The sequence below is a fragment of the Bidens hawaiensis genome, unplaced genomic scaffold (genome assembly GCF_021521415.1).
Source record: "Bidens hawaiensis isolate Kalapana, Puna unplaced genomic scaffold, B.hawaiensis_p1.1 tig00007035_1, whole genome shotgun sequence".
NCBI classification, from domain to species: domain Eukaryota; kingdom Viridiplantae; phylum Streptophyta; class Magnoliopsida; order Asterales; family Asteraceae; genus Bidens; species Bidens hawaiensis.
In genome coordinates, this window is record NW_027491481.1 from 112,818 (window position 1) to 256,996 (window position 144,179).

The 144,179-nt window shown below is 35.2% G+C and overlaps 1 protein-coding gene and 2 pseudogenes across 2 annotated transcripts; 1 reads left to right on the forward strand and 2 right to left on the reverse strand.

The window, feature by feature from the left end:
- Positions 1-38,762: 38,762 nt before the first annotated feature.
- On the forward strand, positions 38,763-41,668 carry LOC143634223 (short-chain dehydrogenase RED1-like; annotated as a pseudogene). The gene is made up of 3 exons (XR_013153810.1): positions 38,763-39,109; positions 39,984-40,143; positions 41,280-41,668. The product of XR_013153810.1 is annotated as a short-chain dehydrogenase RED1-like (transcript).
- An 890-nt stretch (positions 41,669-42,558) lies between these two features.
- LOC143634216 (uncharacterized) lies at positions 42,559-104,571 on the reverse strand (annotated as a pseudogene).
- Positions 104,572-115,413: 10,842 nt separating this feature from the next.
- Positions 115,414-115,737, reverse strand: LOC143634217 (uncharacterized). Its single transcript, XM_077102366.1, has one exon. It carries the CDS (start codon positions 115,735-115,737, stop codon positions 115,414-115,416), a length of 324 nt encoding a protein of 107 aa, XP_076958481.1.
- Between the last annotated feature and the right edge of the window lie 28,442 nt (positions 115,738-144,179).

The following is a 144,179-nucleotide window of genomic DNA, read 5'->3' on the forward strand; positions in this document are numbered from 1 at the left end:
ATGTTAAGGTGAAGCTGCTTCAAAACATCAAGAAATTTAGAGTTCTAATCCTCGTCTCTATCCCTAAGGAGTCTCCCTAGATATGGAAGTCTAGGTTTGTAGACTCTCGCTGGTGTGCTGGGTAAATGCTGATCCTCAGCATGTGTTGTACTTCCTGGGTTGCGCCTCTGATGCACCTTGGCCGGCGGAGACTCCAACTGAATCTCGTCATCCACCTACCCCTCTACATCTACTGCAGGCTCCTCAGTGACTCCTCTCGTCGCCTCCTGACTCATGGGCTCGCTACGTGCCCCTACACCGCTCCTTCGTCGTCACAGCCTTCGTGAACGCCTTTAGAGTTTGCTCAGTATTACTTAGAAGTGTTCCTGGCGACCTATCGTTTAATTGACTTGCAATATCCCCCATATGACGCTCGAGATTCTGAATGGATACCCCCTAATTCCTCATGAATGACACGCACTCCTGACATTTCTATTGAGTCTCTTTGTGACGGGAGTCCTCTCGAGTCATAAGCTGCGACAACATCTGTGTCTGATGTGCCATCATCTCCTCTAACGTGGGCTTTTTCTCCCCACTACTCACTCCCTCACCGAAATCCTGGAACAGACTCTGAGGCTGCTGGAAGTCGGAATGATTTTTGTTTCTCCAGTTGGAATTTTGATTACCTCTCCACCTCGAATTATAAGAATGGAAAGAATTTTGATTTCAGTTCGGATTACTAACAATGTCTACTGCCTCCTCCTGGAAACATACGGGGCACTAAACGGTATCATGCCCCCTCTACAGATCTCGCACAACTTACTCTTCACTTGCAAGCCCGTCACAATCTTCGCCAACGCCTCAACCTGTGCCGCGAGTGCAGTGTTCGTGTCAACAGAATGTATGCCGCGCGATAAGGAGTCGACGGTCTTGGTGCTCTTAGCTGGTGTTTGCTGGTATCCAGTCATGGCTAACCCGTTAAATAAAGAAATGCACTCATCGGTATCCTTCATTGTCAACAAGTTACCTCCCGCAGCCGTGTCCAGCATACTCTACGTCGCGTACGTCACCCCGTTATAGAACTTCTCAACAACTGCCCAGTCTTACAGGTCGTGGTTCGGACATAAAGCAAGTAGATTTTTGAATCCCTCCCACGCCTCATAGAAGCTCTCGGTGTCTTCCATCTGGAAAGAATGAATCTGGTTACGCAAACGAGCGACCTTAGCCGGATGATCATATTTCTCAACAAACTGGGTCTGCATAGCGGCCCAAATAGAAATGGATCCCTGTGGGAGGACTCAAGCCACAAACTCGCATGATCGACGAGTGAGAACTGAAAAACGCAGAGTTTGATCGCGTCTTCGGATACGTCGGCAAGATGAAAAATGTCGCAAATACGTGTAATGCGAGTGAGATGAGAATGCGGGTTTCGTGAAGCAACCCGTGAAATTGAGCAGAATGAGAGATGGTGTTCAGAATGTTTGATGAAATCTGCCAGTTCGTGTTACCTGCGATGGCTGGTGGAGCAATGCTGGATCTCGCGCTAGCATTGACCGGACGGGCCCGTCTGCAACTGTCCTCCTCGGTGGTGGAACTGCGTCGCCCATAATCCCTAACGACGGATTCGGAATAAGTAGGAGAAGATGATGTATTACCAACAGACGTAGAAGTACTGGAAGATGGTATGGTACGAAGTCTCTCATGAAAATCTCTCTGGTTCAGAAAATCCATCAGATTCAGGTGGTCCTAGAGATCGAGTACGTCGCATACAACTATTAAGATAAACAAAAGAAATTAAAATTAGCTAAACTATTTAAACAAAGTAAAAGAAAAACAAGTAGCAAACAAGGTAAGTCCTAACTCGAGTCATTCTCAATACGCCTCAAACCGTGTCCTCGACAACGATGCCAAAAACACGATGTGTGTCTAACGAGTGTTATTTCTTTGAAACTCGCAACTAAGCTTTAAATTTATAAAACGAAACTCCTAATGAATCCACACACAACCGACAAGTGTACCGATCACAAGTAGTATAGACTTAAGAAGTCCGAGTATCGAACACAAAGACACGTGAGAACGTCCATGATTACTAAACCTTAGACAAGACCTTCCTAAGAATAATATTTTTTTATTGATTTTAAATAATTAAACTACTTGACCTAAATTACTTTGACTAAATTAATTAACTTGACTTACTAAAACACTTACGAAACTCAATGAATGTGTCTGACAATGGAGAAAACGTCTATCTAGGAAAGGATCATATTGACGATCTAACAAGCTAATGAATTGAATGATCTCACGACATCGGAATCTAAGGATGACACAGCTAAGGTTCGCTCAAGAAATCTAGATCACCTCTCGGTCTCACTAACGAACCCTAACTTACACTTAATTGATTTTAAGAACCAATCTCGGTCTCACCGATACATGACCCTAATGAAAACGAATACTACGCAACCAAGGATAGATGAACAATTTGGTTTAACTTAAACTAGACCAACTAATTGCTCACAAACCCAAACCCGACAAGAACCGAACCCGCTCTCGCGCGATCCTAACCCTAACAAGTAAAAGCTATGAGACGAATTTACATCTATCACCTCTTGGTCTCTAAGAAGGTGCTTAACCCGCTGAATTCAATCAATTAACACACTCAACAAAACCCTACGGTGATATCTACCGCAAACAAATTCTCAACACAAAATAAAGAATCAAACAAGCTACAATCAATCAAAACTAATTCAACCAATCGAAGCAAGAGGTTTATGAGTATAATTAGAAAAATCACAGCCACTATACACAACCTAATTCAATATTAATCCAAACTTTCAATAGAAAATCAATTCATATTGATCAAACAATCCACTAAACATGTTAAAACCTAACAATAATCATCTATCCTAGGTAGAACAAAGAAGATTAGCTACTCATGACTTTTGGACAGCAGCATATACTCAATGTAAACACCATACTAATCGTCACAAACATCATTAAAATCATTCAACAATCAATGATAATCAATAACAACTCAAAGCCTAACTCAATTGCAAAAGAATTCAACTTTAAGGTTCAAAATCAAAAGAGTTATGAACACTAATAAGAACACATTGTTTATGGATGTTTACTTATCAATTAGAGCTGAGATTTTGTGATGAGAAACCACCCTAGCTGCTATCCAAAAACGTCCTTAATGATCTTCTTCTTCTCTTGGCTCAACACAATGCAAAAATCAATTTTTGGTGGTATGGATTTGTCCCGATCGGAATTGTTATGAAGGTCTTGGCTTGAATATTTATATTATAATTGTTGTAATTTCCGTGGGATTTGATTCCAGCCACACAAGCCTAATAATTTTATGTCTCCTTAAGAGAAACACAATCACAAACACCTCCTAGCCGACCAAAAAACCAACAAACTTGATTTCTTTCTTTTCTACTTTTTGTCCGATCGCAAGTAGGGAGAGCTAAGGTTTTTTTATGTTTAAGTTATATTATTATATCATGCATTAAAGGCTTGGTTCTTCTGGGCTTGGGTCGGGCCTTGAGTTTAGTTTTGTTAACTTGGTCATAAAGGCCTCAAATGTCTTCAAAAACCCGAACCTTTTCTCCTTTAAAACTCGTAACCTACACAAAATAATAAACTTTGTAATATGAAGTTAAAATGAGTTAAAAACATTATTTATTATATAAATAAGCAATTAAAAGATGATAAAAAGGTGCGAAAAATATGTGTATTTTACAACACATCAATAATATATGTGTGTGTGTGTTATTAAAATACAAGGCATAATATATATGATAAATATATTGTTTACCACTCTTAATAAAGTAAATCATATTTAAGGTTCAAAAAAATTAATCTTTAACCATTACATCAATTATATGTATATTATGTACTATGTTTATTTAAATATCAAATATAAATATTAATCAATGATAATAATACTACAATAACAATAATAATAGTAATAAAAGAAATAATAATTTGATTAATAAACTTTCTAACTACAACTATATTCCAACCTCATTGAAAACTCAAATCCGTTTAAGTCATGTCAATTATAATTAATTCCTCTTATCGTTAATAATTATGAATTTTTGTCGGTGAACCCCGAAGAGCTTGATCGTTTTACGTTCTTTCATCATCATCTTATTATTTATTCACTTGATAAGGTGAGTAATCACTCCCATGTTTTACATATTTTAAATCTTTTAGGGACCTATGCGTACTTACAATTATTTACATATTATATTGTATACTTATTGGCGAACTATGAACATTGTGTGTCTATCAATTGAATGACTAATTACTACTTGGTTATTTGTGTTATTTTATCGCATTCGGAGGTCCATCATAATCACATTATAGTATGATTATACGACCATCGTAGTAGCCAAATCCCTATTCGCTAGGCAATGGTTAACCGACACCCTTTATTTCTCATGATTTGATTGTTTATATTCACAATAATAGTTTTGCGTTTTAATATATTTAGTATCAAAAACTGGTGAAATTCTCACTCAACCTTGTGTTGATAAATATATGTTATTTTGTACGCATTCACATGTTATCAATTGGTTTGAATTCAAGGTGAAGAGCACGTAGAGATACCTTTATGATTTAAAATTTATTACAAGACTATTTGTTTTTATTTTGGGATTGTTTTGGAATTTCTTTAAATTTGATGTACTTGATGATATTTGGTTATTTAAAATAATTAATTGGATATTGTCACATTTAAATTGCATGATAGTAACTTGTGAGTTGTGAACTACGGTTCGCATCCCGGCATTCCGATGTAGGTTGGGGTGTGACACATATATAGCACTAGTAAGTTTTTTCTAACCCCCTCTCAACGGTGAAGAATAGGCCCGCCCCTGCTCATATAATAAATCAAATTACTAGGTAAACAAATTTTTTCTATTTGATTGTAATCAATAAATTAGAACATAAATAAACGACCAATCTGAAAATCAAGAACCATAAATAAATAAACGACCAATCTGCAAATCACTTAGAACATAAATTGGAAACAAAAAGTGTGGATTTTGTTTTGAAACAAAATTCAATTGTGACTGAAACGTAATTTCATATATGACAATATCAAGGAAGAATGTAATCGATGAATTAGTTGATTGTAATCAATAAATTAGATCACGAAATTAGGTTTAGGTATAACAATCCACAAATATGAACTATGGAAAGTGGGTTATCCCACTTTGGAGAAATAGAAAAATGGTTTGTCCTACATCGTTAGAAAGGATAATTTGTATGATTAGATTCTTGTATGACAAGACAACAACCAACACGCACGTGCGAAGTGCGATAAGCGTAATGTAGCGCTTTGATAACACACTTTGCACTTCATACACTCGCATCACCACGAGCCTCCTTAGTGTTTTTGTTGAAAAACAAAAAAAAATAGTCCCATCACTACGCAACAGATGGAGATAAGCCTTGTCGCCATACGCGAAGACTTATAGTTATCCGAAAAGTTCTAATATTCATGCGCTACGCGAAGAGTGCTTAAATGACCCTTCACGATACGCGATGTGATGACTACGCACACGTGGCATAGCTAGGGCTGACTCAGCAACCTTGTAAGTTCGTCGCGCTACGCGACGTCTGTTTCTTGGATCCGTCGCAATACACGACAAAACAAAATTTTGCTATAAAGAGGGGGAAGTCGGAACAGTCTCATCCCATACCAAATCTCTTGATATCTCTTTGAAATTCATATACTTTTGTTAGCATAATAACTCGATTAGCCGCAACAATACCCTAATCCGATCGAAAGAAACTTTAGTACGTGAATCCAAATCTTGGGCAAAACAAGGTGAGACTTTGTTCCATCATGTTAAAGTGTTTAATCTCGTGATTATTGTTACGATTATTGGTTTACACTAATATGGACTATAATGTGTTAATCTAGGTGCATAGTTATCAGGAAGCTCATAAACTATATAAATTTACAAGGTAAGACATTCGAGTTTTTGTACAATTCACATTTGTGTGAGACAACTGATTTTTCAAATCTGTCATTGAGATTTTTAAACTTATTAAGATCATGACATATAGTCCAAATGTTTTCTAAAATAGTTTAAAAAGGTTTTCATAACATTACAATGATTAAGTTTCTATATACTTACGGAATGATTACTACTGGTATTGTGGGGTTTTGTATACAAGGCTTACCTTAACTGGTTATTACAAGTTACTTATTAGACAAGTAATATATCCACAGTCACAAATACGGTCGAGTGACGAGTACCTTTCAGTAATTTGTAAGCACTCAGGTGTAAAAACATCTCAATGTTGTAATTGTAAAATGTGTCATTTACAAATAAATATACTCACCAGTATTTCTAGTTGATAAAATATTTTTAAACATGTTTCATGCGACTTGTTAAAGACACAATATTAATGGATGCAGACATTCCAGCTTAAATAAGTGGCTTGCACTAGAATAAAGAAAATATGTTTTGTAAATAGGGTTATAAAACTTATGTTTGTATAAAAATGAGTTTTATCCCCAGTTTATGAAATAAGAATCACTGTGTTATTACACTCTAATAATTTTTCCTAACTATTGTCCTAATGAAATTTTTCGCTGCCAAATATTTTCATAAACATCGATACCATCGCTCATGTTCACGGTTCCCCTCCCGGTATAGGGTCAAGGGTTGTGACATTCAGTTTAATGACGTAACATCCACCGCGTTAAATTGAAATCCGCGGTCAATATTATCGCGTACCTATTGTACGATAAGATATTATTGTACAATAACTCACCTCTCTCTGTATATACATGCATACATACATAAATACATACATATATATATATATATGTAATGGTAAAAGCTCTAATAAAATAATGGTTTATCATACATTACGTACGCAACTGCAATACACCATTGATCTCAATTCCAACTAAAAACACGCAGTGGCAAAATTGTAAATTCATTAATTCTATTATCATATAATTAATCGTCTGCAATCACGTTGGTGGCATAATTGATTTTTTGCAAACCCAAATTAGACCTTATTCGCATCATCAACCAAAATCAGATCTGAACTCCAAAATTGCCAACTAAAATAAAAAAACAAAATGAAATTGACATTCAAAAATCAATGTATTGGGTAGTGAAACACTAATATGATAGAGATTAAACCAGATAAAAGAGCCATGAGGATGAAGGGCAGAGCGTAATATTCTAAACCTTTATTATAGCTTAATTGAGCGTAATTGGATTTGAGCGTAACTTGAAGTGTGCGTAATTGGAATTCAATTTGAGCGTAACTGAATTTAATTTAAGTATATATTAAATCACCGGGCATTATCTTATTTTACATGAATAATTGATTTTAAAGAGCGTTAATTGAATAATATGTTTTTACATGAACACTTGAGTGCAATCAATTGAATAAAATAATATGTTTATGTAAATATCCAGTCATCAAACAGAGACTAATTTGAGCGTAAGAAAATTAGGGCACCGGATTATTTTGAGTGCAATTTCTCACAGGGCCACAAAAAGTAATTATTCAATTAGGTATGCAAATATTCAAATCAATTATCGATAATAAACTTTGAATAATTGTGATAACTTTGCAAAACCAATTATTCAATTGATTTTACGGACACTAGAGAAGACGGAAGAGACATGGTGAATTAACTAAAGATCAATTTTGTTATGCACTTATAGGTTTGTATTGAGCGTAAATTATGAACATGCGGTTCAATTAATGTATTTTCTTAATTCATTCAGTTAAAAATCTCAACTTACAGGTGGGTAATTAATTTGCAAAAAGCTCCGTCATCAATTTTGGTGTATGGATTCCCCATTGTTTTACGACTTGTAAGTTCAATTAAAATCTCAATATTGATTCATATTGGGTTTTAATTCATACATGAGTGTGTTGATCAGTTTCTCATGTAAGAAATAGAAAACATAATAAATATTAAACATATGAACATGTTACATCATGGAGAGTAGTAATCGTAATCGCAGCAGAGTATGGATGTAGACGACATATTTGTCAGCTTGATCGAGTTCCCCTTTAGGATGTATAGTTAAGGATGGTGTTATGGTTCTTGAGAGGAACCCGGTTTAGGAGAGATGAGACACACAAAATTGTATGTGTGTGAGATTAGGTTATGATGTTAATATTTATCTCTCTATATACACCCAAGTGGAAACCCTTTATTAGTTAGTAAGAGTAATATGGCCCATCAACAATTACCAAACTAATATATGATAAGGTATAATTAATATTTTGATCTAATATAATTTAAATGATTATAATGGCCATATATATAATATATATAATTATATATTTAATCTTACATTCGCCCACTTGGTCGAGTAATCATTTATTATGAGTGTTAGATAAGCCTGATCAGGAGTTAACACTCATTTTAGCTTTAAACTTAACACTCATTTTAGCTTTAAACTTAAACTGGAGCAGAGAAATACAGTCATTGAATTGAACATCAGCCCAAGAACCCCATTAATCATACTGCAGTCTTTATTTAAAACATAAGTAGTTATTATCAAAATTTTCAAGTAAGTCCTTCAGAACGTTTGATTTGTTTATCAATTCGTCTATATGTCATTATGCATACTAAACATATTAAGAGACGTACAAAATCAAAAATGATGAGGAAATTTAATAGTTAATCATTCATACTACGATATGTAGTTGTACGAGATCATTAATAAACCCCTCATGATTATAAGCGCTTTCATAATACTTATGGGTAATAGACCTTTAGTTATAGGATCCTTAAGCATATAATGAATGTATTCGATATGAAAATTTAGATTCCTCAATTCGTTCATAAAAGAATAATTAATTTCATATCAAAATTTAATGCATCACATCTTAAACTGTTACTGTTTGAGAAAACATGGTAGCTGAATTTATCACAATAAGTTTTCAATATATAATTTATATAGAGTTTAATAAAACTTATGAGTCCACTAATAAATGTTCAACATTTATTGACAACAGCATTGTAATTAATCAACATATTATGTCGTTATGACTTAGGTCGTTGTTATCAGTTCATTATGACTCCTCCATGAGATAAATTTGTTTACTGACATAAGAATATTTCCCAAAATTACATTTTCTTATCTCTGAATATGACAAAGTTTAGAGTAATCTACCGGTTTGAATTCTCACTTTCGTTTCTTTTAAATATATCTTAGTACTCTTTTAGATGCTTCACATTAATCTTAACATATCTTGTGTGTTGCAATTTTGAGTAATGTTTAAACGAGTATAGACTTGAACTTATATAAGGCTTCTACTAAATGAAGCATAAGGAAATAATCTATGTGTTCCTATTATCCTCTAAAGTAGAGCAGTATTATTTGTTACATGTGTAAGGTTTATCTCTGAGATCTATAATATCAAAGTGTGTGAACAATGCTTTGACTTATGTAACATATACTCATCTATATAAGGACAAGTTTGTTTTTAGTTGCTCCCACTCATCTTAAGATAGGTACATTAATCCACTTGGTTTTTGATGAAAATAATTGTATAAAGATTTCATCACATTTTGATGTTTGCATCAACCCATATATGGATTTTATTGACTTATAGACTAAATGTTCTTTAACCTTCAGTTTAAAACTTTTGTTGTTTTATGAACATATAAATATGTAAGCCGATTGTTAGGTAAAGTTGTTTTAATGTTCATCTAATGTAGCTCTTAACTATTATAAGCTACTAGAACAATAATGATCCTTAAAGAAATCTTTTGTAATATAGGTAAGAAGATTCTTTGATAATTGGTTTATCCTTGAATATAACCTTTTACAATCAATCGTGCTTCTTACTGACTTAACATTTCGTATTGGAATTTAGTTTAGTTATGAACACTCTTAGGTGATTCAACCAAATCTCAAAACGCTAGCCTGCCTTATGGAGTCAATTATGATTGATGCTAATGGTTTAATTATAAGGGGTAGGATCATTAAAATTTCCAACATTCATTTCAACTTTAGTTAGGGAGGTTACATAATCATCAATTTTAGTAGGTTTTAAAACCTAGATGGCCTCCTGAGTTGATTATTGGGTAATTTTAAAAGTCTCGGTTTTAAGGATTAGCTCTTGGTTAGGTTACTATCATTTTCAAGATTCTATGTGTGTAAGAGTTGGTGCAGTATGGTGTACAATAGATGTAATTGGAGTTAAATTTGGAGTAAAATTTAATAACTCCCCCCCCCCCCCCCCCGCCTCTTGTACTTCTAACAAGTCATTATAAAGACTTTTACTGCTCCCACTGACCTTAGAAGCCTTTAGGAAATTAGCATGCTTAGGGTCAATATTTAAAGACCAATTGATTCTAACAGAGAAACAAGTTAATAATATAAGTTGTTGCAGTTTCTCTTGGTGAGGATTAGTTTAGTAAGAAATCTGAATTTGCCCACGTTTAAGCAACAATGAAACTTTTGTAAGAGTAGTAGCAAATTCTAAAGAGATAAGTTTTGATGGAATAGTGTTGTGATGGAGCAGTGTCTTGTACAAGAGGTGTAATTGAGATAATATCAAGTTTTCACTCCACCACCTCTTGCAAATCTTGTAAGTTATGATTGAGACACTTAAGGCTCCTACTGATCTTTAATATCTCTAGGAAAAATACAAGAGAAGTTTCAATGATGTACGTGACGCGGGAATCTGTCATACATATGTTAGACTTGATTTGATTTCATTAACGTCCAGATGTCATAATAAATTTAGGGACATATTAGAAGAAATCGTATTAGGTACATATGAATGGATCTCTTTAAAACCATGGACCATAGAAGTTACATCAGATACAAGTAAATAGCTTTTTAAATGATAAACGAATTATGTCTAAATATTCCGTTTTGAATAAGTTCCATGAATGCCAGTAAAATATTACTTATGATGGACCCATAATTATTCCTTAAGCCAAGTAATGTTTAGGGCATCAACACATGATTAAAATTACTAAGAATGAGATTAGATGAAATTCACCCTCATCAACCATGTCATGATTTCTCATGAAATTTGGTTTTAATGGATGAATTTTGTAAGTCTCATCTGTCTTTTGTTAAATTCTTATTTGCATGATAACAAAAGTTGTGAAAGTGTGTAGTATCATCTAATTCTATTTAATAAATGTTTCAATACATATATTGATAACAAATAATATGAGAGTTTAAGGTAAGAGCGACTTTATGTTGTCTATGCAAACCTTATAACTGTCATAATGTAGCTTAAGTATTGTACTAAATTCAGATTAATCTCCAGAATGTCTAAGGTATCATAAAGCGTAATTAGAAAACAGTCTATTATGGTTATAATAGCCTTAACATTTATATTTTCTCACTGACACTCATGTTAGTTATTTGTTGATATCGGTAAAGAAACTTACAGAACTAGACTCAACCTATCATGTTGTAACATCACTGAAATTTCGAGCCAAAAATGTCAATTTTTCAAAGTCTAGGGACCAATTCTGCCAAAATTCCAAACTCCAAGGTTGAAAATAAAAAAAATATGATCTCTTGTCCTATCGCGATACGCGATGGGAAAAAAGACAAGCCCATTGTGTATCGCGATGGGGCTTGGTCAAAGGTTCTGGAAGAAGTCAATAGCGATACGCAATGAGTGTGGAACCTACGTCATCGAGTATCGCGATGACGTGGTCTGGCACGTTGTGACACGTGTGCCACATGGCACACGGTGGCATCGTCTGCCGCCACATGTCGTCACGCGGCATAACGCCTGCCACGTGTCGCCACGTGGCAGGACTACGCTGTGACTCAGCTATCCTACGTCGCGCTACGCGGCGGGCTAGCCAAGGAACCCATCGCGATACGCGATGGGACCCAAAATCATGTCTATAAATAGCAGGTCCGGGCTTTCATATTTTCACACCAAAACAACACATACTACTCTCTCTCTAACATCTCTCTACACCTCGAAGTTTGTGCCCTAAGTTATGTCGAAACGCTGCGGTGTTTTGTTGAGGTGACCTAGTGTAGAGACTCGAGTTTATAATGATATTGTTTTAACTTAATTATTCCTAACCAAGATGGGCCAAGACTTACGTGGTCTCGAGGGGTGATTAAGTAAAGAAAATATTTTCGCGTCAGCATATTCACCAGCATTCGTTGCTGACGTTTTTTATAACATTTTGCATGTAATCAAGAATAGAGCTTGTGAAGACGAAGGGCTCAAGAATCCGATGGCTCGGATAATTTTTGTTAAACTTAAATATAATTAAATGGTGGTTTTGTAAACTAAAAACAAGTAAACGTAAATGGAACTTTCGTTCCATCTTTTGTATTGTAAACATTTACAACTTTGATCCTTATATTTTATAAGACTTCCGCGAATTGAACGTAACTCTGATTTATATACAATTATGGTACCAACTGTTGGGTCGCACTCCTAGGCCTAAGATGGGGGTGTGACTAAGAATCCGATGGCTCGGATAATTTTTGTTAAACTTAAATATAATTAAATGGTGGTTTTGTAAACTAAAAACAAGTAAACGTAAATGGAACTTTCGTTCCATCTTTTGTATTGTAAACATTTTACAACTTTGATCCTTATATTTTATAAGACTTCCGCTAATTGAACGTAACTCTGATTTATATACAATTATGGTACCAACTGTTGGATCGCACTCCTAGGCCTAAGATGGGGGTGTGACAGGTTGGTATCAGAGCCATCGATCTTAGCGAATTGGGTATCATAAAAAAATACCCAAGCTTTGATCCAAGCATAGGAAAATATTTTACTTGTTTATTTGAATAGGGATAATATTGGCTGGTAGCCCTTTCTTTCCCTCTCTACATTCTAAACCACCCATCAAAGATGTTTTATGAGAAATTAATGGAGTATTATGATCATGAATCAAGAAGAGCAAGAAAGTGCAACAAATTCCTAAAATACGTCATGAGTGAAGATTATTATGAGGTTTTCTTCAACCGAGACCAATACATTGAACGATCCAAGCCAATATACTTCCCTGGAACTGAGCATTGTCCAATTAACTTACCCGATAGTCCACCCAAACAAAGAGTCGAACCGCCAAGGCACTCAAGTTATCATCCACCAACAATACCCATGTACCATCCCTCTGAAGTACCCATGTACCACCCATCAGGGATCCCCACATACCAACCATCAGAGGTACCAGAATATTTCCTGACGGGATACATACCACCAAACCCTCATACATCTTATGCCTTTCTTTCCAACCTACCCATCAAAGAAGAACCAAGATCTCCATCCTCCGACCGGATGAAATGCCACTCCGATCAACGGCGATGGCATACCGGAAGCTCCACTTTTAACGAAGTCAACTCTCAACCTATCAATAATGAAGGGCCGTTCCCGCAAACCTAGAATGAGGGTAATGATGCCCTATGAAAGTTTCAAAATGCCCTTGATGATCAACGAGACCACCCAACATATGGAAGAGGAAGAACCTATGGAAGAAGAGGAACCAGGAGAAGAGGAGGACCCCGAAGAAGAGGAGGATCCTGAGGAAGAGTCTGAACCGGAAGAAGAGCATCCCAATAATCCCAATGAGATATCAACATCAATGGATGGATCACTCACTTCCCAAAACCCGAGCTACGGTTCTGTGGATCCATATGTCCAGTATCTCGAAGCTCTCAAGAACCAAGCTTCATCAAGTTTCCCACCGTTCCAAGGTGTGATTCCAACAGAAGCAGAGCAAGCTGCTGAGATCCGAGAACAAAACCAAGCTGCTAAAGCTTTCATCTACCTTTCATCTGACATGACCGACGTTCCGTATCCAGAACCGAGGAATCACTACGAAATGGTGACATTGGGTTACTGCGACCCACCTCCACAATATGGATACCCCAACGAGGTCCCACAGTCGTATGAAGAACACTGGGACCGCACTCTGCACGAAACAGACGATTGGAGAAAGAAGATGGCTGATGAAGGAAAGAAAAAGAAGAAGATGGGAGAAAAGCTTCTTCACAAGTGCAACAAATTGACGAAGGTTGTGAGAAATTTTTTGAAGGATTGAGGCAATGTTGACGAGGGATGTGAAGAAGAAGTCGTGTGTAATATAGTCGTGTATGCTATGTGATATATATGTGTAACAAGAACGTTGAAACGTTCTTGAAATAAAGATAGGATGATTAGTATATATATATCGTTGGAACGATATATATATATACATGTATGTATTGTGAAATAAATAAATATATATATATATATATATATATATATATATATATATATATATATATATATATCTTTTATGATATGTATATGTAATAAAATTATATGTTTAATAAAGGAAACGTCATTAAAAATTTCAGATATAAATTGAAAAGAAAAAGAAAAATGTCTGAACAAAGTAATAACAACGAGAATGCTCGAAAATAAAAAGAAGTAAGAAAAGAAAAAGAAAAAGAAATGAAAGAAAAGGGGAAAGGCCCTGAGAGAGAACAATAGGAACCAATCCCCGATAAATACATGAAACAAATCCAAAGAATCGTAAAAGATGTCGTAAGGGCTGAAACCGAATTTAGATCCCAATCTAGACAAACGAAACATTCACATTCTGCAAATCCTTCCCGAAAATCTGTTTCTAAACCTCGTTCTAGACCTTCACATAGGGAAGAAAGTGTACATTAGTCTAACGCTGATGGTGGAGTTAGGCAAGAATTCAAGAAACTTAAAATTAGTGGGTGTTCGTTCAAAGATTTCAAATACTATGGACCGAAAGAGTTTCATGGTGACAAAGGAGCCATCACAACCGTGAGGTGGCTTGAGGAGATGGAGACAATTGTGTTAACGAGCAAGTGTACCAATGAAGAAAAGATTCAATACTTTGCCCTTATGTTCAAGGGAGAAGCGCTCGAATGGTGGAATACGATGATGATGAGTAGCGGGAGGGAAGTGATGTACAACATGACTTGGAACGAGTTTAAGGAGTTGTTGATGGCGAAATTTTGTCCGATGCATGAGACGAACCAAATTCTTGGCTCACAAGGTTGTTGGAACGAATCTTCGTGAGTATAACACGAAATCCACGAATACTGTCGTCTGGTTCCCCAGCTGGTTACCCCTGAATCCAGCAAAGTTACACGTTATATTTTGGGACTACCACGAGAAATTCGTGACATAGTGAGGTCACACTTGCCACAAACCGCTGACTCCGCGATGGAGTTAGCTGGGTACTTGATGGGTGAAATGAACCGCAACAAGGAAGAGGATAAGAAGGTTGTAACAACACATGACTCAAGGAAAGGAGGAGACACCCGTTTCAAGGGTAAAGGAATTGACCAACGCAGGTGTGGCTTCAACCACAGCATTCCGCAATGCAAAGTTTGCAAGAAGTATCATAGGGGTAAATGTAATTTCGTTCCACGAGTCTGTGAATCATGTCATAGACCCGGCCACGCAACGGCCGGTTGTTGGAAGAAGAAGATGACCTGCTACAACTGCAAAGAAATGGGGCATCTAAGCTTTGAATTCCCCAAGAACAAGCCCGCGATTGGTAATACAGGAGGTAGCGGTCAAAAGAATGAGCCCAAGAAAGGCAATGCAAGAGTCTTCGTCCTAGATACAAAGAAAGCGGCTGAAATGCCGGAAACCATTATCGGTACGTTCCTTGTTAACAATGCTTATGCTAGAGTCTTGTTTGATTCAGGAGCCAACTTAAGTTTTATAGATTATAAATTTTGTAGTCTATTAAACGAACCTTTAATCAAACTTAATAAAACTCTAAGCGTCGAAACCGCTAATGGCGAAATCGTTAAAATCTCCGAAGCCTTAGAAAACAGAAAAATCTTATTAGCCGGTTACGTTTTGCCTATTAAATTATTACCTATGACTCTTGCGGGTTTTGATGTTGTATTTAGTATGGATTGGCTATCCGACAACCATGCTTGTATCCTCTGCAACAGTAAAACCGTTGAACTTCAATCCCCGGATAAACGAACTATTCGAATTGAAGGGGATAAAGACGCTGGCCAAGTTAGCCTAATCTCTATGATAAAGGCTAACAAATGTTTAAATCAAGGATGCTTAGCATTCATGGCCTACGTCATCGAAGAATCGAAACCCAAAGAAATCAAAGATGTTCCTGTTGTTTCCAATTTTCCTGATGTCTTTCCCAACGAACTTCCTGGAATCCCTCCCTATCGTGAAGTAGAATTTAGAATTGATCTTATTCCTAGTACTGCTCTGATCGCCAAGGCTCCGCATCGTATCGCACCAACTAAATTGAAGGAGTTAAAGAAAAAACTTGACGAACTTCTAGAGAAAGGTTTCATACGACCAAGTTCATCACTGTGGGGAGCGCCGATACTTTTCGTTAAGAAGAGGGATGGATCCATGTGCATGTGTATCGACTATCGTGCCCTAAACAAAGTTACAATCAAAAACCAATATCCACTCCCTCGAATCAATGATCTTTTTGACCAACTTCAAGGTGCTAGCTTCTTTTTCTAAAATCGATCTTCGTTCCGGCTATCACTAACTTAAGGTTCAATCCGAAGATATTCCGAAAACCGCTTTTCGAACAAGGTATGGACATTATGAGTTCACGGTCATGCCGTTTGGACTTACTAATGCGCCCAGCTGCGTTCATGGACATGATGAATCGTATTTGCAAGCCTTACTTGGATAAATTTGTTATCGTATTCGTCGACGACATACTTATTTATACTAAGTCTAAGGCTGATCATGAAGTCCATCTTCGAACGTTGCTTGAAATTCATAGAACCGAGAAATTGTATGCTAAATTCTCAAAATGCGAGTTCTGGTTGCATGAGGTACAATTTCTTGGTCATATAATCAACGTCAACGGTATTCAAGTCGATCTCGCTAAGATTGAAGCTATCTCTAAGTGGGAAATTCCAAAGTCGCCAACTGAGATCCGAAGTTTCTTAGGTTTGGCCGGCTATTACCGTAGGTTCATCGAAAATTTTTCTCGCATCGCTGTTCCCCTAACCTCTTTAATTTGTAAGAACATAAAATATGAATGGGGACCAAAGCAACAAGAGGCGTTCGATATACTCAAACAAAAGCTTACCCAAGCACCTATACTGGCCTTGCCAGAAGGTACTGAAGATTTCGTTATCTTTAGTGACGCATCTCATTCTGGCTTGGGATGTGTGCTAATGCAATGAAAGAAAGTAATCGCTTCGCCTCTCGTCAACTCAAGGTGCACGAAAAGAATTATACGACTCACGATCTAGAGTTAGGCGCCATAATATTTGCACTTAAGATATGGAGGCACTATCTCTATGGAGTAAGATTTACCATGTACACCGATCATAAGAGCTTAAAGCATATCTTTGATCAAAAAGAGCTTAATATGCGCCAACGACGCTGGATGGAAACTCTCAATGATTACGACTGCGAGATTGTTTACCATGAAGGCAAAGCTAACGTCGTAGCTGACGCCTTAAGTCGCAAGGAACATGAAAAAGCGAAAAGAGTCCGAGCGTTGAGGCTAGAACTCCAAATTGACATTCTCGAGCAAATCAAATCTGTCCAAACCCAAGTGATCAATTAAAACCAAATCTCCAACGAAAAACGTAACGACACCATTGACTCGCTAGTCAAAGGTGACGATGGTATCCTTAGACTCGACAATATAATTTGGGTACCAATCGTTGGGGACTTGCCAGAGAAAATTTTGAACGAGGCTCACAACTCTAAGTATATGATGCATCCCAGGAGTGACAAAATGTACCATAATATCAAAGAAAACTTTTGGTGGAATGGGATGAAAAGGGATGTCGTTTCGCATGTTGTGAAATGTTAAACATGTTTGAAAGTCAAGGCTGAACACCAAAAGCATTCGGGATTGCTTCAGCAACCCGAACTTCCCGTATGGAAGTGGGAGTTAATCACTATGGATTTCATTACTAAACTCCCTAAAACGACTCGACAACATAATGCAATCTGGGTTATTGTGGATCGATTGACGAAATCCGCACACTTCATACCCATCAATGAGTCGTACTCGATGGACAAACTAGCGCGTATCTATGTTCACAACATTGTTGCTTTACATGGAGTACCACTGTCCATAATTTCTGATCGAGACAGCCGTTTCACGTCTCATTTTTGGAATAGCTTCCAACAAGCGCTTGGTACGAAGTTAAACCTTAGCACCACCTATCATCCACAAACTGATGGGCAAAGCGAAAGGACAATTCAAACGTTGGAAGATATGCTCCGCGCTTATGTGATATACTTGGGTGGAAGTTGGGAAGACCACTTACCGCTAATGGAATTCTCATATAACAATAGTTATCACACGAGTATTCAACCCCATTTGAGGCGTTATATGGTCGAAAATGTAGAACGCCCGTGTGTTGGTCTGAAACTGGAGACAATCAATTGTCTGGACCCGAAATAGTCCAAGAAACCACGACAAAGTTCTTCAAATCCGAGAACGACTTAAGACGGCACGTGACCGACAAAAGAGTTATGCCGACGTCCGTCGTAAACCGTTAGAGTTCATTGTTGGTGACAAAGTTCTTTTGAAAGTCTCGCCATGGAAAGGCGTAGTTCGCTTCAGCAAGAAATGAAAGTTAAGTCCTTGATTCGTTGGACCCTTCGAGGTACTTGAACGAATTGGTACCGTCGCATATCGTTTGCGACTACCCGAGGAAATGCAAGGGATACACGATGTATTCCATGTTTCAAATCTGCGAAAATGTCTAGCCGACGAATCTATTTCGATGCCACTAAAAGATGTAGAAATTAACGAGAACTTAAAATTCATTGAAAGACCAATACAAATAGAAGACTCTAAAACAAAGAAACTCAAAAGACGAACTTTGAAAATTGTGAAAGTAAAATGGGACTCACGAAGAGGGCCCGAATATACATGGGAACTCGAGTCGAAAATGAGAAAGAAATACCCCCACTTATTCTTGTGAAGCAATCTCGAGGACGAGATTTATTTCATGGTGGGGATGATGTAACATCACGGAAATTTCGAGCCAAAAATGTCAATTTTTCAAAGTCTAGTGACCAATTATGCCAAAATTCCAAACTCCAAGGTTGAAAATAAAAAAAATCTAATTTCTTGTCCTATCGTGATACGTGACGGGACAAAAGACAAGCCCATTGTGTATCGCGATGGGGCTTGGTCAAAGGTTCTGGAAGGAGTCAATAGCGATACGCTATGAGTGTGGAACCTACGTCATCGCGTATCGCGATAACGTGGTCTGACACGTTGTGACACGTGGCACACGGCGGCATCGTCTGCCGCCACGTGTCACCATGTGGCAACACGTCTGCCACGTGCCGCCACGCAGCATAACGCCTGCCACGTGTCGCCACATGGCAGGCCTACGCTGTGACTCAGCTAGCCTACGTCGCGCTACGCGACGGGCTAGCCAAGGAACCCATCGCGATACGCGATGGGACCCAAAATAATGTCTATAAATAGCAGGTCCGGGCTTTCATATTTTCACACCAAAACAACACATACTACTCTCTCTCTAACATCTCTCTACACCTCGAAGTTCGTGCCCTCGATCCATCTTGATAACCGTGCCTGATTTCTCGTTTTCCGTGCCATACCCCGATAATCGTGCCACCAGCCGACGATGTTATAAGCAAGAAGATGTTCTTGGAGTGACGTCCCGACAGTTACCTTGTAAAGCATGCCGACGTAGAAGAATATTGGTGTGTCTCGTTTTGCGTGCCGAAGAGAGGTATTGATCAAAGCAAGAGTTTAAAAGATCAAGCGGCGTCGAAGTGCTGCTCGAGTGTCTAGGAATATTAAAGCCAAGTAAGAGGTAGGCATATTCCGAATTAAATAATAATAAAATATTATAAAGGCTTAACCCTAAAGTCGTAATTATACTCGATGCTTCAAAAAATGCAACGAAAATGAATAACAAAGAAAAGAAAGAAAGAAAAGAAATATAAATATATATATGTGTGTGTGTGTGTTATATAAATATTCTGTGTTAAAAATATTATTTAAGTATAATGAGTATACTTAAATAATAAAGAAAGCAATACATTTCTTAAAAAAGAAGAAACGTAGGGTTTTACAAAATAAACCGAATGTTTATGAAATACTTTTAAACTAAAGGTTTTTAAGTAAAAGAAAAGTGAACTAAAGGTTTATCGAGATAAATTAAGACTAAAGGTCTTAAGCCGGATTGTATATCCGACTAACAAAAGTTATACTCGTACTATAGGTGCGAGATAGCAAGAGAAAGACTCACAGACGGTGTTGGAAACCGATCCCAATCAAAGGTGAATACGCCCCACTTTTACAAACTTGTTTTTAATCAAATAAACGTGTTATGTGTAAAACTTTACATGAGATTGAGTGTCTCTAAAAACATTGTAAATAAGAGTATAAGCCTAGCCCTCAGGCTGTAGTATACGTTTGTCTGGATCCTTATATATGTGGTTAAATGCGGTGGGCACATCGCACCACGCTTGGTCACGACCTCCAGCCACGATGGGCCGGACCTAAGTTATGTCCGAGTGAGACTGATCATGTGTATATTTATGGTACCTAAGTTATGTCGAAACGTTGCGGTGTTTTGCTGAGGTGACCTAGTGTAGAGACTCGAGTTTATAATGATATTCTTTTAACTTAATTATTCCTAAGCCAATATGGGCCGAGACTTACGTGGTCTCGAGGGGTGATTAAGTAAAAAAAATATTTTCGCGTCAGCATATTCACCAGCATTCGTTGCTGACGCATTTTATAACATTTTGCAGGTAATCAAGAATAGAGCTTGTGAAGACAAAGTGCTCAAGAATCCGATGGCTCGGATAATTTTTGTTAAACTTAAATATAATTAAATGGTGGTTTTGTAAACTAAAAACAAGTAAACGTAAATGGAACTTTCGTTCCATCTTTTGTATTGTAAACATTTTACAACTTTGATCCTTATATTTTATAAGACTTCCGCTAATTGAACGTAACTCTGATTTATATACAATTATGGTACCAACTGTTGGGTCGCACTCCTAGGCCTAAGATGGGGGTGTGACACATGTGTTAATTGGAATATTAGGATTAGCAGACTTAAATATCATTAATATACGACTACTGTTTTAGCCATATATTCTTTTGAATTATGGATAGCCTTGTTACTTATGCCTAATATAATGACATATTTTTACAACGAGACTTCTCCTCAGAGAACTTAAAGCTGGAAGTAATACTTGTATTTTGTCTATGAACCTTAGAATTATCCTCTATAAGATTTGAATGGTAGTGAGTTGAATAACATCTTATGTTCCACTGCCATATTCTTTTCTTTTACCTGTGTTGCTAATCAACATACTCGTTTTCCTTTTGTACCTTTGAGTGTTATAGTACTTAAGGCAACAGGTTGTAATAATAGAAAATTTTAGTATGTAATGCATTAGAAAAGTGTACTTATTTCCATGTGTGAGCCGTTAACTTTATAGGTCATGGTATTGTACATTATGATGTATTTAGTAATGCCACATAACCTTATAGTTAGAACTTTTAAGGAGTGCATGAATCTTAGGAGTTATTTCGATTAGTCTTAGGAAAAACTAAATCTAGAATAACTCTAATGATAACATTTATTTATATAAGTTCTTGATTATCAATATCGTAAGAGACATTATGATTGACTCATTCTATTTGTTATGCTCTAGTTTTTGATGGAATGATTGTTATTAGAAAGAGCAATATGATAGTCATATCATGTCTTAAGAGATAATTAAAACTGAGAAGAGCTAAATATTATTTAAACTCTTTATGATGTAAAACTTATATTATGTTTAATATTAGAATGGATGATTTGGATGTGATAGTTATTTAGAAGAAAATTATAGTGAGTAATGTCATGGGATATTAAATAATACAGATTAAATTTATGATCATTAGATTAATGAAGGATCATTAATGTGAGGATCGTTATATTATATTGAAGATGTGATATGTCTATTATTAACATCAAACTAATAGACTATAATTAAAAGTTCTACTTAAACAAAAAGTAAATCACCTTTGGGCAGAATTAAATTTTATTTAAATATGTGTGCAAAACAATTGTAACACATCACCTTTGGGCAGAAGCGAGACAATTATTTTAATTATGCACGGGCTAGTTTTGCTAGATTAAAATGTAACACATCACCTTTGGGCAGAAGTGAGACATTTTGATCATGTTAGGCAAAACTAACAAAAGCTTTAACTAGACTTGAAATATGGGGTAGATGTAACACATCACCTTTGGGCAGAAGTGATACATCCAAAAATTCATTCAAGTTAAGCCTTTTTATGTTTTGTAAATTGTTATAACATTTAAGTGTTTACAAAATATTTAATTAGTTAATAGTAAAAGAATGTTTAGGGGTAAGGATTTTTAAGTTTCCGGTAAAACCTTAGTTCTCGAGAATTTTAGGTTCCCGTGAATCGTCAGTTTCCGGCTTTTAGCGGGTTTTCGGTATTTGGGTGTTTACATGATTTTATGGATTTTTCGAAAAATGTTGATTCCGGTATTAGTGAGTTTTCGGGTTTATGGGTTATGACCCCAGCCTATAAACTCTTAGAACCCATAATCTGTTTTAAGCCCATAATACATGATTTTTTATTTTTTTTAATAACCCGTAAATTGGTTTAATCCCTTAACCCATATTAACTAAATAAATAATGATAAGATTTGGTTCAAATCTTTTTAGTGATTAAAAATTATATCTATTTCCTATTTTAAGGGGGTTCAAATCTTTTAAGAAAATACTAAAACTACTAAGTTATCCAAGATTTAAAAAAGTATTTCTATAAATAATCATTAACAGATTTTAATCTAGATTTGGAACCAACATATATATAATTTTCGATAATTATGATGAACACGAATAACATCATCGAAAATTTTAACAATTAAACATACAAAAAAAAACTGGAATTGAAATCTTTAATCATGATTTTAATATATTTCAAAAATATTAAGGTCTATTAAATATGAATTTTAGCGATTTTAAATAGTTTCATATATTGTTTTCGTAATAGAACATGAAAAAGAAACCAAAAAAATAAAGGTTTATCAAGTTTTAGTCCATGTCTTCTGATTCAATTCCAGATTTAGGGAAAACATGAAGAACTGATTAATCAACATCATTCCGATGCCACATGTTGATCAGTTCCTCATTTAAGCAATAGAAAACATAATAAATATTAAACCTATGAGCCTGTTACAGCATGGAGTGTCATACCCCAACCTACAACGGAAATGTCGGGGCGTGAGCTGATTGCCACAGCTCACAAGGTACTATCATGCAATTGTAAAGCGACAATATCTAATTAATTTATTAATTGTCAACGAACATTTAAGTACACCAAAAATAGAGAAAATTACAATACAAAACCAACTATTCTTGTTTATGTTTAACATCCTAACGTCATCTCTACGTGAGCTTCAGTTCGATAAGCAATCCAATCTATAACCTGAAAATGCGTACAAAATATATATATATTTGTCAACAACACATGTTGAGTGAGTAGATTCACCAGTTTTGACACAAACAAAATGATAATATATAATGATATAAATAATAGAGTAAAAATAAGCAAAACTGTTATCTGTGAGTATAAACAAAGAAATTGTTAAGCAAGTAATGAGTGTCGGTGAAACCATTGCCAATGCGATCTGGCTCCGGCCACTACGACGGTCGTATGATCATACTATAATGAGATTATGTTGGACCTCTCCGAATGCGATTCAAGTAAGCAAGTAAGAAAATAACAAGTAACAGACAGTCATTCAATTGATACACAACACAAAGATCACAGTTTGCGTTTGAGAAATAATAAGATAAATAATTTGATAAATGGTACTCAAGTGCCTTCAAAACATTTGATAACAAGTAAAATAGGGGAGTGGTTACTCACCTGATTAGTAGAACAAAACACAAGTGAGGACGTGAGAATGGTGAACCCTTCGGGATTTACCGTCAAGGATTCCTAATAACATAATATTATAAATTAATTAATAATAAGATAACATGATTTAATAAATTACGATTTCGGTGATTTGAGTTATGGTTGGGTATTGTAATGTTATTGATTGTTCGATGGAAATTTATTGATATTATTTATACAAAACAACATTATTGTTAACCATTTATTTATACGATGATTATTTGTTTCATTATATAAAATACCAACACAATATAATACATTTTTATATAAATATCTAAATAAAACAATTAAATACACCAATTAAATAAAATGATTTGAGTAAATATAAATCGAGATATAATACTATAATTAAATAATTATAACATAAACGTTTTTAAATAAATATTTATATTTATAATAATATTAATAATGTTTAAGCAAATATGCATTTTGAATTGTTAACGAAATTTAAGGATAAAAATATATCTAATACGTTTGTTCTATTCTTGTCTAAAATTAATACATATATAATAAAGATAAAATTTCTAAAGACCTTTAACGACGAGAAAGCGTGAACTTAAACTGTTGGGTTTCAATAAGGTTTATTTAAAACAGTATATACTTATAAGACGTACAAATTATATATATATATATATATATAGAGAGAGAGAGAGAGAGATCAAGGTTAAAATAAGAAGTAAATTTATCCTAAGAAGTGTAGAAAGTGTGTTTTCACCACTATATCTATTAAAACACACCGAACAAAAACCACACCACAACTAAAATAAAACACACCGAACAAAAAACACACTTTCCATATCCACCGTCAGATCAACATATCTAACACACCAGATTACTTTTTACACTTCTTAGACAAACTCCACTTCTTATTTTAACCCCACCCTATATATATATATATACACACACACACACACACACACACCAAAAATTCATGACGAGATTATTTGTCAAGAAACATAAATTTTACGGTGTCGATTTAACAAAAGAAAAAAATATGTATTTGATATTTATTATTAATCATAAATAATTAATAAAACACGTCCAGGGGGCTCGCACCCGCACCCCTGGCCGGTTCAAAGGTTTAAACCAACACAAACCAGCCAAAGGGCTGGTGCGTTCACTTTGTTAATATCCAAGAACAATAGCATATATACAACAGCCGATTTTATCCCTAAATCAATTAAGAACCCTAATATTTAAATCGATTAATCCGTTGCATATTGGTTAAATTTAGGTTAGTGTTAATGTAATTAGATTAAAAACGAATTGAAATCATACAACAATTACCAAATCCTGATGCGTAGCGATGGTGAACGGTCACCACGAAATCGACAGCCAAAAGATGAGTCAAGAACATGCATTGGCGGCTTAAAAACGAAATTAATTATAGGGTCCCTTCTCGTGATGCCCAGAGCAACGTCCCGACGAGTTTAATTGGATTGAATACAACTGTTAATGACCTAATGGTATTATGAAATACCGCCGATTGGTAAATACCCCTATTCCCATATATCAGATCGTTTTTTCCTTAGTTAGACATGTCAGTGAATGTGCAATTATGTAATATAAACGATTCCTACGATCAATTCCATGTATACACCGAAAATTACGGCTCAAGACAAGAAATTGGGTATACGGGTTGGACCTAAACCGGTCTGGGTTAACGGGTTTCATTCTGGGTTAATGGGTTGAATGAATTATAATAATCATATTTGCAAATAAGTCCTTGTACTAAAGAGATGGGTGCATAAAGGGGTTAAAACTATAGTTTAGGGTGTAATTCGTATATGAATGAAAGTTATTTTGATAAAATAAATAAATAAAATAAACAATAATAATAAAATATTAATGACTAGATAAACGAAATGCTTCGTTAATTAAACCCGATAACGAAAACGGTTTGGGTATATATTATATGAAAAATCCAAGTTGTTACAGGCTCCCATACTTTAGGGAATTTCGTCCCGAAATTAAAGAATAATATAATAAAACCATTACATTTTGTGGAACGGAAAATTTTAAATATAATTTTTTAAAAGTAATCATAATACAGAACTTTGAATAGTCAATGCAACGCTCCAAATGCAAATCCGATAAGGGCACTTATATATAGGATGTATCAGCGGCGTATCCACCATGTTCTTATCATCTCTTCCTTTGTACCGTTACTCCAACTACTTTCGATTCTATGTTATGACACACAATTTCACGCATTATGATTTCCATGCGAGGACTTCAATAATTATGTAGGCCTCCATAATTACTTAGGTCGTCGGATGGTCCACATAACTCGTCCCATCGTGTGGGTTACAAAAGCATTTGAAAGACATAACTTTGTTAGAAAATTTGTAAAACCTAGAATATCATCATTATATTATAAAGAATATTTCTAACAATGCAATTTTGGTGAACATCCGAGTTTGTTGAATGAAGCAAGTGAAAATTTAAAAATAACTTAAAATTTAAAAGGAAACAAAAACCTTGAAGTTGGGTTAGGTGATGTTTTGACAAATTAGGTCGAGGTGAACGAGGATAGTAATTTAAGCCAACTAGCAAATTTTTGTGAACTTTAACAATTAAGACAACAAACAAAACTCTATAAATGTAGGGATAATATCAACAAATTTTTTTTTTATTATTATTTTTTTTGGTGAAGAAATTAATTCAATGATTAAAGACGAACCTTAAAATGAATAACATGTGAAATCTTTAAATATTATAAACATTCAAATTGGACTTCTTAAGCTTGAAAATACAAAGTTGAACAATTGTAAGCGAAGACTTTGAGGGATTGTCAAGTTATATGAGGAACTTATAAAATTTTGAGAGAAATCTATACGAAATTGTAACATTAAAATTGTGAATTAGAGATGGGATAAGTTAAAAAAAAGTAATAGTAGTAGTAACTAAAAATGCAGAAATATGTATGCAACAAGTTTACAAATTGTAAATAGATGGAATTGGGATACGGATATTCCCGAACCACCGAGATAGTCTTATTCCAGTTAAATCTTTAAAATTAGTTATAATATGAGGTGAGTCATTGGAATATCCCCCAAATTACAAGGAATTTTCCTATCTTTATTAAATCTTTATAATTAAGACAAAGAAATTGTAATATTCATAGTTTATAATGAAGATAATAAATAAATAATGAATGTTAAAGTGATAATGAAAATAAAGATGAGTTGAGAATTAATATATTTAAATAGAAGAAAACGTGGAGCTGGATATGCATGAACCACTATGACTATTCCAATAACAACTAAAGAAATCATCGAAATATTTTTAAATTCTCATAATGTATTAAAATTGGAGTAAAGAGTTGAAATATCTATAAACCACCGTGCGACTTCAACTAAATAACGAAATCTAACAAAAGTGAAAATGGGTTGTTGTGATCCCCACGAACCACCGCATGTTTTTAACAAAAATCGTGAAAATGTCAATAAATGAAATGAGTGGTCATGGAAATTTAATGAAAAATTCCTTTTAATAATGTAAATTAAATTAAATAATGAGAGAGAAAATTTCCATAGTGGAGATAATTTTTGTTTAAATGATGAATAGTTCAATTAATAATAAAACTACAACAATTATATTTTCACGATGAAAATTTATAAGATGAAAGATAAATTGTGTAACATGAGATCAATAAATATATGATGTACCAAAAATATTAATAATCGAGGTTGAGGGTATAAATTGACACGCTTTCAATAATTTGAGAGATAACAAAATAAATGAGAAAAGACAAATTAAATAATATGATCAACTAATAACTGACTGTTGAAATTTTGTCTTTTAAAACTGAAGAATTGTTTCAGTTTATGAAAATCTAAATATTTTGATTAATTGACGTAATGTTAACGAATCAACTCCTAAAATTTTTGATTAAATAAAAAAAACCAGGCAGATAGAAAAGTATGGCAACCAACGATATTGATCTTTGGAAAAAAAATTATTGTATGCGAAAAAGATACTTAAAATGATGGATTTTTCAGGTTGGGTTTGTTCCAAAATAACTAATTTAGACAAATAATTGTTTAAGGTATAATTGAATACAAAATACGTTTAGACGAAAATGATGAAGACGATAAAAAATCTTCTTTGTGAAAACTTAACTGCGATTGGTTTGATTCAAAACACCTTTGTTAATTGAGTTTATGAAAACTTAAATAATTAAGATTGAATGATTGAGGCACATCGAATAGGTTTGCGAAAACAAGGTTTGACTAAGGGAGGCTTGATGAAATTAAGTCTTGTGCGTCTAGAATCGAATAAGCGAGAACGACCTTGTTACATGAAAAAAAGGGCTGAAATGCATAGAGTTGGTAGGTTTAAGCTAAATGAGCATGAGTAGTATGGTACGGTGTCGGTATAATTTGAACTCGGCGTGCATGAGTAAAGAACAATGCGTTACGTAGGTGATTAGGGTCTCCATAATCGTAGAAGGCAAGTGTAGCAGGTATATAAAGCTAAGTCGGCGAGATAGACCGTTGTGGGATGTCTTGTGTTGTAGGCAGTGTACGGCAAGTGTTAACGGGATAACCATAACGGTTATAGTGTGTGTAAGAATTACACAAGGATTGAGTCGGATGACGAAGGTCATAAATAAGATGTAACGATAGTATTCCGGTGTAAGGTTTCTTGTTTGGGACACTATAATTTCGTTTAGATTGATAATTGGTTTACTTAATAACCTAAACTCGATTATTAAGCTTGCGCTTGTTATTATCATTGTTATGAGGGTGAGTAAGGGTTAATCGAAATTTCTCTGAAAGAAATTAGTGAACAAGATTAAATTGATTGTATTAGTGTTTTGAGTTAGAATTTATACTCGCTACCTGTTTGACTGTACTTGTGGTCATAAAGCGGGTGTAGCGAATACATGATCTATATTGTTTGATGTAGAAATCATTCTTTAATTATTTAAATTGAGATTAAATGAGTATAAATAATAAGTTGTGTAAATTTCTTATTAGTTATTAAGAAGAAAAAAAAATGAAATTCGACATACGTTGTGCTAGCGTTAATCATGGCTTAAGGATAAGTCAGAATTTAAATGAGATAATCTATACGACAATTTGTTAAGTAGATGATATGTAAGGCCCCGTTACCGGTGCCTCACATTTGATCGTTGGATATACTCATTAACATAGTTCTAAATATCAGAGTTAATAAAAACATTCGTGGAATATTAAAAACATTCAAACCATTACATTACATGACCATTAATTCTTGTCTTAACGAGCATTCAAATTATTTAAACATAAAACATTGTATTTTAATTATCATAATATAACACTTCATTGAGATGCTAGTGTCTTAAAACCCATGCCATGTGCTTCCTCTCAAGAAAGTTGCCTCAATCTACTCACCTGTGTGCATACTAAAAGTTAGCAACGCTGAGTGAGTTCTAGTTAATCACATAACTTACTTTTCATACATATATACGTGCCCGAAGGTACGCATTACATACATAACCTGCACTTCATTCATCCATACACATTTATAGCTAACCTTACATTATAAAGGGCATTTCACCCTACATACCTCTGATATTATTAGGGTTTGGTACCCTCCATCCTCGGATATTATTAGGGTTCGGTCGCCCTTCATCCTCGGATATTATTAGGGTCCGGTACCCTCCATCTTCGGATATTATTAGGGTCCGGTCACCCTTTCTTCCATACCTTCATACCATACCTTTCTATATACATAATTGTAAGTTTCATACATACATACATCATTCATTCTTCATATATAAAAATTTTATCATCAAACCTTTACCTGGCAGTACATGCAATATACGAAGATCGTTCGTGTACCGACAAGCAATCAATCATACCCTTCACAAAAATCATATATGGCATACACTTATCACTTAGGATAAGTGTATTAACTAATCACATCGAGTATGCACACAGCCCCGAAAACATAACAAGGAATGGGGCTAGAAACTCACCTCAATGCGGTTGTGTTCACCGTTTACGGTTATTCCCCTCTTTAGCTGTGCACGACTAACTGTATAACGATTTTGCATATTAATGACGAGATTATTTGTCAAGAAACATAAATTTTACGGTGTCGGTTTAACAAAAGAAAAACATATGTATTTGATATTTATTATTAATCATAAATAATTAATAAACCACGTCCAGGGGGCTTGAACCCGCACCCCTGGCCGGTTCAAAGGTTTAAACCAACACAGACCAGCCAAAGGGCTGGTGCGTTCACTTGGTTAATATCCAAGAACAATAGCTTATATACAACAACCAATTTTATCCCTAAATCAATTAAGAACCCTAATCTTTAAATCGATTAATCCGTTGCATATTGGTTAAATTAAGGTTAGGGTTAATGTAATTAGATTAAAACGAATTGAAATCATACAACAATTACCAGATCCTAATGCGTAACGATGGAGAACGGTCACCACGAAACCGACGGCCAAAAGATGAGTCAAGAACATGCATTGGCAGCTTAAAAACGAAATTAATCATAGGGTTCCTTCTCGCGATGCCCAGAGCAACGTCCCGACGAGTTTAATTGGATTGAATACAACTGTTAATGACCTAATAGTATTATGAAATACCGCCGATTGGTAAATACCCCAATTCCCATATATCATATCGTTTTTTCCTTAATTAGACATGTCAGTGAATGCACAATTATGTAATATAAACGATTCCTACGATCAATTCCATGTATATACCGAAAATTACGGCTCAAGACAAGAACTTGGGTATACGGGTTGGACCTAAACCGGTCTGGGTTAACGGGTTTCATTCTGGGTTAATGGGTTGAATGAATTATAATAAACATATTTGCAAATAAGTCCTTGTACTAAAGAGGTGGGTGCATAAAGGGGTTAAAACTATAGTTTAGGGTGTAATTTGTATACGAATGAAAGTTATTTTGATAAAATAAATAAATAAAATAAACAATAATAATAAAATATTAATGACTTGATAATGAAAACGGTTTGGGTATATATTATATGAAAAATCCAAATTGTTACATGGAGAGTAGTAATCGCAGCAGAGTATGGATGTAGACGACATAGTTGTCAGCTTGATCGAGTTCCCCTTTAGGATGTATAGTTAAGGATGGTGTTATGGTTCTTGAAAGGAACATGATTTAGGAGAGATGAGACACACAAAATTGTATGTGTGTGAGATTAGGTTATGATGTTAATATTTATCTCTCTATATATACACCCAAGGGGAAACCCTTTATTAGTTAGTAAGGGTAATATGGCCCATCAACAATTACCAAACTAATATATGATAAGATATAATTAATTATTTGATCTAATATAATATAAATGATTATAATGGCCATATATTTAATCTTACAGAGCGACATTGGAATTGACTCGTAGATTGGGATTGAATTTGCATATTTATGCAACGAATTGAGGTGTCTAATTCAATCAAAGAGTGTGAAATTAGATTTAGTCATTTAGGTTATTTACATTTATGTCACCGCGTGAAATTGATCTCGACATTTAATAGTGTCGCTTACGTAATGTAAGATAACTCATTATTGTACAATAACTCACCTCTAAAAATAATAACCTAAATAACAGTTCGAGCAAAACAAATGAACTGAACGAAGCAAGGTTTGCTCATACTTGGTTTGTTATTACATTGAATCAAAACTGAACGAGACTGTTTGAATTTTGGACTACCATTAGGTTTAATTGTGGAAAGAATATGTTGTAACTGCCAACTAGTAGTCCATGAAGAAAGAAGAATACCACATTGGTTTTCATAGGACCAAAAGTTTACAGGAAATATAACACGTATATGCTTGGTGTGTGTTTATCATCTTTTTTTATTATAACATCTCATTTATTTGTGAAACAATTTATCATCAAATCATAAGTATATTATAAACTTTCATATAATAAAAACAATAAAATTTCAAAAAATAAATAAATATTAAAAACAAATAATATAAAACAATTATCCCCCATATTACAGGGGTTGTTTTATTATATTTGTGTTTAATATTTATTTATTTTTTGAATTTTTATTGTTTTTATTATATGAAAGTTTATAATATATTTATGGTTTGATAATAAATTGTTTTACAAATAAATGAGATGTTATAACCCGGTTTAAAAGCTATATGAGTTTGATGACACCCAAGATCCGTTTATTTTATTTACTATAAAATTAGTTTTTTAATTATAAATTATAAATTATAAATTATATTATCTTTTTTTAAATATATCATATATTAATTTTTAGTATATCCCTACTTTATAGGATTTTTATATCAAATATTTGGTGAGATTGGTTTTTAATTTAATGAGATGTTATAACCCGTTTAAAAATTATCTGGGTTTGATAAGACCAATACCTATAAATTCTATCAAACGCATGAGAAGTCTCCATTTAAAAATCAAGCAAATCTGGTGACTCCAAAAAAAAGGAAGCAACCATATCGCGACACATAGGATTTTTATGTCTTCATTTATATATATTATGTTATGAATATCTATTATTCAATATCAAGATTTACCCATCTAGATCTACCAAGCAAGTGGATGAGCTCTTTGTCAAACTTATTGATAATGTCCCATACTACATGACCATCAAATAGTTAATCTTGTCTAGAGAAAAGGTTAATCTTTTGTAGTATAAATACTAGCTCAATGTAAAGGAGAAGATGCACCTCATACATACAAATTCATAAGTGATACATTTCACTACTTTCTCTCTTTACTAAATTTTCTAAAGTTCTCAAGTTTTAGCACTAATCTTGTGTTAATTCTTAAAATTATAACACGTTATCAGCACGAGCCGCTTATATCCTAACCAAGAAAGGTAATAGACACAAAGGTATCTACATAAGCATCATAAACACTTCTTTAATTATGTACATTAGATATATATCTATGCATATACATATACTAACTAATATACTGAGTAATAGCAATAATGTGTATAAACATTGTTATTAAAATTTGATAACTATTCTAACTTTTATTTATATATGCACACTAATATCTCATTTAGAAGTTAGATTTATTTACACTAACAATTCTATTCTTATTATTGTGCATACTAATTATATATATTTTATAAAATAAACTGTATTTAATATCTTAATTATTATCTTACTTTAAAATAATTAATATTATATATTATATATATACACACACACAAACGGTAATATTACCGTTATAAACGGTAATATAACCGTTATAAATGGGTTATAAACCTCCACTATAAATAACAATCATTAACCCCATTTCATTTACAACAAACATTCTTCTTATTAAATTTATCCAAGATAAAATTCTCAAAATGATTCACCCGGTTTTGATGTTGGTCACTATAATGCTTATACTACTTCTCATTCTAATTTTTAATCTCCCATCTGAAGAGTTCGGCATGTTCTTTTTCTTTTATATGTTTATAGCACTACCAATGTATTGTATCTCATTGTTGATTGATATATATGGATTCTAATATTTATCTTATTATTTGCTCTATTATGTTTAGCAACAAAATGTCAAATATAGCAAAACTCGAATTCCCAGCACTCAACATTTCTGGAGAAAATTATATGTCTTGGACAGCAAATGTCAAAAGACATTTAAAATCTATGGATGTGTTAGACGCAATCCAAGAATACAATGATTGCTCTGACCAGGATAAAGCAAGAGCTGATGTTTTCATCCATAAACATATTGATGAATTGCTACAGCATGAGTATTTTAATTATGATAACCCATATATGATATGGGAAGATTTGAAAAGCAGATTCGGTCATCTAAAGGAAGTTTTACTTCCTACTTCTAGAGATGAATGGAACAGTCTTAGGTTCCAAGATTTTAAGAGGGTAAATGATTACACCTCTGCTTTATACCGAATTTGTTCAAAGCTAGAATTTTGTGGGTATCCCGTAACAGAGGAAGAAAAGTTAGAGAAAACTTTCTCCACGTTTCATGCATCAAATATAAACTTGCAAACACATTATCGTTTGCAGAATTTTAAGAGATACTCTGATCTAAATGCATTACTCCTTGTAGCCGAGAAAAATAATGAATTATTGATGAAAAATCATCAATCTCGTCCCACGGGTTCATTAGCAATACCAGAAGCACATGTTGCTCACAAAAGTTCTCATAAAAATTCTGATCATAAATGGGAACAAAGTCGAGGACGAGGCCGTGGACGTGGACGTGGTCATTTTGACAAAAGGCATTTTAATGATCGTAAGCATCCATTCAAATGGAACAATAACTCTTACGGTCGTGGTCGTGGCCGTGGTCGTGGTCGTAACCAGAGAGCCAATAATTATCATGTCCCACACAATACCAATTCCAACCACCAAAATAAATGGAATGAAGCTGGTAGGTCCGAAAACAATGGCACTTCATGTTTTAGATGTGGAAGTACAAACCACTGGGCAAAGGCTTGTCGCACAGCTCCACATCTGTGTGAACTGTACCAAGCCTCTCTAAATGGAAAAGAGAAAGAAGTGAACCATGTTGATAACTTTAATAATATCAATGCTGAGCTGAGCGTTGAAGACTTTAGGATGGAACTTTGAAACAAAGTTGCTTGACTACTATAATTAGATGCAATTATTAAGTGTGTTCTCATTATCTTTAATTATGTAGTTTCTCTTCCATGTACTACTTGTGTTTCAATTAAAGTTCTTATTAAAATATCATATGTCTTCGTTATACACTTATTTTTTTTTCTCTCTTAATATTTTTCAAGATTTAAAATGAAAATCACCGGAGCACAAGATCAAACAAATGAAGAAGATATATGTATAGCGGATAGTGGAGCCACGCATACTATACTTAGATCTAAAAAATATTTTTATGAACTGAAACCAACAAAAGGGATCATCAATACAATATCAGGTCCTACAAACTTGATAGAAGGAGTGGGAAAAGCTAATTTAGCATTACCAAATGGTACAAAGCTCAAAATAGAAAATGCTTTATTTTCCCCAAAATCAACAAGAAATTTGTTGAGTTTCAGGAACATATATCATAATGGATATGATACTCAGTCAAGGACTGTTAGTAATGAAAAATATTTGCATATCATAAGCAAAGATCAAATATTGAAAAAATTGCCAATGCTCCATTCTGGTTTGCATTATACATATATAAATGTGCCTCAAGCACATATGGCAGTCAAAGAAAATTGTTGCGATTCTGGTATCATAAACTTATGGCATGACAGATTAGGCCATCCAGGATCCACAATGATGAAAAGGATCATTGAAAATACACATTGGCATCCACTGAAAGGTCAAAAGATCCACAAAATAGATAAAATGCCTCAATGTACATCTTGTTCTCTTGGAAAATTAATTACAAGGCCTTCGCCATTAAAAGTCGATAAAGAAACACCAATGTTTCTTGAAAGAATTCAAGGTGACATATGTGGACCAATTCATCCACCATGTGGACCATTTAGATACTTCATGGTCTTAATAGATGCATCCAGCAGATGGTCTAATATCTCTTTATTATCGACTCGTAATGTTGCTTTTGCAAAATTTCTTGCTCAAATTATCAAATTACGTGCACATTTTCCGGATTATACCATTAAAAGAGTAAGGCTTGATAATGCGGGAGAATTTACATCACATGCTTTTGATGATTATTGCATGTCTGTGGGAATTGTTGTAGAACACCCTGTTGCTCATGTACACACACAAAATGGCTTAGCCGAGTCGTTGATCAAACGCCTTCAGCTAATAGCTAGACCATTAATAATGAGGACAAAACTCCCTGTTTCTATTTGGGGTCATGCAATTATGCATGCTGGATCATTAATCAGCATGAGACCAAGTGCAAATCATAAATACTCTCCCACACAACTTGTTTCTGGAAATGAGCCAAATATCTCTCATCTTAGAATTTTTGGTTGTGCTGTGTATGTTCCTATTGCACTACCACAACGCACAAAAATGGGTCCCCAAAGAAGGTTGGGAATATATGTTGGATATGAAACATCTTCCATCATAAGATACCTTGAACCTTTAACAGGTGATGTATTTACAGCACGTTTTGCTGATTGTCATTTTAACGAGACAATGTTCCCAGCATTAGGGGGAGAAATGAAAAAGCAAGAAAGAGATATATCATGGTGTGTGCCATCATTGTTACACCTAGACCCAAGATCAAAACAAAGTGAGACAGAGGTTCAAAAAATAATACATCTACAAGAAATTGCAAATCAGTTACCTGATGCATTTACTGATATAAACAGGGTCACTAAATCTCATATACCAGCTGCTAATGCTCCAGCTCGAGTTGAGATTCCAAGCAAGCAAAACCATAATAATGCGCCTCATGAATCTCAAAAACGTTTAAAACGTGGAAGGCCAATCGGTTCAAAGGATAAAAATCCTCGAAAAAGAAAGGGTTCTGAGAAGGATACTGACCCTAAGGAAGGAATGATTGACAAAACCTTCCCTCAGGAAAGAATAAATGATATAACATTTCCTCAGGAAGAAATAAATGATTCCAATAAAGAATTGTCAATAAACTATGGTAAATCACATATAATGTGGGATCGAGATGAAATGAAAAATATTGATGATATATTTTCTTATTCTGTGGCAAGCGATATCATGGAAGAAAATGATGACCCTGAACCAAAATCTGTAGATGATTGTAAAAATCGACAAGATTGGAACAAATGGAAAGATGCTATGCAAGCTGAATTAAACTCACTAAACAATCGAAAGGTTTTTGGACCTATTGTCATTACACCAAAGTCAATGAAACCTGTAGGATATAAATGGGTTTTTGTGAGAAAACGAAATGAGAAAAATGAAGTTACAAGATATAAAGCAAGACTTGTAGCTCAAGGTTTTTCTCAGAGGCCAGGAATTGACTATGAGGAAACGTATTCTCCTGTCATGGATGCTATTACGTTTAGATATTTAATCAGCTTAGCAGTCTCTAAAAATTTAGAGATGCGCCTTATGGATGTTGTCACAGCTTACTTGTATGGATCACTAGATAGTGACATCTATATGAAAATTCCCGAAGGATTTAAACTCCCCGATGCAATAAGCTCAAAGCCTAAGGAAATGTATTCCATCAAATTACAAAGATCCTTGTATGGACTGAAACAATCTGGAAGGATGTGGTACAATCGTTTGAGTGATTATTTAATAAGCAAAGGATACACAAATAATCTTATTTGTCCATGTGTCTTCATCAAGAAGACAACATCAGGATATGTGATCATAGCTGTGTATGTTGACGATCTAAATTTAATTGGGACACAAAAGGAAATTAATGAAGCAATTGCTCTTTTAAAGAAAGAATTCGAAATGAAAGATCTTGGAAAAACCAAATATTGTCTTGGTTTACAAATTGAGCATATGCATAATGGGATACTTGTGCATCAGTCAACTTATACTGAGAAACTCTTAAAACGTTTCAATATGGACAAAGCAAATCCTTTAAGCACACCGATGGTTGTTAGATCACTCAATGTTGACAATGATCCATTTCGTCCTTGCGAAGATAATGAAGAGATTCTTGGTCCCGAAGTACCATACCTCAGTGCAATTGGAGCACTTATGTATCTTACTAACTGTACAAGACCTGACATTTCTTTTGCAGTTAATTTATTGGCAAGATTCAGTTCATCCCCTACTAAAAGACATTGGAATGGCATTAAACATATTTTTCGGTATTTAAAAGGAACTGTTGATTTAGGTTTATTTTATCCTAACGATTCAAAAGAAGGGTTAGTTGGTTATGCAGATGCAGGTTATTTATCTGATCCCCATAAAGCAAAATCTCAAACTGGATATGTATTTAAGAATGGAGGAACTGCGATTTCATGGCGTTCTCAGAAACAAACACTCATTGCAACATCTTCAAATCATGCTGAAGTCATTGCATTGCATGAAGCCTCAAGAGAATGTGTATGGTTAAGATCTATGTCACGACACATATTGATTTCTTGTGGACTAGAGAAAGATCGAATTCCAACTCCTATCTATGAAGATAATGCAGCTTGTGTCTCGCAAATGAAGGAAGGATATATCAAAAGTGACAGAACAAAGCATATACCACCAAGATACTTTGAGTATACTCGAGACCTTATTAAAGACAATCAGGTTGAAATGAGATATGTCCAGTCCAGCAACAACTCAGCTGATCTTTTCACAAAAGCACTTCCCACAGCAACATTCAGGAAACATGTTCATGATATTGGCATGCGCCATGTACGAACAATGTAACGACCTGCAATTTGAGGGGGAGCTATATACTGCACTCTTTTTCCCTTAGCTAAAGTTTTTTCCGATTGGGTTTTCCTTTAGCAAGGTTTTTAATGAGGCAGTAATTCAATATCCCAAAATTTGCAAAGTGTCATCCAAGGGGGAGTGTTATGAATATCTATTATTCAAGATCAAGATTTACCCATCTAGATCTACCAAGCAAGTGGATGAGCTCTTTGTCAAACTTATTGATAATGTCCCATACTACATGACCATCAAATAGTTAATCTTGTCTAGAGAAAAGGTTAATCTTTTGTAGTATAAATACTAGCTCAATGTAAAGAAGAAGATGCACCTCATACATACAAATTCATAAGTGATACATTTCACTACTTTCTCTCTTTACTAAATTTTCTAAAGTTCTCAAGTTTTAGCACTAATCTTGTGTTAATTCTTAAAATTATAACATATTATAGATAGATAGATAAATACAAATATAATTCCCACCGGTCCCATCATAGTAAAGTAAGCTAGTTGTGGTCCCACCATAGGACAGCATAATACTAATTTCCAGCTTGACGGCCGCCTCTACCAATATTTCACTTTCATTTTGGTTCTCTTAATGGAAACATTTCACAAACAGGTGGTGCTCGTCACCGGATGCTCCACCGGCGGCATCGGCAACGCCTTGGCCCGTGCTTTCGCGGCCAAGGGCTGTCTGGTGGTTGCCACGGCACGCTCGATCTCTTCCATGGCTGATTTGAACGGCGCTCCTGACGTTTACTTTCTTCAAGAGCTTGACGTGCTATCAGATCAGCGTGTTCGAGAGGTTTTGGCGAATGTGATCGATAAGTTCGGCCGGATAGATGTTGTTGTTAATAACGCTGGCGTCCAGTGTCTTGGAGGTTCCTCTTTCTCAAGTGGAACATACGTTTAACACCAATGTTTACGGTATTTGTTTTTATGATATTGATTTATGAGTTTGTTGTTGTTGATGATTGCGTTGTTCTTATTTATATTAGTTCTGGTTTGGATTAGAGTTGTTTTAAAAATTAAGGAAAATTTGAGTAATTTGATTCAAGAATTTGATCTTTAATACTATCGATTAGAGAAAGTATACGTTGGAAATAAACTATCACAGACACACAACGAAAGAGTATAACAACAACACCAGATTTACGTGGTTTGATTAAGGCGTACTACGCCACGGGATGCAACTAGAGTTTCTTTTTTATTGCTCAAATGTACAAGTGAATATAATTACAATAGATGGTATATGTATCGACTCAATTAGGGTTTCTTACTTAAGAAACAAGAAAGCCAGACGAGCCTTCCACCCGATTAGGCCCGAAAGGTCTTCCGAAACCTAACACTGTTCTCACAGTCACAGGGTGCAGCCAGGAATTTATTATTGCTTTCTGATCTCACCGATAGAGACTAAATCAGGGTTGCAAAGTTAGAGAACAGGAAAAAATAAACAGACCATAATAAGAGATATAGGGAATGTCCAAAAAAGCTCTCATATCTTAAATCTTCATTTAACCCAATAAACATGTCTTCAAGTAACTGGGTCCAAACTGAGACCCAAGTCTTCACACAACACAAACTATATGTCCAATACACAACAATATATAATTGTAATTGATAGATTAGCCAAAAGGTTAGACACTAAGTAGTTAGTTAATCCTAGTAAACGTTTAAACTCGGTTTTGCCTAAAGTATTTGTTCTCGTCTTTCTTTTCTGGACCTTTTCAGTATTTATATACTTAGCATTTATTAGTGTTGAGAATCTTGATTAGTTATACATTGCTTGTGCCATATGTAGGTCCCATGAGGTTGATTCAAGCTGTTGTTCCTCACATGGCATCAAGAAAGAAGGGAAAGATTGTGAACACCGGAAGTGTAACTGCTCTGGCACCCGGACCATGGTCAGGTGTGTATAGTGCATCGAAAACTGCTTTACACGCGCTAACTGATACATTAAGGTTAGTGATCACTTGACATATTCTCATATCTTGATACCGTTACCCATATCTATACAAAATACTTTTCACTTTAGAGATATAAAACATCATGAAATCCAAGTTGTATATGTCAATTTATTGACAAGTATAATAGAATCGATGCACATGTTTACACTTCGAAATACAGTTTTGCTGGTAAACTGATATGCTCATAGGCATGAGGCGTACCGCCCTCAAAGCCTATGAGCATTGGTGGTCTCATCAAGCAAAATAAAGAGTACATACATACAAGTTTACCATTGAGGAGTAATCGGTCATAGATTTTCTTATTTCCGTCACTTTTATTAATAATTGGCCATATTTAATGTAGGAGGATAAACTTGTATGTAAAAATGCTTTTATGTTGGAAACTAATAAGGTCTGTATTAAGCCTGGAAAACGGTCTCAGAGTAAAAACAAGCCTTGAAATGGGCCGTTTTAGGGGGGGAAGAAGTATTAAAATGGGTGTATTTGCTTTTATGGCAACTAGTGGTGGTGGTGGGTAGTGCTCATCCATTTGGACTTGATTTAAGTTAACAAGTTTTATAATAGTGACCTGTTATATAAGTTTAGTAGACCCAAATGAACGATAGCAAAATCTCTTTACCCAAATTAACCCATTTCTTAAGAATGGTTCATGTTTTCCAGGTGTAGTTTATATGCTTAGGGGCGATATATAACTTTACGAAATGCCTCATGGGATTATATTTAGTTTAGTAAAATAGGCATTGATTGGAAAGTAAAAAACTTGGTTTTATATACTTATAGTTAGTTTCATTTTGAAATTTGAAAACAGGCATTGATCTCAAGACGGAAAATTAGTTTCATTTTGAAAAATGATATCAAAATAACAAACTTTAAATTCTTACAGTTTTTAAATAACCCCCTATAAAAATATAAATACAAACCTTTAAACCACTTAAACAGGTTAACCCGTTTAGTAAATGGGTCATGTTAAGGTTGACTTGTTTAATAAATGGATCATGTTCGAGATGACATTTTAAGGTTATATTAGTCAACCCAAAATCTGATTGAACCACAAAGTTTCTTTATATTGATTTTTGTGCATAAAAGGGTTACAATATGAATGTATATTGAATAAATTCCAAACTGCACAGGTTGGAACTGAAGCCGCTCGGTATTGATGTAATTAACGTTGTACCTGGAGCCGTAAGATCAAATATTGGAGATTCAGCTATAGCCAGCTACAATAAGATGCCCGAGTGGAAACTGTATAAGAAATATGAAGGCGCAATCAAAGAACGAGCATATTTGTCACAAGGTCCGAAAGCAATGGCATCGGAAGAGTTTGCAAACAAGACAGTAGTTGCAATCTTGAAAGAAGACCCACCTGCTTGGTTCTCTTTGGGGCGGTACTCAACTATAATGGCTATTGTGTACCACTTGCCTATTTTTATCACTGACTTCCTTTTGAAAAAGGCTATGAAATGCTCATAAGTTTTATATATCTGCAGCTTGAAGTTATTTTATAACTTATTTACAACTTTTTTTTTGTTAGAATTGGTAACTATAATAGATGGCGTGAGACGCTACTTTGAAATTAGTTTATAGAAATGGATTAGACAAGTCAACGCAATTACAACGTATTTATCACGAGTTAGACATGACATCTCAAAAGACAAAACAAATTTGTACCAACTAAGAAACTTAAAATCCATTGAAGATACATAAACATAGGGACGGATAACGGACCAGATTCAAGACTATAAAAAAAATCATGAGTTTAGATACGGGTATAGTATTAGACTATTAGATGATACTCGTCCCAAATACTCAATATCATATACAAGTTTATCCGAATATGCCCAAAAAATAAATTTTGATAAAAAAGAAATGTACCTAGAAACATCAATAGGTATTTTTGTAAACCAACCCGTATTACAAGGCAAATGCTCGATGGACGTCGGCTGATTATGAGAAAACATCCGTTCCATCGTCGTCCGATTAATTCTTTACTCAAAACCGCAGGAAAAATAATAGATTTGCTTTAGGCTGGTTTCTTTCAGCAGCTCAACGGTAAATCAACGTGCAACCCTAGCCAATGCAGAAGTGATTACACAAGATCCTTGACCAACATAAATCAGTCCAATGTATTATCAATCAAGATCCATAATATGGGGGGAAAAATTAATCTGCTGTATAAAATGAAACATAAAACATGTCAATTTGATCTGATAAAATAAAAAAAAGCCCAATACAGATAAACACTTCCAGATCCAAACTCAGTTTTGGCCTAGAACAAGAACAAACTTACGTTCGTTCATCAACGAACCACCAAGCTCGTCCCGGGCCCACTGTTCCTAAATGCATCACCTGCAAACATATGAATATACTACTTTACCACTACCACTATCTTTACACTGATCTAATCCCTAATCATTCCCAAATTTCCCGAGCCCTAAGCCTTGCCGCAACTTGTTCATCAGAAAGCGGTAAGTAGTAAATACGAGGGGTAGCCCTCGTCTTTTTAAACAGATCATCCAATGTCACAATTGGCGGGTCAACTTTCTCAGGAGGCGGTGGTGCACGGTTCCTAACTGGCGGTGGGTTAGACAGCGTTGGAGGGCGGATGGAAGGGGTAGTGGTTGTTTCAGGCTGGGAGATGGCTGTGGTGGTGGTTGCGGGCCCACCCGGTTCTTAACTTCTTGTGGGTCCACAAAGTCAGCCATTAGCAGACGTCCACCGTTAACAGGCCATTGCAAGTTGCATACAGCATTTCGTGTATCTATAGCTTCTTCCACTGATGCATACTGCAGAAATAAACATATCATGTTAATTATTTAATAAATGAACAAACATGAACAAAAACTATCTGTTCGTTTAGTTTAAATTCGCTTATGTTTGCACGTTTACATTCATTTATGTCCGTATTTACGTAAACGATTCTTAATATTTTAATTTAAATTTTTTTGGCCCATCACAACTTATTCTAGTTTTAATAAATTCTTAGACCCGGCACATTGTTCTTCACGTTACTTTGACTGGTTTTAGGTTAGTTATGTAGGTTCATCTATGTCAGCAATGTTTGCTCATTTACATTCGTAAACCGTTTGTTTTATACTGTTACCGAATGAACATAAACGGACACAAACATGCTCATTTTCTTAACAAACGAACACGAACAAGGAAACCTCGTATGTTTAATTAGTTAAACGAATGAACACAATCAAAACCCTATAATTAAACCTCTATAACTGAAAAATATAAGGACGTACCTTGACATAACAATGAGTTTTGATTTGATCCATCCAGAAACTAACAACCGTACCCGTTTTGCCAAGAAATTCTTGCACGGCCTTTAAAGTAAACGGACACAAAAAGTTATCAATTCAAAGAGAAGTAGTTGGGGTCTTTGATGATGGGGGAACAGAAAATATATATAAAAAAGTAGTAAAAAATGACTCTAGAGGTTGAAGTGTATGATAAATAATTTAATACCAAATTTCAAAAAAATACACTATATATGACAGGTGGCAGCTTACCGACTCGCTACTTGGGGAAATCTTGACTGGTTGTTGACTCGGATCTTGTAAAGGCGGGTTTGGAAGGGATCTGAAGCGTATCCTTAGGTGTGGTGGAAGTTGAATGATTAGTTGATCGTTGGTTGGGCATGTTAACGTTTTCAGAATTTCATATGCGCTGTCTTTTTAGTGTTTCATTGTTTTCTGATTCTTTGTTCTGGTATGTCACGCATAAATTTATATAGTTGTGTACATAGTTTAAGTTAAAAATTAATTTAAAATGGTGATGAATCATGAAATGTAACACAGAAGGTTACAGTTTTGGTGATAGAAACGATGCTTCTCATTGAGTTACCCTTCGATCTTTCTTGCATTAATGCTAAAATGAGGGGAATAAAAGGCCAACAAAAGAGAAATTTAAACCATATGGGTCAAGGGTGTACATCATCAGTGGCAGACCCAAGATTTTTTCCCGTTGGGGTTCATTTTTTCCGGTGGTCAGATTTTCGCAACCAAAGGTTAAACTTGTCGGATCAAACATCGTTCGGGTTGGGTCGGGACAATCAGGGGTGGACATACCTTATGCCAAGCCGTAGCCTCCGCTACGGCTCAACATTGGAGGCTACGGCTCAACATTTGGTCGATTTTCGTGTTTCGTTACGGCTGGATAAAAATAACGTTCCGGCTAAGATTTTAAGCCCAACTAATATATGTTTTAAACCCAATCAAAAGATAAAGCCCAAACAAAAAAAACCCATTAACCTACCTTTCACAACAACAACAAAAAATCATACGCACCTTTTAAATGCTTTATCAAAACATCTTCAAAATAAGAGTCAAGATTTGTTGGAAGCGTCTAAGTTGATAAGCGGGACAAATCGAGCATTGAATAATCTAAGACAAACCGGATTTGATAAGATGTTGGCAAAAGTTACATATTTTTGTGAAAAAAAACAAGATTAATCTGTTAGATATGGAGGAAAGTTACGGTAATCAAAGAAACCGGAAGTATGTCATTACTAATCGACATCATTTTGAGGTTGAAGTTTCTAACACGGTCTTGGATATGCAAATTTAAGAACTTGGAAATAGATTTAGTGAGGTCTCAATTACTTTGTTAGAAAATATGTCGGGTTTAAATCCCTGTGATTCGTTTTCCAAGTTTGACATATCTAAAATAGTGGCTTTTTCAGAGATGTATCCGAATGATTTTACTAACGAAGAAAGAGGGTGTATTCCGGGTGATCTTACGACCTTTTATTACACTTTAAGGAAGATGGTAAATTTGCAAAACTTGGTGGAATGGGTGATCTTGCTCGTGTAATGGTGGAAACAGGAAAATACACAACTTTTCCTTTGGTTTATCGGATATTGAAGCTAGCATTGGTTTTACCGGTTGCAACTGCAACCATTGAAAGATGTTTCTCTAAATGAAGCTTATCAAGACGGATTTGCGCAATCGAATGGGTAATGAGTATTTGAACAATGCTTTAGTTTGTGTGATCGAAAGAGAAACGTTTGATAAAGTAAATGAAGAAGATGTAATGGCTCGGTTTCAAGCTATTAAAAACCAAAGAGGAGATATTTACAGCCCAACATAGATCCGCCATTGTTGGTTCGTTAACCCAGTTAGTTTAAATTTACTTGTTGTCGTGTTCTTTATATTTGTTTCGTTATCATTGTATTAAATATGGGAAAAAAATTTTGAGCGCTTCTGCTCGGTTTCGAGTCTAATCCGCCACTGGGGACAATGAAAACATAACAAAATAAAATATCATAACAAAAATATATAGTCATAACCCGTTCAAGTTTAAAGAAATCAGGTCATAAATTCTAAACCAAACTTAAAATTCATATTTTAAACTTTATTATCAACGATCCTTGCATAATTAGCCTAAAAATTCAAGTTATAAAACTACTCTATAACATATAATGTAGTGTTTAAGTAACTAACTTCTTATAAAACCGTTGATGCAATTTGTTTCTCTATTGAAAAAGAACACAACAAATAACAAATTAGACAAAAGCCATGTAGTTTTCATTTGGATTTATAAAAGAATAAAGATATGGGTTGAATTAGAATTGAACATGTGACCTCTTGGTTAGCAAACAAGGAAATTTACCACCACACCAACCTTGATTTCAACAATATGAGGTCCAACTAATTGTTTTCATGGGGTCCTTGTAAAATTTAATATACCGAATCCATTAATTTATTTAAAAAAATTGGTGTCCGGAGACCCCTGACCCACTCTATGTGGGTCCGCCCCTGTACATCATCCCATACTACCTTTGGCCTTTCAGTTTAGGTTTTTGTTGCATCTATAATCTGAATCTTATGGAATGTCTCAATTCTGACATGTCAACTAGAAATAAAATTGGTTTAAAAAGAAACGGGTCAAATAGATTAAACGAGTTCAAAATCACCCAACATGTTTTAATGTATAAAACCCCCTAAATTATTTTATTCAAAAAGTTATATTATTATTATTATTATTATTATTATTATTATTATTAGATTATATAACTTTTGTAATTGTATGTAAGCTATTTGTTCATAAAATTTAAAGTTTTGAACAAAGATTGACCCACACCAAAATTTAGAGAAGTGCACAAAACCAAATTAACTGAACCACAACCGGAATAGCTGATGCACCCGAACCAAAATAACCTAACCCGATAAAAAAACGACGGTTTGGGTTTTAAGTTGTTTTAAAACCGATTTTTCAGTTTGGTTTTGGTTTTGCTATCAACAAAAAACTGATTTTACATAATTTATTAGAAACTAGTTATCACACCCCGATCAAAGGTGGCGGAACATGCCGGGATGCAACCAATTGCCCAAATACATAAGACACTATTTAAAGTGACAATATTTAATCAACTCCTTTTATTTCATAAATCAATAAACAACACATCTCGTTCATACAAACAAATTTGAAAACAAGTAGCAATTATATTATTCGTTTTACTAATACCCTAATAGCCTTGGTAACGTTTTTCGTCAAGTCCTTGAGTCAACAAAATTCAAACCTGTAACATTTCATAAAATAAAGTTTTTCAACACAAAGGTTGGTGAGCAATTCATAAGTTTGAGCATATAAATATATAATAATGAAAAAGCCACAAAACTTGTATACGAAACAATAAATAAAAGCAATAACTTGGATAAAATGATGTCGCTAATAAGAATACATTAGCGGCACCATCTATAAGAGAATACCAAATAGATTCGGATTTCATGAGGTCGTTAATAAGAATACATTCACGACACCGTGCTATAAGAGAATACCAGATAGTTCACGGATTTATGAATCAACCTTCTAAAAGCGGTAAACACATAAGCATATAAGCAGCTAAGCATAGAACACCAAATCGAGCATTTATGTAAGTAAAGTATACAACAATGTTTGTGGGTTTAGATTCAAGTATAAAGCATTTAGTTGAATAAGTATGAAATGTCACCCCCAAAACAAAAGATGGAAAACGGGGTATGAAAGACTCACCTCGATTGATAAACCGGGAATATTAGATAGAGATAAAATAATGCACAAGCTAGCAAACGAGAAAGAACGGATCTGACTTGAAACGAAAGACACCTTAAATAGAATAAATAAGATAATATTAACATTGATATTTCGTGAAAGTAGAACTAAACTTGATATTATATATTGAAACTTATAACGAGGGGTTCGGTTTTGAAACGAGTTGAAGCATAATATAATATTAAACTTTAACAATACCGATATTAATGATATAATAATAATAACAATAATTAATATTTCAAATACTAATATAGTATAATAATAATGATAATAATTATTAATAATACTAACATAATATAATGCTAATAATAATAGCTAAAGAAATAAAAATCTTGGTATTAATTAAGTGTTGTTGATAAAAATGATAATAATAATAATAACAAATAATACTGATAGTAATAATGATACCATACTCGATGTTGGTTCGATTTCTAACCGAGTTCACAAAATAAATATAACAATATTATTGCTAATAATTAATGATAAAAATATGATTTTAATAAATAATAACAATATGATCTTTATTAATAATAATAACAACTTTAATGTTTATAAGAATAATGATACTAATAATAATATTAATAATGAATGTATATAATAGTAAGTTTAACATAATAAAACTAATAATAATTTTTATGTAATAATATTAGTACTAATAGCAACCGTAATTTGTTAAGCATAATAAAAATAATACCAAAATCGGTCTAGGATGAGACTCAAACCCGACTGTTCATCTTTTCCCCAATACCCATCCAACTCGTTTCAAAGAATATAACCGAAAGATACAACCGATTATTGACAATTTAAATCTAATAATTGATATATGAAAACTGATAACACTAAAGCCCAAATTACTTTACCTATTAGACGTGTATATGCTCATGGCTCTACACCGGGAAGAACCCGAGCCGAACCTGCCGGAGACGGAAATCAGAAACCGGAGGGTGAGAGAGAGGGAGAGACGGAGAGAAAGTGAGAGACGGGGAGAGAGACAGAGACGAAGAGGGAGAGGGATGGAGAGAGTGAGAGACGGAGAGAGCAGAGAGAGAGAGAACACGAAGAGAGAGATGACAGAGCACCGGGGGCCACGACGGCCGGCTTTCCGGTTGCCAGAAAAACGAGTAGAGAGGGAAAAGGGTTAGCGGACTTCATCGTTGCTACCGGAAAACTCTATATTGGAAGGAAACGAACGGACAAGGGGGAAATTGGGGTCGGTGGTGGTGAGCCAGAGTCGCCGTCGCCGGAAAACGGCGCCGGAAGTGCCGAGTGAGAAAGAGAGAGCGGCTGTGTTTATCTTTTTAAAAATAATTAGGGTTAGGGTATATATATATATATATATATATATATATATATATATATATATATGTATATATATATATATAATACATATTTTCAAAACACCCCCCTTAGGTTTCAATCAAAGTTTAATATGAGTTTAAAGGTTTGTAAAATTTATAACGATTTTACGAAAATCATTTTGAACTCCTTATGTTTTTCTTAGCGTCACTATAATATGACAAATATCGGTTTATTGATGATCGAGGTCTATAATAATATTATGTAATAATAAAGTAAGGTTCTAAAAATGTTGAGTCGGTTTACATAATAAGAGTTTACAACACGAATACAATCGAGACCCGAAATTGATGAATGTCACAGTATCTACTACTTTAGGAAATTTCTTCCCGAAGTTAAGATAAACTAAAAAAATTTACTAACGAATATTGCCTTTGGTAAAATAATTGCAAGAAAATTTTTTGACAAACGAATAACGTCAAATCCTTGCAGGACTCGAAAAAAACGCTACAAATGAGAAACATAATAAAGACACTTATATATAGGATGTACCGGCGGCGTATCCACCATGCCCTTATCATGATTCGCATTCCTATCGTTTTTTTTCCTGCCACATTCTCGGGTCTGAGTTATCGCACCCAAGGGTACTAACTATGACTTCCATACGGGGATTTCGATAATTAAGTGTGCACCCATAATTATTTAGATCGTCGTATGGTCCACATGATTCGTTCCATTGTGTGGTTTAAGAGACATATTTATTTTGAAATCTTTAAATAATAGATGTGTAAATAAATTTGTTGAATTTTAGAAATATTGACTAACCAATACTAGCGGTTGAAAATTTTTGAAATTTTGGTTGGTTGACTTTTAAGTAAGTAGGAAAATTGGATAAAATCATTGAAACAATTAAAATATTAGAATATAAACCAAGGTGAAAATAACAATTCGGTTTAAGTAAAGACGATCGAATAATATAAAATTTAGGGCAAACAATATGAAATGAGATTTGAAGTCAAAAGTCATGAAGATAATTGTCAAGTCTATATATCGAGGCACTAAATAACACCGATAAATGAAATCCGATAGGTGTAAATGAGAAGCCCAATAGGTGAGTACATGAGGTCGGGGTAAACAATGATACAATTAACAATAATATCGTACGATGAGTTTATACGTGAACAAACTTGAGTTTATAAGTAATTGAGAATACGATTACGAAGAGTGTAATAACATGAGAATGGGGTGAGTTCCTTGGGGTGACGCATACATATATCGAACTTAAAATAAATAGAATTGGATTAACACCCAAAACAATCGATGAAATGTGATAAAACGTGAATACGACAACTATTGTGAAACCATTTATATAATTGTCATCTTTATAACGGTTTCTAATAGCGCCAAAACTTGTGGACAACCACACATAGGCCGCTTAATAGATTAGATGAAATGATGTAGAATAATGCGTAAAACGCGTCTTGCTTGAAATACATAGTTGCTCAATATGAATAACATAGTCATGAAAATATCGTTTAAAAGACAAAATTTGTAATGAAATTGAGGCTTTGAAAGTATTACCCAAATTGTTATTGAATAGCTTGAATTTGGTCATGAATAATCCAGACACAAAATGAAATCTCATGTGCATAAAATTACCATCGAAACATCTCATCAATGGAAAAAATAGCAATAATCGTGTGACTCGAATTAATGATTAAATATGTAAATCGTGTTTTATATGCTCTTTGAAAATATAAGAATAACATCGAAAACGAAGTCTCAAGTAAAGTCGTTTTATTGTTTCCAAGAAAATGTATATAATAACAAACATCGCAGTAATGTGTAGTTAGAGAAAGGTGTAAATCGTTATCAAATGTAAATCTTGTAAGCCGAGTTGTTAAAGGAATTTGTATACATAAATCCGTTTTGAAGAAAATAATTTATGAAGAAATGATGCTTGTGATAATAAGAGGTAATAGTTCGCGTATGAAGTATAACGCATTTATAAATGTGTCCCAAAAAGATTTACAAAGCCATGGTCATTGAGTCTATACAAGATGGTGAAAATTGTAGTTTGTTATTGAATAAAACTTTGCATTAAATTATTCAAAATGTAACCTCGTATTTATAAATTTTTTATGAGATTTATCACCTTAGGTGACAATATTTATAATCTTGAAATCACACATATAATTGTTTAATAACTTTTGAAAACAAATCCTCATAATAGAATTTTGTTGCCATGACAAACTTAGATTTTTGGAAAGATGATTTATAATATTTGGACAATGTGTAAATCGTGAATCTTGAGAGAGTTTATAACTTATAAGTGATTTTTTTAACATATGAGGTTGTTGTAAATACACTAGTTGTATATATATACATAAAAAATTTAAGGGTAAAACGAAGCTTGTGTGCGTAGGGAGGGGTTTCAGGCTTCGTACCGTGAATGGTTTTGAAATTTAGTAGTAAGTGAGAGTGTTTAGGTCGGCTTGGGTAGTTGAGTTTTCTTGATTTGAATCGATGGGGTTTGTTGAGTAGGTGAGGATATACTTTTGGATGTTTAGGCGTCGTTCATATTGAGGAAAGATTTGATTGCTCGGGAAAACTTTTGAAGTGGAAATGGTGGTTTGATTTAAGGCGGTAGTTTGAGATGGGATACGGGTGTTTGGGAACTTGCGGTTGCGTTTAGGGAGATTTTTTTTTACTAATAATAAGTAATATCATAATTTATAAATAATGTTTGAAATATCCATTAAGATTTTGATGATTTAAATTGCAAGTTAATATATATATATATATATATATATATATATATATATATATTATATTATATAAATAGAATTTTTGAGATCCGAGCCTGTTTTTTTTTGCTAAAAGATTTCCACTAAAATGAGGGTTGTTAAAATATGCCGGGTCGGCTTAGGTTGTAAAATAATTTACGTGAAAATTCAAAATAAATTGACCCGCATAACGTAAGTCGTTTTCTTGAAATGCCTAAAAATAAGTAGTGGGAAAAAAATATCATGAGAAACTAAAATAATAAGGTTTTTTATTTTGAAGTTTATTGTAAAAATAAAAATCGATTGTCATGAGGAAGCAAAATAAGCTTTTATAAGGATCAAAACAAAATCACTTGTTTATGAGGAAATAAATATAATAAGAATTAGTGAATTTGAATTTCGAAATTTGTTATGAGGTATCAATATGAATGATGAAAGTTTGTTTTGAGTATAAAAATTTCGCTTAATGAAAAACTCTTACCAAGTTCATTATTTAATATCTTATAATGGAATTATCGTGGTAAATTATAATGACTGGCATTTGTAAATCGAGACATTGACATAAACTATTTTTTTTTCTTTAGAATAGAATTCTATGAAGTTTAAGTTTTTTTTCCACGTGTATTATATAATGTAATGTAATTAAAAATGTCATGAGAAGTTTAAATAATTTAAAATTTTGAAGTGATCGTCCAAAATAAACGGAATAGTTATAAAAATAAAATTTATAAAATTTTTGTACAAGGACTTTAAAGACAATTTAAAGTTTATACAATAGGAAAATTTACTTAAAAATTTAAGGTGAAATTTATCATAAAACTTTCTTAATATGATGAAGTTCATATAATAAGAATTTTGTATGTAGATAGACTTAATGAAAGTAAATGGCATATCAAAATCATTACGAACAGATCTAACTAGCTATATATATATACATATATTTTTAACTTATATCGAAGAGATCATAATGAACGAAACTTGTAATAAAATCATTGTGAAATCAAAATGAGAAAATTGGTGTAAAACTTTACCATATAAAAATTGATATATACAAGAATTATTAACAAATAGAAAAAAATATAACACTTATAAATGAAGACTTGTGATAAGAATTTATAACAAAATAAAGGAAAAATGGTTGAAATTCTTGAACCGTAATAATTATAACAAACCATAAAAATAAAGGAACAAAAGAAGAGAAAATTCCATCCCTAATCGGTGGAGGAAAGAAAATGAGAAGCTTCCACCATGATATAAATAGGATTGTAAGTACTTGTCCCACATGGCTAAATTACAAAAACTAGTGTTAATCAAGATTGTAAGTACTTGTCCCAAATACTAAGCTTCCACCTTTGTATTTTTGTCAAAAATCAAGATTGTTAATAATCCTTCCATCATGATATGTGACGGGTGATGACGTGTAATATTATCTAGAAACTTGGCGGCATAGCGATACACGATGGACTCCCAAAGTAACACATCGCGTATCGCGTCGTGGAAGTTACGCAGACGTGACACGTTGCATGCCACGTGGCGTGCCACGTAGCATGCCTAGGGCTGACTTGGCCAAGCTACGAGATTCTTCGCGATACGCAACGCCTGTTGTGTATGGCCATCGCGTATCGCGATGGGGTCCAAAATCTGCTATAAATAGGTTGGCAACGCGACTTCATTCCTTTCACCAAAACAATCTTTCTCTCTGAAATTTCTGAACTCCCATACATATATATATTAAGAGTATAGTATAATACCCGAGTTATCGTAACGATATCCTATCCGATCGAAAGAAATATACACGAATCCAAAGGCTCTGCCTATTAAGGTAAGACATTGTGCCATCGTGTAAAGTTTCTACTCTCGTGATTATCGTTATGATTATTGGTTTTACACTAATCTAGATATACTACATTGTGTTTATTCTAGGTGCTTAATACCAAGAGACGTTTCTTTAATTGTAAACCTGCAAGGTGAGACATTCGAGTTTTTGTACCACTCACATTTGCGTGAGACAACTGTTTTTCCGACACTGTCCTGATGATTTCAACACCTATAAAACTCATGGCAGATGGTCTAAATGTTTTCAAATATATTCTTAAAAGTATTTTAAATACATTACAGTGATTAAGTCTCTGTAGACTTACGGGATGGTTACTACTGGTATTGTGGGGTTTTGTATACAAGGCTTGCCTACTGGGCTATTACACGTTACTTATTGCACAAGTGTTAGCCAATAAGTAATATAACCACAGGCATAGATACGGTCGAGTGACAAGTACCTTTCGGTGAAGCTTTCGAAAACATATTCGTTAACACTGCGGATATGGAAGAAGGACAAGATAGTGAACAACAACCTGAACCCATGGTCTTTCAAGCCCAACAACCTATAGAAAAACCCTAGCCCAAAAGAAGAAGAATGCTCAAAGACTGGCAAAGAGGGTTGAGGAAAAATAAGAAAGGAAGAACCTCAGCCATACAACCACCATCCCAACCTGAACAACCAACTCAACCACAACCAATTGAACCACCACCAACTTTACCACCACCCATGTCAACAATACCAATGCAGGAGCGATTAGGCAGATGCCTACATGATGTGAAATCTTCTAACCAATATTCAAAGATATAGGTGCAGGAAGCTCCAGAAACCCTAATATGTCATCCCAGGACCCAAATAATAAACTCCTCCCTTATGACATAATCAACGAAGCCCAGCTAGAAGAATGGTGGACAAATGACTGGCAATATCAAACGATGATGACAAACCCATATGCACCGTTCCAAGCTGAAACCTCCAACTACCCCAACATGACACCGGAAATGACGGCTGAGCTCCGCCATTACGGGGAAGAATTAATAGATACTGGGAATAGAATAAGAAATATGGGGGAGAACTTAACCTGGAAGTACTACGACCGAGAACCATACATATAAACTATATATATAATATTTATATATTTATATGTGCATTATCGTAATTTCTTTGATATAAAAAAAAGTGTGTATGTATGTTAGAAAGGTGTGTAGTGACGCATATATGTAAAGTGTGTAGATGTAAAATATAGTGATGCATATATATATAAAAAGAGTAAATGTCGCAAAGATCGACGATTTTGATATATTCTGTGCCTATGTGTTATTTTATGCTTATGTGTTATTAATATCTTGCTACCTTATTATTTGATTACGATATTCATAATTTCGTTCTTATATGTAATTCAGATGTCGAATGAGCACAATCTCGAAAATGAGCACAATCGCGAAAATGAGCACAATCACGGAAACGAGCATAATCATGAAATTCATAATCAAGAAAATCGTCTGAATATGAATGCCATTGAAAATATGATAGCTCTGAAAATCACTGAAGCAATTCCTTTAATTGCTGATGCTATTAGGCAACCCATTTATGTAATTAGGCATACGACCGAGAGTAATAAATGTAAGTCTAACAATGACGCTAGTCATAGCGTGAATGGAGAAAATAGCAACCCATTACCCAAAAAGTCAAAAGTTCACGGTTGTACTTACAAGGATTTCTTAGCCTGTAAACCAACTGAATTCTCTGGAAATGAAGGACCTACTTCAGCACTACGCTGGTTAGAGAAGACAGAAGCCATCATAAGAATCGGTAAATGTGCTGAAGAAGATAAAATAATGTATGCTTCTAACCTCTTCATTAATGAAGCAATGGATTGGTGGAACACGATTCTCCAATCAAAAGGAAGCCACATAGTCTATACTTGGGAAGAATTTAAGAAATAGTAGAAAGGAAATTTTGTCCTCCTCAAGAAAGAGAACAGATTGCTACTATGTTCTTAAGCCACAAGATGGAAGGTGTGAAGTGTCGTGAGTATACGACAAAATTCTTCGAATATGCAAGAATGGTACCGGCTTTGGCTTCGCCAGAATCAGTACTAATTTCTCGTTATATTTAGCGATTAGTAAGTGAAATCCGTGATCTGGTAAAGTCAGCTAGACCTCAGACTATTGAAGAAACAGTTGAGCTAGCTAATACTATGACAGACGGATTAGTCCGAATCCAGGAAGAAAATAAAAAGAATGATCTAGCCTAGAAGATTACCCAAGAATTTCAGAAGAAAGGAACAGGGCAATCTTATGCTCATCCTTTTTGTAAAATTTGCAGAAAGAGGCATTCAGGGAGATGCGCTTTTAAGAAAACTAAGTATTGCAATTTTTGCAAAATGGCTGGGCATACGGATGAAGAATGTAGGAGAAAAGAAAGTCGTGTTTGCTATAACTGTGGAGAACCTGGTCACATCCGTCCAGAATGTCCAAAATTGATAAAGGTGCCTGACAATAAAGCAAAGAACACAGATGGGCCTAAGAAGAATGCACGAGCTTTTCAGCTTACTACACAAGAAGCAGTAATGATTCCAGACGTCATTGCGGGTACGTTCCTTATCAATAACGTTTACGCTAAAGTATTGTTTGATTCCGAAGCAAATCAAAGTTTTATAAACACAAAGTTTTGCCAAACCTTAAATCAGCCATTAACCAAACTTCATCAAGTTTGTACGGTAGAAATGGTAGATAGAAATTCCATTCGTATTCATGAAGTACTTCAAGAAGAAAACATAGACTTACTAGGCTACAAGTTTAAAGCAAATTTACTCCCCATGAATTTGGCTGGATTCGATGTCATATTAGGGATGGATTGGTTGGAAACCAATCATACTTGAATCCTATGTAATACAAATTCTATTGAAATTCGCACGCCAACGGGAAAAATCAATACCATTCAAGGAGATAAAATGCACAAGCCTAGGAAGTTCATATCAGTAATGAAAGTGGCAAGCTATCTAAGGAAACAAGGCGTAGCATATATGATTTTTGTAATCATTAGCGCCAAAGGAAAAGAGCTAAAAGAAATTCCGATAGTATCAGAATATTCTGACGTCTTTCCAGAAGATTCACCTGGACAACCGCTTGATTGTGAAGTTGAATTCAGAATTCATATAATACCAGGAATAGCGCCAGTTTCTAAATCATCATATAAATTAGCTCCAACAGAGATGCTAGAATTAAAGAAGCAATTAGATGAATTGCTAGAAAAAGGTTTTATACGACCAAGCTAATCACCCTGGGGAGCACCAGTGTTGTTTGTCAAAAATAAAGATGGGTCAATGCGTATGTGTATCGATTATAGATAATTGAATAAAGTCACAATTAAGAATCGGTATCCCTTACCTTGAATTGATGATTTATTTGATCAACTCCAAGGAGCTCGATATTTTTCTAAAATCGATTTACGCTCATGATACCACCAAGTAAAAGTGCAAGAAGAAGATATTCCTAAAACAACTTTTAGGACAAGATATGGTCATTATAAGTTTACAGTCATGCCATTTGGTTTAACCAATGCACCAGCTGCATTTATGGACATGATGAACCGAATATGTAAACCATATTTGGATAAATTTGTAATCGTTTTTATAGACGATATACTCATTTATTCCAAAACCAGTGAAGATCATGTCAAACATCTTCATACATTCTTGACACTATTGAGAAAAGAGAAGCTTTATGCTAAATTCTCAAAGTGTGAGTTTTGGTTACAGGAAGTACAGTTTCTAGGACACTTGATTAACCATAAAGGTATTTACGTGGACCCTGCTAAAATAGAAGCTATTACAAAATGGGAAATTCCTAAGACTCCTACAGAAATTCGAAGTTTCATGGGATTAGCAGGATATTATAGACGTTTAATTCAAAATTTTTCCCGAATAGCAGTTCCGTTAACTAAGTTAACGTGTAAGAATGTCAAGTTTGAATGGGGACCTAAGCAAGAAGAAGCTTTCATAACTTTGAAGAAAAAGTTAACAAATGCCCCAATACTTGCACTACCAGAAGGAACTGAAGATTTCACAGTTTGTTGTGATGCTTCTAAATCAGGACTAGGATGTGTACTAATGCAACGTGAAAAAGTTATTGCTTACGCATCTAGACAGTTAAAGAAGCATGAAGAGAATTACACAACACATGATTTAGAATTGGGAGCAATAATGTTTGCCCTAAAGATATGGAGGCACTATCTATATGGTAGTAAGTTTGTAGTATTTACAGATCATAAAAGTTTAAAATATATTTTTAGGCAAAAGGAGCTTAACATGAGGCAAAGACAATGGATGGAAATTCTTAGCAACTATGATTGTGAAATCCAATATCGTGAAGGCAAGACTAATATAGTAGCCGATGCGTTAAGCAGAAAAGTGCATGAGAAACCTAAAAGAGTGTGAGCCTTAAGGTTAGAACTTCAAATCAGTTTAATTGATGAAGTAAAGAATGATCAGAAACAAGCAATAGAAGAAAATAATATTGCTGATGAGAAAAGAAATGGTACTATTGATCTATGATGTGCTAGAAACAGTCAATTAAATATTAACTAAACTAAACAAGTAATAAAAACTAGACTTAAAACTCAACTACACAAAACACCGACAAGTGAACCGGTCAATTGTACTAAAGCTAAGTAAGTCCGGAATATCGAACCAACAGGACTCTATAAATTACGTTAATTAACTAATTAGACTCGACTTATGACACGACTATTTATTATTAATGTTTAAAGGGGGGTTTTAAACTAAGATTAAGCTAAGAAATTAAATAAACAAGTGAACGAGAAAACAAGCAATTAATCACGAGATTGAAATCAATCAGAGAAGGAATCTACCTAGGTAAGAATCCCATGATTCAACAATCATCAAGCAAGGGAAAAATAACATGATTATGGAAACTGATTTCTAAACGTATTCATCTAACAAACCCTAAAGACCATTGACTGAATCAAACAAAATCCCAAAGAATGAATATTAGATTATTAAGCAATCAGTTATATTGACTTCTTTACGGTTATCAAATAGGGTTAATTAATAGTATCTAAAGCAAGTAATCTTACGAAACACAAAACTCTAGATAACTTGATAAACTAACATGCCATCATGAACAAGGATCAACACAAAAAGCAAGAATATTGTCACTACTATCCTAGCATGCAATTGACCAAGACACATGAACAACTTCTCATCTTACAGCTATTGGAATTTAGCAAAACATTCAAAATCCTAACCAACTATCAACAAGCTTCTATGATCTAATAGGCATATTCAACCATAATTAAAAAAAAACACCAAGTAATTGATTAAACATGAACCCTAATATCTAAAGAACACAATCAATAGAAAACAAGATCCATGTGAAGCAATAGTTAACAATCAATCAGATAATAAACACTCATATGCATCATGAAAACAAAATCAAGTCTTTTACTATAAAATCAACAAAACCATAATCAAAACATTATCCAAAGCAAGAATCATGCATCAAACATGTTCATCAAACCTAGGTAGACATGAAGTCTATCCTAGAATCATTATTGAAAACAATTCTAAACAAATATTAAAAACAAAGAGAAACATCATGAAAGATAATGAACAAGAACAAAGATAAAGAACGAGATAACCCTTCTTAATCGATCCTTGAACAATTGTATGAAAGCCCTATGATCTCCTCTCTTCCTAGCCTCAAAAAACAACTTGAAAACCTTGGAAACCCTCTCAAAATCGGTTGCACTTGTGCTTAACTTCGGCTAGGTTTGCAAAAGATGTTTTTATAAGCGAGTATGGGCTTGGACTTGTAAAATGAGTTGACCAGAGAGGCCTAGGCACCGCGCAACCACATGTAGCCTTGGGCTCCGCGCGGCGCGGCGTGCCCTAGGGAAGCCAACGAAATTTTGTTGCTAATTGTTGCTTAATCCTGGCTTGATATCTTCCTTGACTCTCAAGCAACGATAAGTAACTTTAGAAATTCTTTTCTTTAACTTTCAAGCCTTCATCTACATGAAAACAAATCAAAGCACTAAGTGTACTAATCATGTAACCGGTGACGATCAAAACGAACATAAACTTCTTATGAAATGATAGAAAGAATTAGAACTTAACATGCAAGACATCAAACGAGTTAAAACATGATAAACATATAATACTTGACTCAAAAACCTTAATTAATAAAAGATAAACGAAATACGAACTAAACCAAACTCAAAACATTAAATAAACATAACTATACAAGGGATTCGAGATGTATAAATACATGTATATCAAATATCCTCACACTTACTCTTTTTTCGTCCCTGAAAAAGTCTTATGCAGTTGGATCAGAATCGGAAAATATAGTCTAACAAACATATTGGTTAATTTTTAAAGCATAGAAAAACGCAAAAACCGCGATCACCGATATTGTTGTCCACTTAACCCATGCCTTAATCTTTACCGGGACAAATAAGATCCGACAATCATAGTACTCAGTGGTTTACACCATTAAGACCCGCTTATTTTCAGCTTTTACCGGACTAGGCCACCCCAACTTGACTTAAACCTCAAAATTAGCAGAATTAAAACTTTTGTTGCTCTATTTTTTTTTCATGAATAGTTAAGACGATCAAGGGTATTGTTTATCCACCTAAGCTTAAGCACCAAAGTCTACCAAGCAGCCATTAGATACGATTAAGGTTCAATTAATTTATAGCTAGTGTTCCCCACAACATGATATACCCCCGTTATCAAGCAATACCCCGAACCCATCACCATAGGTGAGTATGCAAAATTTCATCTGTAGGGCTTACATGTAGCGTGTCCCTTGTGGTCCGTTTCTTAATGGTAATGAGATGCGAGCAAGGGGACCCTACATGGCTAACAGCATGGATGATCAAGTCTGTAGTGAATCTGTACTTTTGTACTCTTGTGATCATGTTTATAGACTTATAAGGGTTTGCTCTTTTTGGCTTAGTTTTAAATATCCACAACCCCACTTAGGAATTGTGAATACCCAGATGAATAAATTGCATACAGACCCATGGTCTCCGGAACCGAAGCATCCCATCAATACAAAATTTAAGGTTATAAAACCATACGCCAATGAGGTGTAAAACACTAACCTAGCAGTTCTAAGATTTATATCACAGGCTACATGGCATACTCTAACGTTAAACCTACCCAAGCATCATATGATAACGTATTCAGATTTTTTAAAATTTATGACATTTCCACTTTTTCATACCAATAATTGAGGCTTGAGTATGGCCTGACCTTTCATTACTTATCTTCCACGGACAAAACGCTTTACCCACAAAAGATTTCCGTTTTAACCATTTTATCAAATTGCCCTTTCATTTTCAAGGCTGAGCCTACCGACACATCCCAAGTTAAGTGTGTTTTCTTTTATTTATCTCATATTATTAGTAGTTTGAAAAACCAATTTCCGATAAAAATCATCATCTCCCACTTTAATGCAAAAAGCTAGATTCAAGGGACATTTTTAAAACATATTTCATTTTTTTTTCAAAGTTTTTATTTTTTTAATTAATTTTTTTTAAATTTAAACTCGATTTAAACTACGACTCAAATATCCTATCCCCACACTTAAATTTTGCATTGTCCTCAATGCAAGGATAAGGACGACTCAAAATAAAAATAAAATTAAAAATAAAGCCGGACTACAAAAAACTAAAAACTAAAAATTAAAAACAAAAGCAAAATAAAAAGTTAACAAGCTAGATAAATGGAAAAGACTTAGCTGGTAATATGCGAATGAAACATGATGCTAGAGTCTTTTTCCATGAATGCCCTCCAACTACGAACGTGCTCAGCAATTGGTAACTCCTTTTCTCACAAACGTAAGCGGCAAAACAAAACAAACATGTCTAAAAATGTATCTTATCAAAATGATAGATATTAAGCAATTAAAGTATTTTCACCAATCAACAAATAAATCATGAATAATTAGCAGCAAATAAATAAATAAAAAGTATACGGCTCGGCTGCTCCATCCCCACACTTGTCTTTTTCATTAAAGTCTTTCTTGGGGATCGTCTCTCTAGCTCATTCAGTCTTCAAACTCGCAAAACTCAAAAACATAAAACAAAGTCAAACTACAAAAAACTACGTTAGTGACTCAAAGAAAAATTAAAAATAAAATAAAATAAAAGAAAATATACAAACTCTACACTTGAGTTTTCACTCAAGAACCCATGCTATGCGAATCACGTGGTGGACCAAGTGGAGCTTCCTCCATCTCGGTAGAGCTCCAATGCCCTCAAGGAAACCGAATCACGAACCGACCATTCATCAATCTTGGTCTTCTTCTTTCTAACTCCACGAACCTTCTCAATCTTTCGCTTACCACCACCTCTTTCTCCAACACACTTTACCATTTCTCGAGAACTAGAAACCGCTCGCTCCTTCCCCACACTTAAACTTACAGAATGGGAATCGTCAAGACTAGGGCCCATGCCCGAGCTAAATGATTCTATCGAGTAAACTGGGTGACATGGATCAATGAGACCGTCTTGACCACTCGGATGTTTCATGGACTTAGCTAAATAGGTGGCACTATCATCACCGGCTCTAAGAGTGATCTTACCTTCAAACACATCAATAATTTCCCTAGTAGTACATAAAATCGGACGACCTAAAATGATAGGGACTCTCTCGTAGGCCTCCATATCTAAAACAACGAAATCTGCGGGGAAAATCAAATTATCTACCTTAACGAGCAAATTCTCTACGACACCCCTCGAATACTTAACGGAACGATCGGCTAAAGACAACGTCATACGAGTGGGGGTGAGCTCTCCTAGGTCTAGCTTTTCATACAAAGAATATGGCATAAGGTTTATACTAGCTCCTAGATCGGCTAATGCTTGACATGTCGTATCACTTCCGAAAAGGCATGTAATGGTAAAAACACTGGGGTCGGGTAATTTCTCTGGAACTTTATTGAGCACTACTGCAGAACACTCTCCATTTAGCGGCACAGTCGACAACTCCTCCAACTTATCCTTTCTTTTAAGAAGGTCTTTCAAAAATTTGGCGTACTTAGGCATATGCTGAAGAACTTCGACAAATGGGAGATTAACATTCAATTGGCTAAATATATTAAGAAAATGCCCGTAATATTTCGTATACTTTTGATTCTTTAGACGAGCGGGATATGGGACATAGGCTAGGTCAATGGTGTGTGATGGTGGCCGGACTCCAACCGGCTTCTTATCGGTGTTTTTCTTAACTTGCAGCTCTATGATTGGTGTTGTACTATGTGACTTACCTAGAGCCTCTACCTCTATCTCCTCATCTATCAACTCATCATCCCCATCTTCCCTAATTTTTCTACTAACTACCTCCGGACTAAAACCCTACCACTACGAGTGGAGATGGCTTTCAATTGAGCACCCGGATTAGTTTGAGGGATACCCGAAAACTCACCTGGGGGCCTTTCTTCTAAACGACGAGCAATATCACCAACAGTCCTTTGAATATCGAGAATGGAAGATTGTTGATTCTTGAAAAGCAAATCGTGGTCGGCTAACTTTTTCCGTGTAACTTGATCTCTCTCCAAGATTAGCTTCATCATCTCTTCCAAATGCCCAAGTCCACCGTTTGAATCCTGCACATTATTTTGAACATTAGTATCATCGGTGTTATTATTATTGAAATACTGACCTTGTCCTGGAGCATAAGAATTTTGAAATCTGGGTGGTGCACCCGACGGACGCCAATTAGCGTTATTCTGATTCGGGTTCTTATAAGTGTTCCAATTCTGACTGTTGTTGTTGTAATTGTTGGGAAACCTAGTCTGACCAGCAACAAAGTCAACCTGTTGATTCATCACCGGGCACTCCAACGTACCATATCCACCCCTGCAAAATTCACATCTGTCCACCTTAGCCTTCATCTCCTTAACCTCTCTAGCTAGTTATTCCAAAGCAGCAGCCACACTAGTATCCATATTAACCTGGTGTACACCTCGGGCGGATGAGGATGTACTGCTAACGGGAGTGGAATTCCCGCGATGTGGCCCTTTGGCAAGGTCCGATTAAGAAAAGCTATCAAACATCTCGTTACATTCAGCGACATTCTTCCTAGCCAGTAGACTTCCTCCCGCGGCCGTGTCGAACCGAACTTGGGTTTCGTAATTCAACCCATTGTAAAATTTCTCCATGAGAGCCCATGGTGTGAGACCATTCTGTGAGCATCAAGACAGCAAGCTCTGAAAACACTCCCAAGCATGACAATATTGCTCCCCCGGCTCCATGTGAAACGAGTGAATCTGATCGCGAAGAATAGCCGCATTAGCCGGTGGGAAGTATCTCTTGATAAATGCAGAACATAGTGCTTCCCAAGTGGTGAACGTGCCAGGCGGCTGAGTGTCGAGCCAAGTAGCTGCTTTACCTGCAAGTGAAAATGGAAACATATGGAAGAAAATAGCATCTTCGGTAGCACCTTGTAAATTAAACGTTTTCAAAACGCGGTAAAGTCAGTTGATGTGAGCCGATGCATCCTCGTCATCACGCCCCGTGAACTGATTAGTTTGAACGATGTTGTTCATGACGTATGACGGAATCTGCCACGAGTTGGGATTGTTGATTGCGGGAACGACAATGCATGACTGGTTTCCGGTTAACCCATCGAAGGCTTGAGCAGCAATTGTTCTGTCGTCGACCATTTGATCTTGATTTCTCAGACTTTCAAGCGGTGAACTGGGTGGTGACGACTTTTGTGACGAACTAGCTTCTGACGGTGGTCCTTGCGAACGAAGATGTGGCATAAACCTGAAAACGAAAAAGACCAAGTGAGTAGACTCGAATACTCAAAAATAAACTAAAACTTAAATTAGACTCCTACGACTCAAACAAAAATAAACAAATAGCACGAATGTAGCAAATTAGTCCAATTAACGCAAATAACGCAATTTACAAGAGTCCCCGGCAACGGCGCCAAAAAACTTGATGTGCTAGAAACAGTCAATTAAATATTAACTAAACTAAACAAATAATAAAAACTAGACTTAAGACTCAACTACACAAAACACCGGCAAGTGAACCGGTCAATTGTACTAAAGCTAAGTAAGTCCGGAATATCGAACCCACAGGACTCTATAAATTACGTTAATTAACTAATTAGACTCGACTTACGACACGACTATTTAATATTAAATGTTTAAAGGGGGGGTTTTAAACTAAGATTAAGCTAAGAAATTAAATAAACAAGTGAACGAGAAAACAAGCAATTAATCACGAGATTGAAATCAATCAGAGAAGGAATCTACCTAGGTAAGAATCCCATGAATCAACAATCATCAAGCAAGGGAAAAATAACATGATTATGGAAACTGATTTCTAAACGTATTCATCTAACAAACCCTAAGGACCATTGACTGAATCAAACAAAATCCCAAAGAATGAATATTAGATTATTAAGCAATCAGTTATATTGACTTCCTTACGGTTATCAAATAGGGTTAATTAATAGTATCTAAAGCAATCAATCTTACGAAACACAAAACTCTAGATAACTTGATAAACTAACATGACATCATGAACAAGGATCAACACAACAAGCGAGAATATTTTCACTACTATCCAAGCATGAAATTGAGCAAGACACATGAACAATTCCTCACCTTACAGCTATTGGAATTTAGCAAAACATTCAAAATCCTAACCAAATATCAACAAGCTTCTATGATCTAATAGGCATATTCAACCATAATAATCAAAACACCAAGTAATTGATTAAACATGAACCCTAATATCTAAAGAACACAATTAATAGAAAATAATATCCATTTGAAGCAATAGTTAACAATCAATCAAGATAATAAACACTCATATGCATCATGAAAACAAAATCACGTCTTTTACTATTAAATCAACAAAACTATAATCAAAACATTATCCAAAGCAAGAATCATGCATCAAACATGTTCATCAAAACTAGGTAGACATGAAGTCTAGCCTAGAATCATTATTGAAAATAATTCTAAACAAATATTAAAAACAAATAGAAACATCATGAAAGATAATGAACAAGAATAAAGATAAAGAACGAGATAACCCTTCTTAATCGATCCTTGAACAATTGTATGAAAGCTCTATGATCTCCTCTCTTCCTAGCCTCCAAAAACAACTTGAAAACCTTGGAAACCCTCTCAAAATCGGCTGCACTTGTGCTTAGCTTCGGCTAGGTTTGCAAAAGATGTTTTTATAAGGGAGTATGGGCTTGGAATTGCAAAACGAGTTGACCAGAGAGGCCTAGGCGCCGCGCGACCACATGTAGCCTTGGGCTCCGCGCGGCGCGGCGTGCCCTAGGGAAGCCAACGAAATTTGTTGCTAATTGTTGCTTAATCTTGGCTAGATATCTTCCTTTACTCTCAAGCAACGATAAGTAACTTCTAGAACTTCTTTTCTTTAAATTTCAAGCCATCGTCTACATGAAAACAAATCAAAACACTAAGTGTACTAATCATGTAACCGGTGACGATCAAAACGAACATAAACTTCTTATGAAATGATAAAAAGAATTAGAACTTAACATGCAAGACATCAAACGAGTTAAAACATGATAAACATATAATACGTGACTCAAAAACCTTAATTAATAAAAGATAAACAAAATACGAACTAAACCGAACTCAAAACATTAAATAAACATAACTATACAAGGGATTCGAGATGTATAAATACATGTATATCAATCTACTTGTCAAAGGAAATGATGAAATTCTCCGAATGGGGAACAGGATATGGATACCAAATATAGGAGGATTACGAGAAAAGATTCTCAAAGAATCCCGTAAATCCAAATACACAATGCATCATGGAAGAGATAAAATGTATCAAGATTTGAAGAAAATCTATTTGTGGATAGGAATGAAAAAGGACATAACTAGTTATGTTTCAAAATGCTTAACTTGTTCACAAGTTAAAGCAGAACATCAAAAGCCATCAGGATTACTTCAACAATTAGAAATGCCAGAATGGAAATGGAAATTTCTAACAATGGATTTTGTTACCAAATTACCTACCACACGAAGAGGTAATGACACAGTCTGGGTAATTGTGGATAGATTAACAAAATCAGCTCATTTTATACCAATGAAGGAAACTTTTAAAATGGAACAATTAGCTAATCTGTATGCAGACAAAGTTATCTCATTACATGGAGTTCCATTATCCATTGTATCAGATCGGGATAGCCGTTTTACTTCTCATTTTTGGAAAAGTTTCCAAGTAGCTATGGGAACAAAATTAAACTTGAGCACATCATACCATCCACAGACTGATGGTCAAAGTGAAAGGACCATACAAACATTGGAAGACATGCTAAGAGCATGTGTAATAGATTTTGGTGGAAATCGGGATGACCATTTACCACTAATAGAATTCTCCTATAATAACAGTTATCATACAAGTATTAATGCTGCCCCATTTGAAGCCCTTTATGGACGAAGGTGCATAACTCCAGTGTGTTGGGCAGAAATAGGAGGAAAACAATTATCAGGTCCTGAAATCATACAAGAAAATACTGACAAGATAAATTAAGTTAAGGAGAGATTAAATACTGCACAAGATCGTCAGAAAAGCTATGCAGATCATCGACGCAAACCATTGGAATTTCAAGTTGGAAACAGGGTGCTACTGAAAGTATCTCCATGGAAAGGAGTAATCCGATTCGGTAAGATAGGAAAGTTAAGTCCACGATTTGTTGGATCATTCCAAATTATCAAACGAATTGGACCAGTAGCCTATCAGCTAGAATTACCAGAGGAAATGTCAGGTATACATGATGTATTTCATGTAAGTAACTTAAGGAAATTTTTAGCTGATAAATCACTAAAAGTACCCCTTCAAGATAAAAGAGGTAAATGAAAAGTTGAAATTCTTTGAGAAATGTGTCACTCGTCAATTTCAGGTTAACTCCGTTAATCCGAACTCAATTAATTCAAACATAAGGCCACACGAACTATGTCATTCCAGTTAACGCATATCTCCTTACATTTAATTAGGGTTTAAATGACGCATGACAAGTAGTCTTTCGGAATTTCACCGAAACACACACGAGTCAACTCAAACCGTTGGTGAACAAACAATAAATAATATAAACAAGTACGTTGTATAATACGTATTATATTGTGATAACATATGTTATGTGACTACGTGCTTGCATGTGTAACATTATATCATGGATGAAAGATGGAATAAACTAGTTTGTACTAGAGTTAGATTAACTAGAAGGTTAGGGGGTGATTTGTAACTTGATTTAATATTTAAACAAACTATTTCCCAAACCCTAATCCCTCCCCACCCCTTTTGAACGGCTACCCCACCCCCTCCCCTCTCTCTTACTCGACCGAACACACACACACACACACATATACATACAAAATATTTTCAAGCTCGTTTAAGGATTCAAAGTGCTAACTAGGTGATTAACATCCTCTCTAGCCTTTTCTATTGATTTAATTGCTTGTTTCTTTGAAATTAATTTTTTGAGTAAACCCTAAATGTACATGAAAAGTGTAATTGAGATGCATGGTTGATGGATTATGGGTCTAGAGGGTTGTATGCATGATTAATTGTTTATAGGTTAATAGTTGTTGAGTTTTGATGAAAACTGATACTGTTGATCAGTTCTTCATGTAAGTAATAGAAAACATGATAAATATTAAACCTATGAACCTGTTACAGCATGGAGAGTAGTAACCGCAACAGAGTATGAGATAGTCGACATGTTTGTCATCTTGGTCGAGTTCCCTTTTAGGATGTATAGTTAAGTATGGTGTTAGGGTTCTTGAGAGGAACCCAGTTTTATGAGAGAGGAGGCACACAAAATTGTTATGTGTGTGTGATCAGGTTATGTTGTTAATATTTATCTCTCTATATATACACCCAAGGGGAAACCCTTTATTAGTTAATTATAGGTAATATGGCTCATCAACAATTACCAAACTAATATATAATAAGGTATATTTAATATTTTGATCTATTATAATATAAATGATTATAATGGCCATATATAAATATATATTATTATATATTATTCTTACATTCTCCCACTTGGCCGAGTAATCATTTATTATGAGTATTAGATAAGCCTGATCAGAAGTTAACACTCATTTTAGCTTTAAACATAAACTGGAGCAGAGAAATACAGTCATTGAATTGAACATCAGCTCAAGACCCCCATTAATCATATTGCAGTCCTTATTTAAAACCTAAGTAATTATGATAAAAAATTTTAAGTAAGCCCTTCAAACGTTTGATTTGTATAATAATTTGTCTATATGTCATTATGCATGCAGAACATATTAAGAGATGTAGGTTCCCAGCCGGATCTACACAGGAGTATCTCGTAACACGAGGGTGCGGAATCCCCACGTAATCCGATACGAGTGTAAGACAAGTAATACGTTGAATCGGTAAAACAAACACACTGGATAATACTGCAAACTTGATATATTGCTGATCTCCAACACGTGATACACAAGATCACAAAACAACTCGTTCACCAAAAAAACTAAAACCACACGTCAAAATGGCCGAAGTTGAGGTATATATAAACCTCGACAACTTCGCCTAACATGCTAGGCGAAGTTGTCATAACTTCGCTACATTCACAAGTTCGCCTAAAACAAATGGCGAACATATAATAACACGTTTAACAAAAGACCAACAGTTTAAGCAATTACAGACACAAATAAGCACGAGATATTGAACTACTGGCATCATGCACCAACAGACTCCGCCTTGGCAGTAGCTTCATATCTCTAGCTTCTTTCTCGTGTCTTGGTAATCCAAAAATCTCATACCACTCGTCTTCAAGCATGAACGCCCTGCCTTACACAGACAGAGACCTCCCTCTGGTAGTTCTTGGCTTCATCCTTCCACGCAGGAATGTAGAATATCTTCTTATCATTTAGTACCTGCAAATCAGCTTGAGACAAATTAACCAAGTGCATGAGATTATACACTCTCAGAATCTCCTGTTCATCTTCATCTTCCATAACAGCTTCAGCAGTCTGGCAGTCAACATACCACCACTTGAGATCCTTTAACAGATTCTTGGGCATCATCTTCATCGGAACCTCTTTCAAGCAACGAATTGGCTTATACTTCATTACCATCCAGGGCTTGCCATCAGCCCGCATTCCCTGATCCTTATCTTCAACCAACCTTCCTTTCTAAGGCTTTAGAAGTTCAAACTTTTTCTCCTTAATAGCTTCCTTCCATACTATCTTTCCAACTATTCTTGCAATATCATCATCACTCCTATTAATCAATTTCAAACGAGCCAAATCTTTCACCTCACACTCAGGCAAGGTGTTGAGCGATCTCAATGCCTTCTTAAAATACTGAATTCCATCATAACGCTTATCACAAACAACTTTAATTGTTCGTCATACAACCAGAAGATGATACCTTTCTTGGACTCAGCGTACCCCTTGATGTTGTAACTCTTCTTAAACATTGTTGGAACTGCAGGCTTCTTTTTCTTGAAGAACCACTGAGCACAACCTTCTTTCCATCTCGGCTGTTCTTCCCACTCGGACTCATCTGACATATTTTCATCCTGACTCAAGTTCACTTTATCAACATTCGGAATATCGTGCTCTACACCATCATCAACGATCTCCCGTTCTTCTAAATCATTATCACTGTCGGAATCAGCACCCAGTTTGTGGTTGACGCGGATTGGAGTGTCAAATGGGGTACTATCATCCATCTTGATGCGTTTGAGCACATCATGGACATATTTCATTTGATGAATAAACATGCAATCTTTCTTCTGATCTACCTGAAATCCCAAAAAGAAAGTTAATTCGCCCATTGCGCTCATCTCAAATCTCTTTTTCATGACTGTTTCGAATTCCTGACACATAGAAACTCTGGAGGCAGCAAAAATGATGTCGTCCACATAAACCTGAACGAGTAGAAAATCTCCCCCTTTTCTCTTGACAAACAATGTACTATCAATCTTTCCTCTCTCGAACCCATTCTCTAGCAAGTAATCTGACAGTGTTGCGTACCAGGCACGAGGTGCCTAATGTAACCCATATAGTGCTTTGCTCAGTTTGTACACATGATCAGGAAAATCTGGGTCAGGGAAACCCGGAGGTTGTTCAACATACACCACCTAATCGAATTGCCTCCAATCTCGCCACAGGAGCAAACACTTCGTTGTAATCGATTCCTTCTTGATGATTAAACCTTTTACTACCAATCTTGCCTTGTTGCGTATGATAATTCCCTTCTCATCTCTCTTACATTTAAAAACCCATTTTGTACCAATAGCGTTCACTTCTTGCGGTTTTTCAACTAATTTCCATACTTCCATCTTCTCAAACTGTGCCAGTTCTTCCTGCATGGCTTCAACCCACGAGCTATCCTTCAGTGCCATTTGATAATTCTTTGGTTCAATCTGACTGATGAAGCAGGTGTACAAGCATTCATTTATAATACCCGTATCTTTAATGCTTGCATAAACACATGTGTGTTCATCCAAACTTCTTCTAGTACGTACACCATCAGAAGGATTACCGATCACATTTTCCGAAGGATGATTCTTGTGAATTTTGGTGGACTGGACTAGACTAACTTCCAGATTATTCTCAAGATTTGTAGCAATTTCATCAGTGTGAGACTGAGGTTGAGTGTGAAATGGATTATAGAATTCATCTTCCTTCGACACAACAGGAGTTTCGACTGCATTTGACGAAGTTGGTTGATTTTCATCATATTGTGGATGTTGCATAATGGTCTCCTCCTTGTCATACAGTATTTGTGAGGCCATTTTCTCATCAGTGTCTGCAAAATCCAAGTAAGGCACATTAAAATATTTGAATAGCTTATCATAGTCGAAAGCCTCTGCCGGTCCCATGCTAGGCCTTGGTGATTTGTAACTAGTAATGTCAGTGTTACAGATCACCTCAACCTTGTTGTTCGATAGATTAAAGACTCTTCTGTTGGGTTTCCCAACAACATAGCCAACTAAAATACCTTCGTCAGCTTTCTCACCAAATTTAGAGTTAGTCTTTAATATCGAACATGGTGACCCAAAAGGTTCAAGACCTTTCAAGTTTGGCTTTCTACCATGCATAAGTTCATAACAGGTTTTATTTAATCTTTAATTAAAACACGATTAAGGATGTAACAAGCTGTAGCCACAGCCTCAGCCCAAAACACCACGGGAAGTTTAGCATCTGCCAGCATGGTCTTGGCGCCTTCGATTAGAGTTCTATTATTCCTTTCAACTACTCCATTTTGTTGTGGAGTATATGGGGCACTGTACTGATGCTCTATCCCTTTCTGTTGACAAAACATCTCCATCTGATAGTTCTTGAATTATGTCCCATTATCACTCCTGATGTACTTATCCTTCCTCCCAAAAATATTTTCCACCTTGGTAATCAAGTTAATTACCAACTGAACTGTCTCATCCTTTGTCTTCAGAAAATATACCCAAGAGTATCGAGAGTAATCATCGGTTACAACCAAGCAGTATGAAGTTCCTCCTAGACTCTTTACATTCACAGGACCAAAGAGATCCATGTGAAGTAGGTCTAGGGTGCTGACAATTGAGTTAACCTTCTTGGAGTGATGAGGCTTTTTGTGTTGCTTTCCTTTCTTGCACGACAAGCATTGATCTTCAAAGTTAAAATTATTCAAGGGAACCCCAAGTACCAGCCCATTCTTGACAATGTAATTCATCTTGCGAAGATGTATATGACCCATTCTTCGATGCCACAACTCTAACTCAGACTCAGTTGCCTTTGACAGAAGACATGACTCTTCTGTTGTCATCTCAGTTGACCTCATATCCATTACATACGTGTTCTTTTCTCTTGGAGCTTTCATCACACCCAGGCCTCTGGTATATTGAAACCAGGATAAAGAACGAGTGCTTCATCTTTAGTAAAATGCACCGTGTATTCTTTGTCACAAATCTGAGATACACTCAACAAGTTATGCTTCAACTCTTCCACAAAATTCACCTTCTCTAACTTTATTCTTCCATTCATCACAGTTCCAATACCACTAATTCTTCCTCCACTCTCTCCAGCGAAACTAACCCTTCCTCCTTGAACAGATTTCCAGTCACGTAACAATTTTCTTGTTACCAGTCATGTGCCGGAAACAGCCACTGTCTACAACCCACATATTGTTTACAGCCCTGTTTGACTGTTTCTACACAATAAAAGAGATAGATTAAAATCTGGGGACCCAAGACCTTCTGGTCTTGGGTTGAGTAAATCTGTTATCCGGCATCCAGTACCTTGATTGCCCAAAGTCAGTTTGAGGATAGTTTCTGTAAGTTCTGAACGGAAAACTTCTAGAGGACTGGCTATGAGGCCATCCAAACCTTCGTGAATTAACTGAATTATAATTGTTGGTTTGGTAGTTTAATGGGAAAAAACGAGACTGATTTCTTTGAAATCTTGGATTAGTCCAATGACTGAAATTTGGTGTGTTCACATTCTTACCACCATCATAATTAGTATTCGTTTTATTCTCAGTTTTCGGAGGCCTCATACCTCTAAATTTTCTCTGTTTCAGAGGAAAATCAGTAACATGGTGTCCTACTTTATTGCATCTGAAACAACTTCTGTTTTGAACTTTCGTCTCAACAGTTTTTGCAGAAGTCGAGGTTGCGTTACTACCCGTTTTTCTAACATATGGTGGGACGAACGGATTTAGGGAAGATTTCTTTTCATCAGGCTTATATTCCTCCCCACATTTTAGTAACACAACCTTTTCCTCTATCTCATCTGATTCAGAAGGCTTGTCTGAATTTGATGAGACGGAGCTAGAGATAGATCCAGTGACATTAGAAGTTGTCTTGTTTCACTCTCATTAACTTTGGTTTCTTTAGCAGAAACTTTTATTAGAACTATCTGACTAATTTCAACATTCTCAGATTGCTGATTACTAGGATTATAAGTATAGTTATTGTTGTATGGTGGTGGAACTTCTGAGAATCCAATTCCCCCTTTGATAACCGGGGAACGTTGAACACTTATGATGTGATCCAACATCGCAGAAGAATTTCTAAATTGTTCAATTTTTCTGTTTAGTTCCACCACTTTCACCTGGTAATCAGCTATCTGTTTATCTTTTTCAGCAATTAGTTTGGTCTTTTCTTCTAACACTTCATAACTAAGATCAATCACTTGTACTTTTTCAGCTAGAGTGGCTTTAAGACTTCTGATGTCCTTTTCGCTCACTTTTATTTTTACCGAGTAACTATTCTCTTTAGTTTTAGAATAGTGATGATCTTCTTTTAAGGTTTTAAATTGTGTGTCCAAACTAACAAACTGATCAGTTAATGTTTTCAATTGATCAGACAGATTTTCACATTGTTCACAATGAAGTTCAGAACTTACCTCAGAGAGCTGATCGTTCACTTCTGCCATGTATGCTTGATCTTCTCCCGTCTCCCTCTCACTTCCTTCAGTTTCAATGTTTACCAGATTTTCCTGTTCGAACATCTCCTTAACTTGTATATTCCAGTTGTATCCACCATTCTGTTGAGATACCAAAGCCTTATTTTCACTACCACCCCCATTCTGTTGAGCATGCCTCTTCTGACTTCGTTCGACTCATTCATTTGTACATTCCTTAGCAAAGTGACCATTTTGTTGACAGTTATAACAGCGAACCTTTGATTTATCAAACCCTGGTCTTTCTCCAACAAACTTTCTACCCGTTTTCTTCATAAATCTCTTTACCCTTCTGACTATCATAGCCATCTGCCACTGCAGATCCATCTCTTCCAGATCATCAGCATCGATCTGATCATAGTCTTCATCTAAAGTTGCAGGGTCGACTATTTTACCTTTGATATAGTTCTCATAAATGCAATGAAGGATGCATAGAGGGTAAACTGTTGTTCAGCAGATTTCACACTCATAGGCATCTGTGAGTAGTTATTGCTTGGAGCATTGGATGAGAAATTTCCAGTTGTAGTTTGAGGCTTTGAGGAATTACTACCTCCTGCTACGAAACATATGTCACCATCCATATTGAGAATCACATGACCATCTGGAGTTGAGTTTGATTCCCCCTTTGAGTAGTAGGAGGTGGATTCTAATTTTGAACTTAAGCCTGAAGTGACTTTCGCACCATACATTCCCAGATCCTGAACCTGATCAGTTGGTGTCTCCTTTCGAACCATGTTAAGTTCAAAATTTCGTAACTTATTTACCATCGTTTCCAGATCAATCTTGTCAAAGTCCTTATCTTCTCTCATCAGAATAGTGTACATCTCCCATTTTGGTGGGAGAGCATCAAGAAGCTTCTCTACTATCTCTTCTTCCTTGTATTCAATGGAGTAATTATTTAGTTCGGTCATCAAATGATAATATCGTGTGATAATATCATCAAGTGGTGCGTTCTTCAGATACTTGAATACGAAGAATTGGGTTTTTAGCAGCTTTGTCTTGGAGGTACGTATCCCAACATTACCTTCATATCTGTTCTCTAAAGCTTCCCATAGTTCTCTAGCAGTTTTGTTCTTTTTGAAAGTATGTAGAATCTCTTGTGGAAGTGCCATTGTTATAGCTGCATGCGCTTTACTCTCTGCCTCATACATTTTCTTTTCATCATCCTCCATCTTACTGTACTTCTTAATATGTTCACGACCTTCAAACATGGACGTTGGTGGAATGTAACCGTCTTGAATGCAAACCCACATCTTAGCGTCTTGATACTTCACATACTGTTCAAAACGATCTTTCCATGCAACGAAATCAGTACCCTTCAGTATTTTCGGAGCTTTAGTTGCTGAACCGGCTTCAACCTCCATCTTTACCAGTTCTGTGATGTTTAAAAAAGTCATTGTTGAAAGAATAGAGATTCAAGAATCAAAAACAAGGTTCTGTGAAACAGCTATAGCGAAGTTAGTACAACTTCGCTTGACTATAACTTCGCTTGGACTATATCTTCACTTAGACCATAACTTCGCTTGGACTATATCTTCGCATGAACCCTATAACTTCGCTAAAACCCTACGTATTGTTACGGCAACTTCGCTTGACGAACGACAGGTTTTGCAGGTTTTAGTTAAGTTGATTGCGAGAGACGTGAGGGTGATTACGAGGTATATTTGTTGAGGGAAGATGGGCAAGAGACAAAAATGAGGTATTTAAACGTAAACTCGTTCCGCGAATGGTCAAACGGAATGATCTTAACACCCATGTGATAATCCCGAACCACACAATCACGAGCAAAATGCTCTGAACCAATTGAAGGTTCCTAGCCGGATCTACACAGGAGTATCTCGTAACACGAGGGTGCGGAATCTCCAAGTAATCCGATACGAGTGTAAGACAAGTAATACGTTGAATCGGTAAAACAAACACACTGGATAATACTGCAAACTTGATATATTGCTGATCTCCAACATGTGATACACAAGATCACAAAACAACTCGTTCACCCAAAAAACTAAAACCACACGTCAAAATGGCCGAATTTGAGGTATATATAAACCTCGATAACATCGCCTAACATGCTAGGCGAAGTTGTCATAACTTCGCTACATTCACAAGTTCGCCAAAAACAAATGGCGAACATATAATAACACGTTTAATAAAAGACTGTGACATTCATGACAAAACGAGGTACACTATATTCATTACGTAACAAGTAAACGATAAATCGGTTAATTCGTAGTGCTTAAACGAGTAACCGACCGATACTAATTATGACCCGTATACATACTGAGGGGTCATATACGAGTTATATATATGTTATAGAGGCTAACATATTGATATTTAGGCCCCAGTATGTTTAAAACTCTTTAAACGAAAAAGGTTTCGTTTATCGATACGCTATAAGCTTAAACGCAATCGTTAATATCAAAACAAGCATTGTAGCATCCGTTAAGCCGAAAAAGATTTATAAAACACTTATATGACATGTTCTAAGCAATCCGTGAAAATATTTTGGAATTTTACAACGAGTCAGTACGTTTTTCTTATTTTACAAAAATAAGCTGAAAAACACTCGTTTTTGCGATATTTCTCACACCCGAATTAATTTTCTTGCGAAAAATCGAACCCGAACTAAATTTGAAGTGGGCTTTTCATGTTTGGGCTTGTATAATTAGAGTAATGGGCCAAAACAGCCCATTTAGGGCCCTCCAAGACTTCCGATCACCAGCCCACCAAACATCACATTTCTTTTATATAACTTAAACCTTAAGTATTCTTATTCATTATAACTCATAAAAGTTTGAAGTCCAAGCAGCTGCAAGGTAGAACTCCAGAAACTCTCAAAAACCTAAGGTAATTAGTGATTTTCTTTGAGTTTTAACCATGATTAACATAGTTTAACCATGAAAAAATAATCCTTGATTAGTTTTAAACATGTTTAACCATCCAAAAACCCTAAAAATCAAGTAAAACCATGTTTTGATGTTAAACATGTTTACAAACCAGAAACATACACTTTTTTGGTCAAAAACGCGGATTAGAACATGAATACAACGTTTTTACGGTTAGAAAGTTCGGTTTGAACCCAAAACCGAAACCCTAATTATCAAGGCTGTTACATGGATGATTTATGCTTGGTTTGATGTTACATGATATGTAGACATACTGAGTTTGCAACCCGAGACCCGGAAAGTCGTTTAAACTAGCAAAATTCATCGAAAACCGACAAGGTAAACCCGTAACACTCGTTTAGGGGCTGTTTAGTATTAGGTTGTGACGTGCTTGTTGTTAGCTTGTGAAAACTTGCAGGGACATTAGGGATCATATAAATGAGTCCCTGTTCAAATTTGGTAATTTTTCGATAAACGGAGAATATTTGGTGAATTTATTTCCGTTTATGAGCGTTTATTTGGGGAAAATAGCTAAACATATTGAAAAATTATGAAACTTGGTTTTGGAGTTTAATATGTGATGGTATGATCACTGGTAAAGTTTGGGAATCATTGGAAATGTCTAAGTATGGCTTGTGCAATCATGGCTTAACCGAATTTTAACAGCCGAAAAACGCACAAAAAGGCATTTTGTCAAAAGAGTTAGGTTCTGGAAATTTTGCAGGGGCTATTTAATAACATTGAGGCCATTTTTAAAAATTATCGGATTTTTCGGAGGTCGTTTGATATAAACGGGCCATTTATTACACGATTATAACCTATTAAATGAATTTTTATAAATAAATAAATAATCATAAAATTTCTGAAAATATTTTTATAAAATTCTCTATGTCTTAATGTATTTTTACAAAAATTTACATAATTTATATATAAGTACATATTTAGTTATGATTAATCAAAGATTTAAATTATAATTGTTTTAACGAAACCGGCAGTTTTGTGTTTAACGGACTGACTGGTATGTCAAAATGTCAAAAGTGGTCAAATATCATATTTTTGAATGATATTGATAAAAACGAACTTTTTACGAGAATTCCGGAAAATTCGGGTGAATTATGCGCGTTTTGTATAATCAAACCCGTGTGAAAACGGAAACAAACCCTGCGATCAAACCAGACACCGAAACCTTAAAATTCTTTCATAAATCAAATTATTTTATTAATCAATATATTTACTTAAGTTTTATGTGATCTTACCTAATCCCGAAACGTATAAACGATCAACTGAGCTAGGCTCGGGAAACGGTGAAACTGAGCCAAATCCAGTTTTAAACATTTCATAGTATACAACGTCACAATCTAAGACTATGGTCATGTTCTGGGCCTAACAGCTATACCCAGATTATCTATACAGCCCGACTTAGCTTGAACACTGTACTAGTATTAACGATACGATACCGTTTATAGGAATCAGGCTATAAACGAGGCATCTGACTTATTGATACGTAATTTCTGTGCGAACTACGATAAGGTGAGTTTCACGACCCCCACTTTCTAAACTGTTTTACGAACTTTTGGGGTGAAAAGCATGTTTACATATACTTCAATACTTGAAAACGTGTGATGATGTGGATTATCTAAGTACTAACACTTGACAAGTCCCCACAAACACAAGTGATTAACTTCGTGCCGGTGACGTGTGGATAGTACTATCGGTTTGACAAACCCAACTGACAGAGCCGGAGGGGTATGCCGGAACATATGTAAACCCAGTTGCACATTGTCATTATATTTTTACATACTGCTATGTGGTGTTAGACATAGTACATACTTGGGGCAAAGTGGCTGTTAAATGCCAACGGGAGTGCATGGGCAGTGGAGGCCATGTGTTTTAGCTCGTTTCGGTTTCACTTGTGGCTTAGTATAATACATCATACACATACATATAAACATACACACTGTAAACTTTACGAACTCGTGTACCGATTTCATTGACACTCGTGAAACTTGAAACTCACCAACTAGACGTAGTTGACCCGTTTTAACATGCTTTTCAGGTAAAGCAAAAGTGGAATGATTTGCTTACATGCTTGGTGTTAGAAAGAAAGTTGAATAGCTGTGAATAGACGCTGATATAATACTGAATAAGAAGCTCGTAAACCGGTTATGTGTTTTTCATCTAGTTTGTAAACTTAGTACCAACCTATGTAATATGATGTAAATTAGTTTATGAATTTCTTTATAAACAATGTTGTTGATACCAGTGTTATCTGTTACATTCCCGTATTACGCTTCCGCAACTACCTAGTCGGGGTGTGACAGAAGTTGGTATCAGAGCCATTGGTTATAAAGAATTAGGATGTCCCTTAGGATACCCTAAGATAACCGTAGACTCGATTAACTCTGGGAATAAAATAATATTAAATAAGATACACGAATGATTCTCGTGATGAACGCGAATGGACAAGTGGGTTATTATGGTCCGGAACGTAATAACAGACTTGTTTGTACGAGGAAATTCGAGAAGAAGTCGATAAACAATCGAATAGGTAAAAACAGCAACATATGTGTATAAAATATAATAATAGATAAATATTGGTGTATATAAACGATTATTTGTGCTTATGTGTATAAATACCTGCACGTATCTTACTATGATTAATATAGAAGGATGTTATTCTTATCACTAACAATTGTGCAGGAATATGTCAAGATTTACCTAATACCCTACCAACAGTGCCTGAGGAGGAGGAGGATCCGGAAGAGGAAACTGAGGAGGAACCAGAGGAAATAGAAGAAGGTGCAGATGCGGTAATTCCACGCGAGGTACCCTCAGATCAACCCGACTTATCGGGTTACCGTTGTGACACCTATCCCCCTAGGGAATCCCCTAGGAATGTTGCAGGACAGGGAGCTACTAGTGCTTATCATTCACCTGTTAGAGCACCCAGATCCCCTACTCCACCTGTACAGCATACACCAGTACCCCCACCCACTATTAGAAACCGTCAGACTGCTCGCATTTCAGTGCGTCCACCTGAGCACACTTCTTTCCCACCTCGATCTACATACCATAGGGGAGAAACATCACGTGTCCAGGTCACTGAGATACCTATTCCTACTTGGGGTTTACCTACCCGGTACCCGAGCCACCTCGTCATTCTGATTCAGCATGGTTTGGTTTAGCGACTGATCAGCTTTTAGACCAATCACATTCTATAAATAACCTAAACCTGCATAGACATGATATGCAAGATCACATGAGGTATATGCAGCAGGAAATCAGAATTGTGCAAAGATCCAGTGCTCACAGCCACGGGCGTCAGGATCGAGCGATGATACTACTGGGGGTATGCTTAGCAGTTAATGCGGCCCTAGTGGCTGCTGTTGTTTGGTTGTGGCTCCATGTTGTAAAGAATGGATAGGACATAGTAATCTAGTCTTATGTATATAGTCTTTTGATATCCCAAGCAGCATTTTGTTACAGCGTGTTGGGCTGACTTGGGAGTTGTTTGTGGTTTAGTACTATTTCAAGCACTGGTCCTTATCGGGTTAAGTCTACATGTCACTTGGTGACAAATTTTGATACGCATATACAAGCGCTGGCCTATACCAGGTTAAGCCTATGCGCTAATTTTGGATGCATATGTACAGTAATGATTATAATTAATACAAACGTGTTTTCTTTGGCATAGTTATGTGTTGTGAAATTGTAATATTGTAAAGTTGTGTTGATCATAGTGAAACGATATTGATTATTATATAATTGATTATTCTATAGAATGGCCCCGAAGAAAACAAACCCTTTGTCTGAGGCGGAAGTGGCCGCAATGATTGCTCGTCAACTACAAGCAGTGATACCAACAATTGTAGCACAAGTCACTGCAGGCATACGTGCAAACAATATTGTTAATCAACCTACGAGCACCACCACGGACACTGTTAATACACCTCCGCCGGACACTAATGTAGCCCCGGGTGTTACTACCCCGGTGAATACTGATAATGTCATAAATAATAATAACACTCTCCCAACTATGAATGTCACTGGGAACCCAGAACCTGTTGTGCACCCTGATAATATTCCGAACCCTGTACCGGTTGTTAACACAACTAATAATGATAATACTCGGACCAATACCGATAATAAAAATAATAATAACCGAGAACCCCCGCGTCAGGAGTACTCATACAAACAATTTACATCATGTAAACCGATTGATTTTAAGGGTATTGAAGGACCTAGCGGGCTGGTCAAATGGATAGAAAAGACCGAATCAGTAATTAATATCAGTGAGTGTCCACCGAACCGCGTGGTCAAATTTGCTACCAGTATGTTTCTAGACCAAGCGCTGATGTGGTGGAACACGGTAGTCCAAATAAAAGGACAAGATGCTATTAATCGTATGTCATGGACTGAATTAAAAACCCTCATGCTAGAGCATTTTTGTCCTAAAAGTGAGATTCAGAGGTTGGAACACGAGTTATGGAATCTGGAAATGAAAGGAGCGGACCATGTGGGATACACGAATCATTTTAACGAACTGTCCCGCTTAGTTCCATGGTTAGTTACACCGGAAGCGAAGCGAATTGAACGTTATATCTGGGGACTGACCCCTGCCGTGAGAAGTATAGTGAATTCAGTTGCCCACCCGACATTAGAAAGTGCTGTATCTCAAACGGGTGTCGTTACTTTTGATCTGATGAGAAGTGGAGTGATAAGGATGCCAGGTGAAACAACAAGTTTAAAACGAACTGATTATGGGACAAGAATGCAAGGAAACCCTCAAAACAAACGGGCTCGTCCGAATACCCGAAGTTATGCCATGACTAGTTCTAATGTAAAACAAGAGACCTATAAAGGGACGTTACCGAAGTGTAGAAGATGTAACTTTCATCATGTGGGTGATTGCAAACCGATCATTTGTCAAAAGTGTGGAAGAACGGGACACTATGCCCCCAACTGTAGAACCCCCACCAATACTGTTAACCGTCCACCGCAATCAACTCAACTCCCTCGACCTCAACCAACCGGCCCACAACTCAACCAACAAACCCCACCTACCACGAACCTCCGTGCCTGCTATGAATGTGGCAGTACGGAACACTTTCGGAGATACTGCCCCAATTTGAACCCGGGTGCAGTGAGAAGGCAGAACCAAGCACAAGCATCAACCTCCAATGCAGCTAGGGGACGCTCGTTTGTATTAGGACCGGGTGAAGCGCGTCATGATCCGAATGTGGTGACAGGTACATTCTTAGTTTCGGGTCAGTATGCTTCAGTTTTGTTTGATACGGGCACCGATAGAAGTTTCGTATCTGTTAATTTCTTACCTTTAGAAAATATGCCGGTTAGTGAACTAACAAAACCATATACTATAGAACTCGCTAACGGTAAGTCTATACTTGTTAACCGAATAGTCCGAGACTGTTCCCTTATCCTAAACGACCACCCATTCCTTATTGATTTACTTCCAGTGGAATTGGGAAGTTTCGATGTTATAGTCGGTATGGACTGGCTATCTAAGTATAAAGCTGAAATTTTCTGTAAGGATAAGACCGTTAGAATACCTCTTTCGAATGATGAAGCTATGATTGTTCAAGGTGAGAAATCTGGTACGGTACTGCCTCTCATATCTCAACTTAAGGCATTGAGATATTTACGCCAAGGTTGTACTTTATACTTGGCGAGTGTAACAGTTAAGGAACCCGAGGAAAAACGAATGGAAGACATCCCAGTGGTACATGAGTATTCAGATGTATTCCCCGATGAGTTGCCTGGTTTACCACCGACCCGACAAGTTGAATTCCGTATTAACTTGATACCGGGAGCAGCACCCATTGCTAAGGCACCTTATCGACTTGCACCTTCTGAAATGCAAGAACTGTCCAACCAGTTACAAGAATTACTGGACAGGGGTTTTATTTGCCCTAGTTACTCATCGTGGGGAGCACCAATGTTATTTGTAAAGAAGAAAGATGGGAGTTTTCGAATGTGTATTGATTACCGGGAATTGAATAAAGTGACTATAAAGAATAGATACCCCTTACCTCGAATTGATGACTTGTTTGATCAGCTCCAAGGTGCGAAGTATTTTTCAAAAATTGATCTTAGATCTGGTTATCATCAAGTAAGAATTCAGGAAGAAGACGTACCAAAAACAGCTTTCCGAACTCGGTATGGTCACTATGAATTTTTGGTTATGCCGTTTGGGTTGACAAATGCACCCGCAGTGTTTATGGACCTCATGAACCGAGTTTGCAAACCTTACCTTGACAAGTTCGTGATAGTGTTTATCGATGACATTTTGATATATTCGAGAAGTAAGGAAGAACACGAACAACATTTGCGGGAAATCTTAAAATTATTGAGGCAAGAGAAGTTATACGCAAAGTTGTCCAAATGTGAGTTTTGGCTACAAGAAGTACAGTTTTTGGGACACATTGTGAACCATCAAGGGATCCAAGTAGACCCAAGTAAAATTGAGGCCATTAAAAATTGGCAAGTGCCTAAGTCACCAAGAGAAATTCGTCAATTCCTAGGACTAGCCGGATATTATAGAAGATTCATTGAAAACTTTTCAAGTATTGCACAACCTCTAACCCTCCTAACTCAAAAGGATCGAGCATATGAATGGGGAGAAGAACAAGAAATGGCCTTCCAAACGTTAAAACAGAAGTTATGTGAGGCTCCAATATTAAGCCTTCCAGATGGAACGGATGAATTGGTAGTGTATTGTGACGCATCTCGTAAAGGTTTAGGATGCGTACTGATGCAAAGAAAAAAAGTAATAGCATATGCTTCCCGACAATTATAAGTACATGAAAAGAATTATACGACCCATGATTTGGAATTGGGAGCAGTTATCTTTGCATTGAAGATTTGGAGACATTACTTGTATGGCACTAAATGTACCATCTATACTGATCACAAAAGCCTACAACACATATTCGATCAGAAAGAGCTAAACATGAGACAAAGGAGATGGGTAGAACTGTTAAATGATTATGATTGTGAGATTAAATACCATCCGGGTAAGGCCAACGTAGTAGCTGATGCTTTAAGTCGAAAAGACAGAATCAGACCATTAAGGGTACGAGCACTCGGAATGATTGTTCAAAGTAGCCTAACCGAACAAGTTCGCGTTGCACAAGATGAGGCCTTGAAGGCAGATCAGCTAGAAAAAGAAGAACTACATGGAAATGAAAGGAATTTTGAGAAGAAAATTGATGAAGTATATTATTACAAAAACCGGGTCTGGATTCCAACACTTCATAAACTCCGAAAGTTGATTCTTGATGAAGCACACAAATCCAAATACTCTATTCATCCAGGTACTGATAAGATGTATAAGGATGTTAAAGAATTTTACTGGTGGCCTGGTATGAAAAAGGAAATAGCCGTGTATGTAAGTAAATGTGCAACATGTGCAAGGGTAAAGGCGGAATACCAAAAACCTTCGGGAATGTTACAACAACCCGAAATCCCACAAATGGGAACAAATTACCATGGACTTTGTGACACACCTTCCTAAAACCTCTCGAGGACACAACGCAATTTGGGTAATTGTGGACCGATTAACCAAATCCGCACACTTTATTCCCATCCGTAACAACTACACCACCGAAAAACTCGCTCAAATTTACATCGATGAAATAGTATCTCGACACGGAGTACCTCTTTCGATTATTTCCGATCAAGACAGTCACTTTACTTCACATTTCTGGCAAGCAGTACAAGAAGCCTTGGGAACCCGAATCGACCTAAGTACGGCTTACCATCCCCAAACTGATGGTCAATCCGAACGAACCATCCAAACCTTAGAAGATTTACTTCGTGCTTGTGTACTGGACTTCAAAGGGAATTGGGATCAACACCTCCCGCTCATTGAATTCTCTTACAATAACAGTTATCACAGTAGTATACAAGCAGCACCTTATGAAGCTCTATACGGGCGAAAATGTAGATCACCACTATGTTGGACAGAAGTGGGTGATACTCAAATTTCAAGATCTGATTTAATTCAGGAAACCACCGATAAGATTCACCAGGTTAAACAAAAATTGAAAGCAGCCCGTGACCGACAAAAGAGTTATGCCGATGTTCGCAGAAAACCGTTATCTTTTGAAATAGGTGATAAGGTATTTTTAAAAGTATCGCCATGGAAGGGTGTTATAAGATTTGGAAAGACTGGTAAACTAGCCCCGAGATACATCGGACCTTTTGAGATTGTCGCAAAAATTGGTCCCGTAGCTTACCGATTAAAACTACCCTTAAAACTGAGCACTATTCATGACGTGTTTCATGTATCGAATCTGAAAAAGTGTTTGACTGATGAAACGACAATAGTACCACTGGAAGATGTTCAGATCAACGAAAAACTCAACTTCGTAGAGGAACCGGTAGAAATTGTAGACGGGAAAACCAAACAGTTACGACACAACAAAATTTCATTGGTAAAAGTTCGGTGGAATTCAAAACAAGGACCCGAATATACTTGGGAACGAAAGAACGAATTCCGAAAGAAATACCCACACCTGTTCCCTAGAAAACCGATGACACATTAAATTTCGAGGACGAAATTTCTTAACGGGGGGAGAATGTGACATTCATGACAAAACGAGGTACACTATATTCATTACGTAACAAGTAAACGATAAATCGGTTAATTCATAGTGCTTAAACGAGTAACCGACCGATACTAATTATGACCCGTATACATACTGAGGGGTCATATACGAGTTATATATATGTTATAGAGGCTAACATATTGATATTTAGGCCCCAGTAGGTTTAAAACTCTTTAAACGAAAAAGGTTTCGTTTATCGATACGCTATAAGCTTAAACGCAATCGTTAATATCAAAACAAGCATTGTAGCATCCGTTAAGCCGAAAAAGATTTATAAAACACTTATATGACATGTTCTAAGCAATCCGTGAAAATATTTTGGAATTTTACAACGAGTCAGTACGTTTTTCTTATTTTACAAAAATAAGCTGAAAAACACTCGTTTTTGCGCTATTTCTCACACCCGAATTAATTTTCTTGCGAAAAATCGAACCCGAACTAAATTTGAAGTGGGCTTTTCATGTTTGGGCTTGTATAATTAGAGTAATGGGCCAAAACAGCCCATTAAGGGCCCTCGAAGACTTCCGATCGCCAGCCCACCAAACATCACATTTCTTTTATATAACTTAAACCTTAAGTATTCTTATTCATTATAACTCATAAAAGTTTGAAGTCCAAGCAGCTGCAAGGTAGAACTCCAGAAACTCTCAAAAACCTAAGGTAATTAGTGATTTTCTTTGAGTTTTAACCATGATTAACATAGTTTAACCATGAAAAATTAATCCTTGATTAGTTTTAAACATGTTTAACCATCCAAAAACCCTAAAAATCAAGTAAAACCATGTTTTGATGTTAAACATGTTTACAAACCAGAAACATACACTTTTTTGGTCAAAAACGCGGATTAGAACATGAATACAACGTTTTTACGGTTAGAAAGTTCGGTTTGAACCCAAAACCGAAACCCTAATTATCAAGGCTGTTACATGGATGATTTATGCTTGGTTTGATGTTACATGATATGTAGACATACTGAGTTTGCAACCCGAGACCCGGAAAGTCGTTTAAACTAGCAAAATTCATCGAAAACCGACAAGGTAAACCCGTAACACTCGTTTAGGGGCTGTTTAGTATTAGGTTGTGACGTGCTTGTTGTTAGCTTGTGAAAACTTGCAGGGACATTAGGGATCATATAAATGAGTCCCTGTTCAAATTTGGTAATTTTTCGATAAACGGAGAATATTTGGTGAATTTATTTCCGTTTATGAGCGTTTATTTGGGGAAAATAGCTAAACATATTGAAAAATTATGAAACTTGGTTTTGGAGTTTAATATGTGATGTTATGATCACTGGTAAAGTTTGGGAATCATTGGAAATGTCTAAGTATGGCTTGTGCAATCATGGCTTAACCGAATTTTAACAGCCGAAAAACGCACAAAAAGGCATTTTGTCAAAAGAGTTAGGTTCTGGAAATTTTGCAGGGGCTATTTAATAACATTGAGGCCATTTTTAAAAATTATCGGATTTTTCGGAGGTCGTTTGATATAAACGGGCCATTTATTACACGATTATAACCTATTAAATGAATTTTTATAAATAAATAAATAATCATAAAATTTCTGAAAATATTTTTATAAAATTCTCTATGTCTTAATGTATTTTTACAAAAATTTACATAATTTATATATAAGTACATATTTAGTTATGATTAATCAAAGATTTAAATTATAATTGTTTTAACGAAACCGGCAGTTTTGTGTTTAACGGACTGACTGGTATGTCAAAATGTCAAAAGTGGTCAAATATCATATTTTTGAATGATATTGATAAAAACGAACTTTTTACGAGAATTCCGGAAAATTCGGGTGAATTATGCGCGTTTTGTATAATCAAACCCGTGTGAAAACGGAAACAAACCCTGCGATCAAACCAGACACCGAAACCTTAAAATTCTTTCATAAATCAAATTATTTTATTAATCAATATATTTACTTAAGTTTTATGTGATCTTACCTAATCCCGAAACGTATAAACGATCAACTGAGCTAGGCTCGGGAAACGGTGAAACTGAGCCAAATCCAGTTTTAAACATTTCATAGTATACAACGTCACAATCTAAGACTATGGTCATGTTCTGGGCCTAACAGCTATACCCAGATTATCTATACAGCCCGACTTAGCTTGAACACTGTACTAGTATTAACGATACGATACCGTTTATAGGAATCAGGCTTTAAACGAGGCATCTGACTTATTGATACGTAATTTCTGTGCGAACTACGATAAGGTGAGTTTCACGACCCCCACTTTCTAAACTGTTTTACGAACTTTTGGGGTGAAAAGCATGTTTACATATACTTCAATACTTGAAAACGTGTGATGATGTGGATTATCTAAGTACTAACACTTGACAAGTCCCCACAAACACAAGTGATTAACTTCGTGCCGGTGACGTGTGGATAGTACTATCGGTTTGACAAACCCAACTGACAGAGCCGGAGGGGTATGCCGGAACATATGTAAACCCAGTTGCACATTGTCATTATATTTTTACATACTGCTATGTGGTGTTAGACATAGTACATACTTGGGGCAAAGTGGCTGTTAAATGCCAACGGGAGTGCATGGGCAGTGGAGGCCATGTGTTTTAGCTCGTTTCGGTTTCACTTGTGGCTTAGTATAATACATCATACACATACATATAAACATACACACTGTAAACTTTACGAACTCGTGTACCGATTTCATTGACACTCGTGAAACTTGAAACTCACCAACTAGACGTAGTTGACCCGTTTTAACATGCTTTTCAGGTAAAGCAAAAGTGGAATGATTTGCTTACATGCTTGGTGTTAGAAAGAAAGTTGAATAGCTGTGAATAGACGCTGATATAATACTGAATAAGAAGCTCGTAAACCGGTTATGTGTTTTTCATCTAGTTTGTAAACTTAGTACCAACCTATGTAATATGATGTAAATTAGTTTATGAATTTCTTTATAAACAATGTTGTTGATACCAGTGTTATCTGTTACATTCCGGTATTACGCTTCCGCAACTACCTAGTCGGGGTGTGACAAAGACCAACAGTTTAAGCAATTACAGACACAAATAAGCACGAGATATTGAACTACTGGCATCATGCACCAACAAGAGACATACAAATCAAAACTGATGACAAAATTTAATAGTTAATCATTCATAGTATGATATGCAGTTGCGCATAGTCATCAATAACCCGTCATTATTATAAGCGCTTTCATAATATTTATGGTTGAGACTTTTATTTACCGGATCCTTAAGCATATCATGAATGTATTCGATACGAAAATTTAGATTCCTCAGTTCGTTCATACACGAATAATTAATTACATATCATAATTTAATGCAGCACCTCACAAACTGTTACTGTTTGAGAAAACATGGTAGCTGACTTTATCACAATATGTCTTCAATATATAATTTATATGGAGTTTAATAAAAACTTATTAGCCCACTAATGAATGTTCAACAACATTTTTTGACAACAACGTTGTAATTAATCAACATATTATGTCGTTATGACTTAGATTGTTGTTATCAGTTCATTATGACTCCTCCATGAAATAGATTTGTCTACTGACATAAGAATATATCCCGAAAACTACATTTTCTTATCTTTGAATATGACAAAGTTTAGAGTAATCTACTGGTTTGAATTCTCACTTCTTCTTTTAAATTAAGTCTTTCGTTTATTTTAAAGATATCTTAGTACTCTTTTAGATGCTTCACATTAATCTAGACATATCTAGTGTGTTGCAATTTAGATAAGTAATATCTAAACGAGTATAGACTTGAACTTATATAAGGCTTCTACTTAATGAAGCATAAAAAAATAATCTATGTGTTCCTATTATCCTCTAAAGTAGAGCAATACTGTTTGTTACATGTGTAAGGAATATCTCTGAGATCTATAATATCAAAGTATGTGTGAAAATGCTTTGACTCATGTAAAATATACTTGTCAGAAGAATGTCATCTATATAAGGACAAGTTTGTTTTTAGTTGCTCCCACTCATCTTGAGGTAGGTACATTAATCCACTTGTTTTTGATGAAAATAATTGTATAAATTTTTCATCATATTTTGATGTTTGCATTAACCCATATATGGATTTTATTGACTTATAAACTAAATGTTCTTTGACGTTCAGTTTATAACTTTTAGGTTGTTTTATGAACATATAAATATGTAAGCCGATTGTTAGGGAAAGTTGTTTTAATGTTCATCTAATGTAGCTCTTAACTATTGTAAGCTACTAGAACAATAATGATCCTTAAAGAAATCTTTTGTAATATAGGTAAGAAGATTCTTTGATAATTGGTTTATCCTTGAATATAACCTTTAACAATCAATCGTGCTTCTTATTGTCTTAACGTTTCGTATTCGGATTTAGTTTAGTTATGAACACTCTAAGGTGATTCAACCAAATCTCAAAACGTTATCCTGACTTATGGAGTCAATTATGATTGATGCTAAAGGTTTAATTATAAGGGGTAGGATCATTAAACTTTCCAACATCCATTTCAACTTTTCTTAGGGAGGTTACATAAAACCTAGATGGCCTCCTGAGTTGATTATTGGGTAATTTTAAAAGTCTCGGTTTTATAGATTAGCTCTTGGTTAGGTTGCTATCAATTTTAGGATTCTAAGTATATAAGAGTTGGTGCAGTATTGTGTACAAGAGGTGTAATTGAAGTTTAAATATGGAGTAAAATTTAATGACTCTCTTCCCCCTCCTCTTGTACGTCTTACAAGTCATAATAAAGACTTTTACTGCTCTCACTGACCTTAGAAGCCTTTAGGAAAATTAGCATGCTTAGGATCAATATTTAAAGACCAATAGATTCTAATAGAAAAACGAGTTAATGATGTAAGTCGTCGTAATTTCTCTTGTGAGGATTATTTCAGTAAGAAATCGGAGTATGCCCGCATTTAAGAAACATCGAAACTTTTGTAAGAGTAGTAGTAAATTCTACGGAGATAAGTTTTGATGAAATAGTGTTGTGATGGAGCAGTGTCTTGTATAAGAGGTATAATTAAGATAATATCAAGTTTTCACTCCTCCACCTCTTGCAAATCTTGTAAGTTATGATTGAAACACTTAAAGCTCCCACTAGTATTCGATATCTCTAGAAAAAAACTAAATGAGAAGTTTCAATGATGTACGTGATGTGGGAATTTGTCATACGTTAGACTTAATTTGATTTCCTTTATGTGTCATAAGAAACTTAGGGACATATTTAGAAGAAATCATATTAACTATATATGAATGGATCTCTTTAAGACCATGAATGATAGAAAACAGACTAGATACAAGTAAATAGCTTTTTAAATGATAAACTAATTATGTTTGAATATTTTGTATGAATAAGTTCCACTAATGTAAGTGGTATATAACTTCTGGTGGACCCATACTTATTTCTTAAGCCAAACAATGTTTAGGGCATCTAACACATGATTTAAAATCACTGAGAATGAGATTATATGAAAAATCACCCTCATTAACTATGTCATGATTTATCATGAAATTTGGTTTTAATGGATGAATTTTATATGTCTCATTTGTCTTTTGTTACATTTTTATTTGCATGATAACAAAAGTTGTGAAAATATATAGTATCATCTAGTTGTATTTTATAAATGTTTCAATCCAAATATTGATAACAAATCATATGAGAGTTTAAGGTAATAGTGACTTTATGTTGGCTATGCAAACCTTATAACTGTCATAATGTAGCATAAGTATTGATACTAAATTCCAATTAATCTCAAGAATATTTAAGGTATCATAAAGCGTAATTTGAAGATAGTTTATCATGGTTCTAATAACCTTAACATTTAAATTTTTCACTAACTCTCATGTTAGTTATTTGTTATTTTTTGGTAAACATATAGAATTAGACTCAACCAATCATGTGTTAATGAAAATATTAGGTTAGAAGACTTAAATATCATTAATACATAACTATCAGTTTTAGCCAGTTGTTCTTTTGAATTATGGATAATCTTGTAATGCCTATGCCTAATCTAATGTCATATTTTTGCAATGAGACTTCTCCTTAGAGAACTTAAAGCTGGAAGTAATACTTGTATTTTGTTTATGAACAATAATCCTCTTTTAGGTTTTAGTGGTAGTGAGTTGAATAACATCTTATTTTCCAGTACCGGGTGCTTCATTTCTTGTACATATGTTGCTGATCAACACACTCATTTTTCTTTGGTAATTCTGAGTATTATAGTTGATTATTAAGGCACCAAACTGTACTGTTGAAAATTTGAGTATGCAATATACTAGAATATTGTACTTAATTTCATGTGTGAGCCCTTAATTTTATGGGTCATGATTGTACATTATGATATATTCAATAATACCATTTAACCTTATAGTTAGAATTTTTAAGGAGTGCATGAATCTGAGGAGTTATTTTGATTAGTCTTAGGAAAAACTAAATCTATAATAACTCTAGTGATAGCATTTATTTATATAAGTTATTGATTATCATTATCGTAATAGACATTATGATTGACTCATTCCATTTGTTAGGCTCTAGTTTTCAATGGAATAATTGTTATTAGAAAGAGTAGTAGGATAGTCATATCATGTCTTAATGGATAATTAAAATTGAGAAGAGCTAAATGTTATTAAAACTCTTTATGAGACAAATTTAATTGTGTTTTGAGATTAGAGTGGATGATTTGGATGAGATAGCTATTTATAGAAAAAAATTACAGTGAGTAATTTTATGGGATATTAAGATAATACATATTAAAATTTTTGATCATTAGATTAATGAAGGATCATTAATGCGAGGATCATTATATTTTATTGAAGATGTGATATGTCTATTATTAACATCAAACTAATAGACTATAATTAAAAGTTCTACATAAACAAAAAATAAATCACCTTTGGGCAGAATTAAATTTTATTTAAGTATGTGTGCAAAATAATTGTAACACATCACCTTTGGGCAGAAGTGAGACAATTATTTTAATTATGCACATGCTAGTTTTGCCAAATAAAAATGTAACACATCACCTTTGGGCAGAAGTGAGATATTTATATTATGTTAGACAAAAACTAACAAAAGCTTTCAGTTAGACTTGAATGATATGGTAAATGCAACTCATCACCTTTGGGCAGAAGTGATACATCAAAAGTTCATTCAAGTTAAGCCTGTATGTTTTGTAACATTTTATAATATTTAAGTATCTACAAAACATTTCAATGAGTTAATAGTAAAAAATTTCTAGGTAAAATTAATGATTTCGAGAAATAACGTTTTCGGGTAAATTATAGTTTTCAGATGACATGGGTTCTTGGTTAATATGTTTTCGAGTATTATTGGTTTTTTGGGTAAAGTAATGAGTTTTCGGAAAATTAGTGTGTTTGCGGGATGAAGATTGGAAAACCATTCCAAAAAAAACGTATAAGGCGATATAATCTAAAATCCGAGAACTCTAAAATCCAAAAATTAATATTATCCTAATTAAACTAAAAACACACAAAAAAATAATAAAACCCATACAAATAATTCCATAAACTAGTTGATCCCTAAACAGATTTCGAAAACTAAAAGGATAATAATAAGATTTGGTTCAAATCTTTTAAGGATTAAAAATTATATCTATTTCCTATTTTAATGGGATTCAAATCTTTTAAGAAAATACCAAAACTTTTAATTAATTCAAGATTTGAAAAATTATATCCCTAAATTAACTTTAACAGATTTTAATCCATACTTGAACCAAAATATGTTATATTTTCAAAAAATTATGATGAACACGAAAAACATCGTTGAAAATTTTAATTATTAAACATATACAAAAACTGGAATCGAACTCTTTAAACATGATTTTAACATATTTCGAAAATATTAGGGTTTATTAAATACGAATTTTAGCAATTTTAAACAGTTTCATATATTGTTTTCGTAACAGAACATGAAAAAGAAACCGAAAAAATTAGGGTTTATCAAGTTTTAGTCCATGTCTTCTGATTCAATTCCAGATTGAGGGAAAACATGAAGAACTGATTAATCAACATTACTCTGATGCCACATGTTGATCAGTTCTTCATGTAAGTAATAGAAAACATGATAAATATTAAACCTATGAACCTGTTACAGCATGGAGAGTAGTAACCGCAGCAGAGTATGAGATAGTCGACATGTTTGTCATCTTGGTCGAGTTCCCATTTAGGATGTGTAGTTAAGTATGGTGTTAGGGTTCTTGAGATGAACCCGGTTTTATGAGAGAGGAGGCACACAAAATTGTTATGTGTGTGTGATTAGGTTATGATGTTAATATTTATCTCTCTATATATACACCCAAAGGGAAACTCTTTATTAGTTAATTATAGGTAATATGGCCCATTAACAATTACCAAACTAATATATAATAAGGTATATTTAATATTTTGATCTATTATAATATAAATGATTATAATGGCCATATATAAATATATATTATTATATATTATTCTTACAGATTCTTAATTGCATGTTGAAACGACTGTAACTTGATCTTAATGTTGTATTTGGAAGTGATTATTGATTCTATGATGTAGTAGGTCGAGTCTAGTTTCTAAAAAGTCTGAGTTTGTAATTTTTGGACGAATAAAAGTTAGTTTTTATTATTTTACAAATCTGTTGTGCAAGTCTGATTCGGGAAGCCTGCTGGTAGGCTGTTTTGCGATTAACATATCTCATAAACGGCAAGACCAATGGGGTTGATTCCACTTCTGGAAGTTAATAGTTTGAGTTAGAAATCTAACCCAAATGGTCTTGCATTAATTGGATTTGCCATGTAACAGGAATAACAAATAACATTCTGTTGCGCATGATAATGACTGCTGTGTGTTTACTGTGATAATTTGATCATTGTGATAAAGACCTATGTGATAATAATATAAGAAAAATATTTTTAGAAACCTAACTCAAGTGTTCTTCTGTGATGATTTTTGGTGATTATTGGACGTGTATTGATTTATTAAATAGAGTAATCTTGTCGAGTAAAAATATGCCTGGATAAATTAGCTGCTGAATTACTTAAGTTAACATGAAAAGTGTATAGTTGATCGATGTTTTCTATGTGTATGACTTAATTGCCCTTGTGGGAGTTAGTTACTAGTAATGCACAATAGTAATACTTGATAATACTTGACACAATATTTGTTCAATCGTGTAGCATATCACCAACGTGTTTGTCGAGTCGTACTTATTTCACAAACGAAACACGAAACGTATCTCATGCATAAGTTTTATGTGTCGAGTCTAGGGACTCACTCGTAGTATAAATACTTAGAAAATCTCATTTTTTAGAGCACTAGTGAGAATTTTCTGTGACGCACACCTCTCTAGGATCCTTTTTGTTATATTCGCAAACAGTGAGTTTCACGGCCCCTTTTACTCTTTTTAAACGCTTTTATTAAGGGAAGATAACATACTCCAACAATGTAGATTTTGTTACTTTATTATATATCACTTGTAAGGCTAAGTGGCAACAAACCTACTAAAATCCTTCTAAACATCAAACCGGTTAATACTGGATAATAGCGAGACAGTGTTGAGTAGTACTACTGGGTTTGACAAACCCCACCCAACTCTAAACTCGACTGTAGGTCGAGTGGGTGTAATCTTGGCTAACACATTACCATGGTCGTGGTTGACATGGTGACAAGGCAATTGATAAACAGTCAGCTTTGGTGTCGAACACTTAGTAATGCATGCTTGATAGGTTAGCTACCTATTGATATATAATTGACTTAACATTATCTGGTAACGCTAAAACGCAAACGCTTTATTTGTATAAACTTGTGAACTCACCAACCCTGTGTTGACACTTTTAGTATGTTATTCTCAGGTAGCCGAGGTGGGTGCGCGGTATAGGACATGCATTCGCTGAACACCATTGCTTTAAAAACGTCTTTTAATTTTTATCTTGATAACTTGGATTTTTAAGTCGTCCTGTGTGGCGCAACTTTTTGCTTTACAATTTACGCTTCCCCATTTCATTTAAGACTTGATGTCTTGTTGGTTTTGAAAAATTTAAATATGGTGTTTGATTATAACTAATGATTACGTACCTGTTAGTTCACACCCTCTGACGGTAAAACTCCGTTAGTGGATTTTGAGGGTGTGACAGATACCTTTGCAAATTGAAGATAGAAAGATCAAGAATCTCAAGCATAAAAGAATAGTTCTGGTCAAAGTGAAGTGGGATTCAAAACATGGACCATAATATACTTGGGAATTGGAATCCGAAATGAAACGGAAGTACCCACACTTATTCCAATCAAATCTCGAGGACGAGATTCAAAATAAGGAGGGGAGACTATAACAAACCAAAAAAATAAAGGAACAAAAGAAGAGAAAATTTCATCCCACATTGGTGGAGGAAGGAAAATGAGAAGCTTCCACCATGATATAAATAGGATTGTAAGTCCTTGTCCCACATCGCTAAATTACAAAACTAGTGAGCTCTTTATAAGAAAGAAAACTCATATATTAATGTTCTTATAAGACATATCACACCCAGTGGTCCTAGCGGAGGGTGCGAAGCACCCGAACGCGCACACGCACGGGCTCGGGCGAAGTGCGAAGTGCGATGGGCGCCATAGTATTTTTGTCAAAAATCAAGATTGTTAATAATCCTTCCATCACGATACGCGACGGGTTTAGATTAAGCCTCATCGCGTAGCTCGATGACGTGTAATATTATCCAGAAACTTGGCGGCATAGCGATACGCGATGGACTCCCAAAGTAACACATCGCGTATCCAGACGTGACACGTTGCATGCCACGTGGCGTGCCACGTAGCATGCCTAGGGCTGACTCGGCCAAGCTACGAGATTCTTCACGATACGCAACGGCTGTTGTGTATGGCCATCGCGTATCGCGATGGGGTCCGAAATCTGCTATAAATAGGTTGGCAACGGGACTTCATTCCTTTCACCAAAACAATCTTTCTCTCTGAAATTTCTGAACTCCCATACATATATATATATTAAGAGTATAGTATAATACCCGAGTTATCGTAACGATATCCTATCCGATCGAAAGAAATATACACGAATCCAAAGGCTCTGCCTATTAAGGTAAGACATTGTGCCATCGTGTAAAGTTTCTACTCTCGTGATTATCGTTATGATTATTGGTTTTATACTAATCTAGATATACTACATTGTGTTTATTCTAGGTGCTTAATACCAAGAGACGTTTCTTTAATTGTAAACCTGCAAGGTGAGACATTCGAGTTTTTGTACCACTCACATTTGCGTGAGACAACTTTTTTTCCGACACTGTCATGATGATTTCAACACCTATAAAACTCATGGCAGATAGTCTAAATATTTTCAAATATATTCTTAAAAGTATTTTAAATACATTATAGTGATTAAGTCTCTGTAGACTTACGGGATGGTTACTACTGGTATTGTGGGGTTTTGTATACAAGGCTTGCCTACTGGGCTATTACACGTTACTTATTGGACAAGTGTTAGCCAATAAGTAATATGACCACAGTCATAGATACGGTCGAGTGACAGGTACCTTTCGGTAATTTGTAAGCAGGCAGGTGTAAAAACATCTTAATGCTGTAACTGTAAAATGTGTCATTTATAAATTAATGTAATCATCAGCATTTCTTGTTGATCAAATATTTTAAACATGTTTCAGGTAACTTGTTAGAGACAAAGGAATGATGTTTGCGGTCTTCCAGATTAAATAAGTGGATTGTCACCAGAAAAAGAAACGTGTTTTGTAAATTAGGGTTTATCCCTATAAAGTTTATGTTTGTATCAAAATGGGTTACATTCCCAGTTTATAATAAATTTAAACATGGTGTTTTTATAACTCTGATCATTTTTCCTAACTACGGTTATGATGAAATATTCCGCTGCAAAATAATTTAATAAACACCGATACCACCAATCACTGTTCACGACTTCCCTCCCAGGGTATAGTAAGTGAAATCCACGATCTGGTAAAGTTATCTAGACCTCAGACTATTGAAGAAACAATTGAGCTAGCTAATACCATGACAGACGGATTAGTCCGAACCCAGGAAGAAAATAAAAAGAAAGATCTAGCCCAGAAGATTACCCAAGAATTTAGTAAGAAAGGAACAGGGCAATCTTATGCTCATCCTTTCTGTAAAATTTGCAGAAAGAGGCATTCAGGGAGATGCGCTTTTAAGAAAACTAAGTATTGCAATTTTGGCAAAATGGCTGGGCATACGGATGAAGAACGTAGGAGAAAAGAAAGTCGTGTTTGCTATAACTGTGGAGAACCTGGCCACATCCGTCCAGAATGTCCAAAATTGATAATGGTGCCTGACAATAAAGCAAAGAACACAGATGGGCCTAAGAAAAATGCACGAGCTTTTCAGCTTACTGCACAAGAAGCAGCAATGATTCCAGACGTCATTGCGGGTACGTTTATTATCAATAACGTTTACGCTAAAGTATTGTTTGATTCCGGAGCAAATCAATGTTTTATAAACACAAAGTTTTGCCAAGCCTTAAATCAGCCATTAACCAAACTTCATCAAGTTTGTACGGTAGAAATGGTAGATTGAAATTCCATTCGTATTCATGAAGTACTTTAAGAAGAAAACATAGACTTACTAGGCTACAAGTTTAAAGCAAATTTACTCCCCATGAATTTGGCTGGATTCGATGTCATATTAGGGATGGATTGGTTGGCAACCAATCATGCTCGAATCCTATGTAATACAAATTCTATTGAAATTCGCACGCCAACGGGAAAAATCATTACCATTCAAGGAGATAAAATACTCAAGCCTAGGAAGTTCATATCAGTAATGAAAGTGGCAAGCTATCTAAGGAAACAAGGCGTAGCATGTATGATTTTTGTAATCATTAGCGCCAAAGGAAAAGAGCTAAAAGAAATTCCGATAGCATCAAAATATTCTGACGTCTTTCCAGAAGATTCACCTGGACAACCGCCTGATTGTGAAGTTGAATTCAGAATTCATATAATACCAGGAATAGCACCAGTTGCTAAAGCACCATATAGATTAGCTCCAACAGAGATGTTAGAATTAAAGAAGCAATTAGATGAATTGCTAGAAAAAGGTTTTATACGACCATGCTCATCACCCTGGAAGCACCAGTGTTGTTTGTCAAAAATAAAGATGGGTTAATGCGTATGTGAATCGATTATAGAGAATTGAATAAAGTCACAATTAAGAATCGGTATCCCTTACCGAGAATTGATGTTTTATTTGATCAACTCCAAGGAGCTCGATATTTTTCTAAAATCGATTTACGCTCATGATACCACCAATTAAAAGTGCAAGAAGAAGATATTCCTAAAACAACTATTAGGACAAGATATTGTCATTATGAGTTTACAATCATACCATTTGGTTTAACCAATGCACCAGTTGCATTTATGGACATGATGAACCGAATATGTAAACCATAATTGTTTAAATTTGTAATCACTTTTATAGACGATATACTCATTTATTCCAAAACCAGTGAAGATCATGTCAAACATCTTCATACACTCTTGACACTATTGAGAAAAGAGAAGCTTTACGCTAAATTCTCAAAGTGTGAGTTTTGGTTACGGGAAGTACAGTTTCTAGGACACTTGATTAACCATAAAGGTATTCACGTGGACCCTGCTAAAATAGAAGCTATTACAAAATGGGAAATTTCTAAGACTCCTACAGAAATTCGAAGTTTCTTGGGATTAGCAGGATATTATAGACGCTTCATTCAAAATTTTTCCCGAATAGCAGTTATGTTAACTAAGTTAACGTGTAAGAATGTCAAGTTTGAATGGGGACCTAAGCAAGAAGAAGCTTTCATAACTTTGAAGAAAAAGTTAACAAATGCCCCAATACTTGCACTACCAGAAGGAACTGAAGATTTCACAGTTTGTTGTGATGCTTCTAAATCAGGACTAGGATGTGTACTAATACAACGTGAAAAATTTATTGCTTACGCATCTAGACAGTTAAAGAAGCATGAAGAGAATTACACAACACATGATTTAAAATTGGGAGCATTAATCTTTGCCCTAAAGATCTGGAGACATTATCTATATGGTAGTAAGTTTACTATATTTACAGATCATAAAAGTTTAAGATATATTTTTGGGCAAAAGGATCTTAACATGAGGCAAAAACGCTGGATGGAAATTCTTAGCGACTATGATTGTGAAATCCAATATCGTGAAGGCAAGACTAATATAGTAGTCGATGCATTAAGTAGAAAAGAGCATGAGAAACCTAAAAGAGTGTGAGCCTTAAGGTTAGAATTTCAAATCAATTTAATTGATGAAGTAAAGAATGCTCAGAAACAAGCAATAGAAAAAAATAATATTGCTGATGAGAAAAGAAATGGTACTATTGATCTACTTGTCAAAGGAAATGATGAAATTCTCCGAATGGGGAACAGGATATGGATACCAAATATAGGAGGATTACGAGAAAAGATTCTCGAAGAATCCCATAAATCCAAATACACAATGCATCCTGAAAGAGATAAAATGTATCAAGATTTGAAGAAAATCTATTTGTGGATAGGAATGAAAAAGGACATAACTAGTTATGTTTTAAAATGCTTAACTTGTTCACAAGTTAAAGCAGAACATCAAAAGCCATCAGGATTACTTCAACAATTAGAAATGCCAGAATGGAAATGGAAATTTCTAACAATGGATTTTGTTACCAAATTACCTTCCACACGAAGAGGTAATGACACAGTCTGGGTAATTGTGGATAGATTAAAAAAATCAGCTCATTTTATACCAATGAAGGAAACTTTTAAAATGGAACAATTAGCTAATCTGTATGCAGACAAAGTTGTCTCATTACATGGAGTTCCGTTATCCATTGTATCAGATCGGGATAGCCGTTTTACTTCTCATTTTTGGAAAAGTTTCCAAGTAGCTATGGGAACAAAATTAAACTTGAGCACATCATACCATCCACAGACTGATGGTCAAAGTGAAAGGACCATACAAACATTGGAAGACATGCTAAGAGCATGTGTAATAGATTTTGGTGGAAATCGGGATGACCATTTACCACTAATAGAATTCTCCTATAATAACAGTTATCATACAAGTATTAATGCTGCCCCATTTGAAGCTCTTTATGGACGAAGGTGCATAACTCCAGTGTGTTGGGCAGAAATAGGAGGAAAACAATTATCAGGTCCTGAAATCATACAAGAAAGTACTGACAAGATAAATCAAGTTAAGGAGAGATTAAAGACCGCACGAGATCGTCAGAAAAGTTATGCAGATCATCGACGCAAACCATTGGAATTTCAAGTTGGAAACAAGGTGCTACTGAAAGTATCTCCATGGAAAGGAGTAATCCGATTCGGTAAGAGAGGAAAGTTAAGTCCACGATTTGTTGGACCATTCCAAATTATCAAACGAATTGGACCAGTAGCCTATCAACTAGAATTACCAGAGGAAATGTCAGGTATACATGATGTATTTCATGTAAGTAACTTAAGGAAATGTTTAGTTGATAAATCACCAAAAGTACCCCTTCAAGATATAAAGGTAAATGAAAAGTTGAAATTCGTTGAGAAACCTTTGCAAATTGAAGATAGAAAGATCAAGAATCTCAAGCATAAAAGAATAGTTCTGGTCAAAGTGAAGTGGGATTCAAAACGTGGACCAAAGGCGGCAGAACATGCCGGGATGCAACCGATTGCCCAAATACACAAGACACTATTTAAAGTGACAATATTTAATAAACTCCTTTTATTTCATAAATCAATAAACAACACAGCTCATTCATACAAACAAATTTGAAAACAAGTAGCAATTATATTATTCGTTTTACTAATACCCTAATAGTCTTGGTAACATTTTTTGTCAAGTCCTTGAGTCAACAAAAGTCAAACCTGTAACATTTCATAAAATATAGTTTTTCAACACAAAGGTTGATGAGCAATTCATAAGTTTGAACATGTAAGTATATAATAATAAAAAGCCACAAAATTTGTATACGAAACTATAAATAAAAGCAATAACTTGGATAAATGAGGTCGCTAATAAAGATACATTACCAGCACCGTCTATAAGAGAATACCAAATAGATTCGAATTTCATGAGGTCGTTAATAAGAATACATTAACGGCACCGTGCTATAAGAGAATACCAAATAGTTCACGGATTTATGAATCAACCTTCCAAAAGCGGTAAACACATAAGCATATAAGAAGCTAAGCATAGAACACCAAATAGAGCATTTATTTAAGTAAAGTATACAACAACGTTTGTGGGTTTAAATTCAAGTATAAAGCATTTAGTTGAATAAGTATGAAATGTTACCCCCAAAACAAAAGATGGAAAACGGGGTATGAAAGTACTCACCTCGATTGATAAACCGGGAATATTAGATAGAGATAAAATAATGCACAAGCTAGCGAACGAGAAAGAACGGATCCGACTTGAAACGAAAGACACCTTAAATATAATAAATAAGATAATATTAACATTGATATTTCGTGAAAGTAGAACTAAACTTGATATTATATATTGAAACTTATAACGAGGGGTTCGGTTTTGAAACGGGTTGAAGCATAATATAATATTTAACTTTAACAATACCGTTATTAATGATGATAATAATAACAATAATTATTATTGCAAATACTAATATAGTATAACAATAATGATAATAATTATTAATAATACTAACATAGTATAATGCTAATAATAATAGTTAAAGAAATAAAAATCTTGGTATTAATTAAGGGTTGTTGATAAAAATGATAATAATAATAATAATAATAATAATAATAACAAATAATACTGATAGTAATAATGATACCATACTCGATGTTGGTTCGATTTCTAACCGAGTTCATAAAATAAATATAACAATATTATTGCTAATAATTAATGATAAAAATATGATTTTAATAAATAATAACAATATGATCTTTATTAATAATAATAACAACTTTAATGTTTATAAGAATAATGATACTAATAATAATATTAATAATGAATGTATATAATAGTAAGTTTAACATAATAAAACTAATAATAATATTTATGTAATAATATTAATACAAATAGTAACCGTAATTTGTTAAGTATAATAAAAATAATCCCAAAACCGGTCTAGGATGAGACTCGAACCCGACTGTTCATCTTTCCCCAATACAAAACAATCCAATACCCATCCAACTCATTTCAAATAATATAACCGAAAGATAAAACCGATTATTGACAATTTAAATCTAATAATTTATATACGAAAACTGATAGCACTAAAGTCCAAATTACTTTACCTATTAGACGTGTATATGCTCGTGGCTCTACACTGGGAAGAACCCGAGCCGAACCTGCCGGAAACGGAAATCAAAAACTGGAGGGGGGGAGAGACGGAGAGAGAGTGAGAGACGGAGAGAGTGAGAGAGAGACGGGTAGAGAGAGATACGGAGAGGGAGAGGGACAGAGAGAGATAGAACGAAGAGAGAGATGACGGAGCACCGGGGGCCACGGCGGACGGCTTTCCGGTCACCGAAAAAACGAGTAGATAGGGAAAAGGGTTAGCGGACTTCATCGTTGCTGCCGGAAAACTTTATATCGGAAGGAAACGAACGGACAAGGGGGAAATTGGGGTCGGTGGTAGTGCGCCGGAGTCGCCGGAAAACGGCGCCGGAAGTGCCAAGAGAGAAAGAGAGAGCGGTTGTGATTATCTTTTTAAAAAAATTAGGGTTAGGGTATATATATATATATATATATATATATATATAATACATATTTTCAAAACACCCCCCTTAGGTTTCAATCAAAGTTTAATATGAGTTTAAAGGTTTGAAAAACTTATAACGACTTTACGAAAATCATTTTGAACACCTTATGTTTTTCTTAGCGTCACTATAATATGACAAACATTGGTTTATTGATGATCGAGGTCTATAATAATATTCTGTAATAATTAAGTAAGGTTCTAAAAATGTTGACTCGGTTTACATAATAGGAGTCTACAACACAAATACAATCGAGACCCAAAATTGACGAATGTCACACTAGTTATGGACCAAAAAGTTTAGTTCCAAATTTGTATTAATCAATTAATCATTAATTAAAAGAAAATTTAGCTCAAATTCATTATTTGGGCCATTTTTTTCGGTCCAAAAGTTTCAAGCCTAAAGAACCAAAACCGAACTCACTGTAAAAACCAAAACCCGAAAAACCCAAATCCAACGTTTTCAAGAATCCAAAAACTAAACTTTTGGTTCGGTTGGATTCCAAAACCATTTCAAGACTACCAAAATACCCATTTTGACCCCTTAATGTGCCATTTTTCCAACGCTAATTCCACAAATAAATGAGATAAAACTTACCGTGAGCCTTTCTTTTTTCAGATGTCACACTAGGAGCAGTTGTATCTTCAACCGCCACTAAATTCTTGTCAGTAGTTTCATCTTCAATCGTAACATTAACAGAATCATCTTCCTTAACTATAACTTTCTCATTTTTATTTCCCGCTTCATCACTAAACTTAGAATCAACTTGCTTGCTCTCCGAGGTGTCTTCCTCCATTGAATCTTCACCAGAACTTCTATCAAGACTCAGTTTTTCTAACGAACCCACATCCACACTGTTGCTACAACAATTATAAGACCAATGATAGTGAATAGACTGGTTAGGCTAACAGGGTTCAAAGGTTCCGGTTAACCTAAGGCAGGTCGTCGTGTCCTTCTACGTTTGCAAAACGTAGAGAGAGGTTCACTAGTTTAGTTGTTATTTTTTTATTGTTCACTAAGGATCCAAGACCGAGATGTTGGAGCTGGTTTTTGGATGTAAGTTCTTAGTGAAGCTATGTTGTTATTGGAGTAAGAAAGAAGTATGCAAAGTGAAAGCTTCTCAAGGAAGAAGAGATAATCAGATAGTATGTGTTAACTCCCAGAACTGGTGTGTCCTCTAATGTCTGGGTTACATTCCTTTTATAGAGAGGAATGTAAGGCTTTTGTTCGATGGGTAAACTAGTGAATCCCTTGTTTGTGGTAGAGGGCTGACTCTTTTATGTGCGGGAGGTTATTGACTTGTGGTTAATAATATACTTTCTGAGCATATCCCTTTTTTTACGGCTGAGAGATAATGTGAACAGTGATGTGATGCGTTACTGTTCATGCTTTTATTGTTCACGTACTTGTTCTACTTAATTGGGCGGGAAAAGGAACCTTATAACATTCTAACCTTTTTAGCGTTAATGTGTGAGAGTCATTTTACCAGAATTTGGGCTACCCCTGTCATCACACTCTATCATTTTTCTTAATAATATCAACATTTTCCTTAAAAGTTATTAGCAATTGCGTTATCTTTTTCTTTTAAAAAATGAGTACTTTCGACATTGATATCATCAGCAATAACATCATCCTTTAGTTCTTCATTCTTTTCAATCATAGTATCAATAGAAATAGAATCACTGAATCAGAATGTACTTTGCTGACCTCATCTACCTGGTAGCTTGAACCGGGCTCGGCCCATTCATGTTCAAGAGACCGTGACTCAACCTTCGGCTCACCGTTTCTTGGTTCCTGGTTCGAACCACCACCAGACTCTTCGGACACCACAACAGTGGTTTCCACTGAAACCTTTTAATTACTATTGTAACCATTTTTTTCAGTTTCAACCTTATTATCTTGCTCTAAATTCTCAGTTTTGTCCTCAGTGTGATCCGTGACATCTGAGATGTTCTCTGCATCATCATATTGGGCCTCACTGTTTAAGTCATTTTCAAGATTAGTTTTATCATCATCACATCCATTTCAGCCCGTATGGCTTCATCTAACCGCTTAACAAGTTCTTCTTTTAAGTTTGAATCCCCTTGTGATTAATTTCTATTTCTTGAGTTCCTCTTTTGAGTTCCTCTTTTAACTCGTTTACTTTCCATAAATTCAAAGGTCGGTTTTCAAGAACCACGTATGGTGAAGACACCTTTTCGTTTTATGTAACATCCCGAAATTTCAAAGTGATATTAATTATATTACTTACTAATAGAGGGAAAGTTTACTCGGGTTGTCAGGAAATAAATAATAGAGTAGGAGTTGATATGAGTCGGGCTAGTGTTGGATTAATGGAGACGGGTTAAATGAGAATGGGCCTTAGGTCCATGGGATTTCAGGGATATAAATATCCCCTAAACCCAAAAATATCTTCATTTCCTTACTTTCTACACACACACTCCAAAAACACACACACCATCTACACCGCCGCCGGGCCGAGGAGAGGAACGGGCAGATCCGAGAGAGAGAGAGCGATTAGTGTGTTAACAAGTTAAACGAGATCCAAACAAGCTCAAAAAGGTATGATTCTTGATCTTTGAAGTTTAAAGATCCAAGCTTTTTAGTGTATAAGCGACCGAAAATGGTCGGGAAGCGTAATGGGTGATATTGAACCATAGCAAGGGTGTTAAAATCGCTCAAAATGCTGGACAGAAACCGAACAGCGGCTGATCTGGACAACTTCGCCTGTAACTGGGCAACTTTGCCTTCAAAGCGATGAACTTCGCCTGCAAGCTAAGTTCGCCTGATGAACTTCGCCTGCAAGCTAAGTTCGCCTGATGGCAACTTCGCTGTAAAGTTAAGTTCGCCTAACTGGTAACTTCGCCTGAGGCCAAGTTCGCCTGATGACAACTTCGCCTGAAGCCAAGTTCGCTTGATGGCAACTTCGCTGTAAAGCTAAGTTCGCCTAGCTGGTAACTTCGCCTAAAGCTAAGTTCGCCTAAGGTTAACTTCGCCTAGAGCTAAGTTCGCCCGAGGGTTAACTTCGCCTAGAGCTCGACCCCAGCCAGGGGCTCTGCCCCTTGGACCCTGCTAGGGGCTGCCGCCCCTAGACCCCGCTGCCAGGGGTGCTGCCCCCGGACCCCCGTTCGTTGTGGGTAGTAGTTAAGACTGGAAAGATGATATGAGTAGTGATAGTTGTTTGATACGTGTACTTATTATACAGTCAGCCGTGCACAGCTGAAGAAAGGGATTACGATTAACGGTGAACGTAACCGTGTTCAGGTGAGTTTCTAGCCCCATTCCTTGTTATGTTTTCGGGGCTGTGTGCATACTCGATGTGTTGTTAATGCATTTATCCTAAGTGATAAGTGTATGTCATATGTGATATGTGTGATAGATATGAATGATTGTTTGTCGGTACGCGAACGATCTTCGGATATTGCGCATACTGTCAGGTTAAAAATAAAGGTACGAATATTATATCGAAGATGTATGAATATTTCAAATGAATACTTGTCGGGGCGTGAACGATCTTCGGATATTGCACGTAACGACAAGGGGTATGGTTGTTAAATGAATGAGGTAAAGAATGCCTAGAGTGTTCTTATGTTATAATGTAAGTATGTGTATATAGGTACACGAATGGCATGTGAGTTCTACGTTCGACATAGTAAGTCAGGATGGCAAATCCCTCTAGCTTCTGTCGGACATAGACTCGGCTGGTAATGGCGTAGTTAAGGACCGCGAGCCTTATACGTGAAGTAGATGATATATGTAAACGTAGATAAGGACTGCGAACCTTATACGTAATGTAGATAGGCGTCAGCATAGGAAAGGACTGTAAACCTTATACGTGCTGTATTTGTAGCATAGGGGAGGACTGCGAAACTCGTACGTGCTATGAATTAGGTTGCAACATAGGGAAGGACTGCGAACCTTGTACGTGTTGTGGATGTATTTCAGCATAGGAAAGGACTGTGAACCTTATACGTGCTGATTTTGTAGCATAGGGGAGGACTGCGAATCTCGTACGTGCTATGAATTAGGTTGCAACATAGGGAAGGACTGCGAACCTTGTACGTGTTGTGGATGTATTTCAGCATAGGAATTGACTGTGAACCTTATACGTGCTGATTTTGTAGCATAGGGGAGGACTGCGAACCTCATACGTGCTATGAATTAGGTTGCAACATAGGGAAGGACTGTGAACCTTGTACGTGTTGTGGATGTATTTCAGCATAGGAAAGGACTGTGAACCTTATACGTGCTGATTTTGTAGCATAGGGGAGGACTGCGAACCTCGTACGTTCTATGAATTAGGTTGCAACATAGGGAAGGACTGCGAACCTTGTACGTGTTGTGGATGTACTATGGTATAGGGAAGGACCGCGATCCTTGTACGTACCATAAATGGTGAACATAGGTAAGGACTGCGAACCTTGTACGTGTTCACGACCTTGAGGACAGGTATAGACGGTGAACTATGAACGTACTCTCGGTAGACTGAGGTTAGTGATTGTAGATATGTATGTATGTATGGTAGCAAGTATGTATGTAGAACAGAAGGGTAACTAGTGAAGTATGGATATGTATCTACGGATATGTTACATATGTGTATGTATTGTATGGCGTTCGATTAACTAGAACTCACTCAGCGTAGCTGACTTTTAGTATGCATGCAGGTGAGCTGATTATAGAGTTAGCATGAGGATGACACACGGCATGGATTGAACGGCTGGCATCTGAAGAAAGAAGTAAAGATGTTTTAAATATAAAGTTTTGTGTTATGGTATCAAAGAAAAGACTTAATGTTTTGTAACAAATGATTGATGTTTTATATTCCGCGAAAAGTTTTAATAAACTCTGATTTGAAGAACTGTGTTTATGAGTAAATCCGACGCTAAAGTAGGGTCACCGGGTTCGGGGCCTTACATTTTACTATCTGACTTGTCTCCTATTTTCCACACTGAAACCCTAGTAAAAGATTAAAGATCAACAATGTAAATAAATCATGTTGAAAATTTTAAAATCATATCAGAAACAGAACAATACAGATACACTACACTAAAAAACGAAGGGCAATTTCATATATAGTTATATACCCGAACAAACTTGAAAAATATCATATATACCCAAGCAAAAATAAAATTATCATATATACCCTTATAAAGTAGTTAAAACATCAAGTATACCTAATTCATTAAAAAAATTAGCAAAAACCATTTCACCCTTATTTTTCTAAAACTTTATATGCCTATCTTTAACTTCAAAAATTTTTATATACCTTTTCTTTAACCATTTTAACTAAAATTTCTTTATTCATACCCATAAACAATAGCCTTCTAACAATATTATATTTAACTTACTTTGTTTTATACCATTCATACATTTGAGTTCAACAATCTGATTCGAACATACGGATTCGATTGTTCAGTTATATATAAAAATCCAAATAAAAAGCATGCTTTAAACATATATAAAGGGAAGGGATAGAATGATCATTAAGTAAAAATTTATAAAAGTTAGACATATATTAAAATTTTTCAAGTTTGTAAGGGTATAATATATTAATATATATAAAAAATGAATCATTTAAAAAACATCCATGTAGGTATAGAGATAAAAATAAAAAGATGCCCTAGAAATAAAAATATACATAATATGATTTCGTCATGAATCTTAAAAATAGCAACAAAAACTAAATAATCATCAAATAGATACTTTGCACACATGTTCTAACAGTTATCAATTGAATTAAAACAAAAGTTTAATGATGCAAATGAAATAAACAATATGATGGAATGAGTGTGAAGTATATAAGATTAGAATACTTACTTGCAATGGTGATGGAAGAAAAATGAATAAAGAGTGATCTAGTAGTATGTTCCAAAGTTAACCAACCCTACGACACAAAAACAAGGATTAGAAAACGCATCAAACAAAAAGAAAAAAATAAATTGTTTTTAAAATAAAAAACAGATTTTGAAATTATTTGCAGCTCAAATGTTGTTTCTTGGTTCTTTGATGGAAGAGGGTGTAAATTGTAATAATTCGATGATTCATTCAAGTGACGTACATCCCTATAAATACTAAGGAAAAATAACAAACTTAAGGCTAATTTAGGAGGTGATACATGTACAACTATACACATGCTAATTGACAGCTATACATAAATATTATACATAAATACACGTTGACTAATACGCCCCCCGCAGTCGGAGCATGGGGCTAAATGCGAAGACTGGACTTGAATTTGTGAAACAATGCACGAGGTAGTCCCTTGGTGAAGATGTCCGCATATTGATAGTCAGCCGGAATGTGAAGTACCCGAATGAAGCCGAGACGAACCTTGTCACGCACGAAGTGGATGTCAAGCTCGACGTGTTTGGTGCGTTGAAGTTGGACAGGGTTTCCTGAGAGATAAACTGCGGATACGTTGTCACAAAAAATAATGCTTGCGTCACGTATAGGAACTGATAGTTCAAGTAGTAAGTTACGTAGCCACGTGACCTCAGCAGTGGCGTTAGCAACGCCACGGTATTCGGCTTCGGAGTTTGAACGCGAGACAGTATGTTGTCGTTTGGATGACCATGAAATGAGATTGTCTCCAAGAAAGACACAATAACCCGATGTAGAGCGTCTAGTATCCGGGCAGCCCCCCCCCCCCAGTCGGCATCAGAGTAGGCGGTGATTTTGGTGGACTTAGAGGGAGTGATTAACAGCCAATGTGAAACCATTCCTTTGAGATAGCGTAAATGTGGCATAGAAACTGGAAATGTGGTTCACGTGGGGCGTGCATAAACAAGCAAACTTGTTGGACCGCATAGGCAATATCGGGACGAGTGAATGTTAAGTATTGTAGGGCCCCAGCAAGACTTCGGTATAGCGTTCCATCAGGCATTAGTTCTCCAGCCGAACTACTAAGTTTGGAGTCTGTATCACAAGGGGTTGCACTTGGTTTGCATGTTTGCACGTGTTATTATCTCATGTGCATAGGCCTCCTCTGATAGAAAAAGGCCACCATCTTTTGGTGTGACCTGAATACCCAAAAAATGATGCAATTTCCCCAAGTCCGTCATTGCAAATTCTTTAGAGAGTGACGTATTGATTTGAGGGAGAAGTGTGGTGTCGGATGCGGTAAGAATAATATCATCAACATATAGTAGCAAATAAGCAACACGTATGCCTTGTCGATATATGAAAAGCGAAGTATCACATGTGGCACTACGGAAACCGCATGACATGATGTAGTTGGAAAATCTTTGGTACCAAGCGCGCGGTGCCTGTTTGAGACCGTAAAGCGATTTACGAAGCTTGCAAACAAACGACAGGTTGGATTTGTCAGTGAAGCCGGGGGTTGATGCATATATACCGTTTCTTGTAGGTCCCAGTGTAGAAAGGCATTTTTAACATCAAGTTGATGAATGGGCCATGACCAGGAGATGGCTAAACTAAGCACAGTGCGTATGGTAACGGGCTTCAAGACATGGCTAAACGTTTCGTCACAATCCAAACCAACCTGTTGTGTTTTTCAATTTACAACTAACCTGGCTTTATACCTTTGTAGCGACCCATTAGCATGAAACTTATGTTTGTATAACCACATGCATTTAATTATACGTGAGTTCTCGGGTCGTGGTACGAGTTCCCAAGTGTTATTATCTATTAAAGCTTTATACTCGTTGGTCATGGCGTTTCGCCAATTCGGATCAGTGAGTACAAGTTTAAGATTTTTTGGAATAGGGGAGATGGCAGGTGGTGTGGAAGTAGTAGTGTGTAGAGAGAAAGGCAGTTTTGGTTTATGAATACCAGCACGTGATCTTGTTTGCATGGGGTGAAGATTTGGTGGAGATGTGGGTGGAACTGTGTGGGTGTTGTTAATGGTGGAAGGTTGAGAATTTTGTATGTCGGGTGGGGTAGGGTCGTTGGTAGTGGGTTGTGTAGGTGAAGAAATTGGGTAGGTTGTAGGACCTGGAGAGGGTGGTGGGGTGCTAGATGAGGCTGATGGTGTAGGAGTGTGTTGAGGGGTGGATTGGATTGGTTCGGTTTGCATAGGATGGGCTGGTGGGTTAGATAGGGTATTTGTAAAAGAGTTATATATGAGTGGTGATGGGTCAGCGGATAGGAAGGAGTAATCAGAGAGAGATGTGGTGGTAGTTGTTTGGAATGGAAATGTATTTTCATCAAATGTGACATGTTTGGATAGGATTACTTTTCTCGTGGCGAGATCGAGACAATGATTACCTCGATAGTCTTGAGGGTATCCATGAAACACGCATCGAGAGGATCGTAGGTGTAATTTATGAGGTCGAGTGATGACTGATTAGGGTAACAGAAGCAGCCAAATACACGGAGGTGCTCGTATGTAGGGTGTTTGAGATATAGAATAGACAAAGGGGTGCGATTGTGAAGAAGCTTTGTGGGAAGGATGTTATGGAGATATATTGACGTGTGTAGAGCTTCTACCCAATAGCCAGGGGGGGACATTTGCATGAGTTGGGAGATAAAGCATGATTTCGTTTATTCGCATAATCATACGCTCGGCTTTCCCATTTTTTTGGGATGTTTGAGGGCAAGAGAACCGAAATTGAAGCCCATTGTTAGAAGCGAAAGTTTTATCATCGTCACATCCATTTCAACCCGTATGGCTTCATCTAACCACTTAACAAGTTCTTATTTTTAAGTTTTAATCCCCTTGTGATTAATTTCCGTTTCTTGAGTTCCTCTTTTGAGTTCCTCTTTTAACTCGTTTACTTTCCATAAATTCAAAGGTCGGTTTTCAAGAACCAGGTATGGTGAAGACACCTTTTCGTTTTACTATCTGACTTGTCTCCCATTTTCCACACTGAAACCCTAGTAAAAGATTAAAGATCAACAATGTAAATAAATCATGTTGGAAATTTTAAAATCATATCAGAAACAGAACAATACAGTTACACTACACTAAAAAACGAAGGGCAATTTCATATATAGTTATATACCCGAACAAACTTGGAAAATATCATATATACCCAAGAAAGACACAATAACCCGATGTAGAGCGTCTAGTATCCCGGCAGCCCCCCCCCCCCCAGTCGACATCAGAGTAGGCGGTGATTTTGGTGGACTTAGAGGGAGTGATTAACAGCCCATGTGAAACCGTTCCTTTGAGATAGCGTAAATGTGGCGTAGAAACTGGAAATGTGGTTCACGTGGGGCGTGCATAAACAAGCAAACTTGTTGGACCGCATAGGCAATATCGGGACGAGTGAATGTTAAGTATTGTAGGGCCCCGGCGAGACTTCGGTATAGCGTTCCATCAGGCATTAGTTCTCCAGCCGAACTACTAAGTTTGGAGTCTGTATCACAAGGGGTTGCACTTGGTTTGCATGTTTGCACGTGTTATTATCTCATGTGCATAGGCCTCCTCTGATAGAAAAAGGCCACCATCTTTTGGTGTGACCTGAATACCCAAAAAATGATGCAATTTCCCCAAGTCCGTCATTGCAAATTCTTTAGAGAGTGACGTAATGATTTGAGGGAGAAGTGTGGTGTCGGATGCGGTAAGAATAATATCATCAACATATAGTAGCAAATAAGCAACACGTGTGCCTTGTCGATATATGAAAAGCGAAGTATCACATGTGGCACTACGGAAACCGCATGACATGATGTAGTTGGAAAATCTTTGGTACCAAGCGCGCGGTGCCTGTTTGAGATCGTAAAGCGATTTACGAAGCTTGCAAACAAACGACAGGTTGGATTTGTCGGTGAAGCCGGGGGTTGATGCATATATACCGTTTCTTGTAGGTCCCAGTGTAGAAAGGCGTTTTTAACATCAAGTTGATGAATGGGCCATGACCAGGAGATGGCTAAACTAAGCACAGTGCGTATGGTAACGGGCTTCACGACAGGGCTAAACGTTTCGTCACAATCCAAACCAACCTGTTGTGTTTTTCCGTTTACAACTAACCGGGCTTTATACCTTTGTAGCGACCCATTAGCATGAAACTTATGTTTGTATAACCACATGCAGTTAATTATACGTGAGTTCTCGGGTCGTGGTACGAGTTCCCAAGTGTTATTATCTATTAAAGCTTTATACTCGTTGGTCATGGCGTTTCGCCAATTCGGATCAGTGAGTGCAAGTTTAAGATTTTTTGGAATATGGGAGATGGCAGGTGGTGTGGAAGTAGTAGTGTGTAGAGAGAAAGGCAGTTTTGGTTTATGGAATACCAGCACGTGATCTTGTTTGCATGGGGTGAAGATTTGGTGGAGATGTGGGTGGAACTGTGTGGGTGTTTTTAATGGTGGAAGGTTGAGAATTTTGTATGTCGGGTGGGGTAGGGTCGTTGGTAGAGGGTTGTGTAGGTGAAGAAATTGGGTAGGTTGTAGGACCTGGAGAAGGTGGTGGGGTGCTAGATGAGGCTGATGGTGTAGGAGTGTGTTGAGGGGTGGACTGGATTGGTTCAGTTTGCATAAGATGGGCTGGTGGGTTAGATAGGGTATTTGTAAAAGAGTTATAGATGAGTGGTGATGGGTCAGCGGATAGGAAGGAGTAATCAGAGAGAGATGTGGTGGTAGTTGTTTGGAATGGAAATGTATTTTCATCAAATGTGACATGTCTGGATAGGATTACTTTTCCCGTGGCGAGATCGATACAACGATAACCTCTATAGTCTAGAGGGTATCCAAGAAACACACATCGAGAGGATCGTAGGTGTAATTTATGAGGTCGAGTGATGACTAATTAGGGTAACAGAAGCAGCCAAATACACGGAGGTGCTCGTATGTAGGGTGTTTGAGATATAGAACAGACAAAGGGGTGCGATTGTGAAGAAGCTTTGTGGGAAGGATGTTATGGAGATATATGGACGTGTGTAGAGCTTCTACCCAATAGCCAGGGGGGACATTTGCATGAGTTAGGAGACAAAGCATGATTTCGTTTATTCGCCTAATCATACGCTCGGCTTTCCCATTTTGTTGGGATGTTTTGTGGGAAGAGAACCGAAATTGAAGCCCATTGTTGGAAGCGAAAGTTTTAAATTGATTGTTATCAAACTCTCCTCCCATGTCGCATTGTAACGACTTAATGGTGCAATGAAATTGGGTCTTGACAAAATTATGAAACTGAGTGAATTTGGAGTAAGTTTCAGACTTGAATTTAAGTGTGTAGGCCCAAGTGTAATTGGTGAAGTCATCTATTATCACCATGTAATATTTATAACCATTATTACTAGATATAGGTGACTTCCATATATCACAATGAAGTATATCAAATGGCATATGAGTATTAGATGACGAATTATTAAAAGGTACCCTTTTATGTTTTGATAATTGGAAAGAATTGCAAACAACCAAATGAGATGTCTTATTACACGAAATAAAATCAGAAATACGAAGACAATTTAAAATATAAATCCCCGGGTGGCCAAGGCGATCATGCCATGGAGCACTCGGAGTAGTAGTAGTAAGTAACGAAGACGCGGAAGTGTTGGTGGTGTTGGTGACCGGATAGATATGACACTCGCTATCATGGCGACTCAGGAGCGTCCCACTCTTGTAATCCTTCACAGAAAAGCCAAATGGGTCAAAATCAACATAAACCCAATTATCTAAAGCAAAACGACGAACAGAAACAAGGTTTTTGATTATATTGGGTGATATTAGGACATCATTTAAGTAAAGGTCACGGGATGGTCCGGGTAGTGTAGTGTTTCCTAATCCGAGTATTGGTATAGATTGACCATTTCCAACGAGTATAGATTTAAAAGGTGTAACACGAGAGGAAGACGAAACCATACCTAAGTCGGAGCTGAGATGATTGGTTGCACCGGTTTCCATGAACCACGAGTCCTTAGGTGGTTGTATTGTCATAGCATCGAAAGCATACCCAAGATCTGTGGGTTCAAGCGGGTTGAGGTCAGCCAAGTGAGCTTGTGGTTGTGACCCATATCTTGTAGGAGGCCTTGAAGCTTGAGGGTGCCATGGGCTGCCAAGGTGAGGCCCAACCATATTGGGTTGGGTATGGACATGGTGGTGGAGGGGCCCAATAAAGAGGCCAATAGCCGAAAGATTAAGCAGGAAAGGGTGGGTAGTTTCCACGAGATGACCCGGCTGAGGTATTAGCAGCATTGGAGGACGACCCAGTAATTGTACGAGTGGGCCTGCGGGTATTTGGGCTTTGACGACGCTGGTTAGTCGGTCCACGAGACTGGACACGCAGCTGGTTATCACGCCGTTATTCAGAAGGAGCAACGGGGTGACCAGGTTGGTCAATGGCAGCAGCAACAACGGGTGGTGGGTTGGGTTCCCGAGCGTGTTGACGGTGTTGTTCAAGCTGAACCATGCTACAAGCAGACTCCCACGTGGGTAGTTGTTGATTGATGAATGACCCAACACTGTCATATTCCCGCGGTAACCCGCGCACCAGTTGCACCACAAGACGGTTTTCGGTAACCGGGCTTTCAACGTCTTTCAACGTCTTTCAACTTGTCAGCCAGTTCTTTTAGTTTCATAAAGTAAGCCTCCAGAGATGCAAAGGAGGCCAATTTGAGATTGACAAAGTCCTGTTCGAGGGCTGTCGCACGTGCACCCTTGTTGTTCAAGAACAGATTCTTGATACGGGTTCAAGACTCGTACGCAGTCGACTCGTTTTCCAGCACTCGGGTGAGCAAATCGTCAGACAGTGTCCCGTAGATCCACTGCAAGACGATAGCATCAATCTTATTCCAAGACTCATACTCCGAATCCTGCTTAGCCGGTGGTGATGTGCCATCAATGTGGTTTGTGACATCATAACCACGGGCGTGGAGGAGGAAGAGTTTAACCCACGACGAGTACGACACCTTGGTGCCATCCAACGTGCGGATCTTGTTTTGGATGTTCGTCACGGTATAGACCCGATGAAGAGGAGCGGTGGCAGGAGTAGCAAGTTCTTTTCCGTTGGTCATGATGAAAAACGAACAGGTAGAGAATCGAAAAAAAAAAAAGAAAAGGCTCCGGTGAAGGCTAATACGGCGGCAGCGATGAGGAAGCCCGTAGGCTTGAAGAAAGGCGGCGGCGGTATTAGGGTTCAGAGCAAGTGTGCTGTGATACCATGTAAATTGTAATAATTCGATGATTCATTCAAGTGATGTACATCCCTATAAATACTAAGGGAAAATAACAAACTTAAGACTAATTTAGGAGGTGATACATATACAGCTATACACATGCTAATTGACAGCTATACATAAATACCATACATAAATACACGTTGACTAATACAGGGGAGGAGGGTAAATTAAAATTTTAAAATAAGACCGAAAAAATTAGGCTGTGTGTAGTGAGCGCCGGTTTAGGCGATTTTTGGGCGCGAAGGGGCTAGAACACCGCCCCCCCCCCCCCCGGCGATATGTGGGTGAATTGGGGCGGGGGCGGGGTTCTTTTGTCGCCGGCGAGTTTAAATAATAATAATATTATATTAATAATACCGTTCAACGGTCAAAAGTAAAAAAATAATTAAAACAATATATATATATAAACATACACCTTCTTCTCCATTTCATACATAATTTATTCCCAAATTCTTCAAAAAATCTAGCAAAATGAATCCTACAAACAACCCGAACCAACCGAAACCCGAGGAACTCACCGCTTTCATGACCGAAATCATCAAAAAACATGAAAAGTTTGTCGAGGAACTCAAAGATACCATGAGAGAAACCAACAAACAACAGAAAGATTGCCGCTATGATGGAGTTGCGGGAAATGAGTAAAGAATACGAATCCCTCAAAGCGGCCGGGTCACACGAAGAGGCCGCATTGTTGCAACGACGACGAGTCGGAAAAACGCGCGAATATTATGGATATTAGTATTTTTTTTTAGTTATGTTTTTTTTAGTTATGTATCTTTTTTTAGTTATGTATCTTTTTTTAGTTATGTATTTTTTTTAGTTTGTGTTTTTTTGTATTTCTTTTTAATTTTAATGCATTTTTATTTTATTATTTAAATAAATTTTGATTAGTTTAATTATAAAATGAAAATAATAAAAAAAGATATTGTGGGCCCAATTTGTAGCCCCTACACCATTACACCCTAAAAACAAATTCTCATCCCTTGTAGACTGGACGCCACACGTCGTAATTCGCCCCCCTTTGTAGCCCCTTCACTACGCATAGCCTTAGGGGTTTTGCAATTGGGTAAAATTGATTGATTCTTAATTAATTATAAAGGTTGAAATAAAATAATAACTACAATATTTATGACGAAATCTTTACATGTAGCGTTGACCAGGGGTCTCAAGTAAAAAATTATTAAATCTTGGTTTCCGCTAAATTGCGGTGGTGAGGTGACATCAAAGTGAAAAGCAATTACTTTTTTTTAAGTAAAGTATCATTTTCGTCTTTATGCTTTGACAAATAATGCGAATTTAGTCCAAAAAATTTAATTTTTGTATTTGGACCTTCCATTTTTCTTAGTTCTTGTCAATTACATCCAACTCACCAACCCCGTTAAATTTAATCGTTAAGTCAGGGGTAAACATGTCTTTTCACTCTTTCTTATTATAATACTTATTTCAGTGAACAGCGGTTTTCGTCCCTTTGTTTGTCCTAATCTACAGTTTTAGTCCATTAGTTTCAAATTTGCAATTTTCTTCCCTATGGTTTCATTTCACTTGTAGTTAAACCCGAATTCTTTAATCACGTTAAGTCTGATCGTTAAACCCATCAGTGTATCCTAGGGGCAGTTTTGTCCTTTCTTTTTTTCCCAAATACACCCTAGCCCCTCATGTGAGAGGGCTTGCGAATTAGGATTGAGGTTTATTTGGGGGAGAACAAAAAAAAAAACTGGTCATCACGTGAGAGGCACACAAATGGGTTAACGACCAGACTTGTAACATCCCGAAATTTCTAAAGTAATATTTAATATATTATTTTGTCGGGTGAAATATACGAGTTAGTGGAACGATAATAATAATAGCAAAATATGAAGACTTAGTAAGATAGTTAGATGGGATTAGATAGGGACCAAAAGGAAATATGGGCCTTCGGTCCATGGGCTTAAGGGAGTATAATACCCCCTTAAACCCCAATCCTTTCCATTCCATCCATTTATCCATCCTAATCTCTACACACCCCAAAACACAACCCGAACCAAGATCCAAAAGCGAGGACCCGAGCTCGTTGGTGCTAGATCGTCGTGACGAACCAAAGCAACAAGACCAGCTCGTGTTTGTAGTTCGACTCATTTACGGTACGTTTATATCAAGAACTTGTTCGTTTAGGTTTGGATTAGTATAGAAATGATAGATCTGTGTTTGTATGGTAAAAACGAATCCAACAAAGCTAAACTTACTGAAAATGGTTACGATTTGATGGGTTAATCGATTGATAAAAGAACCCGTAACCTATATGCCTAAATCGCACCCTTTAAACATCGATGTTATGTCGATTTGATGGTTGGGGTTTGTAGGCGCTGGTCAGACGATTCCGTGGATACCTAAATTGAGTTATTTGGTTAAAAAACGAAGATGATTAAGGACGAACAGTAGCTGCAGCCGACAACTTCGCCTGCAAGCTATGTTCGCCTGATGAACTTCGCCTGCAAAGCTAAGTTCGCCTGATGACAACTTCGCCTAAAGCTAAGTTCGCCTAAGGTTTAACTTCGCCTAAAGCTAAGTTCGCCTAAGGTTTAACTTCGCCTAAAGCTAAGTTCGCCTAAGGTTTAACTTCGCCTAAAGCTAAGTTCGCCTAAAGCTAAGTTCGCACTGGACGACGCGGCAGGCCTCGTCGTGTCCAGCAACTTTCGGTTGAGACAGCTTCTAACACCGAAGATGAAGGAAGCGCAGCTGGAGGAGACCAGAACAACAACGAAGAGGTTCAACTTAGCCCTGCAGTTCAAGCAGCCATTGTTCAAGCTGTAGTTGTTGCTGTGAAGAACCTGAATCCCGAAAGATCTGCTGGAAGCCGTGAACGAACTGCTGAAGGGGCGGGTGGTGATGGTAGGAAGGATGGGGAAGGAGAAAGAGAGGCCTCGAGTGAGGATAAGTCTGTGAAGGTCGATGACAGGAAAAGAGGCCAAGATGGGTGCAACTATAAGTCCTTCAAAGCATGCGACCTGCCAAAGCTGACTGGGATGAGAGACGCAATCGCTACTCTCCAGTGGATAACCACAATGGACAAAAAAATCCGAATTAGCGAATGCCGTCCCGACCAAGCAGTGGGTTATGCCACTCAGTCATTTGAAGATGAGGCCATGTACTGGTGGGAAACTGTGGAACAAAGGAAGACCTGAGAGGAGATTAAGGCCATGAGGTGGGATGACCTTAAGGAGTTAGTGATGAAAAGGTTCTGTGCTGATGCAGAGGTTGAGAGGGCCGAGATGAAATTTCTGAATCTGAAGACGGACAAGATGACACATCGTGAGTACACCACTGAATTCAACCGCATGTCTAGGCTGGTTCCTGACATGGTGAACACCGAGGCGAAACGGATCAAGTGCTACGTTAGAGGACTTCCCCAGAAGGTCCGCATGTTAGTCAGGGCCAACAAACCTGTTACCTTTGAGTCTGCGGTCGAGTTGGCGGAGATGGTCTATGTTGATCTGGCGGCGGATGATGTGGAAGTGAAAGATGAGGAAGAAGGGAAAGGAACTAAAAGAGCTAGGGATGTCGTGGAGCGTGCAGGGAGAAAGACACAGAAGATGGCAGGAAAGGAAGCATGTAAGGTGTGCGGGAAGATGCACTTGGGGGAATGCAAGGCTGGTCCAAATCAGTGCTACCGATGTGGGAGGAAGGGGCACATCTCCCGTGAATGCACCGAGGACCAGAAGTGTTACAAGTGTGGTAAGTCAGGTCACATAGCTAGGGAGTGTGGAGAAGCCGTGGCAGTGGGGGGAGGAAGAGGAGACGCGTGAAAGGATGGTTTATTAGCTGCTGAGGAGGTTGCAGGAGAATAAGTGGCATGTCACAGTTGTTTTATGTTTAGTAGTTAAAGAGTGTTTTATGTTACAGTTGAACCTATGTTTGTTTAGCAAGCTTGAATGATTTCCTTTTATGTTATGAAGTACTTGTGATTTCTTGTGATTTTGTATGAACGACCTATGAATTTATCTTGAATGCGTGTTGGTTATGATAAATAGTTGTGTGAGGGTAAAGCGTCGCCTAAGGAGTTAGCGTTATTATATAAAACAAGGTTCCTCGGGAAGGTGAGATGAGACTTGGCACATTGAGGGCCTCATGGACAAGCTACCTTAATAGCTAAAACACATGATCACCGCTCGATGACTACAAGTCAGGAGTAAGAAGGATAACTCAAAAAGCAAAGGTGATTCAATAAAGTGTGCGATTATAAAGAAAAAGGTATTCCTTTTACAAAGGTATTCCTTTTCAAGAAATAAGCTAGGTTTCGGGGACGAAACCTCTTTAAGGAGGGAAGACTTGTAACATCCCGAAATTTCTAAAGTAATATTTAATATATTATTTTGTCGGGTGAAATAAACGAGTTAGTGGAACGATAATAATAATAGCAAAATATGAAGACTTAGTAGGATAGTTAGATGGGATTAGATAGGGACCAAAAGGAAATATGGGCCTTCGGTCCATGGGCTTAAGGGAGTATAAATACCCCCTTAAACCCCAATCCTTTCCATTCCATCCATTTATCCATCCTAATCTCTACACACCCCAAAACACAACCCGAACCAAGATCCAAAGGCGAGGACCCGAGCTCGTTGGTGCTAGATCGTCGTGACGAACCAAAGCAACAAGACCGGCTCGTGTTCGTAGTTCGACTCATTTACGGTACGTTTATATCAAGAACTTGTTCGTTTAGGTTTGGATTAGTATAGAAATGATAGACTTGTGTTTGTATGGTAAAAACGAATCCAACAAAGCTAAACTTACTGAAAATGGTTACGATTTGATGGGTTAATCGATTGATAAAAGAACCCGTAACCTATATGCCTAAATCGCACCCTTTAAACATCGATGTTAGGTCGATTTGATGGTTGGGGTTTGTAGGCGCTGGTCAGACGATTCCGTGGATACCTAAATCGAGTTATTTGGTTAAGAAACGAAGATGATTAAGGACGAACAGTAGCTGCAGCCGACAACTTCGCCTGCAAGCTAAATTCGCCTGATGAACTTCGCCTGCAAAGCTAAGTTCGCCTGATGAAAACTTCGCCTAAAGCTAAGTTCGCCTAAGGTTTAACTTCGCCTAAAGCTAAGTTCGCCTAAGGTTTAACTTCGCCTAAAGCTAAGTTCGCCTAAAGCTAAGTTCGCTTAAGGTTTAACTTCGCCTAAAGTTAAGTTCGATTAGAAAATAAATTAAAAACCTAATGAAAATTGTATTAAGACAGTTAATGGAAATAAAATTTTTCCAAGCTGACCTAATGAAAAAATGTCAGCTCGACCCCAGCCAGGGGCTCTGCCCCTTGGACCCTGCTAGGGGCTGCCGCCCCTAGACCCCGCTGCCAGGGGCGCTGCCCCCGGACCTCCGTTCGTTGTGGGTCATATAAAGATAGAAATACAACATGAGTAGTAGTAGTTAATTGATACGTGTAAATATTATACAGTCAGCCGTGCACAACTGAAGAAAGGGATTACGATTAACGGTGAACGTAACCGTGTTCAGGTGAGTTTCTAGCCCCATTTCCTTGTTATGTTTTCGGGGCTGTGTGCATACTCGATGTGAAGTGTGAATACACTTACCTTAAGTGGTAATTGTATGCTATAGATGTTATACGATGTAGCTATTATATAATACTTGTTGGTGCGTGAACGATCTTCGGATATTGCACGCATCGCCAAGGATAGTGATTGCCAAGTGGTTATTAGTGTGTATGAATGTTATGATGTGACTTGCTTATTATGTAAATGATATGAAGCATGTTGTAGACAAGTAGAGGTAGAGCGTGTTAGAAGTGGCAAGAGTGTAGTAAGAGTGTTAGTGGCACGACGATAGTACGTGGTAGGGTAAGCCTATACGTGACTACGTTATTAAAGCGGCAAGGTGGCAAAGTGGCATAATGTTGTACGTTATTAAAGTGGCAAAGTGGCATAACGTTATACGTTATTAAAGTGGCAAAGTGGCAAGGTGGTAGGTGTAAATAAGAGGCTAAGTGGTAAGGTAAGCAGGTTAGATAGTGGACTACGTGTCTGCGGATTCGTATATGATGCACGTAGTGGTTGTATGATAAGTTGCTTGATTAACTAGAACTCACTCAGCGTAGCTGACTTTTAGTATGCACGCAGGTGATCAGACCAAAGAACTAGCATGAGGATGGCACATGGCATGGATTGAACGGCTGGCATCTTAAGATGGAAGAAAAGATGTTTTAAATATAATGATTTGTTTTATAGTATCAGAGAAGAGATTGAATGTTTTGTAACGAATGCTTCAGGTAAACGTTTCCGCGAAAGTTTTAATTAACTCTGATTGCAAGAACTGTGTTTATGAGTAAATCCGACGCTAAAGTAGGGCTACCGGTTTGGGGCCTTACAAGACTTAACGAAGTTAATAAATTCGGGTTTAATTGCAAGTGAAATGAAACTACAAGGACGAAAATTGCAAACTTGAAACAATTGGATTAAACCCGCATATTTGGACAAACCATAAGGACAAAAACCCAGTTCACTGAAATAAGTATTATAATAAAGAAATAGTGAAAATACATGTTTACCCCTGACTTAACGATTAAAACTTAATGGGGTTAGTAATTTGGATGTAATTGGCAAGAACTTGGAAACGTGGAGGGTCCATATGCAAAAAATAAACCTTTTGGACTAAATTCGTATTATTTATCAAACCATATTGACGAAAATGACACTTTACTCTTTTTTTAATAACGTTTGGATTCACTGACAATCCCCAGGTGAGACTTCTTGAGACGATATTTCAACCATCCATATTAATTTTGACGCTTCAGTCCTGACTCACTCAAAAACACTATCAATGAGGAAACACACCACTATGAAAAAACCCTCATAAGTCAGGTTTTAAGCCTGAGACCTCAAATACTCACTAGTTGTTAATTTTAACTTATTATAAACTACCATATAATTTTTTCGAGGAAAACTCTTGAAATTTTTTAAAGAGCCATTTTTTTAGAGAGAAAGTGGAAAATGAATCATTATTCTTCAATATTCTCAAAATGGACAAAAAATTTGGATTGTGGCGACGCTTTGGGTAACGTTTTGATGTGATTCAAAAATATTTGAATCACATCTACTCCGACCAAATTTAAAGAGAATCTCACATGCCCCGTCCAATTTTAAAGTGAATCTTGTCTTTCCTGTCCAAATTTAAAGTGAATCCCGTCTTTCCCGTCCAAATTTTTAGTGAATTGAGCCTTTTTAGTCCAAATTTTATCCTCTTCTCTAACATTCTTTCCCTCCTTTTTTCATCATCATCATCATCACATCATCATCATCATCATCATCATCATCTTCTTCTTCTTCTTCTTTTTCTTCTTATTCTAACTGGAGCAAATTTTTGGTGAAAACATGGTGCGTTTTCATTGGATGTTTTATTGCAAAATATGGTTGAGCCACCGGTGACAGCCGGTAAACCGGTGGAGGTGGGTAATGCTCCTAACACGCCTGTTCGTGGCCAGAGGTATTCTGGTTCGAATGAGATGATGATGATGAAGAAGAAGAAAATGGATATAAGGAAGAAGATAAAAAAGAATAGAGGGATTGAAGGAGAGAGAAAGAGTGTTAGAGAAGAAGAAAAAAACAATTCTCAAAATTTGGACGGGAAAGACGGAATTCACTTAAAATTTGAACGGGAAAGACGAGATTAACTTTAAATTTGGACATAGCAGACCGGATTCAAATATTTTTGAATTCTGTCGGAACATTACCCAAGTATCGCCCCAGTCCAAATGTTTTGTCAATTTTGAGAATATTGAAGAATAGTGAGCCATTTTACATTTTCTCTCTCCAGAAAAAGGCTCTTTTGGGAATTTTCCCGCGGAGTAATCCATCTTACATCATTCATAACATGTTCTATATTTATATAATTGTGTTCAATATATTATATGAAGTAGTTGTGAGAGCATAAAATAGAAAATTTTACTGTTAATGAGTAAGTTTGAAGAAACATTGTTTATCCTAAATAACTTTTTAATACTTTCTGAGAGTGATTGTGAGTGAAGGATTGAGAAAAAATAATGATTTTTTGTTTAATTATAAAAATGAGGAGGATAAATGATCTGCTGAGAATGTTCTAAAAAGAGAGATTCGAAGAATAGCATCCCTTCTAATTAAATTCCCAAAATGGCATGTTCCAGGCTAATCATGATGAGATTAAGACAAGTCAACGACAAGAGAGGAGAAAGGCGTTAATGGACGAGTTTTTTACTAAAATGGGGTGAGTGGAAAAATTATTTATCAAAATGGGTGATTTTAAAAATATTTACCAAATTAGGTAATTTTTAAAATCTCATTTTTCTCACTCCTATTTTCTCAATAACTTTTTTAATCTAAAATTAATATGGAACAAAGAAATTAAATTGACAAATAAAAATTTGCATTTCAATTTTTATCTCGTTGTGTTCTAATTAATTTAAAAAAAAGGTGTCTACAAATAAATTAATAAGATCTGTGTGGCGTGCAAAGTATAATCTCGTTGGAAAAGGTTATTTTTATATATGTTTTTTTTACTATATAATAATATGTTAAAAGAAAACTATATAAAAACGTTTTAAATTAATGAATAAAAATGGTTAGCTCGAAATAAACTACTATGTTGTTTAAAAAGTTAGTTGCTCGTTTGAATATTGCTAAAAAAACTCGACTCGAAAAAATTCATATGTAAATGAGCTGAGCCAGCTCGGTTTGATCGATCAATTAGGATGATGAACAAATGTGGAGTGACATGTGGATATAAAAAAAAATGTTTTGTAGCTTATTAAAGAGAAAAGTTCGACTCGAAAAATTATAGGGTTGTTAAAAAGTTTATAATTCGCGTCTCACTTGAAGTTAGCTCAAGAAAAGCTCGGCTTTAAAATAATGGTATGTAAACAAGCCTTGCCCCGGCTCGATTTTCATTCGAGTTGACTTGTTGAGCCTTTTCGAGCGACACTCAACCTTGTAGCGTATTACGAGCTGAGGTATTCTCTTCATTAGTTTTTTTGTTGTATAGTTTTTTTTAAAGTTGTGTTTATTTATGGTTAAAAAAAGTTAATAAAAACAAAGTTATCCAATGAGATTATGTCACACCCCAAACCACGGTCTAGGCGTGTGACCCAAATGTTGGTACCTTTTTGTAATTAAATCAGAGTTACGAGTTTGTGCGGAAATATATGCGTGGATTTAAAATATTATTATTTAAAAATCAAAAAACGGGATTATAAAAATACCCGTTTAAAGTTTACAAAGATTACTTGTTTCATAAACCACCAGTTACATATTTTAATGTTTAACAAAAAGATCTGAGCTATCAGATCATCTACCATCCACTTCGATTCTTCAAGCTCGGTTAACCTTCGTTACCTGTAAAATGTTTGAAAATACGTCAGCAACACATGCTGGTGAATAAGCTGACGCATAAAATATTTTCTTTACTTAATTACCCCTCGAGCCATAACTTAGGTCCGGCCCATCGTGGCTTAGGAATAATTAAGTTAAAACCAAACACAATTATATACTTAGCTCTACTCGAAACCGCCCAGCAAACACCACAGCGTGCGATATAACTTAGATAACATCAGTATACACATGATTACCCCCACTCGGACGTAACTTAGGTCCGGCCCATCGTGACAGAGGCAAATAACCAGGTGTGGCGCGGTGTGCCCACCGACTTACCACATATGTAAGGATCCAAACAAATGTACACGACAGCCTGAGGGCCAGCAGAAACTTTTGTTTATAATGTTTAAGAGATACGCAATCTCATGTAATCAATTTAATTTAACTCGATTAAACAAGTTTATAAAGTTTGGCGTATTCACCGTTTCAAAGATCAGCTTCACTTCACTGATCGGTCTTTCTTGTTATCTCGGACCTATAGTACGAGTATAACATTTTATCTGGCTTAAGACCTTTAGTATCTTTTGTATAATATTTACCTCAATTATATTTTCTTTTTAAACCTTTAGTTTAAATACTTTCTTTATTTTACAAGTTAACCTTTAGTTTTTACTTGTTTTACTTTTCTTAAACACTACGTTTCTTCTTCTTGAAGAAACGTATATTTTATTTCTTTATTATTATTATTCAAAATCATTTAAATAATAATTATACTTAATCTATAATAAAGAATTAATTATATTCTTATCTTTATCTTTATATCTTCTTTGTTTTACTTTCTTTTGTTTATTTTCGAGGTATCGAGTATATCTTCGACTTAGAGTTTTAAGCCTTTTAATATTATAATAACATTTTATTCGGGCATTATCCCTACCTTGGTTGGCTTATTAAACCCTAGACACTTGGACAACACTTCGACGCCTTTTCGGTTCTCGAGCTTCCCTTGATAAAAAACTTCCTTAGCACGCGAATCGAGGCACACTGATCTTCAATTCTTGTTAGCACGTACTTCGAGGCGGTCATCAGGTTGTCTCTTGAGTGGCACGTCCTTCAAGACATCATCAAGTTATGGCACATAAATCGAGGAAACGTCGGTTTTATGGCACGGATTTCGAGGTAGGGTCGTGACATGCTTATCGAGGTTTAGAGAGATGATTTTATAGAGAGAGAGAGAGATGTATGAGAGTTGTGTGTGGATGGAATGAGGGCCGGTGCACCCCTTTTATAGGCTGACTAGGGTCCCCGTCGCGATACGCGATGGGCCAAGGGATAGCCGTCGCGTATCGCGACATAGATATGATGAATCACATGTAGGCTTGCCACGTGGCAGACGCGGTGCCACGTGGCGGAAGCAGTGCCACCTGTGGACACATGGCGAGACACGTGCTAGTTTGTCAGACCACGTCATCGCGATACGCGATGACGTTGGGCCTAAGGCCGTCGCGTATCGGGATCGGCCAAGAATACAACTTTTCCTTTTGGTCCTTTATATTTGAAACTTGGCATTTTTGATCCGAAATTTTCATGATGTTACAGATTACGTGCTTTCATATGTAGATTTTATTTCAAAACAACTTTTTAATAATTTAGAGATTTCAATACTCTTTCTACTAAATTTAAAGAAAAAACATGATGAAAAATAAAAATGTAAACTTATTTATTTTTTTAGATTAAATTTTTTTTTTGTCTATTTTAATTTAGTTTTAAAAGGTTATCTAGAAATTATGATTATCCAATGATATTAGAAGTGGGAAAAATGAGATTTTCGAAAATCGCTTAATTTGGTAAATATCTTTGAAACTATCCATTTTAGTAAATAGTTTTTCAATCCATCGTGTTTTAAGCAAAAACTCGTTAATGGACTCTCTCTATCTCTCTTTCTGTCTCTATCTCCGTCTCTTTCAAAATGAATCAGTTTTAAGATTTTCCTCCTCTTTATATCAAACCTATCTTTGAGGACCCCATTTTTTCCAAGTATTATATACCTTTTTCTTTTTTTCTTCTTATTATAAAAAAAACATAACCTATACTTTGAGTAACAAAATAAAAATAAAGTTTTATTAAAAATAAAAACTACATAGTTCAAACAAAAACTAATTATAATTAGGTATGACGTAACATTTTACTAAAATTGAGAATGTAGGAAATAATAGCAACTACAATACTAATCTACATAAATAATATTTTATAATAACAAAAGAAAAAACCATAACAATTACAACAAAAGAATCAAAATTAGCAACAAAATAATAACAATAAATACTTATAACAATATAAGAAAAACCTAATTAATTCGTAGGGCCTTCATATCTTTCGTCGGGCGTTCATAATTAATTCGTAGGGCCTTCATATCTATTCCATTGGACCTTCATATCATTTTGGTCAGACCTTCATATCTTTACAACAACATTTCTAGGTATTTGCAACAACATTTTCAACAACCGCCACATTGAATGGAATAAAATGGATATCATGACAATTGCTGAAAATGAATACCCTCAAACAATAAGCATAAGTGTTACCCATGTTTAAGGTTTTCCTATCGTTGCAAACATCCTAAATGTATACATTTTCTAATGTTAGATCTACCGAATGTATGGTTTATTACCCATAGCCCTAGAATTTTTACTAAAAATAAATAATGTTTCTATTATCATTTTGGACTGTTTGTTTTTTTATTATTATTTTATTTAATAAATATATATATTTAGAACGCTTATGAAAAGATATGCAGGCCTGGCCTTGTAGAATAGATACTGAGACCTAATGAACTAGATATTAATGCCCGATGCCTGACGAAAGATATGAAGGCCTGGCCTTTTGGTTATAGGGTCGACCATTTATTAAACAACCGGACTCTTCGATTAAAGGTTGTTGAGTGGCCGGCTCAATAACTAAACATTCGTGCTTTTAAAAACGACTTGGAGCGACCGTTTACATGGTTATTCGTCGATGTTGTTGGTTAAAAAATGAAATAGTGTCAGATAGATTAGTCGGATGTCAGTTCAAGTATGTTGTACCCGACCGTCAGAAAGTGGCTATTTTGAGGTTTTTTTAGTTTTAAGTGGCTAGTTAAAGAATCTTGATGGTAAAACGAGCTATTTAATTCATCCCCACCCACCCACCACCAGAGACAAACTTACTTGTATTGCTTGAATATATCCAAGTGTGTTATGTGCTTAAATTGGGTGGTTTAGAACTTAGCCAACTTTTATCTACTTACTAAAAAATTAGAACAAATTGGTGTCACGTTACAAATATGATATTAATATTCATGACATAGGTAAGAAAAGGGTTTTTTTTGTATCGGTCTTCTTTATGAATAACTAGGTTATTGACTCGCGCATGATATAGATAGAAATATAGAAATCGTCAAGTAAAAACATATATAATTTCAAACAAGTTATTTTTTAATATATTTTTCGAGACAGCAACATGATTTTTAATTGTAATTCATATTCATAGTATTGAAGTACATAAACTTACAAAGAATGACTTTACATAGTAGAATGTTTACGAAGAAAATTTAAACTTTAAAAGATAAACTTCATAAACATTAAAAAATAATATTAACAAAAAACAGACAAACTTCACTAACATTAGCCTGGAAAGTAAGCAAATCAGAAAATAAGCATCCAGGAAAGATTCCCGATAAGTATCCAAGAATGATTCGGGCATCTTGTCTTCCTGGACCGGGAACATAGTTGATGACACAAAAATTCATACACCAATCCAACAAACATAGTGACTAACAGACTACGAAAAATGTTTTTACATTTCAAATGAAAAGTCTTGCGCCCTAATAAACTGAAACACGTCCAAAACGCATTAAGAACCAGAACCAAAACCAAATTGAAACCTTTTTAAAATGACATGTTTTGACTAGAATCAAATCGTTACGTTTTGAGAATGAACCATTTTATCCCGAACCAAATCGATATATTTTAAAATTGACTCGTTATGACCCGAACCAAATATATACAATTTTAAAAAGACCCAATGAAACCTGAACGAAATCGATACCTTTTTAAATTGACTCGTTGACCAAAACTAAGCTGATATCCTTTAAAAATGACCCATTTTGACCAGAGCCAAAGCAAATCGAAATATTTCTAAAATGACCCATTTTCATAAATGAAAATTGAAATAACACACTTGAACACTAAGAAGAAAAATGAAGGGTAACACATAAAACGTTCTTAGCTTTTCAAATCCTTTCTACCAAATGAGAATTTCTTTTTATTGGTTATGAATATCAAAAAAAAAAAAACAAAAAAAAAAACTTCAACGACTTCAACCCACTTGAAAGTTTAAGTTGAAACTTATGTGAACCTTTCACTTAATTTGTGAACCCTCCATATTCTTTCATTTTGCAATAGGCATTAAAGTCAAACACCAAATAAAGTAAATAAAAATTGAAACGAAATTAAACTGAAAAAAATTAAAACAAAACCAAAACCAAAAATCTAAATAAAACCAAATACCAATAAAACTAAAATAAAAACCAAAATGAAACTGAAAAACTAAAACCAAACCAAAAACAAAAACTGTAAAAACCAAAACAAAAAACTAAATAAAGTTAAATCCGCCTAAAACGAAACTAAAAGAAACAAAAAAAGATCGAACATAAACAAATCAAATTTATAAAACTAAAACCTAACAAAAATCAAAAACTGAAATAAAGCCAAAATAAAAAAATAACTTCCATAAAACTTTGAAAAGAAAAATCCAAACTCATTAAGAAACACATGTATTATTCATAATATATTAGATTATAATATGTTGAATGTAATTATGTTAAATGTATTTTGATATAATTTTGAACTAGGTTATTGACCCGTAGTCGCCACGGGTGGAAAAATATAAATCATGTAACATCCATACGTAATATGATATGTTAAATACGATAATATTAGAAAATATAATAATGTTTTAAATTTCGTTGACATTAGTGATTTAATTGGAATTTGACCAACAACAATATAAGATTGATTATCTTACTATAATTAATTTAATGTCTTATAGGATGATAAATTGAATTTCATTTCCGGATTATATAACAATCAATTAAATTACATGAATTGTGAAAAATAATTAACTACATGAATAATAATAAATATATACATTAACACTAAACAAAAAATAAGACATCTCGTCAACAAATCATCAATCCATTATATCAAGTTGGGGACCTGAAATGATAAAATTAAATATTAATATTAATATCACATAATAATTAAATTACCAATTATGGAAGATTTGAATTATGTGAACAAATGTAAACCTTACCGGAAAATGATATAACCTTACCGGAAAGACATATAAATGTGTATTAGTACAAAATCGGTGAAAACCTAACCAATAAATATAAATCATTCACCATCCAATAATTAGTACAAAATTCCGTGAATAATATACTAAAATTAATGAATTTGTAATTTGGAATAAAAGTAAAAGTCCGGATTATGGTAAGGTATTTATTTTTATGTAACAATACCATTTCGTATTGCAAAATCATCTCTGTCGAACAATCTTCTCCGAGCTTGTTATTGTCCTTGAGACGCTATAGTTTCAAAATACGAACCTTGAGGACACAGTCGTTGTTAAGCACATCCAATTGGTTCATCATTGTAATGTTTGTTAGCTCCATCTTCCTGGTGCTGAAAAATTAAAAATAAACAAACTATTAATTTTTGAACAATTATACTTTGAACCGAACAAATAAACAACAAAATGAATTATATAACCACGACCAAAAATATATACCTTAAAAAAAACAAATTCGATTTTGCTAAATCCGATGTGATGGTATAAGAATAATTGTGTGAATGTCAGAGTATTTATACATAAGAAGTTCATGTTTGAATTTTTAAAGATGAGTAAATAAGGAAGATATAAATGTAATTAATTAAAATCATAAAATTAGGGGTTTTGAAATTGCTTAAAATATGAACGAAAATTAGGAGGTCTACATTAGGGATTTTGAAATTTAGAAATAGTTGAATATAATGTTTTTATATTATATTATAATTACAATATAATTTAAATTGATATGTTTAAATCTATACCATATTTTAAAATCCATGTTTACATGATATGATGTTATATATATCATAATTGATTCTACGTTTAAAAATCCGTAATCAAAGAATCAGTATATATATGTGTGTGTGTCTGTGTGTGTGTGTTTGTACCTCCTTAATCATATGGTTGATTTGATTCCTATTATAAACAAATTTACTTGCAAGTGATTACGGATTTCAAGTTATACTCCATTGGTTATATTTTTAATTAGTCAATCGGTCAAATCTTATAAATATAAAATTAGAGCCAATTATGATAGATTTAAATCCGTAATGACTGGTTAGGTTCTTTTATATTAAATCAGATGTATCAAATATCAATTGATTAATTAAACAATACTAATAAAAATAAGGGATTTTGAAATAATTTATTTACATCATATAATTAGGGATTTTGAAATTAAAGAATATTCAAGTAATTTTAAATTTGAAGAGGTTAATTAAGGAAGGTATGACCAGATATTAAAAATATTAATTTTTAAATTTATGTTGAACCATATTTTTAATTTTGAATCTTCGAATATTTGATTTAATAGACAATTCAGGTAATTAAGTATATATATTAAAAAAATGTTTATTAATGTCAATTAAACTAAAATACGTATGTTATAAAATAGGGAATATTCAAGTTATTTTAAATTTGAAGAGGTTAATTATGGAATGTGTGACCAGATTTTAAAATATTTAAGTTATTCTAAATTTTAAAATTTAAATTTGAAAATCTTTTTAGAAATAATTAATTTGTAATCATGGTATATTCGGTTAATAATCAATCTTTAAGGCTAATTTAAAAGTTTAAAATTTATGGAATGTTTAATCATTATCGATAATTTAGTACCCCGTAATATCTAGTGGTATTTCACAAATGCATAAATAAATTAATGGTATACAATATATTTTATTGGTAAGATATATATGTTAAATTTATTAATAATTATCGATAATTTATTATACAATTTTAAAAAATAATGATTATCGATAATTTATTATACAACCATCCAGTATAATATCCATTATAAATGAATGTTCTCATTATCGATAATTTATTATACAATTTTATTGGTGCAAATATGTTATCTTATAATCTCTTTAGGTTGTATTCATTATATACTTTGCTCTTATGGTATTTAGAATGATGTTTACTAAAGACGAGATAATATAATATTCCTGTATAATATAAGATAATAATAAATATAAGATTTTTAGTTTAAGGTATACAATATATTTTATTATGTTGTACCATATTTTCAATATATGAATATTTGATTTAATACACAATTCAGGTAATTAAGCCTATATACTAAAATAATGTTTACTAATGTAAAATAAACTAAATTACTTATGATATATGAATACACAAGAATATAAATTAATTTATAGAAATTAATAATCATTGAATAGAATTTAATTGAATTAATTGTATAGTATTTTAATTTATTTTAGAATTATTTTATTCACATGAAAATTAGAGAAATGCTAAATATATATGGAAAGGTTAAAAATACACCAATAGGAAGAGACTATGGTAAGTTAAACTCTATTATTTTAATAGTATAGTTAGATTAGATTAGATTATTATATTAGTAATAAATTATGATAATGCATATTATCTATAGAAAGAGTTATTGTTTTAATAATATAGTAGATTAATCCTTTAAAAGTTTAATGTCTTTGACAATTACTTAATCGTACCGTGAGCACTTGGATGTCAAAGCATCTTTGGTGCCCAATCTTTACAAACCATCACATAAATAACGACATTAGATTTTAAACGTCATTTAAAAACACTAAAAGCAAGAACCGTCACGAAAGATATTGAAAGGACGTTTGACGTTTCAAAGAAAAAAATTAATTTGATTTCGAGGCCACTACGAATTTGGTCAAGGGAGAAAATAATGGGTGTCGTCTACACTTGTATAATTCTTCATAACATGATTCTTGAGGACCAAGGTATGACTATTTATCAAAATTTCCAAGGTGACGTCTCACGACCCGAATCGTCAATCACCGATGATGAGAAACTCCAAAACGTCATATATATCAAGAACCGCAAGGACCATGGAAACATTCATCTTGAGTTGGTTAAGCATTTGTGGGCTAGACATCCCGATGATCTTGTACTATATTAGTATTATTTGTTACTTTTATAATTTTTATTTCAATGTAATATTAGTTAGTTTCCAAATTTAGAAGAAAATGTTAAATAAATAAATAAATCAGAAATTCACAGAAGCCAACGTTCGCCAACAGGCTCAGGTGGTTTCGGCAGTGGCTTCACTGAATGCCCAGTCAACATCCAATCAACACTACATGACACAATATTATTGGATGAATTGTCCGGCTTCAGCAAAAACACATAGTCTAACTAATAAAACTTTAAACATTTCTTAATTATCTATTGAAGAAATAATGGAGTCAGATATGTATGAAATAATTAGAATTTAAAGTTTTGCAAAACAATTAAGTTTTCTTTAAAATGTCGAGAAAGCAATTTTTATTTACTATTTTTATTAATTATATTAAAATAGCTAAATGCACCCTTAATACATCTTTAATTAGTCAAGATCTAATTAAAAAGTTTTTTTCAATGAATTGCGAGATATAATGGAAATTCCTCGCTGAAGTTGTCAGTAGGGCGAGGAAAGCCCATAAATTATCGCAGACTAGGTGGGAAATGAATGATGCGTGTAAGAGTGTCATTGGTTAAAGAATTTGGTAAATTCTGTGGCCATGGCCATTGTTTTATTTCATACCTCGAGATGGTCAAGTGTTTATTTTGACGATGTTCTCTTTTTTATGTCGTAGCCTAAGACAAATTGATAACACTTACAACTTATAATTAATGTTGTTTGGAAAAATGGTTTGCAATAGTATTTCTTCTAATGATTGTAATTTCAATCAAACAAATAAATAAAAGAAGGGAAACAAATAAATAAATGAAAAGAAAAAGGAAAAGATGGGAATTAAATAAAATTATATATTCATTCTCCATTTATATGATCTTGTTTCCATATTTTTATGGTTGAACTCTCAAAATTTGAACTTACAGGCTTGTATGTATGTAAGATATATACAATTCAAAGAGGAATTTAAGGGGAAATAAAGGTAGGTTACAACATTTTCAATCCATTCTATATATAGTTTTGAAACTGATTATTAGACTTTCCTTAATTTGGTCCTTTTGGAGCCATAATAATAGTTGCCGTGACTACTGCCCAACCTAAAATTAGTGTTTGTCAATTCAAACATATCTTGGTTGAGTGTTTATGTGTTTACGAGTTTTGTTTTTTCCTATTATTCGTGGAACTGGTTTCATCTAGCTGCTTTCTTGACCAAGTAGCTTTCGATTTCGACCTATAGTCGTTGCCGAAGGTTTGTTTATTTTGTTTTCGAAACGCATTGTATATCTGCTTACAGGATTATTGGAAGTTAATGTGCTTGTACATAGCTATGACTTCCACACCGTGCTGTATATCTGCACTACGTACGCACGAGATGCTTTTTTATTTTTCCGGAACAAATTCTTTTTTAGAGAGTTTAAATAATACTTATTTCATTTTAAAACTTTTTTTTTTCCGGAACAAATTTTTAGAGAGTTTAAATAATGCTTATTCCTTTTTTTTTTTTAAGGATTGAATCTGTATTGGAGTTAGACGGGATGTACAAATGCTTCATTGGTCATGGCAACTTTGTGGCATGATGGAACTTCCAATTACTTCAGGGAAGTCTCTACATATATTTTTCCTTTAATTAATGTTTCTTTCTGAACGCTTCTCACTTCTGAAAAAAGTCCATATATGTTGTCATTAATTAGTATGTCTTCAACAACCTCATTTACATAGAGTTTAGGGCCAACGATGAGTTAAAATCGTTGTTCAATTATTGTCTTGGAAATATCATTTAGGTTGATTGGAGTCAACTACGGTCAATAATGCTGATATTCCTTTTTATAGTAGGCTCATTTCTTAGTGGTATGTCTTGACACGTTAATTAGGAAGTTTTACTCAAGACTTGGTTTTCAACATGACAATCAACACAACAACGTTACCTAGCAATTATTACTAACTAAATTGAGTCCGCAAAGCTTCAACATGTTCATGTATCATTCATTCATTCTTCAATAAGTGACCTCCAAACCTAATAATCTAGCAAACCTATATTATCCCATGAACTTTAACGTGCAAAATTGAACACACATATATATAGTCAAGATCGATAAAGCGTAATTCAATTATTCAAACATGTGTAAGGAGATCAACAATTACCTCCACCTTAATGTTCTCCAGTCATTTGTAGATTCGTCACAAGTTCTTGAAAAATCTTTTAAAGTTTTTCCACTTTTTTAATAGTGTTTTGGCATTATGTCTTGTATATGCAGCCATAAATATTTATAGTCAGCACAAGAGGCAGCTCCCAAGTGTTTGTATTCCGAAGCCTCACAATGCAGCTATCGTGATTTTTATGATTACTTGACCTAGCTTATTTTCCGTAGCTAGCGTCCTTTAAGAGAGAACTAGAGAACTTTCTGAAAAACAAACCTAGGACCGTAACGAGAATTCACTTGCGATCTTCAACGTAAAATAATTGGGTTGCATATATGCAATACAATTCTTTTTCCATTTTCTTTTTTATTGCATATATGTAATATTCATATATGCAATATATCATGTATTACAAATACATATATGTAATACAATATATGTTCATTGCGGATTGCTAGTACTTTTTAATAAATATATTTCTTTTCCAATCTTTGTGTTTTTTTTTTGTAAAATGGACATACAGTATGTCCCAAAAAATAAAAACTTTGGATTTTTCTTTTTTAGAAAAGGATCATTGCATATATGCAATATATCATGTAATATTGCATGTGGGCAGTACTACATATGGTCACTGAACGCTTGTACTTTCCATTGCGGTCCTCAAAGTGTTTTATTTTTTTAGAAATGTCTATATCTCTCTCTTTAACAATGAGTTATAATCCGAAAATATTCAAGATTCAAAAATGATTTGAATATTCAAACATTTGTTAGGAGATCATTAATTACACCTTCTTTAATGTTCTTGATCCATTTGTAGAATCACCACGATACTTCGAAAAATCTTTTAAAACCTTTCCACATACCAACACTTTTAAATTGGTCTGATGCATTTTTCAAAAGATTGTGTCGATTCTACAAATTGGTGGAGAACACTTAGGATAATGTGATTATGGCTCTCTCTACAATTATGGAGCTACGAGAAGGAAGCTAGGCTAGTTAATCATGAGAATGGCGATAGTTGCATTGTTAAGTTTTAGAATACACACTTTTGAAGCTACCTCTTGTGCTGACACTAAGAATTGATGACTTGAAATATGTTAGATAATGCCAAAAGTGCTTGTACTAATGGTTGGTGAACATTAAGGGAAATGTAATTACTGATCTCCTTGTACGTGTTTATTAGATTTTTCCAGTTAAAGTTCACTAGATGGTATAGGTTTGCTGGATAAGGGCTTTGAGCTCATCTACGAAAGAATGCTATTTATAGGAACATATTAGAAACTTTGCAGACTCGTTTAAAGTGGTTATAAATGCTAGGTAATGTTGTTATAATGTTTAGATGACAAGATATACTACTATAAAATGACCCTACTATAAAAGGAGTATCAGCAACTTTGTATCATAGATCCTTGTTGACTTCGTAATGATAATAAACAACCAATTAACCTCAATAACGATCCAAGATAATTGAACAACGATTCAAATCATCATTGGCCCTAAGTTATCATCCTTAACCCTAACTAAAGAACTTTGTAAGGATTGTTTGCTCACATTGTGTGTATTTGTTTTGCTTGAACATTTCGGTTGTGTCATCTCTATCTCTTACACTATTTAGTTATTAAATTTACTATTATCAAGTTATAAAAAGAGATAAACAAAGTCATTAGCATCTTTAAACAAGCTAATATTTAAGAAAATCAACAAACATGTGGACTTAAGTGGTTTGGTTTCAACTGACCTATGTTAATCATTGGCTACAACCATGTTGTAAATATTATCGTTTTCTGCCTCTCACCACTCTTGATTAGAAATTATAAGAACAATACATCAATTTATATTTATATCAAGAAAAGACATAAACTGACTTGATACAAACTGAATCGGGTCGTCTCCTTATTTTTATTTGTTGGCACTACTTTAGTAGAATTGAACCCAATACTAATCGAATCTCCATAACCCAAAAGTAACTTGTAAAATAGTTACTCATGTGATGAGAACTTGCAACTTTGTTCATGTATCCATGATGGCTCGCATATATATCTCATTTCTTTCAACTAACCTTTTGTAGTTTTGTTGTACATGAACAATCTTCCATGTATAACTGAGTCTCAACAAGACATATGTTTTGTTGATGTAATTCAATACGACAAGTGTTTAATATGCGTGTCTTTATTTAAGACATTACTCAAAACACATACAAATATCATATTGAGAAGTCACCTAAAAAGGATGCTATATATCCACGCGCCTTTGAAGTAATTGTAGTCATATGCTACTCTAAACACATTAGAAGTATTTGGTTATGTAACGTTCCCAAGTTATCACGACAAGTTGTGATACACAGGTTGGGTGCACCACTAATTTTTTGGCTTGAATTTATCAAAAGAATGTGTTCAGTTGGTCCAACTCATCTAAGTGTGTTCTATGCTCGATTTGGCTTGTTTAAAATTCATTTAACCATAAATGGAAAACGTTATCAAAAGATTAGAGCACAACTGGTGTTGCACTATAGATGAGGTATTTTCTGAAATCCGTCAAAAAAAAAATGGGGGCCTATTGTCGGTTTTAGGCTCCTTTGTTAATGTGTTAGTCTTTCAGTTTTAATGAACTTAATTATGTTATTAAGATGGATTGAGGGTTGGATTTCATTGCCTATAGATGGTTGGGATATGCGGCTAGTATATGTAACACAATTTTTATGTATAGATGGTAGGGATATGTGGCTAGTATATGTAACACAATTTTTATGTAAACGCGTAACGACAATACATCGATCTAACTACGTATATTTTTACGGTTTTGTACTTCTATCTTCCCTTAAGTGGACAACTTATTATAATTCTATAAAATTTCACGATCAACATGGTAGCCTACAATGTTTATTTGTAACATATTTTTTTTTATAAAGGCTTCAGAGAAATATATAAAACTAGTTTGATCCTCCTATATTACTGGGGTTTATTTAAGTTTTTTTATAATCATTTTGTAATTTTATGATGATTTATTTTATTTTTTAACGTAATTTTGTTTTAATTTAATACATATATATTAGTTTGTTATTAGATATTTTAGCGTTTGGGTATTTTCAATTGAGATGTGTAGGTTTTTTAGATTTTTAACGAACAAACATAAACAAACATGAGCATGTTAATTTTTTTAAATGAACAAATATGAACACAAATATTTGTCTAATTAAAAAGGGGGGCGTTGATGTAGTTGACTGGTGGGTAGTATCGGAAGTTAACCGACGATAGAGATGATAGACCAACAACGGAAGGGTTTGATGATGAAAGTGTTTACCAATAAATAAGATCTTATAACCCATTTGAAGGCTATTAGGGTTTGGTAAGACCCATAACCCGTGAAATTATTCTTTGATGATTAAGGGGTTCTTTCACAAATAAATGAGATGTTATAACCCGTTTAAGAGTTATCCGGGTTTGGTGAGACCCGATTATTGTTTGATTATGAAAGAGTTTCACAAACAAATGAGATGTTATAATCCATTTAAAGACTATCTGGGTTTGGTAATACCCATACCCATGATTTCGGGTCAAATGCATGAGAAGCCACCATTTAGAAATCAAGCAATCTGGTTACCCTAGAGAATGGGGGGAACAACCTGAGACCGACACGTAGGATTTTATGATAGACAATTATATAGATCACTTGACTATATATGCTAACAAAATTGACTAGCTATAGTACAAACATATAATGAAGTGGATAAGTCGAGTCTTATCCCAACGTTTTATTTTTTATCATTATCAACTCTAGAGAAGATGAAAATGTTAGATCGTTGACCATAAAATGTTGTTAATGCACGATGAAGAAGAAGGCATTATGAAATATATGGTTATGTAGATTGAATCCAATTTCTCAAATGCAGATTTTTCAAGAATATCATTGTTGCCAGTATAGTGATTAGACACCAACTAAATCGCTAATCAGTATGCTATTGATTCGATTTCACCTAATTGGACTAACAAAATCGTCAAAGCCGCTCCAAATTGGCCCAAGTCGTTCAAAATCGGTAAGATCAGTCAGAATCTATAAGGTTCGTTCAAATCTGTCAAAATTTGGTGAAAACCAGTCAAAATATTTGAAATATTTAAAATAATCATACTTTAGTCGGTATCCCACAGTCCAACTAAACTAAAGATTTCTAAAAAATTGACTCAGATAATAAACCGACCTACGTATCCTCTTTGTGTCAAGTTTAACAGAATTAACTGCTCAACGTGCGCAATTTCATCACCTAGAGTGTTCTATATGCTTCACAAACTTTGATACTTCCGGTTCGCACACAATTAAAGATTTCTCAATGCTTTCAACGAAAATGTTTACAACTAACGAAATTGTTAACTAACGGAAGTTTAGAAACTGATTCGATGCGTATGTTATAAAATAGGGAATATTCAAGTTATTTTAAATTTGAAGAGGTTAATTATGGAATGTGTGACCAGATTTTAAAATATTTAAGTTATTCTAAATTTTAAAATTTAAATTTGAAAATCTTTTTAGAAATAATTAATTTGTAATCATGGTATATTCAGTTAATAATCAATCTTTAAGGCTAATTTAAAAGTTTAAAATTTATGGAATGTTTAATCATTATCGATAATTTAGTACTCCGTAATATCTAGTGGTATTTCACAAATGCATAAATAAATTTATAGGGAGAGAAAGGGCTAAAAATTAGGGTTAAAATCTGAAACATCGGTTACAAAAGTTAATAATCATTTTAATTATTGACTTATTTTATTGGTAAGATATATATGTTAAATTTATTAATAATTATCGATAATTTATTATACAATTTTAAAAATTAATGATTATCGATAATTTATTATACAACCATCCAATATAATATCCATTATAAATGAATGTTCTCATTATCGATAATTTATTATACAATTTTATTGGCGCAAATATGTTATCTTATAATCTTTTTAGGTTGTATTCATTATATACTTTGCTCTTATGGTATTTAGAATGATGTTTACTAAAGACGAGATAATATAATATTCCTGTATAATATAAGATAATAATAAATTTAAGATTTTTAGTTTAAGGTATACAATTCAGGTAATTAAGATTTTTATTTTAATAGTATAGTTAGATTAGATTAGATTATTATATTAGTAAGAAATTATGAGAATGCATATTATTTATAGAAAGAGTTATTGTTTTAATAATATAGTAGATTAATCCTTTAAAAGTTTAATGTCTTTGACAATTACTTAATCGTATTGTGAGCACTTGGATGTCAAAGCATCTTTGTATTTGGACCTTCCATTTTTCTTAGTTCTTGTCAATTACATCCAACTCACCAACCCCGTTAAATTTAATCGTTAAGTCAGGGGTAAACATGTCTTTTCACTATTTCTTATTATAATACTTATTTCAGTGAACTGCGGTTTTCGTTCCTTTGTTTTTCCTAATCTATGGTTTTAGTCCATTAGTTTCAAATTTGAAATTTTCTTCCCTATGGTTTCATTTCACTTGTAGTTAAACCCGAATTCTTTAATCACGTTAAGTCTAATCGTTAAACCCATCAGTGTATCCTTTAAGTGAGGGGCAGTTTTGTCCTTTCTTTTTTTCCCAAATACACCCCAGCCCCTCATGTGAGAGGGCTTGTGAATTAGGATTGAGGTTTATTTGGGGGAGAAAAAAAACAAAACTGGTAACACGTGAGAGGCACACAAATGGGTTAACGACCAGACTTAACGAGGTTAATAAATTCGGGTTTAATTGCAAGTGAAATGAAACTACAAGGACGAAAATTGCAAACTTGAAACTATTGGATTAAACCCGCATATTTGGACAAACCATAAGGACAAAAACCCAGTTCACTGAGATAAGTATTATAATAAAGAAATAGTGAAAATACATGTTTACCCCTGACTTAACGATTAAAACTTAATGGGGTTAGTAATTTGGATGTAATTGGCAAGAACTTGGAAACGTGGAGGGTCCATATGCAAAAAATAAACCTTTTGGACTAAATTCGTATTATTTATCAAACCATATTGACGAAAATGACACTTTACTCTTTTTTTAATAACGTTTGGATTCACTGACAATCCCCAAGTGAGACTTCCTGAGACGATATTTCAACCATCCATATTAATTTTGACGCTTCAGTCCTGACTCACTTAAAAACACTATCAATGAGGAAACACACCACTATGAAAAAACCCTCATAAGTCAGGTTTTAAGCCTGAGACCTCAAATACTCACTAGTTGTTAATTTTAACTCATTATTAACTACCATATAATTTTTTCGAGGAAAACTCTTGAAATTTTTTAAAGAGCCATTTTTTAGAGAGAAAGTGGAAAATGACTCAATATTCTTTAATATTCTCAAAATGGACAAAAAATTTGGATTGTGGCGACGCTTTGGTAGCGTTTTGATGTGATTCAAAAATATTTGAATCACATCTACTCCGACCAAATTTAAAGAGAATCTCACATGCCCCGTCCAATTTTAAAGTGAATCTTGTCTTTCCTGTCTAAATTTAAAATGAATCCCGTCTTTCCCGTCCAAATTTTTAGTGAATTGAGCCTTTTTAGTCCAAATTTTATCCTCTTCTCTAACATTCTTTCATTCCTTTTTTCTTCATCATCATCATCATCATCATCATCATCTTCTTTTTCTTCTTATTCTTCTTCTTCTAACTGGAGCAAATTTTTGGTGAAAACATGGTGCGTTATCATTGGATGTTTTATTGCAAAATATGGTTGAGCCACCGGTGACAGCCGGTAAACCGGTGGAGGTGGGTAATGCTCCTAACACGCCTGTTCGTGGCCAGAGGTATTCTGGTTCGAATGAGATGATGATGAAGAAGAAGAAAATGGAGATGAGGAAGAAGATAAAAAAGAATAGAGGGATTGAAGGAGAGAGAAAGAGTGTTAGAGAAGAAGAAAAAAACAATTCTCAAAATTTGGACGGGAAAGACGGAATTCACTTAAAATTTGAACGGGAAAGACGAGATTAACTTTAAATTTGGACATAGCAGACCAGATTCAAATATTTTTGAATCCTGTCGGAACATTACCCAAGTATCGCCCCAGACCAAATGTTTTGTCAATTTTGAGAATATTGAAGAATAGTGAGCCATTTTTCATTTTCTCTCTCCAGAAAAAGGCTCTTTTGGGAATTTTCCCTCGGAGTAATCCATCTTACATCATTCATAACAGGTTCTATATTTATATAATTGTGTTCAATATATTATATGAAGTAGTTGTGAGAGCATAAAATAGAAAATTTTACTGTTAATGAGTAAGTTTGAAGAAACATTGTTTATCCTAAATAACTTTTTAATACTTTCTGAGAGTGATTGTGAGTGAAGGATTGAGAAAAAATAATGATTTTTTGTTTAATTATAAAAATGAGGAGGATAAATGATCTGCTGAGAATGTTCTAAAAAGGGAGATTCGAAGAATAGCATCCCTTCTAATTAAATTCCCAAAATGGCATGTCCCAGACTAATCATGATGAGATTAAGACAAGTCAACGACAAGAGAGGAGAAAGGCGTTAATGGACGAGTTTTTTACTAAAATGGGGTGAGTGGAAAAATTATTTACCAAAATGGGTGATTTTAAAAATATTTACCAAATTAGGTGATTTTTAAAATCTCATTTTTCTCACTCCTATTTTCTCAATAACTTTTTTAATCTAAATTAAGATGGAACAAAGAGATTAAATTGACAAATAAAAATTTGCATTTCAAATTTTATCTCGTTGTGTTCTAATTAATTTAAAAAAAAGGTGTCTACAAATAAATTAATAAGATCTGTGTGGCGTGCAAAGTATAATCTCGTTGGAAAAGGTTATTTTTATATATGTTTATTTTACTATATAATAATATGTTAAAAGAAAACTATATAAAAACGTTTTAAATTAATGAATAAAAATGGTTAGCTCGAAATAAACTAGGTTGTTTAAAAAGTTAGTTGCTCGTTTGAATATTGCTAAAAAAACTCGACTCGAAAAAATTCATATGTAAATGAGCTGAGCCAGCTCGGTTTGATCGATCAATGAGGATGATGAACAAATGTGGAGTGACATGTGGATATAAAAAAAATGTTTTGTAGCTTATTAAAGAGAAAAGTTCGACTCGAAAAATTATAGGGTTGTTAAAAAGTTTATAATTCGCGTCTCACTTGAAGTTAGCTCAAGAAAAGCTCGGCTTTAAAATAATGGTATGTAAACAAGCCTTGCCCCGGCTCGATTTTCATTCGAGTTGACTTGTTGAGCCTTTTCGAGCGACACTCAACCTTGTAGCGTATTACGAGCTGAGGTATTCTCTTCATTAGTTTTTTTGTTATATAGTTTTTTTTAAAGTTGTGTTTATTTATGGTTAAAAAAAGTTAATAAAAACAAAGTTATCCAATGAGATTATGTCACACCCCAAACCACGGTCTAGGCGTGTGACCCAAATGTTGGTACCTTTTTTGTAATTAAATCAGAGTTACGAGTTTGTGAGGAAATATATGCGTGGATTTAAAATATTATTATTTAAA

What these genes read in the sequence shown, in the direction of transcription:
- LOC143634217 (XM_077102366.1), bottom strand. Translation starts at nt 115,737, where the DNA reads ATGACCAACGGAAAAGAACTTGCTACTCCTGCCACCGCTCCTCTTCAT.